General features: G+C 44.3%; 3 protein-coding genes across 5 annotated transcripts; 1 reads left to right on the forward strand and 2 right to left on the reverse strand.

The window, feature by feature from the left end:
• Positions 1-4020: 4020 nt before the first annotated feature.
• zbtb46 (zinc finger and BTB domain containing 46) lies at positions 4021-41982 on the forward strand. Its single transcript, XM_084553027.1, has 8 exons — positions 4021-4330; positions 4464-5397; positions 26491-26772; positions 31419-31765; positions 33305-33347; positions 33468-33593; positions 37149-37324; positions 37415-41982. The coding sequence occupies exons 1-8, from the start codon at positions 4145-4147 to the stop codon at positions 37853-37855; spliced, it is 2535 nt and encodes an 844-aa protein (XP_084409153.1). The 5' UTR covers positions 4021-4144; the 3' UTR covers positions 37856-41982.
• Positions 41983-42082: 100 nt separating this feature from the next.
• On the reverse strand, positions 42083-75809 carry slc2a4rg (SLC2A4 regulator). 2 transcript variants are annotated; one of them, XM_084553033.1, is made up of 9 exons: positions 75357-75809; positions 73503-73738; positions 56815-56909; positions 55184-55422; positions 52849-52949; positions 50588-50861; positions 49460-49612; positions 48011-48138; positions 42083-47507 (listed from the first exon to the last, which is right to left on the reverse strand). In XM_084553033.1, the coding sequence occupies exons 1-9, from the start codon at positions 75624-75626 to the stop codon at positions 47396-47398; spliced, it is 1608 nt and encodes a 535-aa protein (XP_084409159.1). In that variant the 5' UTR covers positions 75627-75809; the 3' UTR covers positions 42083-47395. The 2 variants fall into 2 exon arrangements, with proteins under 2 accessions (XP_084409159.1, XP_084409160.1); XM_084553034.1 differs by lacking the exon at positions 49460-49612.
• Positions 75810-76115: 306 nt separating this feature from the next.
• On the reverse strand, positions 76116-116424 carry LOC311494133 (uncharacterized protein). 2 transcript variants are annotated; one of them, XM_084553028.1, is made up of 9 exons: positions 115972-116424; positions 89564-89763; positions 87761-87815; positions 87475-87565; positions 86897-87333; positions 86395-86559; positions 85795-85956; positions 83600-83734; positions 76116-80553 (listed from the first exon to the last, which is right to left on the reverse strand). In XM_084553028.1, exons 2-9 carry the CDS (start codon positions 89680-89682, stop codon positions 80032-80034), a joined length of 1686 nt encoding a protein of 561 aa, XP_084409154.1. In that variant the 5' UTR covers positions 89683-89763; positions 115972-116424; the 3' UTR covers positions 76116-80031. The 2 variants fall into 2 exon arrangements, with proteins under 2 accessions (XP_084409154.1, XP_084409155.1); XM_084553029.1 differs by lacking the exon at positions 115972-116424 and having other exon boundaries at positions 89564-89781.
• Positions 116425-117096: the final 672 nt, after the last annotated feature.

Consider the following 117096-nt stretch of genomic DNA (forward strand, 5'->3'; position numbering starts at 1 on the left):
GGTGTTTTTAGTTCTTGCATGTGTTTGTGTATTTAGGGGCAGGGACAGTGTGTGTGTGTGCGCGCTTATGTGTGTGTGTGTTTTGAGGGGAACGGGGCTCTTGATTGTGTGCGTGAAGAAAGGAGGGGTTAAGGAGGACAGTCACTTCTGATTTGGCCTCAGAAGGGTGACAGGGACTTGGAGCTCTGGTGGCATGCTTTAACTGAAACAATCGTCTTTGACCACAAATAAAAGCTTGCAGACTGTCAGCCTGTTTCCTGATAACTTTTTCCTTGCTTTTTTTATTTTTTTCTTTATTTTTTTTTTAAAGTGAAATATCAGAGAGGATTGAAAAGCTTTTTTTTTTTTCCTGCTGTGTGACATCCTGAAAGCACGCTTTAGTTTCTGTAGCCTTGGTGAGACTGATAATGCTTTGGATGAGACACACAAGTCTCTGCCCCCCTCTCTCTCTCTCTTTCTCTCTGTCTCTGTCTCTGTAGCTGATTATTTGACAAGTTCATTTTACCTTGCTTTCCAGTCTTGTATGGAGCGTGTGTCTGAAGAAAAGCACGCCATAAATCAAGGCTGCGCTCACATGGTCGAAGGAGCAGCTCTTGGTCTAGCCTCGCAGGGCAACGCGGAACGGCTCTCCGAGTGTGTTTATGCATCGCAGGGAAGTATGTTGAGATTGGCTCTTCTTGAAAAGGGATCTTTGACTGGAGGGAATACGACTTGCCGAAATTAAACAAGCCAATTAGGCAAGCAAAGAGTTTAGAGGTCAAAGCGCACTCCATTAAACCTCCTCTTCTCCACGTAACTACTAACTCAGTGTGGCTGCGAGTCTGTTGAAGCAAGAAATCTGATTAGACTTCTCCCTCTCGTTCTGTTTTTCTCTTTCAGTCCCTGCTGTTGTTTTTACCCTCTGCTGATCATTGTTTTTGTTCATATTTGATTCACCATTTAACGTTTCTTTATCGGTGCGATCCGTGGCACCGAAAATCGTACTCCTTAAAAAAAATAATAAAAAACTTGCGGTGCCGCTCTGACATCGCGTCTTCAGACACACATTACCACGGAGTAGGAAAAGTTGCTCTAATGAACTTAAGTCCCAGTGGTGCACACACACAAAAAAAAGGGTTGCGCTAAACTGTGTTAAAGTAAGCTCAGCAAAATTACACAAAAAATATGTTTTCTCACTTGCAGAGTGTGCTGCGAAAGTTCTGTGATCTCTGCGGCTGACATTTCTTTCTCCACTCCATTACAATAGATTTGCGTGGAGGCTGCTTTCTACCCACGGTGCAGCTAATGATTACTTCTAATCATCTCCCGATCTGACAGGTTTCTCGGTTATTGAGCTGATCTTCTTGTTTATAAAATGCCTTATAAAAGTCTTACAATGTCTGCTTTTTAAGCCAGCCGACTTTTAAAAATCCCGAAGAGACTCATGACAAATAAAGGCTTCCGATGCTCAGATTTAAGAAGCTGGAACCAGAGTTTGCCGCTGCTGCTTAAATTTTTTTTTGACTAAGAGAACCGCAAATGAAATTCTCTTCATCTAAATTGCATTGATGTGGGAGCTGAAACTTCACAGATGAATATCTTAACTCCTAACACCAAAGATCAGAGGGTTTTTTTTGTGTGTAATTTGAGTGAAAGGACCCTTTAAATTCATCAGTTCTCTTGCTGATTGCACTGCTTTGGCTGTGATTAATACGCAGCTTATTCAATGGAGAGCTAGTCATTGTTGACGCTGGGAGCTTGAAAACGGTAAGAGCGATGCAAACAGAGAGCTGGCTGACCCTATACGCAACACTTGAGCGATGGCAGCTTTGCTCCAGCTGCCGATTCGGTATAGCTGGCTTTCTTTCGCCCGCATCCTCGGAGCTAGCAACGGATACGCGCCTCAAATGGGAGTTGTTGATTGGCGTGTTCTGTACGGTGACCCCGTGTTTCACAGTCCATGTTGGCTGGAAAGAATGAGGTGGAGGAATAGGAGGAATATATCTTGGTGAATAAATGACTCCTTTTGTGTTTCACGTGGCTTCGGGGGGGGAAGCCTATAGGCTGGGCTGTACAACTGAATGTGCCAGTGGCTCTTAGAGAAGAAGGGCAGAGAGAGGAGGAGTGGATCTGCTGTGTCTTTAAAGCCGCTCGGTTTGTCTCCAAAGGTTAGAGGTGAAGACTCTCAATACCTCCATCAGAGCAATGCAGAAAGGAAAATATTCTCAAGGTTAGACCGCCAATAGATTTTTTTCAGAGAATGTGTGAGCCGGAGGATAAAAACACTTGCGTCAAAGCTTGCCTTTTGAGACACTGAGGGACAGCGTTATTCTGCATTCACATCCAAGTTTCTTCCTCCCCACAGTTCTCTCTGCAACTCAAAGAAACACCAATCACAGCGAAAGAGCTAGAAATGGATTGATTGAGGGAGGCTTCAGCAGTTGTCGCCGCCACTCCATCCGCTTGTCCACCGCTTGTTCATAGGAGGTGTGTTTGTCCAAGTGGACGTGGGAGACACTGTGGATTTATCTGATCTTACAAGCCATCAGGTTGAGCAGAGCTTTGCTAAACATGACCTGAAGTGTGCCGGCCCCCGAGCAAACGCTGCTGTCACCTTGGCCAACCCGAGCTGTCATCTCTCAGAATGGCCCATGAGAGCTGACAGCTGTGGCGTTCCCAAAACAAATCACTGCTGCGTTTGGTAACACTCTGCGTCCCCGCGATTTAGCCCTCACCGAGACAAGAGCGGAAGCGGCGGCTGCTAATGCTTCGGCTAATGTACTGTCGAAGCGCACGCGTGTGTGCTCATCTTTTTTCTTCCCCTATGTGTGTTTGTGTTTGCCGGGGCTCCTCTTTGTTTTTCCGCCACCTCGTTGCATGCTTCAACATTGCGATGTTCACATCTCCCTTTGTCTCCTTCTGCACTCACCTCACTGTGGCCTTTTATAATGCATCCTCATTCTCAATGTTGCTTGTGCGTCTTCTAACCTGTACACGGCAGGAAAGACACACACTATAATGTTACATCTGCACACTTCACATCTGAGCTCAACATGCCTAAAGCCGAAAGCAGAGTAAACTTCATGGGCTGACAGATTGTACACACTGAGATTTGGAGCTTTTCTAAGGCTTTTATTTTGTAAAAGCAATAATAAAATATGGCAGTGTTCCTACCACACCACCATGCATGCATGTGACAGCTAATCCAGAAATTCGGATGTTCATTCAGTGACAGTTGAGCAGCTCCACAATTTGTCATTAAGGGTTCTTTCTCTGTTCTTTGCATAATAACAAAAAAATACAAAAAAACAAAAAAAAAACGTTGTGTTCTCAACCTGGACTGAACCGTGCAAGATCTGAAACTCGGGGGTGAAAGTTCAAGAGTGGAATTTTCGTCTTAACTAGACAGCTGATTGAATATTCACAGTTCAAACAGGATGGAAAAAAAATAACAAGAAACCGAGGCTGTGTTTATTGATAAATTAAATGGTAAAGTGTTCTGAACTAAATGAGGTGTTTTTCTCTCTCAAAACTGTTTCGTGAAAGGTGTTACACTTTTTAACTGACATTTTTAATGAGCTTACACACGCTCTCAGTCGCGCGCACACACACACACACATATACACACACACTCCCACTCACACATAAATGAACCTGTCAGACACGGTTTAAACACAGAGATTTTTGACTATTTGTTACTGGGCTGTTTTTAGACATCAAACTACAGCGGTTGAGATGTGCCTTCTATTGATGTCATTGTTTTTATGTCACAGTCATTACTGACATATCCTTACCCTGGCTCATCTTTAAAGGAGCGGTTCAGTTGAATTCACGTATTTTTTATTTCTTTTTCCCCCGTTTCATTAAAATTAAATCAATGGTTTGCATACAGCTATCAGGCACTATATATGTATATATATATATATATCGCCTCAAAGGAAAAAAAACCCTCAATATGTTGCCTCATTTTCCTTTGTAGAAATATACAAAATGTCCCAGATTTCTTTGCTCTTATATTCCAAATTTCTGTTCCTTTCCATCATCGTAAAATGACAGCAATATTTTTTGATAAATTGATAAATTGTCCTGTGCGTCCTAAGTCGCATGTCGCCTTTCTCATCTTCCAGCAGATGCTTGGAGGAGAGGCTTTTGTTCAGCTACACAGATGAACAACAGGAAGGAGGACATGGAGATCTCGTCTCACTACCGTCAGCTCCTCAGAGAGCTCAATGAGCAGAGGCAGCACGGCATCCTCTGCGATGCCTGTGTCATTGTGGACGGAAAGATCTTCAAGGCCCATAAGAACGTCCTCCTGGGCTCCTCACGCTACTTCAAGACTCTTTATTGCCAGGTAAGGGAGCGAACTAGCAAGGACAGGTCAGGGGATTTGGTTATGTTCTTGCTTTTCTGTCTTTTCCAAGTTGTGTTCTAAAGAATCCTCTTCAGCATAAAAATAAAGACTTCTCCTTCCTCTCACCCTGCAGGTTAAAAAAGGGGCAGAGCCACACCACCAAACTACTGTCACTCACCTGGACATCGTAACGGCGACAGGCTTCAAAGCCATCCTGGACTTCATGTACTCCGCGCACCTCGCCCTCACCAGTAAGAACGTGATCGAGGTCATGTCAGCTGCCAGCTACCTGCAGATGACGGACATTGTCCAGGCCTGCCACAGCTTCATCAAGGCTGCACTAGACATCAGCATCCGCTCTGAGATGGCGGATGAACTGGCCGACTTTGAAATGGGAGCAGTTGCGGCTGCCGGCCTAGGGGGAGGTGGAGGAGGTGGAGGAGGAGTGGCCATGGCGGGACCAGGGGGTGTCACGGGAGCGGGTTTAGGAGGAGGAGGAGGAGGAGGGATAGTGGGTATGGCGTCTGAAGCCCTTGCCTCCATCATGTCTGGTCGCAGCACCTCCCCGTGGTTGGCGCGCCGCACCAGCCCGGCCAACTCTTCCGGGGACTCAGCCATCGCTAGCTGCCACGAAGGAGGCAGCACGTACGGGAAGGAGGACCAAGAACCTCCGAAGAGCCACGAGAGCCAGGAGGAAGCCTGCCACGACTCCCAGCCGGCCTGGCCGCATGACTACAGGCCTGTCACTGTCAAAGAGGAACAGGTGTCCCCTGCCTCCTCCTCCCATCCCAGGGACACTCCTAGGGGGGCAGCACAAAGCCAGGGAGAGCAAGGGGCTGGTGGCGCTGGTGGAGGAGGAGGAGATGGACCATGGCAGCCCCTATCAGGCTCAGGACGGAGGAAGAACAGGAAGAACAAGGACACAGTCAGACACATTACCCAGCAAGCTGAGCGAAACTGGGACCGAGAGCGGGACAGGGAGAGAGACAGGGACAGTAGGCCTGGATCTCCTCTGCCCTCCATTCTGGCTGTACCTGGATGGAACTACAATGGGCAGGATATCCCAGGTAAGGCTGCGTTCACTGTCTGTCTGTGAAACGTGCTATTACAGCAACTGCGAAGGGAAGCCAAGTGTTTTCAGATCAACATATAGTCGTTTTAAATTGAATTTGGTGCTTAAATTAGTCGGTTAATGTCATAACAGCAGGTGGTTTTCACCTGACCTGGCTCTCATAAGTGATAGCAAGGTAAGCAGGCCAAAGGAAAGCCATCTTTGAAGGTGCTGAATTGATTACTTTGAGGCTTTACTGGAGTCTAGAGAGTTTCTACAGTTTTGCAGTGTTGCTCCTACTTAGTGTGTTATCCAGTCATGTAATTACTGGATGACTGGTGAGATAATAAGATTAGGTCAGGTAATTGGGTGAGAGTGTCATCCCAACACCTAACTATGACAGAACCTAATTTATTTCTTAAAATGCCTTTCCTTATAAATAGCGCAGCAGTTTCATGGAAACAATCAAACTGTATTTCTGACATTTGTTGAACTCAATAGGATGTGCATGACGCTTTACAGTGCAGTACAGTAGCACTTAATACTTTGAATTTTGCATGGATATTTCAGTGCATGTCAGCCATGTGCACAGTTTGTTAGTATAAAATGACCTCTTTTCCTCCTCCGGGGGTGCGATTAGCGAGCTCATATACACTAACGTGTTAGGCCTAAGATGATTATCTCAAATCTTGAAGGTGTGAGGTGAAGCCTGGGTAAATGCAGATGGATAATGCAATCCTCTCCTTTCTGCAGTTTATGTAAGCCACACTCCCACATAAACAAGCGGATGCATACACAAACACACTCATGAACATATATTTATTCTGAGAAAGCCTCTCTTGATCCTCAGCCTAGCAGAATTGTTTAGTGAATTCCTTTACACTGAAACTTAAAAACTTACCTTTGCGTGTTTGTGCGTGTGTGTGTGCATCTGAGGTGTGTGTGTGTGCGCGCACGCGCCGTGGGGCCCAAGGCGTCGATAGGTAGATCATTAAAAGTAAGAGAAGCTAATCCTGGGCGCATTAAGGGAGTTGGCTGTGAAATGGGCACACGCGTCGCACAGCGAAAGAAAACAGGATAATTGAATTGACCTGGGTCACTGCACGGATTACCACCGCGTCCTCGCCATCCCAGGCTCCTCCCACCCTCTCTGGGGTTTAGGGAAGGACCTTCTTGAAAGGGCGAGAGGAGGGAAAAGGAAGCGAGTGTGGTGGATGAGTGGGGTAGAAAGAGAACAGAGAGACCAAAAAGAAATGATTGGAGAGAGCATCCGTTTGGGCTTATGAGGGTTTGTCTGCTTAACTTTAAGAGTCCTAAATCCCAGATTTTGTGACCTGCCAACGGACTTTATCAGGGTGCCCAGATACATCTTGTCTTCAGAATCACACACACATCCACAACCGCATACACCCACGAAGTAAATGGGACTATTAAGCCAGTCAGTCAGTTTCATGGTCCTGTCCTGTTACAGAAGGTAGAGTTTAAGTCTGGCTTTGGTGAAGCAACCATTAATGAGAAAGGTTTTTTCTCACCTAAAGGTTAGAGGAAGTGTAGTGTTGCTGCTGGTGTAGGCTCACCAGGTGCAAGCCAAAAGACAACCATTTGGACTAGTTTTCAACTGGCTTTCGGGACTGGGACCAAGATGGTGAAGAGTGGGAGGACGGGGACTCTTTCAGGGAGATAGGCTTGCCATTTAAATCATCATGTTACCTGTGGCCTTCCATTACCTTTCAGAGCGGCAGTCTATAACAGGATGTGTGTGTCACTGTTGTGTGTTGAGTCAGTTTGCAGGGGGTGGTGTCTGTGTGCTTAGTAAAGGTTTGGGGAATTGCCGAACAGGTTGAGTGAGGTCACTACTGGTCCAAGAGGCTGCGAGGAGAGTGGTGTGATGTTTTGGTTGTGGGAGTTGCTCCTCCACGTCTGTCATGCGATGTCCATAAGTTCTTTTACTCTGACCAAGCCAGGGTCAAAAATACACAGGATGGGCTTATGAGCGTTAGTGTGCTTAAGTCTTAAGTCTCCTTAAGTCCAGGATTTTGTCACCTACGGTTGAAGATCCGAATCAGATGAACAGGCATATGTAAGGGCCATGGATTAGAAAGTGGTGCACAATTCTATTTAAAGTTTACTGTAATAATATTATACAACACTGCAACATATGACCGCAAAGATCTGCTGAGTGTGACAGATGTTTTCAGACTTCTAAACATGAGATACGCTAAAGAAGCGCTAGCTAACTAAATTTATCCACAAACAGAAGACATGATTTTTCCATTATGCTTACAAATAGAAAACCCACGCTGTATTATTCTGATGATGTGACCCAGGCAGGTCTACTTCTATATTCTTTAGACAATGCAGTCTCTAATCACAGAGTCATTTGTTCTTAACTGGGTTTCCATCTGTCAATTAAGTAAATTACAGAAAGTCTCCTGACCTTAGAAGCTGGAACTTTTGCTTTGTTTAAATTTAAATGGAGTTTCTGTCGATTGGCTAAGAGACCATATTCACAGCGAACATTTTGAGTTGTCACAGCAGGAAAAGAAACACATAAACGACAATAATATTAATGCTGGATCTATTCCATTAAGTGTCTCAGTGAGCCATGACAGCAGGCGACATACATAGATGTGTAATGTCATTAGTTATACCTGTGTTTTTCCCCAAGAAATTGCGTATCTCGCGGGATAGGCGTGTAATTGATTAATTGACTAATCTTTTCAGCAATATGAATCCCTTCGGTGAAGGAGTAAGTCAACGGTGTAGGGTTAAGTTTAGAGACCACTGGTGTGTGGTGGAGCTGTTGTTCCATGAAGTCAAGTTGTTGGTTTCCATGAAAGGATATGGTAGGTATTAAGGAGAAAGGGCACCTTCAGTCTGAGATTAGCTTAATTGCTTCATTCTTTATTGATGAGAAGTGCCTAGACATACTCTCTCTCTCTCTCTCTCACTCATCTGTAATCAGTGCCCATGCTTTGCTATTAGAAACGCTCGTATGACATACAACACGGGCGCTGCACGGCCGAGCATTTCACTGGATTATTCCGTAACATAAGGGCAATATATGGCTGCGCAAAGGCTCAGCTAGGTTATTAGGCCGCTTCAGAAGCATCTGTATGAAAATGCCATGTGCCCATGTTGACACAAACAGCTGCAGGAATTAGGATTTGTTGTCTTTAGATCCCTGTCCCTTGCAAACATCTGCTGCGTTTACTTGATGCCATTATTGAGGCCACTGAGCACCCAGCATCCCTCCCTGTCTCTCGCTGACGCTTCATCCCCCCGTTCCTCAGACCCACCTCGTCTGCTGATAAAGACGTTTGAGATCTGAAGAAGGGAAGCTGCGGTTGCTTTTCAGTGAAGCAATCATGCGTGTATTTTTTTTCTTTTTTTCAGCGCTATATTGGAGGTGACAATTGTTGAGGAACGCAGTTCTAAATAGTTTGCACTTCTGCCGCCCCTGTGTCCTGAGCCTTTAAATAATTACTTATATTTAGTTTTGCCCCTGTTGCGTTTTACAGACCTGGATTAAAAACTCAAAGAGAGAGAGTTTTAAATATCAGGAGTCCATTTTTTTTTTTTTTAACTATTTACTATATTGTTCTCGATTGAATGAAAGATTTATTTAGTTTGGTTGTAAAGTCTGGTTGTAAAATTTATATTCTTTGTTTTCTGGCGGGCAAACATACAAAATGTGCTGAGCAAACATAAGATGGGTGTTTTACACCATCAGCTTTATATACTACACACAAAAACTGAATCAAATAAAAAAGTCAGACCCGACACTCCATATTATAAGATATTATAATAATAAATAAATCTGAAATAATACATTATTCCAGATCTCTTTAAAATGTGAGGAAGCAATCGCAGTTTCTGTCTCTAAATTTGCCATTTGCCCATAAAAGCCTTACTTTAACCAGATTATGTGCTTTGTTTTATTATTTATTTGTGTCCCCTCTTCTAAAGGTGGACATGTCGGTCTCTTTCTCTGGCATCGTCTCTCTGTGATTGGGTAGAAGCCAGAGCTGGTGAAAACATGCTAACGATTGATTTCCTTCCTACTGACTTTAGACTTGGGGCAAACACCAACTTGATCTTTATCCCACATAATAACAGTACTGGAAATACTTTTTGTTTGTGTGTGTTTTTTTTTTCTTGCTGGTATTAAAACACACACGCACACACACATACACATACGCATGGTGACCTTTAGTGGCAGCTTGGGGGATTTTGGCAATCCGGTACGTGGCCGGTGTGATATACACACACTGACATACACACAGCTTAGAGCATCTGATTATGTAGACGTGAACAGTTCAATCACACGTGGGCTGTTCTTTCCATTTCCCTCTAGCTGTTGCACATTGATTACATCGAGAATCTTTTTTAAAATCCAACATCTTTATCTGACTCTCTTCCTCTCTGCTCTGTGGCCTCAGAGTTCCCCTCCTCAACCACTAATACACGCTCGCTCGCACACACACACACACACACACACACGCAACAGAGATGTGATAAAAAAAAAAAAAAATTGAAACAATTCCGTGGAACCCTGTCAGGTTTATTCCTGTGCGCTCAAGAGTGTTAAAGTTAGTGCTGCGTGTTTTGGCTTGCTCGAGCTCTCCGGCTCCGGAGTCTCCTGGACTTACCCGGGGCCCACACGCAGGTGCTCTCAAAACTGCCCTCTAGTTTGCACTTCCGCATAAACTTTCTCTCTTTTTCTCTCTCTCTCTCTCTCTCTCTCTCTTTCTCTCCCCGCGATCGTCTCCCCAAGTCTCTGCAGTCTAAAGGTGAACACTTGAAATAATGAATCGGATCCCCCTTTCGCCCCCTTCCTCTCTGTATTCCAGTTAAGACTCTCCCCATAGTATTTGCACTTCATTAAACTTGAAATAGGTTTAATATTTAAAACACCGCGAACAGATTTCAACCCCCTCACCCCTCGCACACCTCTCCACTTTTTCTCTTCCTTCTCCTCGCTCCTCGGTTTAATAATCTACTCTCATATTTCCTCCCTAATTCACTCCTCCTTCATTAAAAACCAAAATAGATTTAATATTTCAGACTGTGTGGACTTAATTTTTAACCCCTTTCTCCGCGGCTTAGTGTTTGACACACGATGGGTTAGATAACTACATCGTGTTGAGGCTTCTCCTCCTGCATTTCGTTCTCTGGGTCTTTTTTTGTGTGTGTGTGTGTGTGACTCCTGGTTCATCTTTCTCACTTTTTCCACAGTCAGTCTATTATCAGTTCTGTCTCTCGCTGTCTTTGTACTCCAGGCCTCTCTCTCTCTCTCTCTCTGTGCCTCGCTGTGTCTCCCCCACCCCCTATTTGCTCTGCTTCTTTGTCCTCTGACTGCATAGATGATTTCAGCCCTTTCCTCCCACCCTATTGACTTTTGTGGCCTGCTCACCCCACCTCCCTCAGTTTCCCCTGCTCCCTCCATCCTCTCCTTCCCCTTTCTGTCCCCTGCTACCACATACACAAACTCATTTTACCCCCCCTCACTTCTCACTTGTGTGCTTCTTTTTTTTTTTTTTTTTTTTTTGCTCAGTGGGGAGTTGTGACTGTATCACACTGTCCTCTCCCCCCTTTTCCTCTTTCTACCTCTCTCTCTCTCTCTCTCTCATGTGCACCTCCTGTTTGGTCCCCACTAAATGAAAAACAAAAAAAAAAAAGTTCCATTATCACTGTGGAAACCAATCATTTCTCACCGCCCACCAGCCATCTTTGTCATATGACCTCACATCCTGCTGGACATTATGGGCAGTCCACCAGCTAAAAGCCCCTTCTCCTACTCCACCACGGCATCACACACCACACACACATTCACACAATTTTTCACACTCTTGCTGTCTGTCTTCTCTTGCAGCTCTTTCCCTCTCCCCCTCTCTCTCTCTCTCTCTCTCTCTCTGAGTTCTCAATACTGACACCTGCTCTATTTATAATTCTCTGGCTTTAAAAGAACCATTTTGGACAGGAAGCTGCCCCCTCCCTACAACTGACCGTGGCTTTTTTCCAAAAGTCAGTACCCCCCACCTCCCTACCTCCTGCCCCTGGAACAGGCCAGAGAAGGATTGCTGGGTGGAGAAGAGGAGGAGGAGGAGACGGGGTGTGTGTATGTGTGTGTTCGAGGGGGTTAAAGATTAGCCATCCCACCCTGAGTGCACCTGGGTTGGGCCCATGTGTGTGTGCAGCCTCTATTCAGCCATGGCCCACGCACAGACTCCACCGCCTCACCCTCTAACTTACACGCAAGTATATAAACACATCCATGCATTATACATCTTCTGCTTACAGTACAATCCTTATATTTCATAATGCATGTGGTTAAACTCTTAAGCACACAAAACACACTTTTTGGCATTGATCGCTCAGGTCTAAGAATTAAACTACCCAGAATGCATCCTGACAGGATGTCCTGTTGGCACGACGCAGGGCTGGGTGGGTCAGGAGGTTTTTGCGGTTGAACATTCACAGCAGTACCCCCACAGCTGAAACCTGGCCTCAACACATCAACACTACGCACACTCTTCAAACTCCACTGCATAGACCCCAAATATCTATACACAGAAATGGCTGCGGTTGATTGAGCAGATCAAACACTTGCCTAAAAATCCAGGCATGAGAATACACTCCACATCCTCTCCAGCTCAGCCCGGTTCCTTATTTCCATTTTAAAAATTTCCCTTGCAAACACGCTGTAGTTTTACCGTCCGCCCAGATACTTTGTAATAAATAAATTGGTGCAAAATCAGCGGGACATTTCTGTTCTGAATTTCACTTTCTATTATGGAAAGCATTGTCTAAGCCCCCCACCCACGCAGACAAAATCGAGTGTGTCCCTAATAAAAAGAACCAAAACCCTTCGCTGTAATATCAACATGTTGAAACATGGAAAAAATTACTGGACTGTGCGACTTCTTAGATTAGTATTTGTCTTGCTTCCTTTTGCAGGCCAGTTATGGTCTATATTTTAGAACTACAGTTCCCAGAGTGCTTTGGGATCTGTGAACAGGAAGTTGCCTTTGTGTGTGGTAGGGGAATCAGTGAAATGTAGGCTATAAACGTAGAGTAGCCGTTATTTGGATACTGAAGAATACTTAAAAACTACATCTTTGTTCTAAGGGACATTAGTTTGCAGTGGATTATAGATAATGATAATAACCCCAGAAGAGTCTGAATCTGAGCTTAGGGTGGACCGAGTTAGAAGAAGAACAAGAATGAATATTGGCACAGATCGAGGGTTTTACCTCTTTCACCTCGTGCAGTATCTTTTTGCCTCATGTGACCTCTCTCCTCATGAGCAGCGGGGAGACGCGAGAAAAGCCTGAAGATGATTAAGAGCAAAGGAGATGCAAAAGGATATTAAGCAGAGTTCAAAAAAAGTTTTGGGAAGTAGAACTGTAAACTGTGGCGTTTACAGTCCTCACTGTGCAAGGCGATTTAGGACTCTCGTAAAATATAGTTTTAAAGTAAGCTTTAAAATCCAGGGGCTTTCACTCAGGAATACGTAAGAAACCTAACACGCTGAGCTTCATGTATGAGCGAGGCCTCCTGCTTCCCCTCTTTGATGGTATATCCATGACAAGACTCCTCCTTTAGAGATATGAGATGTGATGTGATGTGTGCTACGATGCCTCTCCCTCACTCCTCCAGTGATCTGATAGCCAGTAATGGGCCCTGTAGCCGTGAGCCTGGCAGCGCAGCTCACTGTGGCTTATGTGTCACACTGTACCCAGCATTCACCAAGAGTTAGTCGAGCGCAAGCAGCCGGGATATTGAGACTGGTAAAGTGTGTGTGTGTGTGTGAGAAAGAGAGAGAGACAGAGAGAGAGAGAGAGAGAGAGAGGCGCACATATATGCCGGCACACTGACTGACAGGAAGAAGCAAAAACAGCAACTTTTAGAGAAGAGTTTAACCTTAAAATGAAGTGCTTTAGTAAGCTCGCAGTTGGGTCTGTGCTCGCCTTCTCTCTCATTTTCAGTCAACCTGAAGTTCCTCTTTCCCGGTCTGTTTATTTTAGAAAGGTGGCTTTGTTCTATTTACTGTACCCGCTCCCTCTGCGGCCTCTACCCCCGTCAGACCAGTTAGAATAGGGGAGCGACAAGGAAGAAGAGAGGGAGGGGGGAGAGAGAGAGAGAGAGGAGGGAAGGGAGGGGAAAGAGGAGGGGAGGTGGATGGGGGGGGCATGATGTTTGGACAAACGGACAACCCGAACAGGATATAGAGGTCTACAGCCTGTGGGTGTGTCGGTTTGGCCGTGACACAGCTCGCACACAGACACACATGGGCGCTCTTACACACACACGCACACACATGTGTACACACAATCGTGGGAGTGTTCCCGCTGGAGGGCAAAGTCTCCCTTCCTCTTACACATTCATTCTCTCTTTTTCCCTCCTTCCCTTCGTTCCCCCTTTCCGCCGTCACACCCCTCCACACCTCCTTCCTTTAGACCTTTCTTTCTCCTTCATCCCTCACTCCTTCTCTGGTGACATCCCCCACCCCTCCTCCCCCTCCCTCCCCTCCTCCTCCTCCTCTTCCTCCTCCTCTCTTTCAGAAGAGGAAAAAAGAAAGTGTTAAAGATACAGAAGAGTTGGCCAACAGCAATGAGAAACTAGGAGGGAGAGGCCAAAATCACCACAGGGGACAATTATGGCTTGGGCTGTGTACATGTGTGTGTTTGTGTGTGGTTCTCTTTGGGTTTGATAGTCGCAGAGACGCTGAAGACAGTCCTGGAAGCCACTATCTGTCCTTCACAACTATTTGTCCCCTCCTCCTCCTCCTCCTCCTCCTCCTCCTCCTCCTGCTCTCCTATCCCTCCTTCCCTCTGCCTGCTTGGACCTTCCTTGCAATCCTGTCAATTCACGCTGTCACTTCTGTTTTCGCTCATCTCATACACGGGACCCGTGCCGCCATTTCTTGTGTGCGCTTGCGTGCGTGTGCTTTCACTTTGAGCACATGGGCTTCAAATAAACGCAGGGTTAAGCTTCCTCCTCATCACTTGGATCCGTGTCTGTTTGTTTGCTTGCGTAAAACCGGACCTTCCAGGTTAGGTTCCAAAAGATTTAAAGAGGGGGGGAAGAAGAGACTACCCCTGTAGTCACAGTTGTAATAATGCAAATATACTCTGCAGATATATAAATAGCCCTAAACTTCGCTTGTATCATGTCCAACTCATTTTACTTTCCTCTGCTAGGTACTGACACATTTCATTTCTAAAGTAAAACACTTATCCACTAGTGAAACAAAGTTTAGGCTGATATAAAAAAAAGTCCAAAGTGCTTATAAGCTGAACTGACAGGATGAGTGCATTCAGCTGTAATAGAAACAAGAGGGTTGGATTTATTAATCACAAAAGAACAAATATAAACCTCCAAGTTCGCATATTTATAGATTAGATACTGCTGATTTAAGATCAGCCCGGTTACGTGTAAAGCGACTCGATTCGCGTGTAAACACACATCAGAGGAGGCTGCAGAGAGGCGTTAACAGTAGACTATTCCTTATCACTAATCATGGTAAAACTTTGAACCATGTGTCATATTGTTTGTGGTTTGGTTGTGGGTTTAAGGTAATCAAGAAAATGACTGGCTTTGACAGAAGGTACAGATAAATATTTCTCCTTTTATGACAGCAGCTAAATCGCCAGTGACGCCAGAACTCTGACTCTCTACATCCTCCATAACATAGTTGCACAAAAACAGGCCAAACTCTTTGTTCCCGCCGTCTCCGTCTCCTCCCCAACCCCTTTGCCCCAGATCACCTGCCTGCCCACACTCCTCATTGTTTGCACCTTCCTCCCCTCCGCCTCTCTGCAACTCTTTCCTCCTCGCCACCCTCATACTCTAGCAGCCGCGTGCAAAGACTAACTTCATCTGGTCCATTTAATCTCCTTTCCTCTCTCTCTCTCTCTCTCTCTCTCTCTCTCTCTCTCTATCTTTCTTCAGCCCCCACCCTACTTCCTTGTACGTCAGTATCTCTGAATCAGAAATGGGTCATGGGCTTGTTTCAGGTGGTACCCGCATCATTTTTTTTTTCATTAACGTTAATTCCCCAGTTGAGACTACACCTGACTGGAGTGGAAAAATGTTTAAGAGGCCCTCATGAATTCAGAGTGAATAAGGAAATACCTAAAGTGGTGGCTTGAAGACGTATTGGTATGTGTTGGGGAGGGTAGAGAGATAGGGGGATGAGTGTGTGTATTGGTGCAATTGTAATTGTGAAACGGTGACCCTGGCAGGTATTTTTTTCTTCTTCTTTTATTTATTTTTTCCATGGTTAGACTGTTTGGCCTTCCCATAGTTCATCTGGCCTCGGAGACATCCAGCTTCAAGGTTCAGTGTGTGCTTTTGTGTGCAAATATGTGTGTGTGTGTGCGTGCATTGTACATGAGAGGAGGAGAAAGGGAGCGATGGAGGTGAGAGGTGGCTTCGATAGTGCAGGGCACCCAGACCCATCTCCCTCCTCTCTCCCCTCTCTCCCCGCTCTCCCCCTCCATACCCCTCTGTTTAGGCCTTGATAAGTGGAGCCGCAGTCTGTGGGGGTTAGGGATTCCTGTCTGGCACGAACGCACACGTACACACGGAGACGCACACACGCACACACTGGGATCCGCCCGCTCAACATTCCTGTGTCCGACTAAGGAAGCAGCCTAGCCGTCTTCCCCTCCACTCCCAAATTATCCCCTTCTCCTAAAGTCACTGCATACTTATCGCACGCCTCTCTACCTCTCTTCTACTCTGACTCATGCGAGGCTCCTCTAGACGCCGTGTTTTCATCCTCGCTGTCCTTCCACTGAACGCACTGCGAGCGGCGTGCCTAATCATCTCGCGGCAATTCGTAAAATGTTTTATGAGACAAAGTGAGAAAGATCTGCCAGTACAGTGACAGAGTGTCGCCTTTTGGCAGCGCAAACACACGTTCGGATCCCGTCTTGTATCATTTTTATGACAGTTGTGATGCGTTCAGTCACTCGCTAGGAAAACACCTGGAATTTAAAACATCAGAATTGCACTCTTAACTTTCCTCCTTTACTCCTTCTCCTCCCCTCATCCTCTCTGTTCCTCTCCCTCCCCTTTTTGCTATCCGAGTTATATATATTTCCCCTTTCTCTCCTTCCTTCCCACCCTCCCTCCCTTTCAGGGGTGTGTTATAGGGGTTAGGAAGGGGTCATGTGGTCTCACACTGCCCTTCTCTCTAATGGCTTCTTAATGAGCGAGTCAGGGAGAGGGAGAGGGAAGCAGGGAGAGGAGCAGTTTTAAGAAGCAGGGTGAGATATCAGCACTTCTGCTTAGGGCACTGACTGTGTGTGTGTGCATGCATGTGTGTGTGTGCGTGAGGCTGCGTGTGCACTATTTGACCGACCCCGTGCTCCGTTTGGAACCCTTTCTCCGCTCTGTGTGCCTCTCTGGGGAAAGAGGAAATGACACGTTTGTAGCCTTGAATAAACGCTGCGGCTCGTCACACGCACCGTCCACTGGCTGGATGGGAGATGTTACGGAGGTGAGGCAGGAAGGGGGTGGAGTGGTGGGGTGGCCCACTCTTTAATTTGCACAGCTTCTGCTGATTTGATCATAAGCAATTAATCTCAATGGCTCTACTCAGCTGCAGTGGGGGAAGAAAAGATGAACACAGTCCTCTATGTGCAGGCGTCTCTCACTCTGGTTTTCCTCTCTGTCCACACAGTGTGATTTCTACTGTTCTTACCTCTCATGCTCGCATCATAGAGGGAGCATGCTGTGACGATCCCTGCCATGGCGATTGTTTCTCTTGTCCCATGTGATTTTCCCCTGCAGAGCCACCCTGTCAAGTTTGGGGACAAATCAAAATTCTCCTAATGTGATATTCATTGTGTTTGAAATGGAGTTAATTAAACGTATCAATCACTTATATGTGAAAATGAAAAATCTATTTGGATTTACAAAATCAGGGCTCATCATCAGCTCGATGCTGGCTGCGGCACCAGAACTCTGATAGTGGAATCAGATTAAAACGAAGCCATCCTCTATTTCCGTGGCTTCTTCGCAGGCTTTAGACAGCTCAGAGGCTCGAGGAGTGGTGTGAGGTTCAAGGTCCAGATCTGTACTGTCTGATCTTGAGATACGTCCAACTTCTGTCTGCTCAGGAGTGACACAGATCTCAGCTGATCCACTAATACTAAGCTTGCAGCAAGCGCAGGTTTGGCATCCCCATCCGCGTCTCGTCTGTCTCGCTTCCTCCTCCTGTTCAGCCCTTTGCTCTGTTCTCTCGTTTTGACCTCGACGTCTGTGCGCGACGAAACACCGCGACTCGTTCCTTCACTCTCCCTTTCTGCTCAGCCGCTCTGCCAGCTTTCCATCTCCCTCTATCTCCCTCGCCCTTGCTTTTTCCCTCTCCATGGCACCATACTCCTCCCATGCTGAGGCCAGAGCTCTGTCCATTGTTGGAGGCAGGTTGCCAAGGATACAAGCACAGAGAGGCACAGTCTTAATGTTATGAGATGGGAGAGATGAGCGGAGAGAGAGAGAAGAGGGGCAATAGCCTCTCTGGTCACTGGGCAGCCCGACAACACGCTAATGCTCTCCAGAGAACACATAACACCCCCCGCTTCCCACTTTGTGGAGCGTCCCTGTGTGTGGACGGAGCACAGTGACACTGACTGTTTGCGGAGGAACCTTTTGTACGGGTCTCCTGATCTCTGCTCGCCTGTTGCGACTGTAGTGTATGATTGCACTGAACGCCTTCGTGTGTTGTGTTTTTGTACATTTGTCAGGCGGCCACTTGGTGTGGGCGCACGAGTGACCGATCTACACGGCATTTGTTGTTCTCGACAAAAGTCTGAAAAAACATTTGAGGTCATCGTAAACTCGCGCACAGCAACAAGTTAACAAGGCATATTTTTGCTATACATTTCGCATTCTCCAAACAATATGAACGAATCCGTATAATAATCTACGATAATCCCAACCAGTTGCGTATAATCTGACTCAGATCTTTCTTATTCTGTTGCTTTGACACTAATTTTGGAAAATTCTGAGAAGATTGCTGCACATAACAAAATGCTAAGGTGTGAGAAGGCTAAAGCATTAAATATGTAGGAAGGAGCACACTTAATGGACCAGTGTGTAGTATTTTGTGGTATCTTGCGGCGCTACCAACTGAATACTCCTCCCTTTTTCCAATATAAAACAATGCGCCAACAAACAAGTGGTCCTCTCTCTAGTGGTGTTTGGTTTGTCCCTTCTAGGCTACTGTAGCAACATGGCAGTGCGGCGCGGAAGACGGCGAGGTCCATCTGTAGATATCAAAGACTCGCTCTAACGAGAGCACATGGTTATGAACATGGTACTCCATTTGTGCTAATGGATGCTCCTAAATCACAAAACATGCGACCGATTATGTCATGATATTTGATTAATGCAGCAGTTTAAATAAATCCTTTTGTGGAAAAAGCTACAAATCTTTGTGTTTACATGACGCTTGTCTCGTTAAACTCATCTTTAATTCATTTCCAGGGAGCAGTAAAGAAGTAGCCGGTTAGTTAGCCTTGAGCTTTCTCAGTTGGTCAGTGTGAGTCCAGCAGTGTGTTATTAACCCACACAGCCGCAACAGCCCACAGGCTCACTACAGCATCTCCACCCAGAGTCTTTGTCGCGTCCCTCCTCCACTTTCCATTATCCCCTGTTCTCAACCTGTCCCTGTGTCCCACCTCACCCTTCAAATACGAGCCCTGGACCGGGGCTGGACGTGGCTGCTGGGCTCGTTCGCCAGGTCCTCCCCTGTGCGTAAAGCCAAGACATAACCTCTCTCTCTCTCTCTCTCTCTCTCTCTCTCCGTCTCAATCTCTTGATCTCTCTCTTTCTCTCCCTCTCTCGCTCTCTTTGCTCTTAGCACAAAGCCCTGCGTGTCTGCCTTCCTTCCCCACCCAGCATTCTTTCCCCGTACAGACTTCTCCCCCGCTCTCTTTCGTTCTCTCTCTGTCGACTTCCCTCCTACCCGCCAACTCGCTCTGCCTCACCCTACCTTTCATTAGCCCACTCTTTATCTCGCACACTCACTCGGCTCTCGCTCTCTCTCCCTCTCCCTCTACGCTCCTATCTCTCCAGCTTTTACACTCCCCTCTCTCCCTCTCTCTCTTTTTTTTTCCCTTTCTCCCCCTTCAGTTGCTTTGGCTTTTGCTTCTGATACATCTTCATTTATTCCTCTCTCCCTCTCTTTCCCTGCTGACCCTATTATTTTTATATTCTCTCTCTCTCTCTCTGTGCCATCACTTCCCCTCTCTCCCTCTCTCTACCTCCCTCCCACTCCTCTCAGTCCCTCTAAGCTGCATTAACTCCCCAGATTACCTTGAGCCCTGCAATCCTCCATCCCCCACGCACTCACCCGCTCTTCCTTCCCTCCCTTCCTTCACTCATTCACTTGCTCACTCAGACTAGAGGCTGCTAATTTTGAAAATAGTTATAAATGTGCTTTTGTGTCATTTTGATATACAGGAGATACAGAAACACTTTAGCTCGGGAAAAGCAACGTCTCTTGTTCCTTGTGTTCAACAGTACCGTGGATCACTGGAGTGGGACACACGCAGCCAAGTTACGCCTGAGTTCTGTCGCCTCCCGCTCTCTGTGATTACCTAGTCATTTACATTTCTGTTTCTGTTGTCAGACAACTGAATGAATAAAATAAAAGCTGATCGTGAGACAGTGAAGTTACCTGGGAACCTTCCCTGCATGTCCTGAGACTTCGATCAGTATTAACATACAGAAAACAATAATAACAACTCTTCTGTAGTCGGCCGTTTAAAATGATGAATGAATGAAACATCAACGAGAGGGTTCAAGGCGACCGAAAATTGCCTTCTGAACTTTACTGCCGCTCAGCCTTCAGCCGCACTGCTTTCAACCACCTTTAGCCCATGCTCTTTGACAAATCTGCAATGCTTGCATGTTCACAACTTGGGCTGTGTACTTTGTAGAGCATAAAAGACCCGGTCACAGCAGCATTTAAAAGGGCAAAGAAAGGGGGAAATCAGTTTAATCCCCATGATTGACATCAAAATAAACCTAAACAGAGTAAAATTATTGTAGTTCATTCACCGTGTTGTGACATCCACTTTAATTTAATCTTCTTGTCAGAATATAAACTGTTCCACACGAGAAATGGAGACAGATTTGAGTCAGTGGCTCAAATACATCGACATTTGACTAAACTGCATGAACTTAAAGTATTTAAGTAGTCCCGCACTAAACAAGCCTGCTAATACTGATTTATTTTTCTTTTTTATTAAAAATAAATAGTGTACAATCTTCAACTCTACTCAGCATTATACACCAATCAGGCACAACATTAAAACCACTGACAGGCGAAGTGAATAACATTGACCATCTTGTGACAATTCAATGTTCTGCTGGGAAACTTTTGAACCTTGCATTCATGTGGATGTTACATAGACATGTACCACATACCTAGACCAGACCAGACACCCCCACCCCATAGCAATGACACTCCTTGATGGCAGCAGCCAACAGCACAAGATGTTGACCTGGCCTCCAAATTCACTAGATCCCAAACTGATCAAGTATCTGCGGGATGCACTGGAACAAGTCTGATCTACAGAGGCCCCTCCCCTCAACCAATAGGACCCAAAGGCCCCCCACTAATGACATTCTGTTGCCAGACACCACAGGACACCTTCAGAAGGCCCATGTCCATTCTCTGATGAGTCACAACTGTATTAAAGGCACAAGGGAGACCTACACAAGGTTAGGTCATAATGTTATGCCTGGTTGGTATATATCATTTTTTCAATAGCGCACAAGGAAAACAAGCCAAGAAGAAAGAAGACTTATGAGAAAATAGAATAAATAAAGGTAATTCCTGAAGAAATGCCAGGAGGGAGTAAACAACCCATTGCAAAAGATGCTGAAAGAGTAATTGTGACTGATGGGAGCTAGCCTGGCTGGCTAGTATGTTAGCACTTAACTCGACAACTAGACAAGGCCGATGGGTAGATGTGTCCTGGAATTTTGCTCCGACACTTTAATTGTGACCACCCTTTTAAGTAACACACGGGGGCAGATCTCCCCTGGATCTGCAGGGATGTCTTCTCTGGGAAAGTGAATTCAAAAGAATAACACTTGTCTTCTAATGATATCACACGCCATCATATCATAAAATAAAACAGCTCTTCCACATCTTGCGGATGTGGGCAAAAGCGCAGAGAAAAGGAAGCATTTTCAAATTTAACTGCTTTACAGTAGACGCACTATCACACAGTCGTTCGCCCCCACCGTCGCTACCCAGCCCTCCCTCCCACAGCCTCTATAACCTCCCCCTCACCTCTCCTCGCTTCCCCTTCCCTCACCCACCCACCCACACTCCATCACCCCACCGTCCACCTCTCACCCCACCACTCTTGCAATCGTTGTGCTCCTCTTCTCTCCTCCCCTCCACCCACACTCTCTCTTTTTCCTCCGAGCCCCCAGCAGTACCACCATCACTACCAGCACCATCATCTCTCTCTCTCTCTCTCTCTCTCTCTTTTTCTCTTCCCTGTCCTTTACCACTCTCTTCCCTCTGTCCCTCCCTCCTCCAAAGCCTTCGGGCTCTGCTTGATTTATGCTTGCCCTCCCTATCCACACCCCCCCAGCACCACCATCCACCCACCCACCCTTCCCTATCTCTCCTGGAGGTTGTGGCCCGGCTAGTCCCTAAAAACAACAGAGAGAGAGAGAGAGGGAGAGAGAGGGAGAGAGAGAGAGAATAACAACCTCTTTTACTTTCCATCCTCCCTCCTTTTTAACCCAGCATTTTTTTCATTCCCCTCTCCCACACTGCTTTTAAATTGCCTCTGAATTCTTGAGCTGTTTTAGTGCCTCACTCCCCCTTCTCGGCTGAAATTACTTTTTTACCCTCTCAAACTCTGGCATGCTGAGGAAGCAAGTTCCACCTTCACTCCCCTCTTTGTCCACTCGAGGACAAACACGCACTAATCACACTGGCGGTGTGCGGAGCTGCGCTTGCGAGAAAAGGTGGAGGAGACGCTTTCGTCTTTCCCCGTCTGGAAGCACGGCGTGGCAATGTTGCACGGGCAACGGCGCAAGCAGTGGAATCTTTGTGACAACATGGCTCTTGTAATGCCTTGTCCTTTTCAACCTCGGGCCGGCCGAGCCATTAACCAGGCCGACTTGGGGCAAGGCTTCTTTCTGTGTCTTTCACTGTCGCACACACACACACGCACACACAGAGATACACAGCCAGAGAGTCTTTCTCCTTTGTTTGCACTCTCCCATACTCAAACATGCACACAAGCCCTACTTTCTTCTCTGACAGCTCTCTTGTGGTCGACAAGCCTCGGTAACTCGTTGCTTAACCACCCTGGACTTTTTTCCTCTCCATTGTGTTTGGCTACTGTCTCTGTTGATTTGAAGGCGTGGTGAGTTGTGGGAGTGTATGTGTGCGACTGGAGGTGTTAAAGTCATGCGTGTGCATGTGTGGGAATGGTGGATGTGTGCAAGCCTGTTTGTTTTTTCATCAAAATCTACACTTTTGGAAAATGCAAACTCCCCCATACAGCATCTTCATTTATAGAGGCATTTGTTGAGGGGGATGCACGCACGCACACTTAAACAACTCACTCTACACACACACACACACACAATCACACAATCAGAACAGAAGATCAGAGGTCAAATTGGGTCAGCTGACCCTACCCTCCCTTTTCAGGCCTTCTCTCTCCTCCTTTTTACTGCGTCAAAGCGCACTCTCCAATAACACGACTCCCCTTGTGAAACACACACACACACACTGATATACAGTCCAACCACAGCGCATGAAACTGTATCTTCTATCCATTAGCCGTAACCCACTCAATAGATGATAAATGCAGTCTTCCTCATAACACATTTGAAGTATAGTTCAACACACACATCTTTTATTCCAAGGCAAGTCTTATTCCTCCTTTGCTTTTTTCCCACTCAAGCCCCTACATAGCTTGCAGCATCGCTCTCTCTCTCACACACATGCACACACATGCGCGCACGCACGCACACAAACACACACACACACGTGAACAAAGAGAACCACCATTTCCACATATTTGTCTCTCCTTTTAAAAGGGGGTTTTATTTAGCATAAATGTTGAAGCCAAGGGTGCCCGGCTACCATGGCAACCAAATTAAACGGAGGATCTCTTCAGAAAGCAGAAATCTAAATTATTCGGACTCTTTTATGAAGGGGAAAATGAAAATTCCCTTCACTGTACAGAGACCGCTGCACTGTAAAGGCAGAAGAAAGGAGAAAAGAAGATGAGGGGAAAATGCTATTGTTTTTTTGTGTCTGACCACGCCGTTCAAAGGCATATTCCGTGCCATTGAAATTCATAGGTTGTCTCATGACAGCCACTATGTTAACACTCAGTGTATGTGCACAAAGGAATGATGTAACCACAGTGTCTCTAAAACTCCAGATAAACCTATTGCCTTTCAAAGACACCACAATATGTGTGTCTACAAATCCTCAACTGAACCAGGCACACGTATGATGAAATCCATAAGCTGCGTGCATGGGATTAGGTGCCACTGTTTCTGGTGTGGTAAATGATTTTATCTGTCGGAACAGGATGAGGTTTAAGTAACACACCATCTACGCGGGGCCCGCTAAGGTTTACATAAGTGAAGGAGGATTATGCGGCATATTCCGATTATTTGGCGCGCAAGCCATTTTGCGGTCAGCCGAATACTAATTTCTAATATCGCACGCTTAGTCTCGGGTACGTGGATATATCCTCAGAAAACAGGATACTGTATGTAGCACAACAGAGTCTGACAGCGAGACGGAGAGAGCCGCTCGCTAATGCGTATAAATTTCACACATTTCCCGCGCAAGACAGAAGTTTGACTGATTTCTTTCAAGGAAACGTTGAAGCTTCTTTCCGCGACTCGTTTAATCTGCAGAGTGTGACTGAAGCATTGTTACTGTATGACTGCGAGGAGGGCCGACATGTTCCATCTGTAGATGCACGTGTCCAGGGGATGCTGGGAAAAGTGGTCAGGGGTCATTCACTCATCCAGTGAACAGATGAGTGGAGGGAGATGGGGGTCAGAGATGACCCTCTTTTTTTCTCTCTCTCTCCTTCCATTTGTCTGCCTCTCCTTTCTCCAAATACGCGTGTGTGTGTGTGTGTGAGTGTGTGTGTTGTTGTTGGCCAACAGCAGATCTATGTTATTGATTGACTCCTGTGGCTGCTGGGCTGCCCACTGAAGGAGGGGGCAGAGCTCTAATGAATTCCTGCACCTCCATGCCCCTTGCGCCAACCCCTACACCCCCTCCTTAATTAACTTTGTGTGTGTGCGTGTGTGGGACAGAGGGGGGGAGTGTGTGCGTGGATGCGTGTGTGTATCTTCTGTGCTTCCTCCACAGCTCAGCACCCCCGCTTTTACACTCCCCCTGCCTTTTTTTTTTCTCCCTTTATCTCCCTTTCTCTTTCTACCTTGTCCGTGCCTCCTCTCTTCTTTCTTCTCCTACTTTATCCCCTCGCTTGACATCTTCCGACGCGCCTCCTAGTAGTTTGATGGCGCCTGATTACTCCCTATGTATGTCACTCTTATCTGTCACACCCCATCTCCTTCTCCCGTCCTCAATAACTCACTCATATCCGCGCACCTCTCGGATCCATCCAACGTGCGACCATGCATGCCGAACGCGCGTCCATCCGTCTGGTCAGTGATCGTTTATTGTACATACTGAGGGTGAAAAATGACTGACAGCGTGTGCGCGTGTGATAGAGGGAGAAAGAGAGTGGTCAACACTGACCTAGTAGGCTGTGAAAAGGCTGTATACCCATCGGTATTCCAGACGTGGAGGCAAACTACTGTCTCTGTCACCTTGACTCCCCCTGCAGCAGACAGGCTCAGGGCTGCACAGGAAACACTTAGCACTACCTGACTGTAGTTAAAATAGACAATGGATCTGTTTGTTTTCTTGCTCCCGTTTTATTTTCGATTTTCTCTTTTGCTTTCCCATCCACAACAACCCCCTGCACCAGCCTAGCTCCTAGCTCCTTCTCTTCACTTTCCTTCACTCTTCCCCATTAGGCTTAAGTGTGATTTCGGCTGTCGCGGCATGGGATCTGTGCAACCGTAGCCTTATATATTAGGATGTCAGAAGGTTTCTGTCCAGAACAATCAGCCATAATTATGTACACACCACCCCTTAAGGCGACACTCAAGTCTGCATTAGCGCTCAGAAGTCTGTATGCTCAAAATGTAGACAAGCCATTCTTTCAAAGTCTCTAAGCCAGTGATGTGCCTGGTGTGTATTTTTGTCTGAGTCTTTGTTAGAGAAAGCAACCTGTCATCAGTTAAATGTCAATTAGGAGGCAACGAAAGTGTGCTTGCGCGTCCGTATCGGTGCGTGTTTGTGTGCGTCTGTTTAAGTGTTGAGCGGAGCTGTCGTCAGCAGTGTGGTCTGACAGTCTTGTAGATCTACAGTGGAACCTCCAGCGACATGTCTGCTGCTGACAGCTTCTCTCTGCTTTCAACCGCTCTGATGGCTAAACGCACACACGCAGGCGTCGTACTCACACACACACACACACACACACACCACGTCTGCCTTCCTCTCTTTCTCTGTCTCTTTATGATCTCCCTGTATTTTTGTTGACTGGTGATGATGAGGTATGTTAGGGAGTCGAGGAGAGAGAGGGAGATGAATCAGCGCGGTGACGTGTTGGTGGTTGCTACTGAAAAGGACTGGGTGTAAACGATGACTTGGCTGAGGAGTTTAAAAAAAAAATAAAATTGTTTAATATAGCTGGGTTTTTCTTATTTCCGCTCAAGCTGTTATACCTGCCAGGTGAAACCTTTAAATTGACAAGTTTTCAAGCACGCTTTTTATCCCCTTTAAAAGCATTTTCCAAAGTCAAGAGTGACAGGATTTACAGCTTACTTAGAAGTGTGTAATCCCTCAAATTAATTAAAACATCAATAAATGAAATGTTGGAGTCATTGTCCCTTAATGCTTACTTGAATTTTTGTTGTGCTGCTGCAGAAAAAACATTTTAATTGATGGCTGCACAAGGACAGAAGAATCTCATCCATCTTTTCTTATTTTGTTTGCGTTCAGGGGCAGACGTGACCGAACCCAACAGCTCAGACAGTCGCGGCGAACGCCTCGACTTCTTCCTCAAGCAGGAAGAGGCGCTCGCCACGGAGCAGGGCTTCCTGGGCCCCAACGAATCGGAGGAGGCCGGGGGAGGAGCCGGGGGTGGAACAATCTCATCCGTGGCCAATCTGAAGGCGGCGCTGATGAGTAAGAACAGCCTGCTGTCACTGCGGGCTGAGATGATGGGAGATGATAACCCCTTGCTGTATGAGTACCTGCCCAAAGGAGGACACTCCCTGTCTTGTAAGTCACTATTTACTAACACTGCGCTCACACCGATTGTTAAGTGCACGCACAACCTGACACACATCCCAGTTCAACTCAGAGTTCTGACACACAAACACGTTTACACATTCTCTAGAGTGTCTAGTGTGAGCACCCGTGGTCACCTGCGAGACATAAAACACACAGGCTCTGGCCGCTTTTGGCACGCGATTTTCCCCTCACCAGCCGCCGTATTTGGATAACTCCGAAACGCAGGCGTGCCTACGTACGCGTGTGGTGCCACTCGAGTGTGTAACCAGTTTTTGTGTGGCAACGCCAGCGATGACTAGTCAGCAGTGACTCAGTGAGAGAACATTTTGCAGGGATGGCTCTCTCCGTCTTGAGAGAATTTGTTTGGTTCTGTGTGACGGTTTCTTTGTGCACAAAGGTGGGTCCTGCGGCTGAATTTCAACGCAGCGAAATAACAAAAAAAAAAAAGGCTTCTCACTGAATTGTTCAGCTTTAAATACAAATAATTGCGCGCCATTGAAAGCATCCTAAAGATTAGTCATTTCTAATAAAAAAATAAAATCATTTTAACTCACAGATGACCTGTGAAATTACAGCGAGCAATAGAAATGTGAGCTTTAAGTATCTGTTTACCACAAAATCTGTTTTCCTGTGATTATGTGTGACCGGGTATGAATTGTTTTTGTCCGTTTTTACATGTGTTACGCTTTCAACGACCTTCCTTCCTTTTTTTGAATATCTAAAAATTTGAGCATTGCTGTGAACAGGAACGCTTCTATCATCTATAACCTCTTACTTCACTGTGTGTAACTAAATTCCTCCAGTTCTTGTGGAGTAATCCTTTTCCTAATCGTATCAATAATACATCAATAAGCAGTCACGTTCGTGCTTATGTTAACAAGAGATATTTTTTTCTTTGTTCAGTCAGTTTTGGAATTTTTTTTTTTTGCCTTTCACTGAGGGTGTTAAACTGTCAGAGTGTGTACTTGTGTGAGCGTGTATTTGCTCGAGTCCATGCCCGCGTGGGCACATTTGTGCGTGTGCGCTCGTGTTCAACCCGCGCGCGAGCGCGTCTGTGTGTGTTTCTTTTGCTTTTACTGGCTAGTAATTGGATCTTTTGTCCCGAGTTCTGCCTGTTTTTGTGAGCGGAAGAAAAGCAAGGGAAGGGTACAACTCGGAGCCTAGTCGTGTCTTTTGAGTTGAGCCCCACTCACCTACAAAATAAAAGACAGGGCCGAGGCTGAATAGACCAAAACACGCTTTCGCCGCCGCACACGCCCGCACACGCACGTCCCATCACATCACCCCTTTTGTGCAAGTGTTAAGTGTGTGGGATTGAGATGTTTCTGTTGGCTTAAAGAGGAGAATCAGATGCTGTCACAGCGCAGATAGACAGCCACGCAAGCCTCAGAAAAGAGAAGAAGAGGCTTTTTGATACACAGTCAGACTTTACAGATACACTCAGCCTTGACTATATGAATAGGCGATTTTGAGAATTCAGAGAATGTTAATCAGTTGCTCTGAGCGCAGAAAAAAAAACATGTTGAATGAGCCCTATATCTGTATCTCACTTGTCACCAGAGAAACCTCAGGGAGATTTTTGGTTAGCCAAACCCTATTTTCTCTTCGCTACACAATAGGGGCTGGGGAAATGGGCTTGTCGAGATGGCCAATAACCTCCCCTCCCACCCCTGGTCTGTCTCTGTGTCTAAATGAGGACAGAAAATAAACAAACACTGTACCTCAGATTACTGGGCGGAGGATAAGTCTGCCTGGTTTGACAGATCACCGCTCCCCGCCTCCCTCCCTCCTCTCAGCCCTTTTTTCCCCTTCTCCTGTTCTCCTCCCTGCTTCTCCTTCACCCCTGCTTAACATCCTTCCTGTCCTTTCTTTCCTCCTGCACTCCCCCTCACGCCATCCCTCCCTCCTTCCTTCCCTCCATCTATTTCTCCTTCACCCCTCCTTAACACCCATCCCTCACACTCCCTCTCTCCCTCACTCCCTCACTCCCTCCCCTTCTGGCCGGCTCTTGCAGTTCCTCCTTATTTGTCTCAGTCCTGTCTCTTTCCCCCCTCTTTAACTTCAGCTGTGGAGCATCAAAGCATGTTGGTTTAAAATCCTGGGAAAGTATTGATCCAGGAAACGAGGAAGGTAGAGAGCAAGGTCACCTGGCCCAATTCAAGAGAGACCACTGAATATCAGCAAAAGGCCTTGACATGGAGCTTCAGTCTCTCTCTCCTCTTTCTCTCGTTCTTTCTTTTGTGTGTAACTGTTCGGTGAAACATTTTCCTTGTAAAGGTTCGTTAGTGTTCTACAGTTTATCCGCTGAATACTTCCCTCTCTGTAATTTTGCCAAGTCAAACGGATTCAACCTGATCCTTGCTGCCGGGCCATTCGAATGCACAGCCCTTCCTTTGCTATCCTTCGCACGGGTCACGGACTAAACCCCCCCCTTGCGTGTAGAATGCCAAAATACAGTGGAACCAGTTTGTGTGTCAATCAGTTCCCAAAATCCAATTAAGATCATTGGGATTTGGCCCCGCCACCCCTCGCTGCGTCAGACGGTCAGTGCCAGACAATGGATTTTGCCGGACCATCCCCACGCACATGCCCACGCTGCCACCGCACACGGGCAAGCAAAGAACATCCAATCAACTTTAGGGATCATACTGACATTATTGAACTTTTTTTTCTTTTTTTCCTCTCCACCGCCAGCTCTCATCACTTCACATCTACTTTTGAAAATTGACTCACCCTGTACAATAGCTCCCGGTGGCTCCACGGCTCATCTCGGGGGATTTTCTGAATGTATTTATCATCGCTGTGACAAAAGTTTCGCTCCAGATTTAAAATGTGAATCCTGTACGGTAATGCCGCGGCTTCCGTCTGTCCCTATTAAGTGCGACAGTAGCATTAAAGGTTAAATATATAAACGTATCGATGTGGGACACAGAAATCTTCTGTCGTTGCTGGAACCTTTCCAAAAAACTCTTTCCTCCGTGGGGAACATCACACACACACTGTCTAAATGACAGAATCCAGGTTCTTTCTTTGGTCACATTGTTTTTTTTTTAAACCGTTAAAACAAAGAGAATAAAAATCCACAGAGGTATTTGTGAACAGCCTGGCAGTAATCCTTTGTGTCACGGAGAGAACACCAATCCAATCTAGCTATTTTCTCCTAACCGACTTATCAAGTTTTAGTTAATTAGCTATTGGTAACTGGGCAGTCGCCTCATAGTAATTGCTGCTCTAAAGCCTAAACAGACCTAATAGGTCTTAGCGCTATTGTGATGGCAGGTGGAGGAAGGGAATCAGGTTGCATTTTCAGTCACTCTGGGTTTAAGTAAATCAATTATTCTACATTGTTTTCCTTCTTTTTCAACCTGCTGGTATTTGTGTTTTCCGTACTCTGACAGACGCGACTGCAATATTAAACAAAACAAAAAAAGAAAATACGTGAGCGCATGCAAAATACACAGATGCAGTATGTGATGCATGTCCGCAAGAGGCTTCAGCCTAAACAGTTTACCCCAACCAACGCAGTTATCCCGTAATAGCTCTTTCCCGAGAAGCGCCCGCTGCCAGAACACCATTTGTTAATGAGCTTCTCCCTCTCACCTGTAGCTCATCCCTTTACTCTCTGTCTCAACTTTTCCCTCGCTCTTAATGTTGTTTCTCCTGTCACTGCCGGGGTCGGGGAGAAGAGATGGGGAGTCGAGCGTTTGTGTGTGTGTGTGTGTGTGTGTGTGTGTGCTCTCTCAGTAAGTGGGAGTGGGGAGTGTCGGGCGCGGTAGTTTAACATTCCAGGAATCCATCCACGGTCGAGCCTCATGGTTGTGTGATTCTGTCCGCTGAGCAGAGGAGGGCAATGAATGACTAACCCACTGCATAACTCTGGAGACATTCCCCAAAATGCTGCCCACACTCTCTCACACACACAGTCTAGAATAACCTGCAGTACATTATACTTTGATTAATATGCACCATTAATCAAAGTAGAAAAATAAATAAAAAAGCTGAGAGGAAGGAGAGAAGAGATGCACTCTTTAGTAGCGGCTAATGGGGATATTAATGTAGCAGAAAAGCTCCAGTGTGAATAGCTATGGAAAGCAAAAAGCTCTGTGAGAAATTTGAAATCCCTCATCCAGCGTGCTTTAACTTGTTGCTGGTAAACATCCTACTTGGTCGATGTAGTCGTCCTTTACCCTGCGTGCACAGAGAGTCTTCACTTGAGCTGCAAGATGGCTCCTCTCCAAAACAATCTCCCTCCACGCTACAGAGGATCCTCAAGCCCTCTCCTTATATGCATTTTACTCGCTCACACAACACATGCACACTCCCTCACAAAACACACACCCGCTTGCCATCCTCTGCGCAGGCATGTGGGTGGAAGGAGAAGGAGAGCAGAGGAGCGATAGAAAATAAGAGAGAAAGAGAGAAGAGAAGCCCTAACCCTTTCCCCTTGGCTGGTGGAAAGTGAAACTTCAGAGTTTTTCTTCCTCCCCCTCTCCATAGTGTTTGATAGCGTAGCACTGGCAGCCTCTGTGTGCCCCCCTGCCCACTCTCTCCCGTTGTGTTCTGGTGGCCAGCTGCTAGCAGAGTTGCAGTTGTACGTGAGTGGGTGGGTGAGACTCGTTTCCTGTGCTCCTCAGGGCTCCGCTCCAACAACTACTGCAGCACGCTCCGGCCAGGGGCCACGGGGGCCACTATTCATAACAAACAGGGGGCTGGCTCCTCTCCTCCTCCTCCTCCTCCTCCTCCTCCTCTTCTTCCTCTTCTTCCTCCTCATCTTCCGAAATCATCACCGCCATCATCATCATCCTCATCATCAACATCAGCATACTGCCCACCCACTCCACCCACGCCACTGCACCCCTCTGAGCCTCGGCCCCTGGAGGCCCCCGGTCTGAGGGCTGGGGCACCCCTGCTGCGCTCAGAAGGATTGGACATGGAAGTGGAAGAGGCCCCCGAGGGCCCGGAACCCTCCACCCTGCCTGAGGTAAGCACACAGAGCCTGGCTCAGCTCCAGGGTGGAGGCTGCTCTCTGGGTACTGCTCCTCCACTCAGATAAAAGTTTGCAACAGCGAGTGGAGAGAAGCATCCGGGGGGGCAGCTCCTCCCTGCCGCTGCACACACACACACCGAGGGGGGTTGAGAGGTGATGGGGAGTTAAATGTGACCAGTGATGTGGCGAGGGGTGATCCTGGGAGTTTCAGCTGGAAGATGTGGGGGGTTACAGGGCTTATTTTCCATCACTGCAAAGTGTTTGGTTTGGTTTTAACACATGTGCACATCATTGCTCAACCCCTCTCTGTGTCTCATTCTCTTTGTGGATGGAATCTGGCATATTTCCTGCTACATTGAAGAAGACATGCAGTCTTGTTTTTTTTTTTTGTTGTTGTTGTTTGTCTTTCTTTCTTTTCTGTATGCTTTGTTTGCTTTCTCTTCCTTTCAGATCGCCAGTTGTTCCACCCTTGCCGCCCCCTTCTCAGATAATCTTTTAATATAGCTAGACCCGAATTCACCCTGAAGCTCGGGAGCGCCTCTGCGTACGTAGCATTAGCGCTAACGGGAGCCTGTAGTAGTTACATTAGAGATGACACGTCTAGTCACAATGCCAGCGTGCGCTTTGAGATGGCAGATAACGGGCAAGGTAGTGCGATGAGACTGAGTAGAATCAATACTAGTAGACAATGAGAGGTTTGCTCTCACAGCCCAGGAAATTGTTTGTTCTGCTCGGTGTGTGTGTGAAAGAGAGAGCGAGGGAGAGTGTGGGCGTGTGTGTGTGTGAGAGAGAGAGAGAGAGAGAGAGAGAGAAAGAGAGCATGGCAATATGAGCATGTGTAGTTGTGAGTTTGGTGCCAGTCCGCTGGCGTGTGTGTATGTGTGTATGTGTGTGTGTGTGTGTGCGGGTGAGCATTTAGGAGCAGCATTTGATTTCAGCGGACCTGCCTCCCAACAAGCCTCCCTATCTCCACGGACAAGCCATCTGTTTGCCCAGTGCATAGTGTTCTGTTCTTAGAGTGGAGGAGGCGAAGGAGGAGGAGTGAAGGGGCCGAGCGAATGGGCGGGGGTGAAGGAATGGCGAGAGTAGACGGAGGAAGGGGAGAGTTTAGCTGGGGTGCAGAAGTAGGGGAAGAGTGGGAGTTGGAGCCACCTTGCTAGCACCCAAGGGAGGTTTTTAGTGACGTGCGTCGGGCAGATAATATTATTAATGCCGTAGATCAACATAACTGCTCGTTCTGTGTCCCATAAGACAGCTGTAGCATCCAGAAACTGTCAGCTCTTTACTTTTTCTACGTCTGCTTTCTAATATCCAACCTGTCTTTAATAATTATGATCTTGTTTCTCTTCCTTTTTTTTTTTTGTATTTTCCGTGTTTTCCTGTCTTTGTTTCTCTGTGTGTTTCTTACATGTAGAAAAAAAGCTTGCCTTCACAGCTTGTATCACCTCCTTGCCTCTTGCATGCCCAGACAACATTCCATACAGACTGTACGAGTGTGTGTGTTTGACATAACGGGGTGTTTTCTGTTTACAGGAGGACATCAAATACAAAGACGACATGAAAGAATACAGCACAGGTATGGGTTGGGCTTTGGAAGTTGAAGTATGTCATGTCTTGATAACTTAAAGAGTTTACATCGACTTTACGTCGCTGTTTCTCTCACTTTTGACTCTCATCCTCCCTGTCACTGTTTCAGCCTTGGAAGGTGACCAGTCTCCTGTCGAGAGGGATCAGATGGGCGAGGGGAGCTGTGCTGATGGCTTGACTGTGCCTGCGTCAGTGTCCATGGCTGGCAGAGGGACTAAAGGGCTGCTGGGTCAGGGTGAAGAGGCAGCGGGATCAGGGGACAGAGTCCTGCCAGAGCACGGCGCCTGGCCCGCTCAGGGGTTCGCTTGCTCCCTGTGCAAACGGCTGTTCAGCAGCCTGGAGCATCTCAGGGAGCACGAGTACCGCCACACCCTGTCTCTGATGGCCTTGTCCCTGGACTGGCCAGGCATGCAGGGTCCTCACCACCAACCCATCCAACCCCACCACCAGCCACAATCCCAGCCCCTCCACTTCCACCAGTCTCTCTACCGCCCCGCAGCGGCTGAGCCCGCGCCGGCACGCTACCTCTGCTCTCAGTGCCCCGCCAGCTTCACCCTCAAATCCAACGCGGACCGCCACGAGAAGACCATCCACTTTAAGAAGAAGCTGATGCAGTGTGTGTACTGTCTGAAACACTTCAGAGACCGCACAGACCTGCACAGGCACCTGTCGTCCGTGCACTCCAAAGAGAGAGGGCACACCTGCCCTACCTGTGCCAAGGCTTTTAGCACCCAGAAAAACCTGGCGACACATGTTAAAGTGTGCTGCCAGGTGGGGTCAGTGCCAGGGGCTATACTGGGAGGCAGCACTGGAATGGAAATTTCTCAGGGTGGGGTCATAGACCCACTGTGGCAGCTCACTCAAAAGATGAAAGTTGACAATCATAATCGCAGCATAAATGTGGAAAACTGAGAGCGGATCTCCAGGCTTCAGGCCACGCACATTCTGAGCCGTCATTTAGCGGCGTGTCCTCTCGTGTGTTTTTTACGTTCATGCCAAAAATATGCTCTGTAGTGTCATTGCACTGACAAGGGAAGAATTCCTTTTAAAAACCAAATGTTCTGTTCACACAATTACAACAATCAAGAGACATTATTTTTTTCTTTTTTTTTTTTTTTACAGCTTGTTGAATTATATGTCCTTTTTATTTTTTTAACGGTGACTTAATAGAAACTGACAACCTACTCTATGTGTCAAAATGCGCAATTGCTATGCAAAACAGATCTAAAATTATTTGTGGTATCTTGGGGATGTGTAAATAGTTGTCGTGAGCACTGACTGGACAGTGAACAGGTGAATAGCTTTCCACTGCGGTGCCGGCTCAGGAGACAGGGGGTGTCTTTCCACCTCCCCAACCTAAACCACTTGTCAGGCTCTCTGTCGCCAGTCACCAGTCTGACTAAACTCTTCTCTCCTTTTTTAGGCAGAGAGATCTTTATCTTTGTGTACACCCCTGCATTACCAGCACACAGAAATTCAGACACAGTTCAAATCGGCTTGGCACGACCGTGACTCACAGCCCACACAACCACACCACCTGCAGGAACTTTGCAGCACTGCAGCGTGCGGACAGAATTAAAACCAAAATCAGACTGATTGAGCCAGTGGCAGTGCAGCTCATCCGATATTTAAAAAAAACGGGTTTAAAAGAACTGAAATATAATCAGAAAATATTGGTGGATACTTTTCTTTATAAGTGCGAAGACAAAGGAGCGCAGTCACGCGTCCACTGAACACGCGAAAGCTTGTCCTCGGTCTGACGTGACTACCTTCAGCCAGACCAGTGCAGATGGAGGGGATGTGCTGAATGAGACAAAGCCAGCTAAAACAAAAGACCAGCTCGGATGGGGGTTGGGAGGTGTCATTTTCTCGTTCTCTGTCCATCTCCTCCGTCCCAGATCCGTGAGTCTCGAAGTGGCTGAGTGCGGCTGGAGCTGGACAGTAATTGGTCCTTCACGGCTCCGGCCCCTCTTAACCCCTGACCCCTCGACTGTAGAGGAAGTGGGGACCGGGGGGCAGATGCCCTTCAAACCAGATGAGCTAAATGATGTCACAGCCGCCGACAAGATAAGAGCGCAGGGCGTAGAAAACGGGGAATTGAAAAACAGAAGAGGAGAATAATTAGGGAGGAGTTGAGGTCCGAGTTGGGCGGAGGATGTCGGCGGACGGGCGTAGGGGTGTGGGATATTGGAATCAGCGCGAACACTGGCTTGAAAATCGTCGCTAATGTAAATTCACACCGGTTTCTGCCAAAAAAAATTCTCATTCGAGTTCAGCAGCAGCGGGAACAAGATATTGTCTTGACGCAGCCCATTTTTCAAGATTCATTGCGTGCACCCATACCGTGAATACTAAAGGGGAGGTATCCACCTGTGTTTACCTCTAATAATAATAATTACTCCAGCACATGTGATATATATATGCTTGGTAAAAGCGTGTGTTTGCATTTATGCACAGGGAACTCCCAAATGCCAAATCAGTTTTTACAAAAACTCATTCTTTCAGGTAGCACACTCTGTCCTAGCCAGCAGCTGAAGCACGCCGGCTCGCTCAGAGAAGTCAGGAACTAATCAGGAACTCTGCAGAGCCAGTCATTTGCAAAGAGAAATGGAAAATACCGTGCGTCCGTCGTGTGTGTGCGCGTGTGTGTGTGTGACATTTTAGAGTCTGAATAAGTGTTGCTGTAAATACTGTAAGATCAATCCAGATTCTACTGTCTGTCATTGAACTCCATGTACTGTACAAAGATCTTTTTCTTTCTTTTTTTTTTTTTTTAAACAGAATGAGATACTGCTTGTAGATTTTATGCTGGAATTAAACTGTGATGGAAAAATGTGAAAACTTCGCCGCAGTTTTTTTTCCCCTTCCCTTCGACGTGGGCGTCTGTTATGTACACATTCACACATTCACCGCAATATATCTTCGGATTTTTTTTTTTTTGTTGCCATGTAAAAAAAATCTCGATGCCTAAATCTGTTGTGCAGTTCCTGTTCGGTTCTTTCATGCTTTTCTTGTCGCCACGCCGTCAAGTGTTTAATCAGAGCAGAAGTCAATTTGCCGATGGAGGTAACTATGTTGTATCGCTTTAAGCTTTTACCCCCTTCACGGTGTGTTCGAGCCCCTCCTTTGTGTACAGTAGATGTGCGCAGTGTACGTGTTGTGCTTTTGTCCTCATCCTTCCATGGCCACACGCTCTCTATTCCTTGGCTGTAAAGTTTGACGTCGGCGAGGAACACACAAGCACACGCCGCGCGCATAGACAGTCTGCTCGGATTGCCCTTCACCTGGCATAACTACCATTCAAGTCTAGACTTGAGATAATTGGCTTAGCAGACCTCTATACAAGATTGAATGAATATTAGTTGTTTTCTTTATTTCTTTGCCGTAGCCTCCCTTTGTGTGATTTTATTTTCCCTCCCTTTGTGTGGGTGATTTTATTCCCCTGTCAGTGTCTGTGTTTGTCTTTCTGTCTGCTTTTGCTGTCCATAGTAGAGACCCTCTAGAGCAACTAAGGCAGACTGACTGTTGTGTCATGTGTTTATAGTATCTCTTTGCCTTTATTGCTTTAGTATGGAGGAAGAGCTGTTGCCAGGGCAACTGTAGCTTTGACTGGGATTGGGGTGGCCATGGGAATTGATGGTACATTTCTAGACCGCGCTGCTAATTAAATGAAATAACTGAAAAGTAACGCCTCGGTTTACTTAAACGAGCTTCACTCAACATTAATTTTTTTTTTTTTATTCTCCTTCTCTTCCCTCCCCTCCCTCTGTTCCCATGTCTGTCCTTACAGTGAATGACTTCACGGTGATCCGTAAAAAGTTCAAGTGCCCCTACTGCAGCTTCTCTGCTATGCACCAATGTATCCTTAAGAGGCACATGCGCTCTCACACTGGCGAGAGGCCCTACCCCTGTGAAATCTGTGGCAAGAAGTTCACCAGACGGGAGCACATGAAGAGGCACACACTGGTGAGTGCAGTGGCGCAACAGGGGGCGGTAAATTACACTGCATCCGTAGTCCAGCTTAAAGTTCTGAAATGATGCCTTTCTGCCCCACAGGTGCACAGCAAAGACAAGAAGTACGTGTGCAAAGTGTGCAGCAGAGTCTTCATGTCTGCCGCCAGCGTGGGGATCAAACACGGCTCCCGTCGCCATGGCGTCTGTGCCGACTGCTCTGGCCGGGGCATGGCGGCCCTGCTGGACCACAACGGGGAGGTGGGTGGAGACATCTCCCCGGAGGAGGAGCTGTACCCCGGCGACCGCTTCCACGATGACCAGGCGGAGTGCGACGGCGACGGGGAAGGGGAGGAGGAGATGATGGTCGAAGGGGACGGGGAGATGCTGGGGGAGGGCGAGGAAGAAGGGGGGAAGTGGAAGGACTCAGGGATGGCCGCTGAGGCAAACGGAGCACTGGACAATGAGAAAGAGGAGAGCGACTCCTCGGCACAGGAGGGGGAGCAGCAGAATGGGAGTGAGAAGGACTTCACCTGGATCTCATAGGATCCCTCGGGCTCCTGTTCGTGGCTCGCCGACCAATCTCTGAAGATCTCTTGACGATCTCTCAGGCAGAATCCTCTGCTCTCTTTACCCATTCGTCCCACCGCGGACAGGCCTTCCTTTGAATGGAAATGCTGTAGGGTGATGCGCGACAATGATCTAAAACCAACACTCAAATGCACACGCACGCACACACAGACACACACACACACACTCACACACTTATTCTCAACCTTGACTGCCATAACAGAAGAAGAGTGATCAAGAGATGGCTCGAGTGCAAGGCTTTTTCTGCTTACCTCCTTTACTTCTGATGCAGTGTTTTAGTGTTTCTTTTTCTAGAGGGTTCAGGCCTGAGTCCAGTAGTTTTCTACTCTGTCACAACAGGAATCAACGAGGACGCTGCCAAGGACGCGGCCAACGCTAGACTGCAACTTTGTATGTTTGCCATCACAATCACCATGGAAACCAAGGATCACTGACAGTGTAGGGACATAGCCGGGAGGAGGGGTGTCTTGGTCCCTCCTCGGCTGTAATGTTTGTGGGGAAAGTGTCTCTCTGTGAGTGAAGGGAGAGTCTGAATCTATTGCAAAGCTAATGTGTGTCAGAGGACCGGGCAGCCCGATGGCACACTGTTGATGCAGAGTCCTACTGCCACAGACTTGCACTTTAATGACAACTGACTCCTATCAAAGCCCTGAACCCGTGGTTTACATTTTTGATCTGATCTTTACTTACCTAAACAACTCGGTGACCGCACCTACCTTTAAGGATATACTTCATGTCCTCTTGACTGTTATCACGATATAGAAATCACTGAATCTTTGTGCAGATTGCTGTTTATATAGCCTATGCCTCTCAGTGGGGTCTTTAATCTTTTCTTCTTCGCTTGAGTTTACCACCCGGTTTCTATCGATTCCATTCCAACGAATTCTGGAGATTTGACAAATGTACATAGGATTTCTTTGGGAGTTTAAAAGGGGAACGAAGGCTGCGCGAGAGAGACTGAAAGATACTTTCACAACACAGAGTGGTTTAGGTGTCTTTACACACAGAGTGGACGTCAGTTTCTGCTTCCTCCGACGCAAGCACACGACGGATCCGCGCGGCCTACACTAATGACTCTTTCTGTCTCTCTCGCCGTTCAGTTTCTCCCACACTGGAGTTTGTTGTTGATAGGACCTGAGAGCAGAGTCTCTCACACACCTAAGGAGGATCTGCCTTTCGTTTGTGTTGTTTGCTGTTGTTTTTCTTCTTCAAAAAATTTTTTTTTTTTTAATTATTTAATTTTTTTCTTTGTCGGCCATGTAACTCCAGTTTCTGGATACAGAATATGCAGACTCTTTCCATGGTTAATCTTTCTTTTTGGCAGCGATCTGCTTTCTCCGGCTTCGTGAGGTTAAAAGAAGAGGATCAAAATTGTGCTTGAAGTTTCAGAGTTTGATATTTGTAGAGAGTGTAATATTAATTTGCTATTTATTGAGAAAACCTGTTTGTGGATTCCTAAGTTTTTGAGAAATCACGCCCTCCTCCTCCTCCCTCTCTCCCCCTTCTCTCTGTCTCTCTCTCTCTCTCTCTCTCTCTGCGTGCGTGTTGGGAGGACCAGGATGGGTTGTTTGTATGCAAGAATGAGTGTCCAGTGTCCAAAAAATAGTCTATATTGATTTTTCTTAAGATTATTTCCGTGTCTTTTTGGCAAAGTTATCGACAATTCAAGTGAGGCAGACGACGTTGTCTTATTATTATGAATATCAGAACTATGATTACTGTTGTTGATGTTACTATTATTAATTATTATTAAGTGCTGGATGCTAAGCTTTATCGTGTGTTCTTTTTTTGATATTTTATATCTTGTATAAGAAAAAAAAAAGAGCTTTTATACTTTGCCTTGTTGTGGACAGCAAGCCATGGGGCTTTTATCAACCTTTTTCTTGTGCCAGTTTACGCTTTTTCTGTCGTATTTGCTTTTTTTAAACATTTTTTTTTCTTTAAATCAAAGGGGGAAAAACACATTCACTGTCAAAACTTCTCTGTTAGATATTGATTGAAGCATATATTCGGCACACGCTTTTCTTTTTCTTTTTTTTTTTTTTGCATCACTAATGTACACTAATTGATCAATGTCGAACCAAAAACAATCTTGTATACATGAAGTGCTTTCGTTCCGCGGTCTGTGTGTGCAGGTGCTTTTGGGTTTATTGTTGTGGTAAACAGTTTTGTTGTTGGGTTGTTTCTTTATTTTCATTTTTTATTTTTATTTTTATTTTTTTTTAACCTGTCACTATTTGTCACAGTTTGAAAAAAAAAAGTGCACATGTTATGGTATTATTGTGAATATGAAGGGCTGTGTGAAAGGACCAGCTAGCTTTTGAAGACCCACATCTTAAAATTGATTATTCTTTTTTTATTTTTCATTTTTTTCTGGTTTCTACTGTCTCACGCCTTGAACGACACACAATCAAAGCAGTAATGCAGCGTGCAGACGAAACGCTGATAGTAGGGTGTTGAGTCTGCGTGCTGTATTCCTGCACGCCAGGGCTTTACTGGCTTTACTTCATTTACCTAAAGGGAAAGTGAGTAGTAGGAACTCTGGGAAACATTTTTGTTCCAGTGCTGGTCACACACACACACATCAGGTGCCATGGACTGCACTTCCCATCAACCCCTGCTGAGAAACTCTCAGCTCATCGATGCTCTCTTATTTGTATTATTTATTGTGCGTCTTTTGTTTGACCCTTTTGTCAACTTGTTTTCTGGGGTGGCAAAAAAAAAATAAAATAAAAAGTCGAAAGACATTGGGGTGGAAATATTTATGAATGTCAAATGGTGGGTGTGGAAGGAGCCCATGATCAGTGACAAATCTCTGTCCTGTGGTGCTGTGGCCACTGAAAGACGTCTGGATGTATGCGTGAACCCCCCTCCCCTCCCTCCCCCGCAGGCCCCGCGCTCTTCTCACGACCTGTACTGTACGTCTTCTTCCTCATTCTGGGTTGTGCTTCAGGAAAACGTCCGCCATCAACCCCTCAATATGTGCCTCAATGACATTTCACCTGCGTGCTTGCGAGAGTGTTTGGTTTCCGAGAGATGACTGAATATTTGTGACAGTGGTTGGAGGTGGATAGAGATTACCGAGATGCGACTGATCAGATTAGAGGTGCAAAACCTTTTTTTTTGTTTTAAATTCCTTTCCAAGAGACAAATCAAGATGGGCGACCAGATTCTCCTTCCCACCGTGTGTCTATGACCTTTCGTGCCCTGATTCTGTGGTCTTAACTGCATGCCTGTGTTCATTTTGTCATACCAAAGCGACATCTTCGGCATCTGCACACAACTGTCTCATTCCACACGATGCAAAACTGGAACTGTTTGCTCTATTTGCAGATGAATATGGGTATTCTTAGACGTGTACAAATTGCAATCCTCATTTAGCCTGTATAGCTTGATTCACACGTGCAAATCATGAAGCCATAGATATGGGTATATCTATATTATACTATATTTCAAAATTGGCGCTTTTTACTTTAGATTTTGTTCTTCTACTAAGAGTGATGTGTGTATACCTTCATATATATGAATTTATATTACTATTATATATTATTTATTTTCTCTCTCAAGTTTCGGAGGGTCTTTAATTTGTAAAAGGTCGCACTTGAAGCTTGAGGTTTGTTTATTTTCATTGGGAATATTGTTCAATATGATACTGACTTTATATTGATTATCATAATCCTGTGTTTGTAACAAAATGTGCTAAATAATCAAAAAAAAAAAAAAAAAAAAAACCTGTCCTGTTTTTACACCTGTTTTGTTTCGGGCAGATTTAAGTGCTCTTGTGCGGATATTTTTTCAGTTGATAGTACTGATCACAAAACATTTTTACAGTCAACCATGAGCCTCCTGTTTTTGATGTTGGGACCGGCCCGCCTGGCCGTCCAAGCCTCTTTCTAACTTCATGTTTAGTGGAAGAATTAGCTTGACTATTATTTGCAAAAACCAATCAGTCTCAATAAATTTTGAAATTGCTGCTGTAAAGAAGTGACCGACGTGTGGCGTGCCTTTTGTCTCTGTGTGCCTGTTGGGACCGGTGTTGTCAAACCCCCTTTTGTCCACAAGGGGGAGGAATAGACAAGTCAAAGAAAGCAGATCTAGAGGAATGTGTCCACTAGGTTGAGCTTGCGTTGCCTTATTCATACTCATGTTGATATAAAAAGGTAAATAAGTGGATATAGCAGATGTCTTCCATTCAGGTTTATTTTCTTTCTGTCACATTACATCACATAGATCACATTATCAGCATCATACATGGCCATCCATCTTTTCAAGCCCTAGTCACAGGGGCTTGACATTCACACAAATACTCCTTGAGTGCACCACTCCTCAGAAAGTGCTTCCTCCGTGTGTGTGGGACTGCTGATGAAGACCAGAGGCCGAGCCCACACACAGGAGAAATCTTGCCCTCCAGTGAAGACCCGAGGCTGACGTCGTGTTTCCCCTCGCGCAAAAAAAAAGAAAAAAAAAGCGCACTGTGTGTGTGTCGGGCTGCAGTGAGCGTTTTATACATTTAGAGGAAAACAACCTACATTAGCCCTGGGTTATCAGATACTGAGAGGGGAAATCTAACACATAAAACCCTTCAGTGTTGTATCTCCAAACGAACAAAAAAAAAAAAAAATAGGAGAAAAAAGAGCGATGCTAGAGACATGCAAAACAACCTCAAACTCAACCAGACAATCAATGAGAAAAGGGAAAAAAAGCAAAGGTTGGTTTTCACACCAGCCAGAGTAAGGCTCAGTAAAAACACAACAGGGGGAAAGAAATGGTCATCAAATGAGAGAAGTGACAGACAGACGGGTTGAACACTTGGACGAACAATAAGAGCACGGTAGAAGGAGCAGAGAAGTGAGTGGAGCTGCCATTGCAATGCAAAACGTGATTTGGAAGGAGATCTATTGGCTTTGCTGCTGCTGGTTTACACACAAATGAAAACTGACATTCAAGAAAAGCAGCACATCAATTTTGACATATTTGGAAAAAAAAAAAACAAAGGCTTTTTTTTTTTTTTTTTGATGCACATTTCAAGGGTTTTGTTTAGCTTAATATACTGGGTAAAGGCTTGGGTGGGACCACAGTAAAGCTGGATAGCACAAGAACAGGAAACCGAAAACTATCGGAGAAGAATCGCCGTAGTGAGAAGGAAACGGGTGTAAAAGGATGTGTCTTTTAGGAAACAAGTGGAAGACACTAAAAGCATGCTGTCTGTTGGAATGTGCAGGGCAGGATAAAGTCTCCCATAAGGTTAAACTTTCCATGGTGACCAAACGTCGAAAGGTTATCCTGCCTAACAACAACTTAACGTCAAAAGCACAAACAACATCCACGGTAACTACACATATTCAGAAAAAAAAATACTACTGTTTTGGCAGGGTGAAAGACAAAATGGCAAGAGTGTGAGCGAGCAGCCCAGATACCATCAAAAAGCAAGTTAGTTCTTGTTCCATTGTAAAGCATCTCATTGCACAAAGTATGATAGTAAAGCAATACTGCATGGTTGTGTTATTTTATATGATTTAGCAGTGTGGCGACAGCTGTCTGTGGGTGTTAAAAATTTGGATACCAAAATTGGAACGCACTACAGGTTCACTATAAACTAGCCAGCAATTATAACAACAACAACAACAAAAAAAGACTCTTTTTTTTTATAGGTTTTACATTCAACAGGTTTTGTTTTTCTCCCCTTTGCCTATAAGCTACAATATACATTGAATATTTTCACTATAGCTTCTCAATCAACAAAATGAAAGAAAAAAATATTCTGAGCAACTGTACTGTAAAAAAAGTTTCCTTTTCATATAACAGAGAAACAACAACAGACAAAATAAAACAACATATGAAAAAAAAAAAAAAAAAGCATCACGGTTCTTTTTATGTTGCATATTTACAAGAAAGCCCTGAAACTGCGAAACCATCTTTATCGTCACTGCGTGTCTCGTGTCCGTACACTGTTAAAAACTCCAGTTTCCCTACACACCCATAAACGGTCAATGTCAGTCTCCATCCTGTGTTTTTGTAGGGGACTGCTGTAACGGTTGATCTGTTTTGTAGCGACAAAAAACAAAATTAACCAAAAAGCTCTCTTATCCAAGAGCAACTTTATACCCAGGTGTGTGTGTTTTTTTTTTTCTCGCCATGGCTAGCCAAGCTGCACTCAAAGAACCGAACTCTTACAGTTCACAGGCTAGGGATGCGATCGCCACAGGCCAGTTTAGTGCAACTTGAAAGGAAGGTGGAGCAGTTAGCTTAACATGTGCTAAAAGTCCAGCTCTCTGCCAGCACAAGCTCACACAGAGGATGGAGAGAGACCTAATGGGTAGCATGTCACACGATATCAACGACCAAACCAAAGATATCTAAATTAAAAGTGGTATCCAGCACTAATAACAGTATGTATACGTTACTGTCTCCGCTCAGTAAAATTTAAAGAAGCAGGAACTTGTTAAGGAAGCACACGGCTGATTTTATGGATAAAAAGCGTAAGTATTGTGAAGAGACTCTCTAATGCATGTGTTATCGAGACGATAACACGTAGCTACTGACTGAAACTGGCGGTTTCCCATCACTGAAGCAAGGCTGGTACTGTGAGCGGCCCTTGGCACTCATTCAAGGAAAGGCAAAGTGACTGACAACTACCGAGTACCTCGCTGTACTTCCAGTACCGCACTCCTAAAACTGCCAGCACCACTGTGTTTAGTACAATAAATCTGACACAGCGAGTGAGACGTCAACTGTTAAGATCTCCTTCTAACAATGGAGAAGCCCAGAGTTTCACAACCCCTTTCCCTGACACCCCATTTCTTCCACCGGGCAGTGACGATACCCCTACCACCCCTTTGAAAGACGGAAAGGAACCCTTTCACTTAAAAATGTGTGAATAGAAAAGATCCATGTATAAAAACATGTGTTTGCGCAGTGCAACGTAGTGCAATTTCATTAGGTCAGTACACCTTTTCCTTTTTGTATTCTTTTCATTGGCACTTGGTGAAGTTGGTGAACTTTGCGACTGGAAGAGGCCTGTTGACCTAGCTTATCTGGGATTCAACTGGAATAAACACTTTACAGGGAGGACACATATTCAAAACAACACAATGGTTGGTAACAGGAACTGGATGAGATATTATTAACTACAACAACAGCCACCGTGTGTGCTTAATGTTGACTTCACACATCAGCTTTCATCGAGAAATGATGGCTGGCCACCCGTCACGTGGTATCAGCAGACAAGCACATGTGACCCTGTGACGGCAGAGGACATCACGGGTGTTTCTATGGAGACAGAGGTCTGAAGTCGTACTGTACCTCAGTCAAGGAGGCAGCTCAAAGACGGCCAGCTCATATAGGAGAGGACAGGCACTCTGTGTTTGTCATGGGTTGCTACTGAGATCAGATCAGCTCAGCGTCAGGAGAGCAGAGGACATGCAGCAGAACCAACGTTTAAAAAGCTGCTAACATACAGCGTGAACATATAACAAGTTTTAAGGGTCTATAAGGGTGCCATAATGTGTAGAAAGCTGTTATTTGGGGCTATAGAAATAAAGATTTTGACTTGCCTTTAAGGTTTATGGGAAGCAGGTTAACATTATGAAGATCACTAGTGTTTAAATCTAAAAAATGATCAGGTCAGAGAACGTTAATGACGTCTATTCATCGCTAATAAGAGTAAAAGCAGAAAGGAAAAAAAGCTGTTCTGGGGATCTGCACCTTTACTATCAATTTCTAAGCCAATCACAAGTGCCTTTCACTGTGGAGGTTTACAATTTCTAACTGGTAACCTCTAAAAACGGGACAGCACATTTTTTGAAAACACTACAAAATTATAATTTTTTGTTCACTTCCTGTTGTATATGCTGATAAAGACAAATACAAAAGGTGACAAATGGGGTTTTAAAACAAACAACTATCTTCGGATGGACAAAATCACTGGAAAAATTAGTGAAAGGGGCTGTATCAAAAAACTAAAACTCAAAGATTTCACTAATACAAGCCTATACTAAAAAGTAAGACTCTGTTTTGGTAAAACATTTTTGAAACTTACAGTTTACAGTTTACCACTGACTGCTCTGCACTGACTTGATTTGATTCTCACAATTAAAATGTTACACCAGAGTGAAATATCCTTTTAAATGATGTTTCTGTAGGTCTGGTATTTAAAGTTAATGCTGGTTATTGGCAATAATGCCAAAGATTGGGTAACCTCTCAATTTCAACTTGCAAGATATGAATTATAATACCTGAATTATACTCAGGTACTGATTGTTGGGCAACAATCTCTGTGTTACTACATATGTACATAATTAACATCAGTCAGACTGTGGGGTAAAGTTTCAGAGGGCAGTTATCATTCATGTATCACTGTGGTAAACAATCTCTTTAAGAACATCCGCTGTCAAAATAAAAGAATGATGCTTTCTGCCTCAACACATGACTCGATAACAACAACAAAATAAGAAAGACAATATTAAATGCTGTAATTTTGCTGATTGCACAGTGCAACTGCTAGTCGCTTCAGCTAGTCATTGCTGAAAATAAACTATATAAGAAACAGCTATCATCTCTCAGGCATACGCTGGGGTTACAGTGATACTCTGAAAGACGGCTTATTTCTTCAAGGTGCATATCGCTAGGGTAGAAGTATAAAGAAGAAGAGAGGGAAATATATTTCATAAATTGTGTACATCTCTCAAAAATATTTTGGAACGACACGGGAGAACTTTTTGTACCACTAGATGTGAAAAGTTTTGTGCAGCTTTGCAAAACTACAGGAAGTATAGCTGGCTGTGTTGAATCTGAACAAGTTGTTTGATATTGAGCAATATGTACGCAGACATGCAGTCAATATCCAGTAAGACTGCCGAAGACAGTGATGTTAGAGCTTACACCAAAACTGTTGGCTGTAAGTGAACAGGCTTTTTGCATTTGGTAGGTTTGAAGTCCCTTAAACAGTGACAATGAGAAACGGATATGCTACAGGCGTCTCACCGAGCACATCTGGTGTTAACTCTTGGACAAACGTCATGATCCATCTCATGAACAGTAGCTTACATGTTGCTCCGATAATGAACAGAGTATACCAAAAAAGCTTATCTGTAGTCTTTAAACATTGCCTTGAGTTGAAGCAAGTGAAAAACAAAAATCAAACCAGAAGGTTCAGAATCTAATTTGAATGTTTCTTTTTTTTTCTTCTTATTCATCAGCAGAGTGAAAATGTCTTAGAAAAAAAGTTTCCAAACCTGCATTAATTTTTTTTCTTGATTTTTTTTGTTTGTTTGTTTTTTTTGTTGTTTTTGTTTTTACCCACCAGTTTTATTTTCTCTCTGTGGCTGGAAACAGAAGAAAGAGATGATGAGCGCCCTTGCTGAGCCGGAGGAGAAAGCAGCACCGAGAACTCCATCGAAGAAGAAACCTCCCCTCATCTGGACGGTGGAAGAGTCCACCTTGCTGTCGCTCCAAGTGAGGGAGCGCTCACCTCACAAACCAGGGAAGGGGACTGGATTAGTCGGTGAATCTCTGACAGGCTTTTTTCCAGCGACAGGCTGTGCACCACATGTCTCTCTTCTCCATGCCGTACACCTTTCGGCACTTCTTCGCCTCCCCACGGGGTTTCCTTGGTAACAGCAGATGTGACAGCTTAAGGACATGCACACAGACATCCAGACACCCACACGGGCAAATAAAAAAAACACACACACATATATATGTACAATAGACTCAAAGGCACTGAGATGTGTTTTGGGGCATGCACACAAACACACACTAGTCTTTCCATTAAACAATTCAATACAATTGTGATTCAGTACAGGAAGATTTCATGTATAGTAAGTGCAGTTTTGATTCAGCACCGTGCAGAGCAACGCAGGACCTTGGTAGCACAACATTTAAAAAGCAGCTGTAACAAACTAACAATGTGTGTGTAATAAGCCACTGAAGGCTGGCAGGAAGTTGCAACTTGCAGGAACCCTCCACTCAGGGTAAGAGCCATCTTGGAAGCAAATGTCTAAACACAATTTGGTGTTTTTTTTTTCATATATTTGATCACTAGCACTGAACAATCTTAACACAATCACATTCACAGAGGCACACCACACACAGCCAACGGTCGATGCATACCTGGCTCCTGGTGTCGACTTAGGTGCTGGCGTTATTAAAGCGTGGTTCTTGTTAACAGTGGTGTGTGCGCTGGCTGCCGGTTGCCGCTTTTCACCGATGCTAACTGTTCGGACATGAGTCACCGGCCCCTGGTGGAAAATTTTAAAGACACTGTAAGTGTATCGCTGAATAATAAACTGACTCACTGATTCTCCGTCGTGTCTGGTACAGGTTTTCTCACACACAGCTGAATAGAGACCATTTTCCTGTCAGAATAAACGACAGTTGGCTCAATAATAAAATATTGCACATAATGAAACATGCACATGCTTTTCCTGTTATTATATGTTATTTCTTAGCTCCCGTAACTTCAACAGAGCTTTATATTGTGAGTGGTGACTTTCTAAAATTATGCAGTCGTGTGCAAAACACTGAACACCCCTGGCTAAATTACATATTTTGTTGGTTTTTGAAATGAAAGGAAGTAAGTAAAACCCCTGCAGCTGGCAGACATTTGAAAGAAGCCTTTCTCCAAATGTCAATGCACAAGAATGTACTATAGGATGTCATATGAAAAACTTCGGCCACCCCACGTCAGCTCTGAGAGAGAATCATTTTTTGCTTTCTTCTCCGGTAATTGTTGCTTTTACGGGCTGAAAAAAAATCTTTATTGCCCTTGAGTTCCAAGATCCACAGTATCACCTTGTGGAGCGCTGTACTGTACTGTACTGTACTGTACTGTACTGTACTGTACTGTGAACATCTACAAGCTTCCTATGTCAACAGGAGGGAGGCACAAGCAGATAAAGTATAGTACAGTTAGTGATGCATACTCCATGTCAAACACCTCCTGCAGAGGTTCACATAAAGCATTATACAAAACATGCCAACAACCATTTAACAAGTAAACCTACACTAATGCCAATAATATAAGTCAAACTCAACTGATATAAAAATGTGTCTGTCTATGTACAACCATTATTGTGTCCCTGCAGTGGTTGCCTGTCAGTTTTATTATTGATTTTAAAGTCCTTTTATTGGTTTGTAAATCTTTTAACAGTTCAGTGCTTGGGGATGTCTGATGTGCTTTTAAGATGCAATATGTTCCTCCTACATCCCTCAGGTCCGCTGACTCTCTCCTGGCTGTCCCATGAGCCAAGACTCTTGATTCAATTCAGCCTGTCTTCAGTTATTATAGTTGAAGCCAACGAGGGACACTGAGGATTTTCAATGTGAACATTTTTAACTGTAACGTCATACAATGAGCATGCACATTTGGTTTGTTTTCTTTAGTTTCAAGGTCTTAGCATCCTGGGATGAATTTTGCTATAGAAAGAAAGAGTGACGCCTCTCTGTAAAAAACTACATTGTGATATCAACAAGCAAGAAGAGGGGAAAAACAGAGTGACATAAAGCTAAAACGGCAAAAGCATTTTACGATAAAAAGCCGTGAGACAAAGCCTCACTCACCAGTACGCCTTTAAAAATGACAGGAGGGGACTGCCACGACACACTGATGCCATTCCCAGTCCCAGTTCCAGGCCCAGGCCCAGGCCCGATCCCATTACTACTGCCTATCCCAGCCAGCTCGGGACCCACTGGGATACTCACTGGAGCAGTGGCCTGGAACATGGACAACCACCCCCGCATAGCCAGGAGAGGACACAACAGAAACAAGGAGGGAGAGGAAATGTGCAGAGAGAAACAGACGAGAAGACAGAAGAAATAGGTTGTATTATTAGTGGGGATGGCATTTCTCCAGCTTTTAATCTTAAAGGTGAATTCAAATTAACGCTGATCATGCATCGACATCAAAACTGCCACCGACTTTTTTTTCCCACCCCATAAATAGAAAACTGTAGAGTAAGAATCACAGTTAAACAAGGCACTTGGAGAAAGTGGCTCACAATCGCTTCAAAGACACCATTAACTAGAGGAGAGAAAATGAAACATGAGAAGTAGTCATTGCAGTTTCGACTTCATATCCATACTGTAAGTCTATTTTTATGTGCATTTTGTGTTGCCATGGCAACTGAAAGTTCAGTACTACTGATCTACAAACCACCGCAAAGGACTGAATTGAACACTGAATATTTTAAGTATTTTGTACTTTAACCAAATGTGTTCTTCCAGCTGAAACCATTTCGTTTTACCTCCAAGGGAATATAAATGAGGAGTGGGCATGGATTGGTATAGTACGCAGAAGGGCAAGAAAAAGAAGGATGAGGAGAAGAAGAGGGAGGAGGCATGGATGCCCAAAGTAACCACAAAGCAGCTCAAATAAGGTGTTGCAAGAGTATAATTGAATCTCAAAAAGTTTTCTGCCTTCAAAAGAATATAAAAATATCTTCTGACTTCATTCTTCATGTGAACTTATGTTAATGTTCGCAGCAAAGTTGTGACTCTCTTCCCGATTTGTACTCCCACACAGGTGTGGGAGATAAGCAACTCATCCTGACCTCCTTTTATTTATTTATTTATTTTTATTTTTTGCAGTGATCTCTTCAGATTCCATGTGACAGAAAACTGCATTCTGGCATAGTAACATGCTATCTTTCAATTTCAGAAAAATAAATTAGCAATGAGTGTGTGACTCACCTGGTAGGCGTGGTCAGTACGGATGTGGCAGAGTGTGGAGGGAGCTGATTGACTGAGCAGTGTAGGGGCCTGGCTCTGCGAACCATTCATGTTGATATGCTCGGAGTGCGGGACCTCGGTGAGCGGTGGAGGGAAGATCGGCGGAGGACCTGCCGTGGTGGGGGAGGTGGGTGTGAGGCTGGACAAGCCCTCTGTTAGGCTGTCCATGTTGACCTCGATCTCTGAGTAGTAAAAGTCCTCCTCTCCGTCGCTGTAGTCCGAGTCATTGTTTCGCCTGAGGGGAAGAAATAGACGCTACTTCAAAACTATATACTCCAAATGTTTTTAATAATAAACACATATTAAGAAGAATTAATGAACAGTTCAGAAAACATTATGCTGCCCATCCTGATTTAGAACTCTAGTGGTGCCACTAATTTCAATAAATAAAAGAATTGTAGTAATTTAGATGACTTTTTTTTTTTTTAAAAAGCCTCACAGAGTGGACTCTTCCAAACAGCAGGGGGCAGTAAAAGCCAGTGTGCTGCAGAGTTTCTCAAACATACAGGCTTTTAGTGCAGCTGGTCTCTGATTAGGCTGTTAAACTAGCCCTTAGTGTAACCACCCTCCTGATCTCTCTACAAACCCAAACAATAACAACAGCGATTACAACAGCAATTTCAAAACCTATCAACAACACAGTTTATACTGGATTACATTTACAATCCCATGGGCGCATTTTCATTTAAGGTAAGGCACCTGCTGCGTTGAGCAAAAACAGACACAATCTGACTAAAATGACCACATATAATGCAACGTGGAACAACACATATTCATAATCAGACGGTAAGTAACATAATAGAGTACACTGAGAAACCACTGCGATCGAGACGTATGTGCATTACAGGTATGAGTTGGATCAGTTTTGTCTTAGTTTATTCATCTAATAATACCAAACATAATGTTCTTGAAGAACTAAATTCAACCACCAAAGTATGTTCATTAATAATAAATGCTTCTGGTATATTCTCTTGGCAAGTGCAAACGCTTCCAACTCACTAATACTGTTGGACTTCATCGGCCTGAAAACGGCCTTGAAGTTTCCAGTCACATGACCAAGTTTCCATGGGTACAACCAATTCCAGTTTAGTCTCATCACTTCATAAAACAGACTCTCAGAAATCTAATTTATTTCTTGTATTTTCACATGACCATTCATCTGCTTTTTATCGACACTGTTAAAGTTCTTATAAGATTTTCATTTTTTTTTGTGTGTAATGAAATAATTTCTTCTCCTATCTCTAGAGTCAGCTTCTTTATCTTTGCCGTGTTTGCTACTCAGCTTGAACACCTGCATAGGCACGATTTATATCTGCATCACAGCTGAGGCGCGTTCAGTGTTCACAAAAGACTATTTGTGTTTTGGAGCGCTTCGGTAGGCTTATTAGTAAATGATTAAAACAGTAATATTGGATAGGGGTTGAGGACTTGCAAAAACCTTGCAACTCAGCAAGATAATGTTGCACATATTCATCATCTATTCAGTGTGTCAACTCAAACAAATGTTACCTATAAAAAAATTCTGGACCACGGAGAATGTTTAATGTGTAAACCTTTAGTAGCTCAGCAGATTTGAATGGTTTTTTTTTTTTTTTTTTTGAACCTGTGCCTGAGAGCAGACAGTAATAAAACCGCTTACATTTGATAGTCACATGTAAAGGCAGGCCGCTGGACAGCAGCCAAGCTGTGACAAGTCTTACCACACTATTTAAATCACAAAGTGTGGCACTGCTTCCCTGAAGCTGCTGCAAAAAGACTACTAAGATGACACTTACATGGCAAACATCTTTACTAATGGGAAAACCTGAGCCGACAGTTCTATAAAACATGTTGAGGGCCGATGTTGACATATTAACATCACTAATTCTGACAATAGCTCGATATCAAATCAAATGCAGAACACACTTTCAAATGATGACAATCTCACACTGAAGACAATTAGTGTGACTCATAAAGATAATTTTACAGTCCGGTGGTGATGCATGTGTGAGTGTGGGCGTAGAGATTTAACAAAGAAAGAAAACTGCGGTGCACATAAGAAAAGAAACAAAGATAAGGTGGGGAACCTAACATATTAAATTTCAATATCATTTTGCAGCAGATTTGTAACAGATACGAGTACTCTGCTAATATTTGGTGAGTTTCTGCTGAAATCCAGGAGGCAGTAATTGAACAGGACAATGTGTGTGTTCAGTTTTCGGCTGCGATAATTAGCAACTCACCCCAGGTGGACGGTGCGGATGTGTCGCTGGATCCCTGAGGAGGTGCTGAGGACCTTTTCACAGTTCTTCCACAAGCACTTGAACATCACCTTCATGGAGTTCTGAAAGAGACATGCACCAGAAAGCAAGAGCCATTTAGGTGGTACCACAAATACAACAGAGTATCTTGCAGAAACATTGTTGATGTGAGTCATTTTCACAGCAACAGAAAAGGCTGACAGGCCTCACAGAAAAAGAAAGAAGATATGAAACGTTTCAGTTGAACACTGCTGCGTATGTCATGGATTTTGTGGGCTATGTGTTGTTGCGTTCTTCTTTGATTGCCTCAACAGGAAGGCCTTCGTGGGGGATTGAGTGCCATTCTACAAAGAGCTGCTCCTCGTTAGAAAACTATTAGGGCAACAAGCCTTTAAAAATAGAAGCCCAACATGAGATAATAATAAATGTATACAGAGGGAATGAAGAAAGACTGAAGAGACAGAAAGAAGGAAAAATGGGTGGAGGGGAATGAAACTACAGTGAGAGAATGATGAACAGATAAATGCAATATTTCAGTCTCTATCTGCTGTCTGTGCATGCTGTGAGATATATACAACATACAGGTATTCCAAGAAACAACAAAAAGATAGCATTTAAAATTTTTTATCATATCTGATCCTTATGAAATCAGATTTAACTTTTGGAACCAAGATAATCCTCTGGGGTTTCTAACAAGATGCAAGGAGATGGACTGATAGGATGCATTCGTGTTTATTTCAATTCATGTTCTTCACATTTTTATGGGCTGGCAGCTGTCCCTTGAGCAGGCAGGGGCCTGCATCACTGCTAATGAAAGACAGTGGGTGTGTACTTTCATTATCTTCCAAGAGACTCTGGAGAAAGAAGGGTGAGAGAAAAAGGGAGGGAGGGAGCAACAAAGAGAGAGGAAAGCTGAGCAAGAGAACAGGTTTTTATCAATGGTAACGTTAACTTTCTCCTACAATATAATACGTCTTAACCACTTCTCATCGACTGGCTCAGCTTTTCATTGTACTCACAGCCTTTAAACTCCTGGTGTGGTGCCAGCTATATGCATGCATCCTATTATGCTGTTTAAAACGACATGCCTAATAAAAAGTACACCGCAAAGCTAGTCTTTAATTCCAGCAAACAATCACAAATCACTTAATTCCCTTAAGCGTTGTGCTTCCATCTTAACACAGTTATAGTAAGACCGTTGATTGCCATGTTTAATAATCCTCTTAACTCACTGCCTGTAAAAACTCTGACAGCCTACAATCCAAGGGGTGGAAGGTTTAGACCTCTGGATTTAGCACCAGCTATATTACAGAACAAAACCAACCAGCAGTTTAACTCACCTTTTAGCCTCCCTCCACACGACTTGTTTGTCCGTATTTCTCCTAGCATCCTCTTTAATTTCCTGTCTGCTTATCTATAGAATAACATGACTTTCTGACAGCATTGTCCTTGGAGTCTTTGTGTTTTTATATTCAGTAGCTCAATAATCTTCATTGCTGTCTTAGTCGAGGCTGAACTGCAAACTCCCACACATACAGCGTATGAGCTCCCCTACGTCCTATGTCACTGAAATATTGAGATTCATTTTTCTCCCTGCTGCTACCTTGAGCATCAATTCTCTTTTCCTTCTGTACACCCTCTGTCTGCCTTCATTTTAATGCATCCCTTGAACTCTTACTTCCTGCTGTTCATCCCTCCCCCGTCTGCCTCCTCTCCTTCATTCTTACTAAATCTGCCGACCTCCAACCTGAAAGGACTGAAAAGGGGATGGAAGGCTTCCTGACAGTAAAAACACCTTGCCGTTCGGGACTGTTTCTGTGGCAGAAGAATGGAAGGAAGAGAGAGCATAATCCTTCATCCACACAAGCAGAGAGAGAGACGAGCCTTGAGAGAGGCTGTTAAACTGCATGCTGTTTAAGTTTTCAAAATCTTTCTAATGCGTTTTCTGATGTCTCACCCTGCGACTTTAAAGGAAATCCGATTTCCTTTCTGTACAACTCAGGATGTCACAATTATCTCCATCATGTGTAATGTGTTAAATGTGATGTGTGTAAATAGGTTACTGCCACTCCTCTTCACTGTTATTCAGCAACAACACTCTATTAGACTCCTTGACGGATGCTGGTTCTGTACATTTGTTATGATTTGTTTCTAACTATAGACCATGAGCAATTTTTTCCCACATATTTTACAGTGAAATCCTTCCAGCAGCTCAGGATACGTCACTGAATATATTAACCAGAGCAGCTTTTGAATTTTTAATTAAAAAATAAAAAGCAAACCCTCACGTGGCTTGCAGCGGGACATCCATCTTTACCTTTCGCTTCCGAGGTATGGGGTCCTCAAACATGAAGTGCGTGGTCTCTGTAACATCCTCATTGACATCATCAGCCTGGGACGAAAGCAGGAAGCTCTTGTTGGTATCGTTGGAAAGTGGCGGGGACGGTGTGGAGGGCACTGATTGGTCACTGGCATCCCAGCTCCAGTTGCCACTGGTTGAACTGCTGTAGCTGGCTGACAGCACCTCTTTCCAAGACTTGTTGGCTGGTTCCGGGACTGCAAGTTAAAGAATACACAGAAACAAAAAATATTGGCATAATAGCCAATAATGTTGGGACGGTACATATTGCAATCCTGAGCCTACCTGTGTAATGAAAATAAAAATAAAATTATAATATCTATAAAGCTCTAAATCATGCATACATTGTAATATCTTATATATAGCATGTACTTTACGGCTCCAGCATTTTTCATTAAGCTTTATTGAACATTAATCCCAAACATCTTTAATTTCCCAGAGCATATACTATACTATTTTTCTTTTCTAAGTCTGGGCCCAAAAAAACCTTTGGCCTTTAAACCAATTCAGTAATTCTTAACCTTGATCTAAGGCTTGATAATCATGATGACTTTTACTCTGGAAATAGTAGTAAAAAACAAATGATAAACCCCAACATAGAAAAGGCTTAAAGTTTTCTATGCTGGGGATTAACATATATATATATATATATATACCAATAATAATGCCCTATAGAAATATAAGGTGCAGGATGCCAGTTTATCTGAACATGTAGCATACATTGACTCACTTATGAGGATTACTGCACTATTTCAGAGAATTACTAAGTCTGCTCGGGTGGCCCCTGTGTCACCCCTGTAAGACAGAAACAAATCATAGCATGGCCTGACCTATTTCAACTCTGAAGAATCAATATGGAGAAACTGTATACTAATCACAAACAACTACATTTTAATATCAAGCTACAAGCCAACATCTATATTCAGCAATATTTTGAGTCAAATAAGGTTTCATTAAATCTACCTGCTTGCAAACCACCAGCATCTGATAAAATTTAATAACTGCTTAATTTTACAAAGAAAGCTTACAGAGCACTTTGGCTTTGTTCCATTTTGTGCCAATTGGTACACCGGTGTCAAATGGGGTGGCCCTCAGGAATATGCATTGCTACATGATGCCTGGGAGCAACAACAGCAACCTTGGTTTAATGCCGAGCTTTAAAAAAAAGCTGACGGGACTTTGACCGGCTGGTGGGGTTGGCATGGTAATAGCAACCACAGCAATACTGGAAACAGCAAAGGGAGCTGTGGTGGTAGGGTCAAGGCTAAACAGTTCTGAGTAAGTGCTGGGCTTGGGCAAACATGCATGAATCCCAAGATAAGGGAAATAGCGCTAATAACACTGTAAGACTCCCTAAATACAGGTTGACACAACAATGACTAAGGAGCTCAAGAGATTTGTGATGAGTACTTCTAGCCACTGTCCCCAGCGTTACCTAACTGGGACTGAGTAAACCATGGTATAATTAAAAGGGAATGTCCTTCGTTTGTGTAATACTGTGGATAAGTCTATGTTTGATCGAGCAGCTTCTGCTGAATGTGCAGAAGGTGCAGGGTTAAATGCAGCCGATGCCGAGGCAGTAGTGCTACCTGTGTGTGCGGGGTAGAGCACCAGAGGGGATGTGGACAGTGAAGTCAGGACGGTGGCTGCCATCACCTCCTTATCAGCATGACCTGAGGGCTTCCTGAAAAACAAACAAATATCGACGGTCAGGTGCAGTTTTTCACTAGTGCTCTTGTCTGCATATCAGCTCCTAGCCAGAATATGTTTGGGCAAAATCTTTTACAGGCGTATTTTGTAAAACAGTTGTTTATTTTGACAGTGTGTCAGAGTAATGGAAAATATTTCCGAAAAAAAAAGCAAGTCCCGAGAGAAAACAAACAAATCTCAAAATATCAGCTGTGATGAATTCGGATGGTGCAGCAAAGACATCCAACAAGTAGCCAGAGTAAAGAGATACTGAACATGACTCTATGCACTCTATGTCTGTGTGTGTGTGTTTAAATATCTGCCTATGTGTGTACATGAGGATGTAATGGAAAGCCTCTAGAGTGAAAGTGTTTTGTGGTGTGCTTCTGCACAGCTTGTGCAGCATTGTTTAGAGAGCAGGAGAGAGATGCTTGTTCCTCTCTTCCTGCTCTGTAAGCCCCATGCTGTGCAGTCCACCCTGGTCTTAAATCTTATTTATACTGCCCGCTTGAACTGACAGCGCACACATACACGCAGTGCACGTTCACAAACACGTACACATGCACAGTGAGCCCAGGGAGTGTACTTTGGCATCCAGTATTCTAATAAAAATGTAATAGAACAGTCATTTGCGTCATCCTGCAAAGACGAACAAACTTATCTGCTTCACACACACTTATTCTCTCAATCGATTCTGTTTAGTTGTCTTCACCTCTGTTCTTGCTGCCCTTGAAAGCAAAATGTGGGTAAAAATTTTTAAGGCAGGGCCAAGGACTTTCCCACACACTTGTGCACATTTGGCTTTGGAAAAAAGTGAGCGGTCAAAGCCGGTACGGTGATGTATTTATCATGCGTGCGCTTTTATGTGTGTAATATACAAATGCACAAAACACATGAAGTAGACGCACACTCTCAGGCAGAGAGAAACAGAGTCTGCAGCTTTAAGAGGTCCTCGTCCCGCCCCCAGACTTCTCCACAACACAACCAGAGTAAACTGGTTTGAGGCATTCTCTCAGCCAAGCCCTAAGCCCTGGCAGAGATCCACTTTGACTCTCAGTGCGCACACACACACACACACACACACACACACAAAAGCACACTTATTCGACACAAAAACTTTAGTCTGGAGTCCACAAACAAGTACAGAAGCACGCTTTAAATCAGCAAACCCACATGTACCTGCGCGCACACACACACACACACACACACACACACACACACACAGAGTCCACACATACACACAAATGACTCTGGAACATTTTACAGGCGCAGAAAAAGTTCAAAAAGTGGCTAAGCTCCCACGCTGATGAGAATGTGGTGGATGGGAGCGAAACAGATCACAACGGAATGTAGCAGATTTGGAGGAATCTCTCAGAGTCAGTCTCAACGCTCAACACAGTGATGTCCACACAAAAGACGTCGACTTGACTCTCCTAACGTGGACTGAGAGTTTTTTGTGTGCTGTGAATACAATGCGGGCAGTTGGCAAAATATTTTTGCGCATAATTATAGAAAACCACCACGGAGAGAATCGTGCATTATGCAAAGAATAATATCCACACCACAGCTAAAACTGAAGACATACCCAGAGGGTTGAGGTGGGTAAAGCACACATACATAGAAGGTACACAACACACGCATCCGTTTACGTACATAAACACACATACACACACATAGTCTGGACAAGAGATAAAGAGATAACAAGATTAGCCGTGTCCTGTTTCAGTCATTAGCCTTGTTTTCGGCACTAAACAGGGCCAACCAGGGACACACTTCAGATTTATGGACATCTTTCTTAATAACATTGCTGTGCTGTTTTTCTCGTTTCGTTGGCAGCGTGGACATCATGTTGTCGGCTTAACTGCGGAGTTGAAGAAACGGTTCTTTTCACTTCTGCAGAGTGTGTGTTTGGAGTCCTGGTTAAGTCCCATTAGGCATGCCTAATGCCAACTAGCCTATTAGCTAATGCCAGAGCTAATTCAAACTTTGATATCCCTCTCACACACGCACACAAACCACACGCACCAGACCCCATTAATACCCACCCCTCCTACCCAGCCCGATTTCCTGACATTGAACGTTTTCCTTCCTTCACTTCCCAGAACAACCATGATACTCACCACAGTTTCACTACATCTGGTGTGAGTTTTTGTATGTATGTGAGTGTGTGTGTGTGTGTGTGTGTGTGTGCGGGCGCGTGTGTGTTAAGCAAAAAACAACACCAAGGGCCTAAATTAGACAGTAGTTCCCCAGGGGGGCAGTAGTGAAGCTAATCTGCTGTTGCTATCAGACTGACTTTGTTATCAATGTTTTCACCAAGTTAGAAGCAGATGGTCGCCACTTTCTGCCATCGTAAAAACCAGCTCGGACAGATAACAGCCCCGGTGATCTGATGATTACATCACTGCATGCAGATAGTCACACTTCTCAGCGGCCCGTGAAATAACGGCAGAGCCTTTAAACTTGGTGGGAGTGGAGGACAGGCAGAAGAGCAACAGCCTTGTCTCACTGTAAATCTGTCTGCATCGTCTTATGAGAGGCTATATTTTGGAGTGAGTTAAACTGGGGGTGCCTTTATTTAGTGCCCAGAAACAGGCAAACGGAGAGCAGGGATCGCTCTAAACAGAGTTCGACTCTGTGTGGGCTATATATATTATATAAATATATATATATATATATATATATATATAGGTTCTGACTCCCCAGATCTGGATGTTTACAAAAGCCATTCCATTTATCCGCTGCGCATTTATGGCATGCAGTAAATTTGATGATGACATGACAAACACAGCAGTCCTCCCCCACATGCAGAAGAACATGTGTCGGCACATCCACACTACAGTGCAGCAATTGTGGTATTATAAGAAGTGTAGTGATAGCACTCATTCTTGGAGCTATCCAATTTACAAGCTGACAAATGTATTCTGTGAAACCGGTACTATGACTCAGTTGGGGATGCCTAGCCCTGTTTTTACTGTACTTGCATATGTGTGTGTGTGTGTGGGTGTGTGTGGGTGTGTGTTTGTGGGGGGGGGGGGGGGGGGGGGGGGTAGTGACTAACATTTGGCAAACTTAAGTGCATGCACAAACAAAATCATACACTCACTCTTTTACATCCCCACACACACAACAGATGCCCTCTTACCTTCCTTCCTCCCTCAACTTGTATTGGCCTTGACTGGGCCAAGAACACTCCCCTCTGGCAGCGGCACAACACATGGCCCAGCTAAAGTCAACAAGCCAGGCCCAGGCACATACAGGGAGAGGGAGAGGAAGAGACTACTGCTTTGAGCCAAGCCAAGAAGCAAGCAGCAACAACAAGCTCAAAGTGCTCAGGAAAGTAACGTGCTTCTAACCATGTGTGCATCTGCATATTGTATGCAATGAACAGGTATCTGAAATCCATCTGATAATGCCTAAATGCCGGTATGCGTGAGTAAACCAGTCAATGCGCTGATCTGATCCCACATTTTTTCCAGTGTAAAACATTGCCAAATCGCTGACATTTCGCTAGCTCTAGCCGGAGCATGCCACCAGTAAAATGGCGGCGACCAAGGCCGTAGTTTGGAGGGGTGGTGTCCGAGTTTCAGCACCAGCAATCTTATAAGGCAATTGAAGACCCAGCATCTAAAAGAGTATGTTCTGTTCACCAAGGCAAAGTGTGTGTGTGGCGGGGGGGCATTAGGGCATTGGAAACTATTGAACTATTGAACAGTTTTAAAAGTCTTTTGTTTAACAAATTGTGGCAGCACTTAAAACCTTTCAAATATTAATAATATCATCTAAGGTGTAATTAAAAATGAGTCCAGACTCAAAGTATCTATGTGGGATGATTTAATGGTTAAAATGGTTGATTTTATTTGGACACGTTTGGAAAAAAAAACTCTCCCACTGTAGTATTCCCCAACAGGTCCTATGAGGACACGGAGACTTTGATACTGCAAATAGTGATATGATGCTGCCGTGTTTCTGTTTGGCACCGCCACTCTGTACTATAGTGGGCTCTTTGCTGTTGTTGGGGAGACGACAGGGCCTCCCCTCTATATTTAACACCGCACCTCTAGTTACCAGCTGAGTAGATCTGCCGGTTTATAGCATGCACTGCATTCAGAACAAGCCCACTTTAGATCAAGGCCAACTGCCACATCTTGCCACCTCAAGATGTTTATCAGTGGTGTACTGGCCTTACTAAGGATTTGTTTTTTGACTTCAGATTTTCTGCCTAATATAATATCTGTACGAGTATCTCACCTGTTTGGTAATCTGCACAAGACATCCCATAACGCCCCTCTTAGACGCAGCTATTCCTGTCTGTAAATGGGAAAGCTATGAACATTTCACAACAATCTTCTATTACAGAGGGAGACGGTTTCATTCTCAAACGATTTTGGCTGCATTATGGATTTAGAGCCCAGAGTGTGGCAAAAGGCTGCCTGGAAGAAACCAGTTTAAGAAGGTCAAGAGTGAAAAGAGGCTAGGCAGTATCAGTAGATGTTATTGTTGTGATTGTCATTTGTATCGGTCCAATATGGCAAATATAGACCACACTGGGGCCGTACACTCCCAGAAAAAATCTCCATCTTCCTCTCAGTCCCAGCAGTGGTCACTTTAAGAGGCGTTCGTCCATCCAATGAGATTATGTAACCAACATGATCCCCAAAACAAGCGTCAGTGCCTCTGTATGTACTGTATGCGTACGCATGTGTGCCGGCTTCTTCATATCCAAAGCAGCTGCACAGGCCTCAGATTGGAAAGGAGGCTGGTCTAAGGCCTTGGGAGTGAAAAAACTTGAAAAACACTGTCATACAAGCACAGGTCAACTCTCTGTTAGTGTCGTGACAGTGACAGAATACACGTTCGACTCACACTGACCACGTTTTCGTATAACTTTTATTATGTCTGCTGCCTTCTTTATCTCCCCTCAGCACAAACAAATGCAAATGTACACAGCGGTAGAGATAGGCATGCCAAAAATAGAGGTAATGTTCCCAGTCATGAGATAAGACTTTTCCTCAGGGAAAGTCTTAAATTTAACTCTTAAACATAAGTTTGCATCGCTCATCCTCACACACTCAGAGGGAGTGAAACAATCTGAGAGAGGCTGGAAGAGAAAGAGAGTGTAACCACAAAGCTGCAAAGAGTATTGTTAAATATACATTTTTCTGTCACGTGTTCCGATACGCATGTTTCTTTTTTATTTCCTTTCAGTCTGTTCAAGGCTCTGGGGATCCTGACAGCCAAAAAAAAAAAAAAAAAAAAATTGGGTCTGTGGATGAGTCACTGTGTGTTTTCCAAAATCAAAACCAAACATAGATATAGATGACTGCTTTTCTAAGTGGATTTTTTTTGCATGAAAATATAAAGTAATAAAAACATGTAGGTAATAACATGATGTTTTCAAACTGATATATCCTGTATACTGAGGTAACGTTCTGACAACTGATGCTATTAGACCTGACCAGGGTGGTGTTGATGATAGCCTGCCTGCTGTGCAGCCTGACCAGCTACCCACTATTAATAGAACACCCACTGCTCTCAATCCTACAATCCCTCTGTCCCCCTTCATTCTGCCTGGACTACACAGTATTACATAATATCCTCTGTTCCTCTCTCTATCTCACTTCCTTGCTGCGGGTAAACACTAATGACTGGCACTGAACAGTCTACCCCTCCCGACCCAACACAAACCTGTGTCCTTTATGCTTCCAGCTGTGATCCCCTGCCTCTGTCCCACTTTCTGTGTTTCCTGTTTCACATTTCTGTCATATCTTCATATAGATAAACAGATACAAATACAGACATGTGTGTAGGCATCTGGTAGTGTTGTCAATTGGTTTGCATGCCTGTGTGTACATCTTCATAAATCACCATTATCGTGCGGTCTACACACATGTTGCCCCTTACGTAAATCTCCGGGCCCTGAACCCCCCGGAGAGGGAGAGGCTGTTAGGCAGGAGCCGTGTCTCTTTAATGTGGGCTGTGAGCGTAATGGCTATTCAGTCCTGGGACAAAAAGCCCTCTCTTTCTCCCTCTTGATCCTAGAATGCAATCTGTGGCCTTAGGGATAAGCACAGACAACAGATAGCTTTGTTCTGGCCAAATAATAGTGGATAGACATGGAGCAAAAGGCATGATTCCCTCTGTAGTGTCTGATTCAATATGCCGAACTATATAGACAGAATTGTATTTATATATCTATATTTCACAGCAAACCACAGGTCAAATGTCAATAAGAAGGGTGTGAGGTGACTTGTGCGCTCACATGACACACTACCAGACCTGCATGTGGTGTCCACATCATGCTGAACAGGTTAGACATACGGATATTACAGATTATCATGTTTGGAGTGTGAGGCCAAAAACACTTCAGTATTACTATCAAACATAAGTGGAACATGTGTTGGTTGTTGGTATAAATCAAACAAATGGTAGGTGACACACCCAGCTTTACAAAATAAAATAAATCCTGCAGTAATTCTTTGATAAATTGAAGGGTTAGGTTTGGTTACACCTCCAGTTCCTACTACTTCTATCTACCAGTGAGACGTGACATTAAAAAGCAAATGACAGAGAACTACAATTAGTCAAGAGCCTGTTAAACTCCTCTAATGTTCATCCCTCTAGGCAAACGGTGAGTACCTTACTTAATTTCCCCAATGTCACTTCAGACTATACAATAAGATTAACTTGTAGCTATAGCAACTTCCTTCTCGACTTTTGTCTGTCTCCTCCAATAACAGGGTTGTTGCTGGGGGAATGCAGGGCAGTCTCTCCTGACTAATGGCCTTAGTTTGTTTAGCCCTTCTCTACTGAGGGAGGCAAACAGGATGGGCCCTTCTGCCTGAATACATGGCTTCCTTATAGAAACGCATGTCATTCTTCATTTTAGTTGATCTAGCTAACCACGGAAGTCTGTCAAGTGGCTGTTTGGTCTTTTTCTTTTTTCTTTCTAGGTGCAAGTCCTGTATGTTAGCAACTTAGCATGTTTCCCTCTGACTTATACAAATAAAGAGAGAAAATAGGAACAATGTCAGACCATAGACTTTGATATGCAATTCAGAGGAAAAACAGGAAAGGCAAGAAAAGATAGAAAGGAACCAAAATAAACAGAAACAAATATGTCTTGAAACTTGGAATGAAAAGCAAAATGGCAGAGCTCCCTGAATACTGGTCAGTTCTCTTTCCGCAACACTCATGCTCTTATTTTGTTCCTCATTCTTCACTTCTCACTCCCACTCTTGCTTGCTCCCGAGATTTGCCCTTTTGCCATCACAAGCCAGAGCAGGCCTTTGCCTAGTTTCCTGTGTTTTGCAAAAGCAAACCGATGCTGTTCCAAAGCCACTCTGCTCTACTTACTCCCATGAAGCAAAATATCTCCAGGGCACCGTCAGACAAAGACTCCAGCCAGTGAAATAAACTGATCAGTATCTTTTTATTTCTAGAAAGAGAAGTTAAGGGAGCTGAAGCTCAGCAGAAATAAGTACAGAAGCACTTAGTTAGCGGTTAGTATGTTATAGTCTTTTTCCTCTGCATTGCTTGGAACTTGCATTGCGATCAAAACCAAACCAGACTGTTGGTGTAGTGGACTCGACTCTGAAGAAAGAATTTAACTGTGAGTGTACTAAACAGTATCTGTGTGTGCCTCTTGGTGCCCATGCCCTTACTGTGCAGAAATAACAAGTGTGTGTTTATAGTGCAATCTAAGTAGGCATTTAAAAACAGCACACTCATACTCTGACACAGCCGAGTGCAAATATGACGCTGGTTATTATTCCCTTAACAGCACATACTTAAATAATCCTTTCTGTCTATAAGATAATCCTCTATAAAAACAAAAGTGTACTAATGTTTATTTCTTTAATTTTATGATGTTGTCTGTGTGCTTAAGTTAGTGAATATCACCCCCATCCTCAGTCCCTTGCCTGAACTGACAGACTGCACTGGATAGTGACTAATATAGAGAAAGAAATGCCATAAACCACATCTTTAAAAATTTAAGTCTCTCTGTAGATCGTCTGGCCCTGTGCCCACAAAAACCATTCACCTCTTTCCAAATTATCAGAGCTTTAACATCCGACACGTAAAGGCAGTGACACCATTGGGAATAAGGAAAGGAAAATGGTCCCTACATCACCCTGCGGTGCCAGCAATGGGATAGTTAATAAGATGAATGGAGGCAATAAGAGCACATCATGGAAACACTAGAGAGATGATGATGACGATAAAAATGAGTGTCTACCTACAGACAGCTGTGGAGAGACAGAGAGCTGTTCCTCCATATCTGGGAAGATATTAAACCTTGACTCAGGACCAGCCTGCTAGTATTTTACCATTAACAACCACAGTGAAATATGATGGCTGGATTTCACTGCATGCAATGAAACTGACTGCTAGTTGGATGCAAACGGCTAGGCCCCTTGTGAGAGTTGTGCACTTTATAGCAAGGCCAAACCTAGGCCTTGGTCAGAGTAGGACGGAGGTTGTCTCCCCAGCAGACAAACAGACAGATGGGAGTGCTTGCCAGACATAGCTTTGGCTCAGGGAAAGTCATATCTTATGAGACTGGAGTGTCTTTCTGTCCAACAGTCAAGTCTCCCACAGCCAAGGCTCCTCAGCCTACAACCAAACACACACTGATTCAATTCATAGAAATGCAAAAAGTATTTGCACATTGATGACACATATCAGCAAGCATCTGAAGTTCAAACATTTACAGTTCAATGGATAAAATGTGCAAATTAAATCTGCTTATGAGGATCATGAGATAAGAGCTCAAAACAAATAAGTGGACCTTTATTAGAAATTATTTTGTCAACTTCTACATTACAGCTAGGTTACCACATTTTTTCACATATACATGGGATGCAGAGATAAATGTACTTGGCACGTCAAGTGTTCCTTGGTGTAGCACACTGTACCTATTAAATGCATATTATAAGTGAGGTAAAAGAAGGTACAGTGATGCCTTTCCTTCTCAGTTTAATGTTTTTTCTTTAATCTGACAGCTTTTAAAGAACAATACTGTTGTCGCTCATTTAATACTAGCTACATCCTATTTTGTGTCTTTCCATAGATATCATGAAAGGTAACAAGGAAAAAATGAAGGGATTAACTGATACAAGTACTAAATAAAGAGAAGAGAGTTTTTAATGAAGTCAAACTAAGCTTTAAGTTCCGTTTCACTTTCTCCCTCACTTCCCCTTTGTCTCCGTGTCTCTTCAGGCCTCATTTTTCTATCTTTTCCTTGTGGTGCAATTATGGTGGACAAAATGCAGTGTAAACACATGCGAGTATATATACACACCGGGACCATGGTGTTGATTTTTGGAACAAACTGGATTTGGGCAAACTGGACAAGAGTGGGGAAAAGCCGATGTCAACTGCCTTTTCTAAAAGTTACAAACAGATCTTAAAGGGTACATCAGGCTTGGAGGAATTACATTATTGTAAATGAACAAAACAACACGTTTCTCCTCATGAAAATGAAAATGCATTTGATCAGAGACGAGTGACAATAACTAGAACGTGAAAATCTTTCAGTATTTCCATGGGCGCCACACCTTTAGAGTTGTAGAGGTTTTTTTTTTTTTTTTTTGGGATGTGATCTGTGTTCTGCTGCACCTGACAGAACAGCTTCACACACTCAAGGCTTTGTGCAGCGGCATGTTGGTGCTGGAAGGCACCACCACAAAGATTAAGCGGGGCTACTTTCTGCCGCTCCCCAGGCCGGAAAACTCCATGTTGTCTTGGCAGCAGTCAGAGGAGTCCGGGGTGTGTGCCGAGACAACCCTTTCTTCCGTTCAACACCTTCGAATTGGGCTTCCGTTAAAACCCAATTTGAAAACCAAATGTATTATGCAACCCTCATTCTAATTAAACTTTAATTATTATGATAATAAAACCAGATCTGAAAGCACGGCTTATGTAAAAAGAGTTTCTACAGTGTGCCTATGTGCATATCAATAAAATTGACCTCTGTGTAAATATTGCTGACTAGCCCAGCAGGGCACAGGTAAACACTCTGACGAATGATGCAATAGCTAGGAGGAGAGAGGACAACAGTGTTACTGGCAGCTCGGTGTTAAATGAAACCTGACTACCTCACTGTGGCTGCAGGATGAAAGTGTGTGCATGTGTGTGTGTTGATGAGGAAAATAGAAAAATAGAATAATAAAAATAAACACACAAGTCTGTTCATTTGTGGAGCTGCTTGAGTTCTTGTGTTGTCCACCTGGCACCATTTGTTAGAGGGCAAGAGGATAAGTCATTATCCCGGCCCACACAGACCTATTTATGAGGACGTGCACGTCGACACACACACACTTAAAGACACACACAAAGCCCCGGGGATTTCTAGGAACTCATGAGGAACAGGCGCTGGAGGATGTAGCATGGGTGTGTTTTTATTTGTTTATTCAAGCTGAATTTCTGAAATGTATTTAAAATATGGTAAGGACGTTTCAAGCTATAGAGAAAATCTATGCAGTGCATTCAGTCTTTTTTTCACCCTTTGGCTGACTGAATCCCTTGCACTTGAGGCATTTTGAAAAGTCAATGCACACATTACTTAACTGTGTCAACACAAAATCAATGGGGAAACACAGAAGTTCAGTGCGGCGCTCTTCCATGACTAAACCAAAAGACAGGGATGTCAATAATCATTTAATAACAAGTGAGATCTCAGACAACTGACTCTTTCTGGATAGTCAGAAACTTCAGAACATGGTTTTCCATATCCCACATACAGCCATAGTGTGGTGCAGTTAGTTAGGAGAGGAGTGGGGTATTCAGATTGTTGTCAAAACAAACGCGTAAAACTAAAAACTGCCTAAAAGCTAACTGGAAAAAAGCACCCTGTTAAAGATAAAGTATTACAGATATTTCCTAGCAGAAAGAAAACTCAAACAAATGTCACACCAAAGAGAAAAATGGCACTAACACAAATACACTCAGCTCTGTATAACACAAAGCGTTTCTCAGGCTTCTCTCTGTTTGCAGTGTGGACTGTATTTTACTCCTTGTCATCAGCAGACTGGGATGAGTTATGATAAAGTTGCGCAACGCACTGCACACACGCGTGTCTCTGTGTGTGTGCCTGTGTGTGTGTGTTTTTAAGGGTATTTATAAGTGCAGTGACTGAGAGCAAGAGAGTGCAAAACCCACTAAACTAAAACATACAGAACATTTTAAAAACAGTTACTTCAGACTTTAAAAGGCTCACGCTCAGCCGCTGAGGATCTGCAAATGCGCCGGATCATTAAAGTGCATTCAGAGAATTTCCCTTGCAGCGTTGTGTCGATTATTTTTTTTTTTTACAGTGAGAAGCAATAAAACATGCAAGATTAGATTTACAATTGGAATTTACAGTTTAAATGTATAATTATATTATCTTATCAGTCTGTGTAACTTAAAAAAAAAATAATAACCTCGCTCAACTGTATGAAATATTTCTCTCTCCGAAATCAACCCTTGGCTTGTGAAGTCTGCAGATTTGCAATTTCGGTGCCAACAGAAACATTGTGAAAACTCCAGCGATGAGTATGCTATCATTTTCCTAGTTTATGAATGGCTACAGTTACTGAAAAGTATTATCACATATATGCTGAAAATGTGTGTTAATGAGTGTCCGGGGGAAAAAAAGAAAGGCAAACAGACAGATTAGAACTGCACTGATTTTCTATAGGAGTATGGTGGAATAATCTTTCTGGCGAGAGACCTGCATTGTTGAGAAGGCTTCATCTTCTCTGGATTTGAGTAGGATTTAGCCAGTCCTCCTTCTGACAAAGGGGAAGAGGGCAAAAGGCCAGGAGCGGCTGGAAATAGGTTGTGTGGAACAGATAAAACACAGCGGGGGAATTTTACAAAGCAGAAAAGCAATTGTGACATTTCAGCTAAAAGCCTTGTAAGAATGGTGCAATTGTATATTGTACAGTATCAGTGAGGCAGCTATAAAAACAACACCAGACAAGTTAAAGCTTAACTCCACCGCATTTAACTTTTCAGGGACTTTTACAGGCATGACTTAAAGACGGAGAGAGGCGGATATCAAAGGAGAGATAACAGCTGTATTAAAGATAACAGCCAGCTATGGGAGGGATTCGGAGGAAAGAAATGTGGTAGAGGCTGCGAGAGAGAGGGGAAATTGTGTAAGGCTGCTGGTTGTTGGTATGAAGAGCTGAGTAAAAGGACAGAAAGGCTGATTGAAGAAAAGGACTGACAGTTAACTGTGGCATCTCTAAATGCTACTGAGGCAGAACAGGAGGCCTTATGTAAGCGTCTATTAGTGTGGGTGAGCAAGCGGTAAAGCATTTTACTGCAGCGGTGCCAGAGCTGCGCAATAAGAGTTCCTTCCCTCTTGATAAGTGTTTCTCTCTCTCTCACTATCATTAAGGCATCATGCTGGAGGACTTACATTATATACAGTATACATTTACACACACACTGGTAGGCATGGCAAGGCACTCGTGGAGTTATAATTTAACATTTAACCGATGCATAAAATGTCGGCGCCACTTCTAACTTCATCCACGTAACATTAGTTTTGCAGCCGACTGTTTGCAGAAACATTCCTACATGCCTCCCACTCTCATCCTCATTTATGAAACTGAAATGAAATTTTGCCTCTCCTCTTTTCGGTACAACAGCACATGATTAATGTCACATTAGAACAATGTACACACACACACACACACAGACACTGAGCACATATTTCACCCATTAGCCGGTGCCTTTTCCAGAGGCCCTCATTAGTGTTAAAGAATGAATGATTCAGAGCCAGCCACAAAGCTGCACCCTGAAAACACAGATTAAATAAAAAAAAAAGTTTTTCTCTTTGATACCAGATCCTTCCTCACTCCTCCGCACACCTCTAAGTCAGGAGACCAAAAAAACTGCAGTGTTACATGATAGGTTGTCTGATAGAGTCTTCAGCAGTTATAAATTGCCTATGCTGCTCATAACCCAGAAACCGAGGCTGGCCTATAGCAGACAGGCCAGATGCCTGCTTGCGTCCTAATCTGACCCACCCGTCTCGCATGACTCCATTCATTGAGGATGACCTTTCACCCCTGCTCATCAGTGCAAGAGCTTTAACCTCTTGTGGTCTGGACGGCTACAAGGAAGATGAAAACGTCACACAAAGCTGAAAGAGAATTTTTCAATTAATGGTAACGCTGACATGATAAAATACTTATTCTGAGAAAATATGGAAATATAAAGAAAAACCACCACCTGAAAGGGTGTGGGTTGCTTTACTAAGGAGGCAATGTCAGTTGTCTGGATGTGGGTTAGATATCCCAGACTAGAGTGGGGGGCGGGTAACTGACTGTCTGACTCTGACCTTCAACAACCCGGCTGTGATGTCTCCTTTGAGAGAAGAGGATTGGTGGTGAGGTGGCCAGAGGGGGATGAGGAGGTGGTGGACTCTGCTCCATCTTCCCTGCTTGCCTGGCCTAATCCCTGCCGGTGACTCTTATGCAGACTGAGTCAAAGGCTGGTCAGTTATTATGGTAAAAACAGAGCCGTCTTTTTCCCCTCCCACCACTGATATGTATCTCCCCCACCCACACCACCCACCCCCACTGCAGTTGGCTGCATCGGTGTCTTGTTTATGCCGACTCAGTGTTTTCCATTCATGTTACCCTGCTGTGGTGACAGTGTACCTGACCAAGGACAGATAAGAAAGAAAAGCTTTTCACATCAAAACAAAATGCCCACCCCCTCCCACTCTTCATTTCATCAGACCTCCCTTTTTGTTCATTCAGACTGGTCTCTGTTCTGTTATCAGTGCGCTAGATCCCAAGCTGATGAATATTGACAGGTTGAACGTGCTCTGCTTCGGGGTGAGGGTGAAAAGGGAGACTCAATCGGACAGAATGCAGAACAAGAAAAAGAGACAGAGGGGAACACACAAACAGAAGTACAATTGACAAGGAGGGTGGGATTGTTTAAACATACAGTATGTAGATTTGACTTTGTTCTAATGAATATACACACACGTGTGTGTGTGTGTGTGTGCGAGTAAATGCTTCAGTTCCTTCTCTTTCTTCCTGCAAAATCTTTGCCCAGGCTTGTCCAAGGGATAGTGACCTAGTTTTCACCACTTGCAAACTAACAAGGTGTGAAAATACTGCACTGTGCACGCGGTCATTATTAAACAAACAGAGGGCTGAGCTGCATCTTTTTTAGCTAAGGTCTCTTTAAACACATATAATCCTGTAATAGAGTGACAGTATGACCTAGTGGAGAGCAAATGAAAATAAATGCTTTTGTTGACATTATCCAAAGCAGTCCACGGTGTGAGCTTCGGTCACACCCACATACATCAGTGCACGTACTGCAGTTTGAAGGACAACCTCCCCAGTGTCACCAGCACTCACAGAAAAAAAAAAAGGTGTCTCACATCGTAGCACAACTCTGTTACCCTGCGAAATCAACCAAGCCGAATTTGTCAAAACCAAATTACTGTAAGTGGGTTTATGTGGCAATCAGAGTCCCCTTTCAAACTGCTCTTATAATTCGTAACGAATACCACATGCACACACATCTGGATAACAGACAGAGCTGGAATGAGCCCAAGAAAATTAAGCAACTATTATCGGTTCGGCTTCTAGATTGAATCCAAAAAAATGTTTTACTACAGCTGAAACCATTAGTCAATTACCTGATTAGTCAATCAAATGGGAAAAAAAATGCAAAACTGTTACTCTATTTTGATAACCAGCAAATGGTCTTTTTCCAGTCTTTCCATCTTTGTGTTTTGTGCTATATATCAATTACAAAAAGCTATTTCAAGACCTCACATTGAGAAAAAATTTGTAATGTTTTACAGAGCGCACAACTAACCAACTTACTAGTGGTAATTATTCATCTACTTTAAAGCAAAAGCGTGAATGTGGATTAAGACAATGGCTTCATGGTAAGAGAACTTCCTGTCACCAAGTGCAAAACAAAAGCCAATCTGAGCAGGGAAAAAGACTGAGAGTTAATCTGCAAAGGTCAACGGAGCAACAAAGAGTCCTTGCTAATATGACCACAGAGTTATATAATGTTACGTAATGTCTTTTAGCGGCTGGGTAGCGTCAATGCGGAGCTTGTTATTGTGGTACAAGTGTGTTGAGATAGCAATCAACATGCTGTGGAGATGTTTCAAATGTGGTTAACACATGGACTGAGAGGTGAGAAGAGCCACTGTGTCATCTGTAGTGGGCAAAACTGCATACTCGGTCACAAAAAGGTAGGCTTCTGATCCCTCTGGTTTAAAAGCACGCTCAGTCGCATGTGCTCCCCAGAGACACGCCCTCACATCATACATGACTGACAGCACGTGAAATTCACGTGATGATGAAAGAAGGAAGGTTTGTTTTAAACCCCAAAATACCTACACAACCCACACCTGCTATCAAGCACGCTCTGAGCATTTGTAACCTTATCTGTTGATTGACTATAATCAGATGACCATCTATCTATGTACAGAGCTGTAACATCCTAACATTTCTAAAAACGATCATACAGAGGCTCAGAAAAAGAGAGACTTAACAAGGAGCAGTTTTTACTCTAGTGTACTGCCACCAGGCATTTTGATAATGTGCAAGCACCGCCTGACAGGCAGCAAGTTGACAGATATTAACCAATAGGCATGTAAAAAGAAGGAAAGCGTGCTTAGGCACCACCTACAGCCTCTCCCAGTTCTCTTTACTGTTACATAATCACTTATCAGTCCGCTAGGCTTGGCCCTGGCTGCATGTTCGGCTTGCTCTGTGGGAACGAGCCTGTATGTGTTTGTCTGTCCACCGAAGGACACAGGAAGAATGATCTGGGCTCAGTCTGCATGATAATGTGCAAATAATGTGAAACAGTCGCAGAAAAAGCAAACTGCACTGCACAAGAAACATGAAGCAAAACACACAAGTTAATCTTCTTGCCTGACACACAGCGGGCACATCACACTGATATATGCAGCCTGGTCTGTCAGAAGGAGATCAATAAAGATAGCATTGAGATGACTAGTAAAAATGGTCCCAAATGTAGTTAAACGGCTTATCAGTGAAGCACACTATAACTATCTCATGCTGTCTCCCTCTTTCCATTCTGTCCAGTGATTGAGCAATCCTGGCCCTCAACTCAAGCTCTGGCTCTCTTAAGGCTTATTTCGAAACTATTCTGGATGGAACACCAAACATGCGGTCAGTTAACCAGTACGCCCCCATACCATTCATGCCCAAACCACTGTACAGTTGTAGCCACATGGTGAATTCCACTTCGAGGCAAGACTTTCTTAACGGACACAAGAAGGGAGTTGAATGTGAAAATTGCATTGTTTGAATTGTTTTTTATCACCAAAAAAATCTGCGCCAAGTTAGCTTATGAAGTGGTGTGCTCCAGAAACCTATGGGCTGATGCATCTACCCAAAGAGCGCAGTTAAATGCCAAGCCACAGTCTAAATCACATCAAAAGACAGTATTGCTTGACAGTGATGTCTCTTTCATTTAATACACAAGACTCCAGAAATGAATCCTAATTGGTGTATCCCAAATGCTAAGATACACCAAGTATTCGTGGCTGCAGATGACATCAAGCTCTCCATACCTGTTTCTGGGGACAGGGATGTGGGAGGAGGGGAGGGGCTGTCTTTCAGTCTGTGATACGTTCTGCCCTTGTGCTGCCCTGAAGTTGCTATTCAGCTCTGCCTGTCTCCCTGGGTTTCTGATCTCCAAATGCATGAAGCCGGCTGGCAGCTGCCCGTTTATCACTGGACAGTGAGTGGGGCTGGCCCTCTTCAAGACCCCAGTGGAACCAGCATCTTTTTGGTCCGCCAGACCAGTCTAGAAAACGAAGCAAAAACATATTAAAGTCAATTCATCGTTGCGAAATTATCACGCCTATATTAGAAACAATGTGTCCAGTGGTGCATTCAAGTAGTTTTAGATTTGGCAACAGGGGGTTAAACTATTTGTCATGGCGAGAAAAAAATAAAAAAATGCGGAGAAAAAAAAAGCAACTTCTTTAATCTTTCTTCCTCTCATTTAATAACTCCGCGGTTGTTGCCCTTTCCACTGGACATGAACCTCAATGAACCAAACAGAACAAAAGCAACCTCAGATTACATACTGAAATAATACTGCTCCTGCCGCCCATTTACAAAATATATGTATGTAAAAAAGTCACAAAAATATGTAAAAGTATTAAACAGTGTTTGTCAGTCCAAAAGCTACAAACTGTCAGTTTACAGTGATATATGACAAAAAAAAAAGCAGTGCATGCAAAATGCCTGAAGCAATCGGTTGATAATCAAAATAACTGTCCTCCGATTGACTTGATTGATCGAAAGAAGATTCAAACCTTCGATTAATCTTAAGGTTCACATTGCCATGTTAATATCAATCACTGCACTTATTTGAATAAAATGATTCTTATCAAAAGATGGTGTCATTCATTAGGTACACCAGTGACACGGGATGCTTTCTGATATAACAGTCCAGTACTAAATTTTATTTTCATTATGGTTATGGTTCTTATCACTTGTTTAAAATAACTGAGTGAACCGTTGATGAAACTGTGATTTCGTTTTCGAGGGATGTGTTTGCAGCACTATGGCATTGCACTGTTTCTATTATTTTGACCACCTCATTTCAGTCAGTACTCTAGTCTAAATAACAGGAACTCTACTGTGCCTAAGTCAAAAGTTTACAAACACCACAAACCTCATCATCCAAAATGAATATAAAGTTGAACTACCTCATTTTTAAGATGTTTCAACATGAACTGAACAATATAACAGTCATGAAGCTAAGATTTTGTGCATTTTTCCCCCACTGGCGTACCTCATGAAGTGACAACTGAGTGTATATCCTGGCTGCAAAGACACACATGCAGCTCAATTTGCTAAAAAAATGAAATGCAAAAAAAAACAGACAGCATTGTGACAAGTTCAGCAGTGTGTGGTGGATGGAGCCGGGCCTTGCTGTGTGCAGCCAGGAAGCCCACGCTCTAGCTCCACCCTGAAGTTATGGGGGAGGGGGGTTAGGCTTGTAGTTTGAAGTCCCTACCCCCCTTTTTTTCTGTAAACTTTGCGCACAGAATGAGCCGCCATTTAAAGCGGGCAGACTACGGTGAATTTACAAAGCACTAACAACAGTTGAACTTTAAACAAAAAGCGGTTTATTGTCGGTGCCCAATAAAGAAAATAAAAAATACAACACAGTGTACAGTAGTTGAAGTCTCGCGTGTGCGTCGCAGTCACAACCGCTAGGAGATAATAATGGCATGTGGGAGCGGTGTAAATAAGACAAACTTACAGTGTAATGACAGGTTAGCTTTACATGCGTGATGTTTTCTCTGTAGTAACTTGAGTGTACAGGTGACTTCACCGGCTCATGGAGTCGCGCATGCACACACACACGCGCACACAACACGCACACAACACGTCTGAGCGCCACTTACTTTTTCCGTGTCGTGCAATATTCGGCCACCCGGAGGGAGCCCGTTCCCTTTAGGAGAGGTCCTCTCGCCTTTTAGCTCCGCCGCTGAGCCGCCGTCCACTACAAATTTGTAAAGCACGGGCCCGTGCGTGTACGCCGGCACGCAGCCGCTTTTTTCCACCGTGGGGACCCGGGTGTCGCGCAGCACGGAGCGGCCTGCCCGGCAGTGAAAATCCGCACCACCGACCCTCGTCCCAACCGACGACTTTTCCAAAATGAATTTGGACTCCATATTCAGACAGGGCGAGTGGAGACTAAAGAAAGAAAACCAGCTTTCTATAGGTTTTAGTGCAAATTGCTAAAGTTAGATACATTTATTAGGATTGTCGCGAGTTGATAGGTGCTGTCTGTGTCTTAACTTCTAATCTAGTCTACATGTAAAGTTTTCCACCACTGCCGCCGCCGCCACCACCGCTACTACCCAGGATATCCAAAAAGCCGCCCGGTCAGGAGGATAAAAGATTGTTTTGCTTCTTTCCTCAAAACGAATGCCACGCCCCCTCCACTTCACTCCTATTGGTCCTCCGCATTCATAAACATTACACTTTGGCACGCGTCCACCGTAAGGAGGCATCTGATTGGCTGCTTTCAGCCTGTCAATCACTATTTTTTCTAATCCAAGTAATGCGGGTGGAAGAGAAGAGGGGGGCGTGTCCTACAGTTTACCGGCCGGTGTCTGTCGACGACCGGTCTGCTATGGCAGGCGAGGGAGGGAGCACAGGAAAAACAGTTTGCAGGCCTCAGCCGCTAACTGCGCATTTATGTTTTTGCAAATCAAATGGCAATCTAGCGGATTGTGAACCATGAAGCGTACGTAAAAGCGGGCTATGAAGAATCAAATGAAGAGATTGCTTCCTGCCCCTAAGGTACAAGCCCTTTATTATTTGGTAAGTGTTATTTTTTAAAGCCAGACCCAAAATTGCTAGAATGTGAATGTAATAGTATAATCGCACTGGCTGCAAAACAGTGTGTTTTTTTTATTTTTTTTATTTAAAAAAAAAAAAAGCGGTATATGCATTAAATTTGAAGATTATGATTCAAGTTTCTGCTTATTTGTGTCAAATTTAAATCTTTAATTTTCAAGTATAATTGCAGTGTAAGGCAAAGACTTTACACATTGCCCTAAATTGCACCCTATTTTCATGTGTGCACTTCCCATTGTGGGAAAAACAAAATGTGAGGAGTCTAGTCAAACAATATCTGATGATATATCTGATGCATTATCTTTTTTTTGCCACAACTTTCACTTATGTAGAATTGGTAGAAACGTGGAACTGACATTACCAAACAACCCCTGCTATTAAAAGATGCCGCTTTATTGCTGACTTCTGCATAAACACATTTTATTGCAGGATGTATGCTGCTCATTTGAGGCTGCAGCAGAGCCGCAGTTATGGGACACTGTAGTGCCGTCTGGTTTGGAGCCATTCACCAAGCAATAATACGACAAAACAAACATGTTATAATGTGCCACTTTATTAGAAAAGTAAAAACTCACTTTAATATTTTATGAAGGTTAATATAAAACATTACAATCTTTTGCATATCTGCACTGTCACACTATATTTTATTATTATATTTATCATTTTTAAACTAAACCCTGTGCTTTAAGAACATACAACATTGGCTACAGCTGTCACAGCAGTATTGGCCCATAATTATATCTGAAGACAAACAGCATCTGTATCTGCATGGAAAGCATGGGACATTTTGCATCCACAAAGTACAACGTGTCTGTGGTAACCATCTTTTTTTTTTTTTTCTCGACAAATATACTGTATACTGTATGTTACATCGGAACAACATTAGAACAGCAACAGAGTATTTTACACATTTACATCATCATACTGTATTTGTGCAGTGAGCATCTGTCTCGATCGGTGTGTAACAGTGTTCAACAAAATATATCAGATCAGTGCTTTCTTTCAGGATAAAGAAAAAGTGACACATTAGGTGACAGCCAGAGGGAAAAAGGATTGCGTGTGATAGCGATTTCCAGCCGGCATTGTTTAAGGGAAGCCTCAACAGAGCTTGTTAAGCGTCTCAGCTGTTGGCCATTTCTCATGTCAGACAGTAGTGGAGCCGCTGGTGCATTGTTGATATCAGACTGGGGTTGGCTTGACCCACAGACTCTGCCCCCTCCTCAACCCCCGTATCACTCCCTGAGTGCCTCAGAACTGGACATCAAAGGCCCCTCCCCTGCACAACCAGGGAGAAAGGTGAAGCAAAGAAAAGAGACGTCTGTGTCGGTTATTGGACGGTGAACACAAGCCGTGGGAGGGAGTATATGCAAAGGTTGACCAAGTGGAGGCATAATGTGCTTCCTCCCCTAAACTGGAAATGCACATGGCTGAATCTTGCAGTGTGTGTGCGTGCGTGTGTCTGTTTGTGTGTGCACACGTACACATTTCAGGAGGAGGAGGGTCCTTTGGCTCTGTGTCCGTTTGCAGTGATCCTGACCCAGCTTTTTACTAGCTGCGCACCCCCACCCCGCCTCTATCACTCCTTCTTGCTTCCCCAGAGTAGAGAATAAACAACGCTCTGCCATAAACTCCCAGCGGCTCCTCAGTATCACTCTGTTTCACTCTCCCCGGTTTCTCCAAGTTGTTGCTTTGGAAAAAAAAAGAAAAAGAAAAAAACAAGAAACCCAGAATGCTAGCTTTGCACCACATGGCAAAAAAAAAAAAAAGTACAACAGAAAGATCAACAAACAAGAGATCAATTAAGTACCACAATATTTGTTTTCATCTCCACATATTAAAGCATGCACTTATTTGATCAAGCAGGAAAAATTGCACCAACAACATAAACATACTGTTTTCATGGCAGTGGTATGAGCTATTTAACCAATGGCATTATCAGTTAGGTAAGAAAAAATAAACAGTGCAGTAAAATACAGAGTGCATTTCTTTTTACATACTTTCTCACACAGTAGCACACAGAAAGTTATGTTACTAACCTTTCTAAACCCGTCTTCTCTTTGAATGGTTGTCTCACATTGAGAGCACTGAAATGCAACCTTCATCTATCAGCCTGTGAGTGGTTTGCATCCCTCTTCACCTCTTATATTTATGCCCATTTATTAAGCCTCAAATGTTTTGTTTTCTTCCACAGTTCTTTCTTCTTCTTCTTCTTCTTTTAATGTCCCCCTAAGCTACATGGGAAAGACATTGTTTATAATGGAAGAGAACTCAGTACAGAGGCTGGAGACAAGGGTGGGGAGAGGGAGAGGGGCAACCTTCCAAAGGACACTCGCTGATCATTTTCATGCCTAGCTCTCTATTTTCCTTGGAGTCCAAGCCTTCTGTTGCTATTTCAACCACCAGACTTATGTCTAGTGAGCTAGGGGGAGCTCTGGCTTCGACTCGACTCACGACAGTGAATCAGAACCGTGCTCCGATACATGTACGCCCTGTGTTTTTAATTCACAATTAAGCCCAGCAGTCCCGCAGCTGTCCAGTGCAAAAGTACAATGGCCATAAAATAAGATGTTTACAATGCCCCGAAGATGTATCGGTTGCACAAGCTGAAGCGTCCTGTATTATTTTGGGACACCCTTTCACTTCCTTATTTTTGAAAATATTCTTCTCTCACTTATCCCTGTAATACAGTAAAGCTCTCGCATTGTGAAATCGGTCACCCATATCACTGGGGAAATTCTTGCACAAGCCACTCGATGCCCCTGACCTGATCACTTTACCCTGCGTGACTCTGCCAAATATGTGTTGATCTGTGTGAGGGGGTGTTGTTCGGGTGTGTCAACATGCCTCTGGCTACAGAGTGTGGATTTTTTTTGACTAATCTCTTAATTTAAGTTTACGTTATTGGGTAAATCCCGCTTTTTATGGTGACCACGAGGGCTGTTACTGATAACTGCCAACAAGCTCAGAGCACATTCATTATAAACTGTGGAAAGAAGATAGTGGATTTCAGCTCTGGCCATTGTTTAAGCAGGTCTACAAATTGCAGGTTTGTGTTTGAACAAAGCACCGCAGTGCTGTCCGACTGACAGACAACAGGTAAGTGCGCACAGAGAACCAGTTTCATATGTTTGCTTAGGGAGAGCTAAGCACCACAAATCTGTGACATCCATATGCTTACATTACATAAGTACCACCCCCCTCCCCCTCGAAGTAGAGGCGTGTGTGTGTGCGCGCGTGTATACTGGTGACAATAGCTTACAGTGTCATTGCTACTACTGTCTATTTTCATGTGTGTTTGCACAACGCATGCACATTTCTTTTTTTTCATATATATATATATTAAAGTGTGTTCTTCTCAGGTTAAGATACACAACATACCCTTTAAAGAGTACAGTGTTCATATAAAAATAAAGATATTATGGAAAATGAAGCACAAACGGGTGAGTATGGCCAGTGACACAGCAGATTGAACATATACGTATATTCCAGTTGTACTTTTTATTTTTTTTTGTTAAAATGTATTTGGTCCATATTTGGGCTGGACTAGGCTTAGGCTGGATCTGAAGCACAGGCCAATCGAGGGAAGTTTGAACCTGGATTTTGACCCTGTTTGTACCTGATGTCAACACAAAATGGATCCTCATGTTGCTTGACAATAGAGGGCCTTGTGTGTATGTACAGCAGTACCAGTGGATTCTGGGCCCTTTCTGCCAGCTACAGGCCAGTGACATACATCTCCATCCCATCATTGAAGGTGAAGATGGTGGTAGTGCCGGAGCTGTTGGCCCCTTGTTTCACATCACTGATGGTCTCATAGAAGTGTTCCCCGCCGGGCAGGCCTCTAGCAGGAGGGGCGGTGGGTCCTGAGCCTTGAGGTGCTGCTGGTGCTGCCGGCGGTGGCGGTGGCGGCGGTACCGGCTTCTTTCTTTTCAGAGTGGCAGTACCCGGAGTTGTGCTGTTATTGGGTCCCCCCTGATCGCGTTTCCGGTGGGGGTCGATACTAGCGTACGCAGGATCTGATTCGGGCATCGCAGAAGACCAGGACCTGTCTCCTACCGGCTCGTAGCAGGGCTCCTCCTGGGAACGTGCCTGGCCCTGGACTCCTCTGCCTCGACCCCGTGAACCAGCGTTTCCTCTCTCTCCACCAAAGGAGCGTGGGAGGGTCTTTGAGCCGTTGTGTTCCATAGGAGGTTTCTTCTTCTGGGTTTTACATACAATGGAGTAGGTGTCTGCAATCTGAGAACACACACAGAAGGAGAGAAGAGTATGGTGTCAGTTAATAATCCTGAACTACATGCAGCTCTAGCCTGTAGTCTGGGTTACAGGTCCTTAAATAGAAGGTAACCGTTACTTCAATTTGCTACTTTGTTTATACAGATGAACGACAGTATTTAAATGCACTGCGTTAAACGACAGTCTGTCACATGTTTCACAAGTCTCAAGTTTCCGAGTTAGATATGAATACTTCCTGTATTTGTGTAACTGTGTATTTCTATCTGCGCGTGTATGCCAGAGAGAAACGACCAACATGCGAACATGAGTGTATAATGCTAATAGATTGGTGTGTGCAAATGGTTGTGTGAGCATGGATTGTATGTGTGTGTGTATGTGCAGTAGTTTGCACAAGTGTTGACAGAGCATGCTCTGTGCTGTAACCTGACCTATTTTGATGGGGCAGGATAAGACAGAGTAAACTGTGTTATCAGTCTGTTGAACTTAGGTTAGCCTAGCAGTGGATGGACCTGTTAAAATTTCACCACAGCTGCTTTGGCAACAGAACAGCGGGGTATGGTGCGAAAGATCTGGATGACAGCCAACTCTGTTTAAAAAAATAAATAAAATAAGCTCATTGTTCACTAATGGACTTTGCTCACCTTTCATTTGCTTTAAGGTAGAGTACGTGTGCACATATTTGTGGGTGCATGTAATGCTTTGTGGGTGCAACGTGTCTGCTCATGCGTGCACACACGGTACGTGCATGCGCTTATTTACAGCATGTGCGCCCACGTTCTTAAAGCATGTAAGATTTGATATCGAAGGATCTCAACTGAAAGGCATGTGTGAGGTCCTGTTGGGAATTCTGAGAAACCGGTGCTGTGTCAAAATTCCACAGGGGGAGCACAAGAGCAGAGGATTGTGGGGCATGGTCATGTTTACCTTCCGCGTTCACACCCAGACCAGCAAATCTGCTGAACTGGCCCTGAGAAACACGGCCTATGTAAACTCTGTCTCTATCTGGCGCGTGTGTGCACACGCACACACTCACACATAAAGATCAGCCTTGTTTTTGTTCCGCTCCCAAAAAACTGAAACCTGAGAGCACAGCGACAATGGAAAAGATCCTTAAACTGTGTGTGTGCTTACCCTCTCTTTACTTTCGTAGTTCCTTTATAATATATGTCTTAAACATTGGCTTTGTTGCAGAAATAGAATTAAACCACAGTGACTTTATCTTAGAATCTCTTCCTCTTTTATTTTTTTTCCTTCCCTCTCTGACAGACCTCAAGCGACACACTTACCCTACCCCCACAAATCTCTTGCATGACCTTTTTGGATAAACAAAGACCCCGGCGTATGCAGACAATGCGCAAGTGTATGTATGTGTGCACACAGAATTTGCAGTTCTGTGCAGCAGAGGAAGGAAGTCACAAGACGATGGGGATTTCAAAACTGGGCTGCAGCTGTTGAGGAAGCTTGTGCATTGTATGTTTTCTTTTCTCCTCCCCTCGCCGTGCACTGCTTTCTGTCATGTTTCGGTGCTTTCACTCTGCGCTCATAGGCCGAGGCTTCGATCAGTTTCTGTACACTGATTATCTGAGTAAACACAACCATATGCTTCTGTGTGCGGTCAACTTTGTGAATAGCAAATACGGCACAACTTATCCAAACGGTCCTCTGGCAGTTGAAAGTCATCTGGTAAAGCATGCTGTATGCAACGTGATTGGTCGGGGAAGGCAGCGCCTCCTAATAGCCACGAAGGGAGTGGAGCAGAAGGAGAGAGCGCCAGAAGAGAGGAGGAGTTTTAGCCGGGAGTGGAAACTCAACACCTTTTGACGGCTGCAACTGACAAACTCCAGAGGATACAGACTATATAGGCATGTTAGGGCAACAACAAACTCTTGAATGGAAAAACACAGCAACAAAGGGAGTGAAAAGCTTGGAAAAGAAAAAAAAAAACTTAAAAGACAGTTAGAAAGAAAGGAAAAATAAACCGAGAGAGATTGGAGAATGTGGTGAAGGCCAGCTGCTCTGTGTTGCAGTCTGATTTGCAGAGCTGGAGCTAACGGCAGAGACTTAACCCTTTAATCTCCACATAGAGCATCCAACTCAACACGGGCTTAGACAAGGAAGCTACCAGCAGCTTAAAACGTGTCCTGACTTCTCTGACATGCATCCCAACACAGATGCAACCACCCACTCATTTTCTACACTTTCTTAACATGAGCAAAGGAATCATTGATATAATAATCAAAATGCACTATGTTTAGTTTCTGTGTCAAAACCTACTTGTGTGGGGAAAATGTCCCCAAGACGACACAGATGATAATGGAATAGAGAAGTTCAGTTAAAAAAGACACTAATAATAGACAGCGGTCTATTTCAGGGACACCCAGCCATCTGGCCAGATTGTCTGCCCCGGACCCCCAGGCATGACAAAAGTTCTCAAATTGCTTGTAACTCTCTCAGTATGTTGTACTGCATCCAGCAGAGAGCAAAGAAAGGGGGGATTGAGAGTGGAGAAGTGGGGGTGGTGTTGCTGCATGTGGAGGCGATTGTGTTGGAGTATGTGACATGATTGGCGGGTGCAGACGTCCCCCTCTCACCACCAGGCATGCTATACCATATACAGTACATATATTTAGGTCAGTTTGTGACCCAGATCCAGGTCCAGGCTGATCAGATTCTGCCTGCTAACTTTAAACAAATGAACGCAAAGTGGTGATCAATTGTACGGCAGCAGGTGACGTTGATGTCTGGTTTGTCTTGTTGTATGTTGAAGGCCGGATTGATGAGTTGGGGTGCTGGGAGATTGGGGTCAAAGTTCAGGCATGTGGTGGGGGTGCAGGATCCATGTAATGTAACCTCTGGCTGCAAGCAGAAACTCTGCATGACAGGCGGGTCACAGGGCAGCCGTGTTATGACAGCGTGCCCACTCAAATGGGCGCCCCCATCGGTAAACACAGATGTAATCAGAGACCTGTCCGTCTATCCATCTCCTTGTAGTCTTTCCGGTTTAGTGGTCCCTCCCCCAGCTTCCACCACACAAATTCATATATACTACCTCCTTTGCAGTCGGGGGTGATGGGTGCCCCTGTCCATTCTCTCCGAGGGCTGGAGGTGGGTGCAAGGTGATGATGTCATCGTCCTCCGGAGGCTTCCAGATGTACTCCTCCCCGTTGCCCATGAACACTGCTTCCTGTTGAACCAGATCAATGGAGGATCAAAATCAGGCAAGTGTTAAAAGTATGAGCAGAGACAAAGATATTTCACACTCCGATTAAGAACAAAAGATGCAGCAATTCAAGAAATGCGTTTCAGCATGAATGGAAAAGTGTGCCTAACCGTCTGTTTGTCTTTAGGTTTTCCATGTTTGTCTTGCTTCACGGGTAAACAGTGGCCATGGTGCACAGCGTGGGCGACAGAGAGAGTATGTTTTGGTTTTTTAAGGTCAGAGGTCAGGATTTTGTGGAGGTTCGACACACCTGCGCTGTGGGACTCACATGGTCTGCTTATATTAAATTTATTCCCCACCTATTGACCAAACATAGTTGTGGTCAGTAAAGTGTTACTTCTAAAGCTTTTTGTTCTGTGTCTCCCTTCTCCACAATATCCGCCTTCGTTGAATGACAGTGGCTTATATTTTGTTCTCCACAGTAGCTTTCATGTCAAGATCAAAACAAATATCAGCAAATGATACACTCATAAACAGAGTGGAAGCTGGAAGTGATCTTGATAGGAGGCAGCTGGTCTGAGACCAATTTCAAACTGGAGTTAGATGCTGCGAGCATCTTATTCCACGCTATGTTTCTGTTGCTATTAAGAGTTTTGTTTACTAGGTAGCTTGTGCTACGCTCGTGCCCAGGAATGGTGGCTCAGGGCTTGAATTTTCAGCAAGTGAGTTAATGAGTTCCTCCTTGCTCTGCGACCAACTGTTCCACAAGGGTTTATGCAAATCTTTTCACTCAAAGATATCCTGCTAACAGACAAGCAGCCCTACTAAAATGCACACAATGCTGCCAAAACATAACCGCCGTTATCTCCGCCGGTAGGGGTAAATTTAGCAGGCTGCAAAATTAGGGAAGATGGAATACAGATAAAAATCTGTGTTTAACAAAAATAACAAAGGGCTGTGGCTGACTCCATTCACTATATGGTATTATGTGAATATTATATATGATCCTTTGCTGAGAGGGTGTCTAATGCAAAAAAAAAATGGATGTAATAAAAGAATAACTGAACAAGTAACTGCTCTTGCAAAAATGTTTTATCACTGCTGGTGATCGAAACCAATTAGTAGCCAATTAGAAAACATGTAGTGGTGTGTGCACATGCGACCGAGGATGATTAAACTTTTATACGTTCCTCTTGTGCTGTAAGAGTGAGTAATAGAGGCCGGGGCAGAGTAAATGGCTTCAGTATGTGAACAATTATTATCCCCACACTGCCTGCTGGCTACCTGTTAGCCGTCGCTAGATAGACTTGCTGATAGACTTGCTGATAGATTCAACAGGAGTACACACACACACACACAAACACACACATATGCACACACATGCTCACTAACTCACTCACAGGCAACTGGGCAGCCTGCCAAAACTCTTACATAATCAATCCCTCCACTCCTCACTGTAATGCCTTGCTGCACAGCCCCGGTGCAAAGGGGCGGAAGAAACACACGCATGCAGAGACACACGCGTGCAGAAACACACACGCATGCAGAAATGCACGCACACACACACACATACACACATTATCGAGGATTTAGTATGAACAAATTAAAAGTGCAGTAGGCCGACATCCACGGCCAAGACAAAACAACCTCATCAGTCTTCTCAAAAACCAAAGTCACCTGCTTTATGCTGTGCCAAACACACGCTTAACCGTGCGCGAATACATGGAAAAGGTGTGCCAGTACATCCACAGGAAATGCTGCTCACCATCCGATCATTGTCCCTCTTTTTTTCTCCCCTCTGTCTATGTGTTTATAAAAGAACATAGACACATCCAACTCTATCATGTGTTTAAGTATTCAAATAAAAGACAAGGCCATAAAAGCAGGACTTAATGGTCGTGGTGTTAGTGAGGCCGTGACTCTTTTTTTTTCTCATTTTTTTATTTCAACTGTTATTTTTGCAAGAGCAAAGGGCCAGGTTTGTTTGTGGACAGTGTCCTCTGGTGGTGGAAAGTCAGAGTTACCGTCGTGGGTGCAGTGATGTGTGAGGTTAACACAGAGCACATCGATCCGATGATTCGTACCTTTGGGAAGGAGTGCAGGTGAAACGGTTCCAGCGGTTTGCGTGGAAACTCCTGACTGCGGTGCAGCGGAGGAGGACCAGCAGAGGGTGAATCGCTCACGCTCGATTGGCTGTCTGACTGGCTGTCGGCCCCGTTATTGTCCTTCCTGTTTATCTTGTCAGCCTTGAGGTTTTGAATCACCGGTGAAAACGTTACACTCAGAAGCTCTCAGGCAAGGAACAAAGCAAACTAAAGTCCACAAAGTTTTTGGACTATCTCATGCATGTCAGAGGATTATTAGGAGTATTATTAGTATTAGAGAGATGATGTTAGCTGTCCTTTGCAAATGTTTCACCTAGAAGCTGCCAGTCTCTGAATTTACCATCACATAGCATGAGAGAATAATGTCATCACCTGTGTGCATGCAATATGTATAAAAATATATATTCCATCAAATCAAGCCAAAAAAAAAACTAGTTTATCCTTTACAAGCTTATCCTAGACTGTCTCAGAAAAGATCGTAGTAGCTAGTCGTTTAACAGAATCAACATGGGGAGCATCGTCACTTTACCTTAACATCGTTACTGCCTTAATAATTTTTATAAACGTATTTGCAGTTACCTTTCTAAACTTCCGTATGGAAGCGTACTCGGCTCCGGACGGATCCTGAATGGCCAGAGAAGTGACAGAAGACATAGGGGACCTGTTGACACCGCTGGCCCCGTTACCTCTTCCTGTCATCAGTCCATTGAGGGTGCCGTTCCCTCTGCCGTTCCCTCTGCCTCCCTGTGAGAAAAAAAACAATAACAGAAACAGACAAAGTTTTGGATTGAAATGTCGGCATGTCCCAGTTTACTGTCACAAATCCCAAAAAAAACACAAGAAATCAATGACGCAGAGCACTCTGAACAAGGCTCAACCAGCATCTTTTAACTCTACAGTTCCTCCCAATAATGGATATCAGATACAGGCAAATTAAGTGCTCTATTGTCTACTTCGCTAACCTTTTTTACTTTTTTCAACATGTATAGTGAACTGTTTTTGCTGTGTGCAGAACAGAACAGCATGTGTATAACCGTCTCTGTGTGTATATATATTACTTAACGTCTGCGTGTCTACGTACATTCCCGTTTCCATTGCGAGCTCCGTTGGCGTGAGCTGGGGGGCTCTGTGCAGCCCTGACCGTAGCAGGAGTGTTGGCCGATGTGGTCGGTGGGACAGCGGGCGCCTTGGGGCCCGCCTCGCTGTCTCGGACCCCTACACTTTCGTACAAGCCGTCGTCCAGATAGTGGGTAGGGGTGGGGTTTTTGCGGAGGCCGACCTCGGTGTAAGTGTGGTCTCTGGCTTCCCCTCCACCTCCACCACCTCCGCCTCCTCCGCCTCCTCCTCCTCCTCCTCCCCCATCTCCTCCTGTTTCACCTCCTCCCCCCTGGCCAGATCCCTGGGGGCTGGTGGGAATCTGGGGGAGCTGGCGTATGTGAGAGGGTCTCAGGTCTGTTTGGGAGCGCCGACTGTGGAGGAGGAGGAGGTCCATGCTGGCTGGACGGCTCTTACTAACAGCTGAACAGAGAGAAGGAGGAGGAAGGAGGGAAAGAAAGAAAGAAAGAAAGAAACCGATGGAGGGGTCAGGAATGATACAATGTAAAGGCTCAGTGTAGTAGATCAATTATTGTCACATACGAAGTGTTAGTCATCACTTACAGTTTCCATTGCAGGGAAAGCGATTAATCTCATGCAGCCTGGTGTCAGATTTACTCATGGAGTTCAGTTTTGGATGGCGAAGTGTACCCTGCTGTCACACGCATATGGACTTGTTAATACAGGGATAAAACATGCAAACACATGCATGTGCACCTGTATACACAAACGGCTACCGGGGGAGGAGGGAGAGGAGCAGAAGTAGACGGAGACAGGGGAGGGAAGGAGGGAGGGAGGAAAAGGGAGTCAAAAAATAAATAAATAAATGAAAATGAAAAGCGCGTCTCACCATATTTACAGATGTCCCCTTCTCTCCGGCTGGGGGGTGCTTGCTCTTGCTTTTTCTGACACAACATCAAAGCGAGGAAGGTCAGCAGAAGCCGGTGGACGAAAAGAGAACACACACACACACTTAGAGCAGATAGATACGATCAGCATCCAGCTCTAGTTAAGGCACAAAAGTCCTTGGTTGATAACAAGAGCCCAGTCAAACTGTGAATGGAGCGTGACTCAGGTCTTTTTTTTTTTTCCCCCAGTGCCAAGCATGACCTTCACTGCTTTTCTTTTAAAGATAAGACCGAGCGCACTCACAGTTATTACTTCTGCAGTTTTGCTTCATGCCAATTCTCCTACAATTTTCCCTCACTATCCTCTGGTATCAGTTTTGTGAAATGCATGCATCTGGAGCAGTGTTACGCATCGCCGTGGATCCCTGGAGATGGCTGTAGCTGTAGGAAACAGTTGATATGGTGAGAGAGTGACGAGATAGAGTAAGAAGACAAAAGCGCCTAGCTGCAGGTGTGAATGTGAGAACTGCTCTACCCCCACGTCTCTCCTCTCACTTCGGAGGATGAGGACCTGCTCCGTCGCATATGATGCGCGATCTCACTGCCGTGCTGCAAAACACGCCGTAGCAATAAATAGTATTTCTAATTTGCGAACACGCGAAAGGAGTCACACGGCATCTTATTTATGAGAGTTGCTTGAAACTGAACTTAAACGCTTATTATGTGAGTTACTGGAGCTGGATATTGTCTCCTCTAGCCGGCTGGAACTCCTTTGTACAAACATATGGGCGTCATAGCCCAAGGGAACCATGAGAGGGTGAGGAGAGCTCCCCTTGGAGATTTTCATAATAACACGGCACAGGAGGGGGTTTAAGGTAAAAAATGACACGAAGGCACAAAGTAATTTCAGAATGGCTCCAATTATTTTGTAATTTTCGGGCCAAGATTGTACAACATATTTGTTGCAATCCTTAGGAACTGAAAGGAAAGCGGTGCAGCTGTGTATTCTTAAATCAATAGAAGGGAATCAATAGTGGTAGGATTGGTATTTGGACACGACAGAGCGGATTTAAACTCTTGAACTAGAGAACACAGCACGGCAACATTAGCAACATCTATCGGGTGTTGGGGGGAGCAGGGGGGGCTTACATATTATTCTTTAGATTTTAGCAGTATAGTGTGGTTTTATTTCCATGTCATAAGCTGGCTTGACATTTCTCTACATCCTTATCTGTGTATCCCATGGCAACAAAGCCACAGTGCAGCCTCTGATTGGTCCCCGAAGGTTCTGAAAAAAAAAAAGAAAAAAAAAAGGCATAGGCTGTTCCATTGCTCCTGCCTGGCTCTGAGTCTGATCCTTTTTATTTAAACCGCGGGGTGTCCCACTGCTTTTGCCTCGCCGAGGAGTTTGCTTGCTTGTGCGCGGAGTGACGTAAGGCTGCTCCGACTCTGGCCTGTCTCCTCAGTGTCCTGTAAACATCATTTCATCTGATCTGACACTCGCAGCCATTAACATTCATTACTGCCACTCCGCTCAGAGCGGGGGATAAAAGGGACGGAGAGGACGGATGGAGGGAAGGGTATGGAGGGGAGGAGAAGAGTTCAGAAGAAGTGGAGACACATAAAAGAAGGAGTGGATGATGAGAGTGATCTCCGAGGGTATGGAAAGCCGGCAGCAGAGATGATAAAACTCTGGCTGATCTCTCTCTCTCTCTCTCTCTCTCTCTCCTTCTCTCTTTTTTTTTTTTTAAATCTCATTCTGTACCCTACTTTTTTCCACATTTCAAGTCACATAACCGTCTTACCGTTGGCAGCCAACGCAGACAAGGACAATGAGTATGGTGACCACAAAGGCGGATGCTGCTGCGATGGCTCCCAGGAGCAGCAGGTTTTTGTACTGAGGTTTTCCTTCACTCCCATCCATGGCACCCAGTCTGTCTTGCTCCCTCCCTCGACTTTCACTCGAGCTCAAACTCTACCAGTCAGACCGTCTGCTCAGGAAAACCTGCAAAGATACAGGAAAGGAAAAAGATACCACATATGAGTGACATGCGAGATAAGAAGAAGGTGAAGAAATGCTGCATAGAGTGAGGTGAGCGATACTGTGTGTGTGTGTGCGCGTGCGTGTGTGTGTGTTTGTGCGCCTTTGGTTTGCCTCTGGCTTTTTGTCACTGTCTCTTTCTGACATATCAGTTTCTATTTTTGACTCACTGGAATAATGCACAGAAAATAGAACACCTTACAAGGCAGCCGGTACGAGCATGCCAAAAACAGGTTTCATCACATTCTTTCTCTTTGCTGTTAAAAAAAGATCAAATGATGCCTTAACATTCATTTGACTAGCCAGAGAGATTCTTGTGTTAGTTTAACAGAAAAAAAAACAAAAAAAAAACGAACTCAACTGAGCTCCCCTGAGTAGTGCCTCAGAGACGGAAGGACCAGACTCAGTGCTGCTACACTTCATTTTGCCCGGGAGAACACTCTCCTTCTCCAATCAGTGGCGGCTTGAAACACTGACGACATGATTTTTTAATCTTTCAAGCGGCGGCGCATATTGCTGTAAATGTTTTACTACACACAAGGCGGCAATTTCACCTCAAGTCCCTTTACCTTTCTGGTGCACAAGGGTAAATAAGCCCTCCACAGCCACCCACAAACATACTCAGTTCTCATTTACTCATTTACTGTCAGACAAAATTATCCCATGCTGCTCCTACACTAGCTGGATCAGTTTAGACAGATCTGCATGAATCACGCATTACTTCTTGCATGTTATTTCAATCTGTATTTCATGTATGTTCCTCGATACACTAAACTAAAATCCAATTGCAGATTGGAGCACACTGGTATATTTTGGAGGAGCAGCGTGATTCAGTGGCATCTCGCAGTTTCCAGGAATGCAGGATAATATATGGTGAACATCACTCCAACGTAAGTGACTGGTTTGTCTGCTCTGGGCTACCGTAGCGGTGCAGATGTTGCACCGCCGACATGGAGGGATCCATGGAGGAGGACCTGCTCACCATGAAGATATGAATGTCTTACTCTGAGCTAGCAATAGAAACCCCACAACAATTTGTAGTTACAGGTGACTCATCAAGACATAATAATGGTTCATACATTCAATTTCTGCATCACACACACTGGTCCTTTAAATAATGGAATTCAATTTTTTGTCTGCACTTTTAAACTACCGAACATGCTAATTCAAAGTGGGCATTTACATTTAAAAAAACAAACAAAAAACAAATACTGTTAAACCATGATGTTTTTTTACAACCTAGACCTTATTTCTGGCATAAAATACGATTGTTTACTCACCCATATAACGTTGGTATCATTTGGAGTCGTTCGGACGATATTTAGCTCCACTGGAGCGCCGCGTACATCCATATAGTGGGAGTGACTGGGGCACCGAAACACAGCCTCTAAATAACGCATTATCTGCCGTGAAACTTGTTAATTTCACCAATATTTTGTTAAGATACACTAATGCTATTCCCTGTTGAGTCAGGAGTTACCTGTTATCATCATCCGGGGTCTGTAGATTGACCTACTAACCTGTGACCTGGATCTCTGAGAGCCGTGTGGACCCGTGACGGTCGGCTAGTTTACCTGTAATTTGCTACTGCTAGTTTTTTGCAACATGGCTGAATATTTTCTCTGATTCTGAGGTTGTGGACAACGACTTTGTTTATGATGAATATCCTTATTGTTTTGAGCCAGGGTATACGGATGAGGGGCTCGTTGAAAGGAGGATGCGGAGGCAGAGAGAGGAACAGCTGGCCAAAGAACAACTGACCGCTGCACGTCCGCGAATGGATAGTAACTGGTGGTGTTCTTGTGGACAATGTTCATCGATGACAACAGAGGAATGCCTCTCAACGGGTTATAAATGGGGAATAGCACTAGCGTATCATAAAAAAATATTGGTGAAATGAACGAGTTTCGCGGCAGATAATGCGTTATTTAGAGGCTACCTTTCGGTGCCCCAGTCACTCCCACTATATGGATATACACAGCGCTCCACTGGATGTAAATATCGACTACAAATGACACCAAAGTTATATGGTATAAACCATCATATTTTATGTCAGAAATAAGGTCCAGGTTGTAAAAAACGGTAATTCCCCTTTAAGGAAAACGAAATGCAAATGCACAGCACGTATTACTTTGTTATATTACAGTACATGGAGGAACAGGAATCAGAGTTAGTGGTCATGTTGTTTAGCGTTGGTGGCAGCATTTCCTCAAACCAAACCTATTTGGTCAGTCAGGCCAACATTACACTCTTTAGTCTAAATGGGTCATATTTAAAAACTAATAAAAAAATAATCTGTCAGTCATAATCCGTTTATAGCATCATTTAAACTCCCAAACTAGTTTGTATGGTGCAACCAGTTTTCTTTTACTGAAACACAGACCTCCTCTAAGAGGACTTTTAAGTTTATACGGTGAAAAATGAGATGAACACAAGACGGTGAAACCTTCCTACAAGATGTCACTCGAGAAAAGAGTACGCTCCTAATTACCGCCCTGTCAGCAGAAAGTATTTGGAATTGGGATCAGCTGTCAATACCTGCCCTCGCTGCTCTGCACAATTCCCAGAGGCCCAACAACAACAACACACACACACACACACACACACACACACAGGGACACATGTGCTACATGTGCTATGCATCCCTCCGGAAACACAGACAATGCCAGCAGTGAGGGTAAAGTATTAGATTATGAAAGAGAATGAACAGCGTGGATTTAAATGACAAAGCAAGCAAAATGTAGGACAAGGAGGACACGGTAATGTGTGTACAATTCTATATGTTGTGTGTGAGAGGGACAGATGCTGGAATGTAACACCACAGAATCTCGCTGAGGGTTTCTGTTTCTTGGAGATAAAACTGCATCTTTTTTTTTTTTTTCTATGTCCTCTTTTCTTGGTCCCTCTCTCTCTCTCTCTCTCTCCCTCCCTCTCTCCCTTCCTCCAGATCTCCTCTCCTCCTCTCTCTGTCTGTCTGCCTGACCCTGCAGATATGTGAGGCGATGCACAGCGAATGAATTAGTAGAGCAGAGGCCTCAGACAGCCCTTTATGGAATAGACAGACAGGCAGGCAGGCAGGCAGGCAGGCAGGCAGGCAGGCAGAGTACATCACAGTGGAAAGAAGGGGAATGAGAGGGAGACAGTGAATGAAAGGGAAGGGTAAGAGAGAGGTGATCAGACACAGGGGAAACAGAGTGGGATGAAAGGAGGGAAAGGTGGGAGAAGATGCAAGAAGGAAGGAGAAATAGGGGAGCGCACTTGAAACGCGAGGGAGGAGTGAGGAGGGGAGGGCATGATAAACAGTGGGGGAGGGAGGAGAGAAAAGAGAGTGATGAAACTAGATGAAGATGAAGACAGTGAGAGAAATAGCGGGGAAGCCTGGGCGAATGTGCGAGGAGCGCGCGTCAGAGGGTGGTGGTGGTGGGGGGGGTCGATTGGCGGCAACGAGAAGGAGGTCATCGGCGGTCTGTTTCTGCTTGCGTTTTGTCGGCCCCCTTCTGAAATATTCAGAGGAGAAACACATACAAAGGGCGCATTTCTGAAGCTGCCAGGGGCGAACGCAACGGAAGACGGGCGCACATGTCTAGCAGCACACTAAACAGCGTGCGAAGCTCACAAGTGGTGAGCAAGACTCGGGAGGAGGAGAGGCAGTTTCTGCACGACGCACGACGCCCCTGCAGCATGCTCAACAGTGACACACAGTTAGGGTGCAAGAATGTTTATCCCGGCATCTGTCTTCATTTCAGAACATTACGGGTGGAACGATGACAGCGATAACAGCAGCATATTGAGAATGATGACAGCGGCGGTGATAGCCCTATTGACGCCTGCTGCCGGCGATCGCAATAAAGATGTCAGCAAGGGTGACGAGGACGAAGGGTGCCGCTGCTAATGCTGACGGTAATGATGGTGGTAATGAGGTCAAAGTGAGCGTTGCAAACACACGGCGAGGGGCGGATGCAAGCAGCAGAACTGGCAGAGCAGCAAGCAGGATGCAGCGGTGCAGCACAACCACAGGGTGGAAGGTTTCCTCTGAGATCACACGCGGCGCACACCAAAACACACGCACACACACACGCGCGGCACAGAACGCAAGATTTCTTGTGCTGCAGATCTAACAGCAGTCGTTGAATTACACAATCGCTCTGAAGGGGAAAGTCAAACCGATGTCACTGCTTAACCCCAGAATGTACAACAAATGGGGTCTAGCGGAGTCTGCAGACTTGTTATTTTGCGATATCCACTCAGCTAAAGCTAATTATAGATTCTCCCTTCAGTTGCTTAAAATAGATAGCTGAAAATCAGCTCATTTTTCTTGTGCACAAAATCTGTTTTTGAGACAAAGCAGTGTGCCCTTAATTTCTCAGCGCACTGCTTTAACGGAGCACAATTCAGTTTCTCTCAGATGTGCATTTATCGTATCCATCATCTGACAAAAGCAGCAATGATTTAACAGATCCTGATTTTTCTTTTTAATGCAAATTACTACATACTACGGTTTTTATGTGTTAACTGTTTAATTAGAGACTTACACGAACAACTAATTACCACAGAGCTATTTTATGAACAATGATTGCGACTATGAAAATATCTCGCCGGGATCCCTTTCATTTTAGCGTAATCCGATTCGGCTACGTCTCTGGGATGACTTTTACACATCTATTTACGTTGAGGATTACATCACGAGTTGTCATAAAATGTTAATGCTCTCGATGGTCGAGAAATGTCAGTTCAGCTTCCCGTGCAGGGTAGCTTTTACCGAAAGAGCAGAGCAGCAGAACAAAACCGACTTCAATACCAATGGGGCCAAATGCTGCACAAAGCATAAACTGGGCGGCTTTGGGGAGGCTGAGTATATAAAAGGTATATTAAGGTTGACCTCAGCATTTCACAGGTGATTCCCTGCAGTCATGTGGAATTAACGACGCTGCTCTTCTTATTTTTGTGCAGCAGACGGTTCCCTTACACCAATTCACTAGTTACTGTCACGTCTGATTGGCACGATTCATAAATAACACAGACGCATAATGGAGGTAAAAAAACAAATTAGGTTAATATGTCACGTCATGGTATTAATAGATAAACATAAAATAAAACAAATGCGTCTAGACTTGTTGGGTTTTCTCGAAGACCTTTCGCTCATTCTCCAAGTGGCTTCTTCAGCTCTGAATGACTGGTGGGGAGTTTAGGTTTTTATTAGGAACATCTGTGGGTGGTGCCCACCTGAAACTCATATGATAAAATTCCCCCGCCAGTCAGAACTGAAGAAGCCCCTCGGAATGTCTTCAAGAAAACCAAACGAGTTCAGTTGCCTTTGTTTAAGCATCAGTCTCTGGACATATTACGGTCAGTCGGGTTGATGGAGTCAAAATATCACCCTATTCTGTTTTCTAATCCTATTTATGAATGTATTTGAATTACTCCGCATCAAGTAATCCGTCACCAGTGCACATGAACACGTATTACACTATGCACCTGCACTATATTACCAGAACCTGTCTGCTCAGAATATGTTCGGCTAATAACAGCTACATATAGTTTTTGTTGCAAGTGAACTATAACTAGCTATGCAGAGGTTGCATATTTTTTTTGATTCGCTAAAACTTACATATCATTATGTGTAACTGGCAATCACAAGACCACTCATAAGTCATGGAAACTCCAGAATTTGCCTGAGAAACCTCAAAATACATCTGTGGGTTCTTTAGCTAAAAGCTAATAGGTCCAATTTGCCCACACACACACACACAGACTTAAATCAGTTAAAAAGTTGCGCCTGCCACAATTATTGCATAACCGCCAGATCGCAGTTACCTGAACAGACGGCGATCATTTCGCATAATCTTCAGAATCATTTCCAATCGCCTGCGTGAAAACAGCTGGATGAAACTAACCGACCATATTTCCATCACCGTCTCAACATGGCTTTCCAGCAGCACCTATGGGGGGGGGGGGGATTATTTTTATGTGTCGCAAACTGTTTGTCTCAAGGTGGCAAAACATAGCCGAAGATATACGCAGATGTTGAGAGACTAGCGTTTAATGAAGTGCTGCAAAAACAATTAACTGTAAAGAAAAAAATGGCAAGAGCGTCACGGTCCTGGCCGTGGTCCACAGCTAACCAACCAACCTACCTACCAATCTACTTCCTGTTTACATACCCTGTCAGCCTAACAAATAGTCGCTATGACAACTGTTGACAGTGAGGGGATATTTCCCAGAATGACATGTTGCCGTTTTCTCCCATTTTTTTTTCAGCAGCAAAAACACACTTTCATGCATTCTCCTCCGTACTACGCTGGTTCTCAGAGATGGATATCTCTCAACCTGAGCACATAAATGGAAACCATCTGCACAGCTAGATAATTTCTCTAATTGATCAGAGAAAGTTCTTTAATACAGATACATTGTGGATCAAGTTGATTTCGCTCAACGTACATCTTTTCAATATGTGCCGCAAACGGGTCAGCGCATCAGAAGGTCGGTGGATCTCTGATCTCTGAAATGTGCTCATATACATGTCTGCATGTTATTTTTAGAGTTTCCAGAGAAGTTTATTTTTATCTTTGATGTGGTCACATGATGTGGCTGTCTCTCTCTGCTTTTAAGTTCCCGCTAAATACCACAAACGTGCACGTATTTTTCCACAGTCACTAAGTAACTTATATGACCTTGCTCTCACCTGAGAGCGGCACATTTCTTCCAATTCAGCCTCGCACTTATCGGTTCGCTCTTCTTTGTATCTCCCGGCCAAAGCTTTGTGCACTTATCACATAAAGCCTCGTCCTCAAAAACCCCCTTTTCCTCGCCACACTGGATTAGAGCCCACATTCATGCAATTTTCGTAATTGTAGCCAGACATTCGCAAGGCTGATGCGTCCCTGTCATGATTCTTGGCACGGCATTCAGTCTCTGCCATCACATTAGGACACATCCAGCTAAGTGATTATTATCAACAGCAACAATGGAGTGAACCTCAGAGATAAGGAGATTGCTGTATGAATGTGTGCGTTTCTGTGTGATTGTGACGCTCTGCTCTCGCTCAGTAAACCAAGACATCCATTGAAGGCCAACGACATCCACCTGTAAAAACAGTCTGCCCTCTTAACGCCGCACCTTCGAATCAATTCATCACGCCATCTGAAGATCGGTCATCGACGCGCACGTAATCTTTCGATGGGTGGAAATAAATGGCGCCGTCGAAAAGGAGGAGGCGCGCGCGGAGGACGACGTGTCGCCCAAACATTGCGAGGCAAGTTCATCAGAGGCCTGTAGTACAGCACATTACAGCTGAGAGGAGACGAGAAACCACATCATGTCCGTGGCAATCTCCAGCCCCGCGGGACACCGCTGCACTGTGCATAACAACACGGAGCGATGGGGAGACAGAGCAGTGAAAAGGGAGAGAGAGGGAGGCAGAGAGACAGTTAGGGGTGCACGGCTTAACCCTCTGACATTTTTTGCCATAAGCTGCAGTGTCTATCTCTAAGCCTCACACGCTGAGAAATAAGACCTTGCACAGGTACTTGGAAATTCAGTTTGCAGTTTAATGCCTATCCCAGAGTGACCTGTTACAAGCGGTCACATAACAGACCAAGTGAACACAACCTGCTGAGCTATTTGTCCCGGACTAACGTTCTAATCCCATAATATTTAATATGATTTGGAGTCTGCTAAAAGCTTTTGCCAGCATCCCCCTCTTAATGAGTGAACGTATTAAGTGACAAGGGAAAGGGTTATCTAAATCACAGTGTTACTGTAAATATGATAACAGCTGTAATACTGTCTTGTCATTCTTATACTGCTGTACATTATTTGTGCACTTTGTGGTCCAGTGATGTCATATATTTATTACCAACCGACCCCAAGGACCAAAAGTATTTTTTTTTTTCTGTGTCCAAAGCTCATTACTATGTGACACAGATGTGTAATTATATTATGTTACTCCATAACAACTCAAATCACACAGTGTGGCATCGGGTGATGTGTTACCGTTGCCACTGCCAACACCAGTGTCATTTATTTTTAGTCAAGTCAACATACACCATCATCACACGCCTGTAAAAAATCACAAGAGCAGCAAATGTGTTCTAATCTGTTCAAAATTAGAAATCCAGGAAATATTTGAGTACTGAGGGACCTTTTGTAAAAACTAGATTTCCCAGGAATCTTGGAAAATTACAGAAAAGACATAAACTAAGCCTAATATTAAAATACATTTCACATGGAAATGAGAATGGGATTCATGAAGATAATAGTATAAGGTTGTAATGGCACTAAATATCGACTTAATGCATCACAGAACACCTTTTTTTCCATTTGATAAGTAGTAATAACATATTTTTTTTAGTGATCCTTCACATTGTGTTATATAATTTGTAGAGATGTAGTTTCCCAGTCGACCAGAGATAGAGACTGCTAGGAATCGGTTATTTAACGGCTGCAGAATGTTTGCTGAACTTTTACAGAGAAAATTGACACCGTGTCAAAGAAGTCGTTGCTGCGGTTGCGTTTTCTTAAAAAGCATGACCAAAAAGTGGAGAGTAAACTTTGCAAACTGCAGTTTGCAGTTCACTGATCAAAAGCCAACATGACACACTAGCAGACTAATTCGTCTGAGTCAGGAGGATCTGTCAAGTTTCATATTAAAGGTTTTTGGCTTTGAACAGAAGTACAGGCAGGTGCACGCAGGTCAGCTCTGGTCTGTTGTTACCATTTCAGCATAAAATAAGTAGATTAAAATGATCTAATATGCTGCAAATAACAGCGCTTTGGGTTTCTTTATAATTCATTTGGGCTAATATGGTTATCAGGTTTTAAACTGATAAGATGAAGAGTCGACCAAGATCTCCTTCGCTTGGCTTGCAGCTCTGCTAAATTATATTTAAGTAAATTATAGGTTGTCTCATAGGACTGCAGTCACTTGTATTGTGATTTGCTTTTGATTTTAAAACCCTCCATGTCTGTGAACTACATTTACATTTGTGATGACGACGGGTATGGAAAAAAAAAACATCACTTGGTTAGAGAACGTTCCACAGAAAAAAAAAAAAACATTTATAAAAGCCAGTCTCCTCTATTCTCAGCAGAGGACAGTTGGCAGCTCTACCCCGGTTGCTGTTGGGTATAAAGAACTGCGTGTTTTAGCTGTTCCACACCCGATCGAGTGCCTATGATGTCCTCAAACGGCAACCCTTGTGTTGTTTTATTTTGGGAGTTACACAGAATTTGACATTTCAGCTGTTTGCCTCATTGTCGCATGGCGAAATCTTTCCACCGTGATACAACAAAAGAAAATCCCAAAGGTTGCTCAACAGACTTCTTTGTTTCTTTTTAGTTGCGGGCTGGATGCGTGTGTGTGTGTTTTAACTGCTAAGTGCAGGATGTGCACAGCAGATAGCATCTCCCATAAATGGGTGTTAAATGATAAAGTGTGATAAATGAAACTGTTAGTGTACATAGCCTGAAACCCAATGCTGAATGGGAGCAGTTACTCTTCATGTGTATGTAAATTTAAGACCTAATGTGAAGCGCGTGTGAGATTTTCAGTGCATAAAGAGCCTTTGCAGGTCAAGCTAATAAAAATAGGAGGAATAGACTAGATACAGTTTGTTCCATCCGCTGCTTTCTGAGTGCACAGAGGACAGTTCCAGTGAGAGACTTCGTAAGCCGCAAATACAGTATAGTGCTGATCCTACACACTCAGGGAAGGCAAGACCCTATTTTCCTCTCACTTGACTCGACTTAATTAACCAGAATGAGTCAGAAGCAACATTCAGGATTTAAGATTTATCCTTATGGGATTGGGGATCTCTCTCTCTCTCTCTCTCTCTCTCTCTCCCTCCCTCTCTTCCTCTCCCACTTCCCCACTGTCCCTCTGAGTCTCCCTGTTTATGGTTGACTTCAGTGCTAACTTCCTGCTCATTACTTTAATGATGGTTCTAGTGTGAGCTCATGCTCACTAGTGCAGTTTGCTTTTCAACGCTGCAGTTTGGGAATAGCAAGAAACACACACTCATGCATGCGGCGACAGAGAATCAAATGAAATCAAAATGCCACACATGCATTATGTATGCACGTTGTAGCAAAAGCTAGGAGCAGGGAAAAAAATCCGAGAATCTCTCCCATCGTGTTATCAGTGCGATGGTTGCGGGATACTCTTATTGCTCCGTGACCATACATGCTCACATTTGCTGGGAATAAAGGAGTTAATGACAGAAGGAAAAGTAAATGGGAGGCAGGGTAAAGAGCGACAAACATCTCTTCTCTCCTCAGAAGTATCAGCCGAACTCCCAACATAACTGTTAGACAGAGAAAGAGTCTGACAGACAGATATATCCAACCCCAGCTCTCTGCTTTTGCTTTAGATGCATTATTCATCTGTGTGCCAATTTGGAGGAACCCTCCCAATCCCCCAGCTGGCACCAAAAAGACGAGAGGCAAGAAAGAGAGAGAGAGAGAGAGAGAGAGAGAGACCGGCAGACTAGAGAAGAAGAAGAAGTCGCAGCGAGAATGTCAGAAAAAAGAAGGAGCGGAAAAGAGAGAGACGAGAGAGAGGAAGACACCAGAACAAAAGAATGGGTGAGACAGATGCAGGAGAGCGGGCGCAGGCATGGCTCAATCTCTTAGCAGGCAATGTGGTGAAACATCCAAACAGGATTTCAAATGATCCAGGGAGACTTCTCCCTACATGTTTTGATATTCCCAGCTCTGTTTGACTCGTCTGCACTGAGCAGATTAATGACGATTTCCACACTAAAGACTCTTAACCCCGTAGAAAACACAGAGGGAGCGGAGACCGGTGGCTTGGAGCTCGCTTCTTTTTAGCCTGGAACCAAACTGCACACTGTTGCTAAACCTCTCGCTGCAGTATAAAAACGCCAGCTCAAGCACGCTGTCAAACACACGAAAAGACTTTCGTAACGGCGCGATGATGCCAGCAGCTGCCAGTTTTGTTCACGGCGCGCCATCGTCTCTTAATACCTGCGTCTTGATAACGTCAGGCTCATCCCAGCATCTCGACCTCATCTAGCAGCTGCTGAAGCTGCCCATCGAGGGACAGCCTGCCCCAGATTTAACCCCACGCACTCAGCCCCCCCCCCCCCCCCCCCCAACACCCCCCTTCCCAGGGTGGTTACCTATTATGGCAGCACGCTGTCACACGCACAGACCAGGGCTCTTTAAAATTACAACCTAGCCGATGATAAAGTGGTCACTTGTAGCGGCACCTCCTCGCCGTGATGAATGTGGGTGGGTGTGTGTGAGGGGGGAGGGGGAGTGGGGATGGTACGTGTGTGGGCTGGATCAGTAGGATTGCTGTTTAATCTGCCGCTGTCTCCCCATAACGGAGCTCTGAGCTTTCAGACCTAACAGCTGTTTGTCTACCACCAAGCCCATACATATTACTGATAAATATATATATATATATATTTATAATGTTTTTTTCTGTCGACACCTAACCTCACCATTTAACTGAAGGATAACATCCATCTGAATTGCATCAAATATGAGATGTAAGGTTTATAGTTTCATGCCTCCTCCAACTATGCAGTCGCTTCTCCTGTAGTGGTATGAAATAGCATTAAAGAACGGTGCTGCCGTGAAGGGCGTTGGCTCGTTGCTCCTCTGCTGAAGGATCTGTCAAACTGTGGCGCAGCTCTGAGGATTCGCCTGTCAAATTTGGCCTTATTTGTCAGTTCGCTGCGATTCTGCTCCCTCAGCTTTGTTGCTTCACCGTTCGCATTGCGTCAGAGGTTCTCCCGGGAGCCGCTCGCGCGGAGGGCGCGCGCCGGGCCTCGTAGCTGATTTACATCAGGTCAGTCGTCGCCGAGACCAGACGGAATGCTTAAGCTCCACCAATAACACTAGTTATGAGGATTTAAACGGCTGCGATAATCTCCCGAGATGCTGCCGCCACAATCGAACTGTAAAAAAAAAAATAGGTCTGGCTCTTAGAATTGGCAGTTGGTGCTAAAATATTTAGCTTCACATATTTGTAAGAACCGTGTCAAGGATTCATTTATGTGTGACTTAAATGACAGCACAACTGAAGAGAGTAACTGCATTGACAAGGACAAATTTTAGAAACACCTTTCAATAATTCAATACTGCAACCCCACTAACTAACTAGCACTCAAAATTATAGCAATGTCGAATAGGCACAGGGTCTTTTGAGTGCATTAGAAGCTTCATAAAGATCATAAAGGATTACATTAGACTGTACAACAGCAGCTCACAAACTAACATAAAAGAGACATTAAGCTTCAGGCTATGTGTCCTGTACTCTGTGAGATCCAAATGCTTATTGTGTTCAAAATGGACTCAAAATCATCCCAGATGCTATAGGTTCTTCAAATCTTTCATGACAGCCCAAGGGGATCACAATCACTACTCAACTCAATGAAAGAAAACGATGTAATGGTTGACAGTGGGATTCTGGTGACAGTGGGATTCTGGTGACAGTGTCCCCTTATTTTTAAATTCACAAACACTGGAACTAGTTTGTAGCTTATGTCACGATCTCATAAGTCACAAATTCTAATGACTGCACCACCTCAAAAACGTTCACATACAAAAAAAACTCCAATAAAAATGTTCCAACAAACGTCAGACAAGCACGAATGCAAACAGAAGCACACACACGCATACATGTGTAGACCCACATGGCAGCACCAGCTCCCAGGTCTCGGGTGGCAAGTGATGTTTTCACACTTATGTGGGGAGATTGCTATTTCTGCGCGGAGCCAGATAACTCAATTATTCATCACGGATGCTGGTGCACTCACTTTACCCCTGTGAGGGTGGAGGCGGGCGCGTCTCGTTCTCAGTCTCGGCGTGCGCTCTACCCGTGCGTGTCTCTGCGCGAGCCTGGGCGTGCGCGTGTGAGGAGGAGACCTCCGACAGAAGATGAACTGCTGACATGCCACACCACGCGATATGAGAGGAGAGGGGCAAGAGGAGAAAAGGAAAATGAGCTGTCATAAACATGGCAATCAAAGAGATATGAAGCGGGAGGTGGGGATCAAAGAGCAGAAGGAGAAGAGGCAAGGAATTAGTTCCCTTATCTTCTCTCTAAGCCAACTATGCACCTTCCAATCCTCTCTAGCTCAATCAACGGTTACAAAGAGAAAAAAGACTTTTTGAATTGCAAGTAAAACCGAAACTCAGCCACCGTGGTGTTCACCCTCTCTGCACAAGGGGACATTTTTAAGCGCCATGTGCTGTTTTCCGCCTGTGGTCGTGAAATCAAGCCCAACGTTTGCAGGCTGTTAGAGATACCTGTTCATTTTCAGTTTGCACGTAATGGGGATGTTGTTTTATCACTTAACATCTGACTTGCTTATCTGTGGTTTGGAACCACATGTGTTACTCTTCTGTTCGCTACACTCTGTAACCTAAACAACAAACCTACTGTCAGAATACTGCACTTGAACGCTACCTGAAACTTTGTATCAGTGCACCATTTGCCGTTGAGCCTCGGAAGGGGGTTTGATTATACTGTAAGTCTTGTACAGTGTGTCAACACCCACTACGGTGTCTAAGGAGCTCAAACAAGGCGTATTCAAACAAAGATGGTTGATATTTATTTTTATACATACAGCACTACAGATTTCTTAAATGACATATTAAGATACTGTTACTCCTTGAAGTACCAGTGAATGATTACACTGCGTCCTGAGACCTTTGGCGGCGGTCACATGACTTGATTCGTAACACTGATAATGAATTTAATTCCACCAATAAACCACAGCAAGCAAAACAAAGACACCAACAGCTTTTTCTTTTTTTCTATCTTCCCGACAACCTTATGTCATCACGATACGTGTACTTGTAATTGTGACGGTTCAGTAGTTGATAAAGTCATATTATACTTTTGCCATTTTAGCTCCTTTTCAGCTTATTTATTTAATAAATTACTTACAAACTGATCACATGTCCCTTTTTAGACCTTTGTCATGACAGACATCTTGTCTTGGTTCAGTAGAGGAAGGCCGGGGTATTATTGACGGCTCAGTTCTATTAAGTGTCCCAGTAAGCAGAAGTAATGCACAAAGATAGGACCTCTACGTTAAACACAACCGTCATTACTACAGCTGCTCTGGTCCTACTGTGATGAGTCAAGATGTCTCCCATGAAGATTATCAGAACCGTTATATAAATAACATAAATCTGTTCTGAAGTTTTTGGTATAAAACTGAGCTGAAGTTGGTCTGCAGCGGGCTAAGGTTAAACTTTGGGTACAGTGGCCTCTACAGGCACAGCAAGTTTCAGACTAAACCACAGGTGAAGTTTTCAGCGTCACAACTCTGGCTTTTGGCCTAACGACACATGCATAACACCCTATCCTTAACCTTAATCTTGAAAGAAAAGGCAAGCTATGTGAAGTAGAGTACCGGGTGGACTCAGACCCACAACACTGTAAAATACTGTACATGTACGTGGTTCACGGGCAGACACCCACTCAACCACAGACCTTTACACCGTAGAGCGTAAAGGCCGTGGTTCAGCGTATGCTGGCGTGAGTCCACAAGCAGCTGCTGACTGCTGCCCCTAGAGTCCATTTATCACCCCTGACACCATAAGGAGACCTGAACAAACACATTCAATACACAGACATTATGTTCACATATGCACATGGAAGACAAGACAATCCCAGGCCCCAAGATAAAACAATCATTGCTGTAGAGTGGAGAGACATTTGAAGAAGAATTGTTTTCTATATCTGCACATTTTGCACACTGGCTGCATCTCAAGACATAAATCTTTAACTCATAACACGTGACAACGTGCACATATAGGACAGACACATGACTCTATATCAGTGGCAGCCTATCTCAGCTTGTGCTGCTGCCCTTATTTCCCTGAGGACAGATCCGGCGAGCCAATTGGAGCAGTTTCACATGTCAACACTTCGGTGCAACCTTTTACCACAGCACACCCACCAAACGGCTCTTTTCATCGCCTTTACATTCTGTAACTCTCGCACAGACACACAGGCTACAGGTACTGTACATGCACAGAAACAAAGACGCACACATAGACAAACTTCACATTTAGAAAAATCACACACACACACACACACACAGACAAGTCCCCCACTTTAATCTTTAAGGCAGGCAGAATCTATGAGCGATTTATTTTAAACCAGTCCCTAGGGGGTTTACAGGATTGAGCCAGTACTCAACCTGATCACAGCATTCGCTTTCTATGTCAGCAATTTATGAATCCACCCCCTTTGTCTGAGTTTGTCTGTGTGCGCATGTGTGTTTGCAAGCACGCTAATGAGGGATAGGATGAGAGGTGGGAAGCGGTGGATGTGGAGAGGAGAGAGAGGGGGAGACACAGGAAGAACGGACTGGCACTGCGATGAGTGTATACTGTAAGTTAGCACTCTCTCTGTAGCACACACCCCCATGGTTTTGGGTGAGTCACTCTCTGCACTTGCAAGCTTGCATCCGACCTAACATGCCTCGATGTGCAACACAATTTCTGTTAGTGTGTTCTTTTTTTGGGTGTGTACATTTTATCAAACCCCAAAGAAAGCACACAGTGAACCTCAAACGCTCTGTAAAATCTGAGCTCTGACACAACAAAGTCAGAGCGTGACACACCCTCAACCGTCGTGCTACCATCTCCCATTCACTGCCCCGTACTAAGTACCATCCAGATGACTGTGTCTAATTTCACTGGATGCTCCATTTCCATTTGAAAGGTGGTTAGTGCCCATTGAGCAGTGTTATCGTGGCAGTGCAGACAGAGCGAGGCTCCCCTGCTCCTCCCAGCCTCAGACGGAGAAGCCATCGATTTGACTCAGTCTTAAAAGCCAGGTCGGCCCCGACAATGGCGGCCTGTGGAAAAACCATTACCCCAGGTGAATTCTGAAATGTTAACCTACATGCATGTTTCCCATCACTCGCCTGCTTTCTCTTACTGTCCTACACAGCGCCACAGATGGAGCAGAGACAGAGAGAGAGAGCGAGCTCTGTGGGATGCTCGTCAATGGAGTATGCAGGCTTCTCTCTAGGTGAGTCATGCCGCCTTTCTTTACACGTCTTGTCCAAGGCCACCTACCTCACACCTCCACTCCAGTGGAGCTGCTGCCAAGTTACTACGCCCGCTCATCCATTACGCTACATCACAGCCACTGACACACAGTAGAAAAGTCACAGATGACTAATTCCATCCAGCTGAAATGCCTACTGCAACAGTGAAAATGATAAGTGGTCCTTAAAGCTGACATCCACCGCTGTTAGTTAGAATATCATTGTTTCAGGTCATTTGGCTGGGGGAGCCGTGGAAGATGTAAAGGATGGACATGATCGTAAGTTGCTATTTCTAACTGACCATGTTAAAAGTCCCGTTCAGAACTGGTCAAACCAGAGCAGGCAGGTCTCACTGTACATGGACATACTATATATACATACTTGGTTTTAGCTACTGAGGCTTATCAAATACAAATTGCACTCCTTCAATGAAATTTGCTTTTAATACTCGGGAGAAGTTGGTTGTGCCGGCCTTGTGGTTATATAAGTTTTCTTAGCAAGAGCAGCTCTCAGGCAACGAGGCTATTGATACAGATTTTTTTCCGGCCTAAACTAACACCAACCTAGGTACCATTTACTGACAATGACTACATTTACAGGCAGGAACACTATTTCTTCAAGCCGGTTAAAAACCATTCTATTCAGACATTCCCACTCGGTTACGCCTGGTGGGGGGTTGCTGGAAAAATACCAAAAGAAGCAACACCGAATTAATTAATAAAAAAAAATTAAAATAAAAAGACGACCAAGGTGGACACTGATATTTGAACAACTTGCTGTTTCTGTCCCTGCCGGAAGTTCAGCCACGTGATCTTTACCCCATGTGTGGTAAGTATGCCACCAAAGAATGTATTCTGTACAATTACAATAAGAAGCATTTACGTGGTTGTTAGGCTGTGCACCGACCCCTCTAAATCCCACTGACAGTTCCTTCCTATTGGACCAGATCGGAGTCCATTGTGTTCATGAAAACATATCCACTGACATTTCACAGTTAAAAAATCAATTCCAAAAAAGTACAAATATTGCGTAAAGATTACACTGTTTCTAAAATACCTGAAACGTATCTTAATCAAAATATCAATGCGCAACACATACATGTTGCCACTGTACAGAATGCAAGCTAAAACATACAGTATATCCAGTCAAAAACACTGTTTGTCTTACAGCTTCATATATACACCGACCAGCCACAACATTAAAACCACTAACAGGAGAAGTAGACATGTACCACCCACCTAGACCAGACCAGGCACCCCCACCCCATAGCAATGACACTCCTTGATAGCACTCCTTGTTGACCTGGCCTCCAAATTCCCTAGATCCCAAACTAATCAAGTATCTGTGGGATGTACTGGAACAAGCCTGATCCACAGAAGCCCCTTCCCCTCAACCCATAGGACCCAAAGACCCCCACTAACATCCTGTCACCTACCAGACACCACAGGACACCCTCAGAACGCCCATGTCCATTCTCTGATGACTCACAACTGTTTTGGAGGCCTATACTATTATGCCTGATTGATGTATAGGTACACTGTATACACACCTGTCTCTTTCACATACTTGTGTACATATTAGTCCTGTCTGCCCATATTCTTGCTCATGTTACATCTGAACTATTTCAGCGTAAGTGTATGAAGACCGATGATTTGTTGTGTTCACATACAGTAGTAATAAAAGCTGATCCTGATTTGCTGTGCAGTGGATAAACGAGGTTTATCCACTGCACAGCAATGACTGACTTAACGACTTAAGCCAGTCGACTTGTCACATTCGGGTCTTCATTCCTGAAGATTCAAGCGTTTTAATTCCAATCAAGAAAAATAAAAAAAGAACAAAGATTCCATCGCCTTAGTATTTCACATGCATTAATGCTCAGCAAGGAGGAAGCAAACAAGGCATGAGTACTGATTTCACTGAACGTATGACCTGCTGGCTTTGCGTGTTTGATGCCAGTGAGATCTATGCGTGTACTCATGTAAGTCGGGTTAATACAGTGCTGGGGTTCTGCTAATTGGGTTAGCGCACGGTTTGGTTAATTGGATTGGCAAAGATTTCACGACGGCTACCACGGCGACGCACACGGCTTGCTATCGATCTGATGGGCAGCTGAAGCAGACAAACAGCAGGTGCTTTCACTAAACAAGTGCGAGCACATGAAAACTGCACACAGGTGTCAGTTTACACTGGAACCAGCTACGTATGGATCCAACCAAATGTAATCTAATAATAAAAAGTGATATTTACAAAAAACAAGGCAGCAAATGGCTAAATAAATATGGATTGGTGCACATAAGAAAGAAAGAAAGAAAGAAAGAAAGAAAGAAAGTGAGAGAGGGAAAAAGACGGAGACCCCTTGGGACCTCAGCTCCCTTTCATGTGGAGGTGAATACATAAATAATAAAATTAAATGATCAAAAACGGCCCAAAAATAGTCCCAGCTCTTCTCTCCGTAAGACACACAAAGTAATATATGTTGCAAATTCTTCAAAGTTACATTAGCTGTCTTCAAATTTCACTTACGCTCAAAGTGAAGACATACCGCATATACACTATAGATATATTTGTGCCAGTTACAATCAAAAATGAAAATGAATGTCTTCCTGATTAAAAAAGAAATTCAACAACTGAACATAAAAGAGCTCTTGTGAGTAACGCGGTAGTTTCTCTTCAGGCTTTGACGTGCTGCTGGCTTCCATAGCTACCCATTATCTGATGGGGGCTAGGTGCAATCTGCAAGGTGTCGGGGGAGTAAAGAACTAAATAAAGACATTTTCAAGGATTTCAGACGCTGAGAAATCTCAACCCCAGTTGTGTCACTTCGCTTCCGTGCCTAACACAATCTGCTGCCTCCTGAAATAGCTCAGTGTTTCTCTGAAGCCAGGCTCCTGACTTAAAACCGAGACAGACAGATAGGGCGCATGCAGCAAAAAAAAAAAGAGAGCATGTCAGTGCAAAAAAAAACCCAAAAAAAAAACCACACCATCCACGCTGCAAGAGGCGCACAAACCAACTGCAAGATCCAGAGATTCTTTTTGTGTGATCCTGAGGTGTACTATGTGATAGGTAGACGGATACATTTAGTTGCTTGGGTTTTGATTTGGTGGGAAGATCACATACTTGTGTGCTCAACATCAGGTCCTCTGGTCCCTGTCTGAACGCCTGAACAGTACAACTGACCTCATAGAAAAGTCAACATGTTTGACTCTAACCCTTATGTAGAGATATTTCTCAAATTATTTGAGTGTGGTAATTAAAAATGGGTTAGCCCCCTCTTGTTTATGTTTTCATTTTGCTGTGAACTACTCTTTAAAGCCAAAGACAGCCTCTGGAGTGGAGTTCGGCCGATGTGATCTCTCTTTCCACAAGCCACTCTTATTAAGCAGCACCACTAAAAGCCTGAGGATTCTCTTACTAAACCAATCAATATAGGATCTGTCTTGCCATGGTCCCCGGAGCCCTTGACTCCACCCTCCATTCTTCCTCCGGGCTCTCGCTGTCCCCGCCATCTCACTCATTCATGGTTAGCATACAGTGGGGCGAGGTGGATGTGCACGAGTGTGTGCACTGCGTGATCCCGCACGCCGGAGCCCGATCTGATGCCGAATGCACCGCTATCTCAAACCTCAAGAGGTGAAACAGGTGAAACCCGTCCTCAGAGGCAGAGCTGAGGAGCAAACCGTCTGTTAATGAATAAATAAACAGAACAGTCAGCACGAGCGCCCCACTGTCATCGCGTTCTTTGAGCGCAGGGGCAGATCTTCCATCAGCAACACCTGTGCGACTGTCGGAGGAATCGATAAGCGGCCACCGTTGCAAAGGTGAACTCGCTCGCCAGAGCACACTGCGCTTCCCTTCTCTGTGTCTCTAACAGGAAGAGTCATTCACGCCACGACTGCGTTGCCAGTTACGGCAAAACATACAAATACATGCATACATTAACGTGCAAATACCAAGACAGATTGCTTAGGGAAGGTGCAGAGACACATACATTCACAGTCAAACACACTCATGCGCATAGCATTAAATCATGCATCGTGCTCCTCGTCTGCTCTGCTCAGTCCTCATATGAGTCTTGATAGGCAATTCATCGCCATATAACAGGACACATTCTGTCCACGACAGCATTAGAACAATTGTCAAAGCCACAGGATAAATTATAGAGAACAGTTAGGAGTCTGTGAGCTGATAGTTACTTTTGAATTAATTCTTGCTGAGCTATTCGCTCACAAAAGGGTTTTTATTTTGCAAACCAGCTCCAGCACATCACGGCATCATTAAATTATCTCCGTGCGCTGATGCAGGAGGCCAAATACTCAGTGCATGTGTGTTTCCTGGTTGATGCCACTTGCCATGCGAGTGTAAGCTGCTGATCTGGACTGCTGCCAGTCTGGGTGTTTCGACAGACACCGACATTAAGAAGCGTGAGGCAACGTCTGAAGTAGCACACCTGTAGCCAGCGAGTCGCTGGTATGACGCAAATCAGAGCATGAAGAAGGGTTACGCAACACTCTTTCTTAAAGCTAGAGCAAGGCGGCTCTTTTATGTTAGTATGCCAATCTAACGGCGTACAACACAAAGCGGAGGCGCGACAGGAAAGCGCATCCCGTCCTTGCTAATGAGGCCCAGAAGAATCGCTGTGTTTGCGCCAATTAAACTGTTGTTGGTATAAACACATCTCCACCCTCAGAAAGTGGCAAAGTTCAACAGTGACAAGCTAAATTATCTCCTTTTGTATTGTCACAGATGCAGAGTACATTGCTGCACTGTATATCTGTAAGGCTTTCGCTGTAAAGCCTGAGATATTGATTGACATGTGTGGCATGACCACAGTGTCATGAATCCTCAGTGCTGGAAAAGGTCAGGTCAAACTTCCTAAGGTGACTAAGAGTTAAAAGATTTAAAACAGTGACCCAAATGGTAACTCAGTTCAAACGAAATAACATTTTTGCTGGTTATCATATCCATCCACGACTGCCTTTTGACCACATGCTAAGTTGTCCACCACAGCTAAACAGAGTTTGCTGTAACTATACCTGCATTTAATCTATAACGGCATGCTGTCCTAGCTCCAGCTGGTGTCTCTCATGTATTAATATTACATTTTAGACATACAGCTAATCATCTGATTTTACCTAATCATAAAAACCTAGCGAACTTTTAACAAAGCACAGAGCATCTTACCTTCGAGCCTCTTCGAGGAAATTCAAATAGAAGGGGCATATATGGGTGAGAGTGGAGGTGATAACTGAAAAGCCTCACACACATGCACATATCAAAAGGTTTTCATACGCCTTTACCAGACGGCTAACACATCAAAATGGTAATGAGTTCAGGGCGGAAGGAAGTACATTTTGACCTGCTGATGAGAACTAGTATGGTTTCTTGTTGCTTGTTCTCCTACACATCGGATTACCTGTTGAGCACCTGTGTTACTCGACTACAAAAGGAAGAGCAAAGTTAATGAAGCAACAATCGCCGGCTCTGGTTTGAAAAGAGGAGAATATCCATTCTCAGGTCACACTGCTGGTGTGTAAAACATAACCTACATGAAATAATGAAGCTACAACGTTCAGAACAAGGACATAATTTGATTACTCTCATATTATGATTCTCTCACTAATGGGAAGTTCACGTCGTCTCAGTGTGAATCACTGTACTTTCGGTGTTTATTGTATTTGCTCTTGTATATAGTTGAGTTCAGGGACATTACACTGTAATGCTGCTGAGAGATGAATCAATACTTATGAATTACAGCGCTCCTGCTCTAATGGCAAGCTATCGCCACGCTGAGCCCGAAATGTATTTAGAGCATACAATGGATACTAATCCTCCGGTGCACTCGACAATTAGTGAGGAGGATTCCGCATAATTGTTTGCTAAATGCACGTATTGAAATGTCAGTGGTGTGAGTTGTTAGATTTGGAGTATGAATTAAAAAAAATATATATATACACTGTCATGTGTCTAAGAGGATCTGAAAAATCACCAGCCAGCTGCACCTTTACTGTGTTAACCTGTGGTTGCTACGGTGATCTTCCTTTTGTTTAAATGTCATATTATTAAGTACATATACTCATAGACAAACACTCATGGATAATTTGTTATTGACAATTTGTTGTCCGTGGATCTTGTTCGTTTTATCTGTTATTCCTATGTGTTCCATTTTTATCTAGTCTATTCATTGTCACTATTTATAAGTTGACAACACGGACGTAAAAAAATAAGTTCTCCCCGATTACCATTACTTGTTGATTCTCTCTCTCTCCTTTTTTCTTTCTTTCTTTCCTCTGTTCCAAATCGTCGATTGCCCTGCACAATGGAATTAATAATTGAGAGCATTTTATGCAGACAGTGAGTTTTGGTGCCAGCAGCACTTTGGTCACAGATCCATGGCACTAATGTTGGGTGGCAGGCCAGTTTGAAGCCCTGCACTACAAGTCCAGGCTAGGGCACATCTGTCTGGCTGACTGGCCAATCTACAGCGCCCCCCCCCCCCACCACCCCCCGCCTAATCCCTGAGCTACTATACACACAGCTGGCGTGCACACGTGCGTGTGCACATGCACGCTTTGAGGCTTCACGGACCATTTGCGCCGTGACCTGTAAAGCGCACGTCACACTTTTGCACCTTTAACAAACAACCAAAGGCCACAGACAATGACTGGCATTTTCAAGCTCCTCAATAACTGCCGTGTTAGCTCTCTCTAAACATTATAATTCACACTCGCAGGCACATCATCAGACGCTCTCTCTCTATGTGACGCATTCCGTTAGCATGACAAAGAATTACATTTTTAAAGTGTATGACTAGAAAAGAAGGTAGTTTTCTTTAAACAGAGGATTGGTTTCAATTCTCAGCTCCTGATAGGCTCACAGCCTTTTAGAAAAAGCTTGTGGATACTTACTGTTTTGTAGCTTCTAGCAATATTTGAGCAACAAGGAATATTTAATCAAACCACAGAGCATTTCAGGCCAACTTAAAATTGATTTGTCTGATTATTTACAGATGCCTTTGCCACTTCACGTTTTCAGGTCTGCAAATAAACAGGAAGTAAAACTGCAACGCTACTTAGATTTCAGTGAAACTCAGGTAACCTGTAACACACCAGCATTTTCTCTCAGTTACAGGGTACTATTTTGTTTTGCGCACACTACAACTCTTAATCATATAGTAAACTCTACGTAATTTTGTCTTGCAGTGCTCTCTTACAGCGTTCCTTACAGTGCCTGGTTTTCATTGCATAAAAGAACTATGGTAGCATCTGCTAGGCATTGCTAGAATACATGCAACCACTACATGCAGGGCCTTAGGTGAACCTGCAGTATGAATTAGTCAGTGTATCAACTGCGAGTGATCTCAGACCGTAGCAGAAAGACTAGTTCCTTTGCACAACATTTGCATTGGTTTCAGTCTGAGTGTGTTAACACTGCTATATGACTTAAGAATACGAGAAGATATACAGTCCTGGTTGTGGGAAACCATGAAGAGGTGAATGACAAGTTTGTGGCCTGAGGCGGAAGAAGTAAACTTTAGAAAACTAACATATTTAGTTTTGAATATAGCTCTCTTTTATTTTTTAATTTATTTTTTAAATTCAGCGGCCCACTTCTTTACCGTGCAGTAGGAAGGGGCACCCTATAGTGTCGAGCCTCTTTAAATGATAAGTCCTTGGGGCCGGGCTAAGGGGTGACGGCATCCGCTGATGTTATTCTCACACAAGGCTTAGAAACTCCAAGCAGAAATATTACAAAAGTTATTAACATTCTGCAAAATCACTGAAACAGCTGGGCTGGATGTACATTTGACAAGAGCCTGCGTAGATTCGGTTGCCATTTTAAGAAGGCAAACCTATACAATGAACTGTGACTCACGAAAAATGGAATCTCTGTATGTTTGACCTCCACAGTATAAATTTATGATGTTGTGTTATATTCTTTTACACTGGGGCGTGTTTTTTCCTTTCTATTTATAGACATAAAGGCGTCAGAATGTATGAAACACATCTGGATGTAGTGCAGTTGTCCAGTACAACGTCACAGCCATGGCTTCAGAGTTAAAACATAAAATTTGACTTTATGGCAGAAGAGCAGTGTAACCAAGAGAACATGTAAATCCATGTGTTGTAGAGAACAGTAGCTGCTAGGATTAGTACAACAAACAAACCATAACAGCGGATATTAGCTGGTATGCTACTGTGTGTATGAAGGTACAGTGATGTTGTGTTTGAGAGCAGGTTTGATTTATGACCTAAACAGCCACTCATAAATATTATTCCTTAGGCACATGTCTGCACGTGCGTTTATGAAAGAGGGTGCACATGCTTCATGTGTGTATGCATGCATGTGTAAGAGGCGACAGGGAGACAGAAAGAGCACAGACACTGTGCAGGTGCGCGAGTGAACCAGGGAGAACGTGTTTTTCATTTCTCTGAGATGAAGGTGGGAAGGGATGATGGGATGGAGGGTGGATGAGAGGGGAGGGGAAGGGGAGGGGGAGGGAGGGAGGAGGAAGGAGCGCTCCAGTCCTGTCGCCTTGGGTGCATCAGCAGCAGGAATTGTTCTCTGCCCTGTGGGGGCCATCTGACTGTTCTGTCACCCTCGACAGAAGGCTGACTCTGCCTTAAAGTGCTCGGCCCAGCGCTTGCAGTTCAACATGCTTGATGTTTAATACATACACAGGGAGAGTATTGAGGACGCCTCGGGAGAAATGCAGCACACAGGCTGTAAAGTGAGAGGTTTTTTTGTGTGTGTGTGTGTGTGTGTCAGTTTGTCGAACAACTAAGAATAGAGGAGCTCCCAAATAAAGAGCGCATGGGGACGTAATTGCCCGGGATTCGAACCAGAGCCAGAGCTCCACCACAAATCTGTAATATACCAGATCCAAGAGTTAAGCACCTCTCAGTGAAATACACTTGCAGCGAGTGAGGGACAGCCTCGTACCGACGACTGCGTAATGCACGCACTAGACATCACATTCCAAAGCGATGCTAGCACTGGAATAAGGTTCGTGAAGTTGACGCACAAGCTGAAATGCCTCTTCCCATTCTGTAATCAGAGCGAGTGCGGTGTAATTCAGGGCATCACTCCTCAATAAGGCAGGAGAACGGGCCTCAGGGGTGACCCTCCTGCTTAAGTCAACACAATGAGTGTAATGAGGTGAAATACACACACACACACTCGCACACGCACACACACACACACGCGTGCACACTGGAGATGGGAACCTTTGCTGCATAGTAAGTGGATTTCATTCATCTACATGCACCGAGCCTGCCGTGGAAGTTCTGCTCACACCCACACAGTTAGCAGCACATCAAGGATTTCACTCTGTGGCTTATTGCAGGTGAGAAAATCATTTCAGACTGGATCAGATATGCAGATGGATTAATGCTGTTTTCTACATCACTGAGCAATCGCCTCCTTCCACAGCGGACGGCCTAATTGTAAAACCATAATCTGAGTGGACGGGTATAACTTGCATTCTGTTAAAAGGAGAACATCTCCAATGTCACATGTGAATGGAGGAATGTAAAATTGATCCTCCTGCATCTGTTCCTGCGCACCTGACAGTCAGTGAGTTCCTCAGCTCTGAGTCCATAATTAATCATCCCCACAGTGTGTAAGTAAGACTGCATGGTCTCTCTCTCTTATCATCACGTACAGCAACCCACGCCCTCCAGGCCATCAGTGGATTAATGATGAGCGCCTATGATAGGAGAGCCCCTTACAAGGGCTTTATTAATTAGCCTCTACACTAACACTGTGGCCGGCACTGTGCAACACATGCTCACTCTAATCAAAACTTTAAAGGGACATGATCGACCCCCGAGTCACCCACTTGAAACGCACTGCGTGGCATTAAGCCTTGGTGCGCGCACGCATTAGGTGTGTTCGGGCTGAAAGTGCACCGCATCCAGATGAACAACTTTCCCCCAGCCAATATTAGAAGGCTATGAATGATTGATCAGACAGGTGGGATCGAGGAGTAAAGGCGTAAATCGGAGGCGACAACTAGCGGGCAAGCATTTTGGACTGTCCAAAACTGCCCAGGTTGTAGCCAAAGTGGAACAAAAAAATAAAATAAAAAATGAAAGAGACAAGAGGTCGGGTGCATCATACTCACTCGCCCCGGGTGCGTTAGAGGAGCATCCCGGTCTCTCAGGGCCAGCTCTTCAGATGAGTTCTCCTGGGACAGCGCGCCTTGATCCTCACTATCATTCTTCGTAACGCTCCAGCCTCCTCACAGCCTCACCGCGCTCCTCTTCCCCGGCATCACATGAAAATAAGGATGCATGCCAAACGAAATTCGCCTTTAAAGTGTCGTTTCGGGGTTGCGGTCGGCCGTGTCTCGGCGCGCAGGGCAGGAGTGACAGAAGCGGATTCCTATTTGAGGGGATGCTGACGCGCAACCGGAGGGGCTCGCCTCCTGCCTTTTTCATCTGGCTCCATCAGCTCTCGGTTAGGCAGCACCATGTGACTGAAACGCTAGTCAAGACGAACAGAGTGATACACCTGTATTTCCGGTGAAAGCTTTCAAAATAAGACATAATAGAAAAAGCAAATTTATTCATGTTTGGCCCAAAAAGCTGGATGATAAATAAAGGGCTGAACAAAAATAGACCTCATTAACAGCAAGTAAAGAAACAACCACAAGGGCAAAATGAAGAAAAGCATTTTTCATAAAGATGGAGAATCATTTCACGTTGCAACACACATGCAACACACAAACACACAAAAATACACAACTTAACAATGTTTCAGCAGCATAATTTGATATCAACTCAAATCTATCTGCACAGATTGTTAGCTCAAATGGCAGCAATAATAAGGAAGAACCAAACGTTCGCAATGTTTTATGCTAAATGTGTTTTTTTTTTCAGCACAGCTTAAACAGCACAGTATTATTTGCATATCTTTCCAACTAATTATTTTACATATCAGACGATGAAGTTGATTTACTGGGTGATAGCATGTAACATTATTGTAGAGTCATTTTCTGTAATTAGTTTATTATGGAAAACTAGTGTTTTTGCAGATTTGGTTGTTGTTTGCTCACGTTATTGCAGTTTCCTTCATAAAAATTGTTTTTTGTGTGTGTGTGTGTGTGTTCATAGCCTCATGATACCTGCCTCAATCTACCAGCTCTACCTTTTAATCCAGTTTATTTGGATCCAATGTATTTATTTATAGTATCTCATGTTAGGCTCATGTCGTTCAAAAACACCCAAAAGAAAGCACAGTGAAATAG

The sequence above is a fragment of the Chelon labrosus genome (assembly GCF_963514085.1).
Source record: "Chelon labrosus genome assembly, chromosome: 10".
NCBI lineage: Eukaryota > Metazoa > Chordata > Actinopteri > Mugiliformes > Mugilidae > Chelon > Chelon labrosus.

Bases quoted from the DNA above. Each gene is read 5' to 3' on its own strand.
- LOC311494133 (XM_084553028.1), bottom strand. From the start codon at position 89,682: ATGGATGGGAGTGAAGGAAAACCTCAGTACAAAAACCTGCTGCTCCTG. The intron at 87,566-87,760 runs GTGAGACGCGCT...TGCGTGTGACAG, and splicing joins AGGGGACATCTGTAAATATG to CAGGGTACACTTCGCCATCC. The intron at 87,334-87,474 runs GTAAGTGATGAC...CTCTCTGTTCAG, and splicing joins CTTTCCCTGCAATGGAAACT to CTGTTAGTAAGAGCCGTCCA.
- zbtb46 (XM_084553027.1), top strand. From the start codon at position 4,145: ATGAACAACAGGAAGGAGGACATGGAGATCTCGTCTCACTACCGTCAG. The intron at 5,398-26,490 runs GTAAGGCTGCGT...GTTTGCGTTCAG, and splicing joins CAATGGGCAGGATATCCCAG to GGGCAGACGTGACCGAACCC. The intron at 31,766-33,304 runs GTAAGCACACAG...TTCTGTTTACAG, and splicing joins AACCCTCCACCCTGCCTGAG to GAGGACATCAAATACAAAGA.
- slc2a4rg (XM_084553033.1), bottom strand. From the start codon at position 75,626: ATGGAGTCCAAATTCATTTTGGAAAAGTCGTCGGTTGGGACGAGGGTC. The intron at 56,910-73,502 runs GTATGGAGAGCT...TTTGTTTTTCAG, and splicing joins ATCCCTGTCCCCAGAAACAG to GAAGCCCTCAGGTCATGCTG. The intron at 50,862-52,848 runs GTGAGTTGCTAA...TCTTCCCCTCAG, and splicing joins ATCCGCACCGTCCACCTGGG to GCGAAACAATGACTCGGACT.